General features: G+C 45.2%; 7 protein-coding genes across 10 annotated transcripts; 4 read left to right on the top strand and 3 right to left on the bottom strand.

Annotated features, from left to right (window-relative positions):
- The first annotated feature begins 15,228 nt into the window (after positions 1-15,228).
- On the top strand, positions 15,229-16,835 carry CNR2 (cannabinoid receptor 2). The gene has a single exon (XM_033157749.1). It carries the CDS (start codon positions 15,333-15,335, stop codon positions 16,440-16,442), a length of 1,110 nt encoding a protein of 369 aa, XP_033013640.1. The 5' UTR covers positions 15,229-15,332; the 3' UTR covers positions 16,443-16,835.
- Positions 16,836-19,412: 2,577 nt separating this feature from the next.
- Positions 19,413-32,042, top strand: FUCA1 (alpha-L-fucosidase 1). Its single transcript, XM_033158690.1, has 8 exons — positions 19,413-19,918; positions 22,458-22,592; positions 22,704-22,841; positions 23,775-23,880; positions 25,355-25,555; positions 26,873-27,063; positions 28,327-28,426; positions 31,036-32,042. The coding sequence occupies exons 1-8, from the start codon at positions 19,413-19,415 to the stop codon at positions 31,174-31,176; spliced, it is 1,518 nt and encodes a 505-aa protein (XP_033014581.1). The 3' UTR covers positions 31,177-32,042.
- Positions 32,043-34,781: 2,739 nt separating this feature from the next.
- HMGCL (3-hydroxy-3-methylglutaryl-CoA lyase) lies at positions 34,782-47,610 on the top strand. 3 transcript variants are annotated; one of them, XM_033157748.1, is made up of 9 exons: positions 34,782-34,914; positions 37,791-37,874; positions 39,878-39,985; positions 41,387-41,482; positions 42,962-43,110; positions 43,648-43,711; positions 44,696-44,884; positions 45,761-45,886; positions 46,685-47,609. In XM_033157748.1, the coding sequence occupies exons 1-9, from the start codon at positions 34,879-34,881 to the stop codon at positions 46,784-46,786; spliced, it is 954 nt and encodes a 317-aa protein (XP_033013639.1). In that variant the 5' UTR covers positions 34,782-34,878; the 3' UTR covers positions 46,787-47,609. The 3 variants fall into 3 exon arrangements, with proteins under 3 accessions (XP_033013639.1, XP_033013637.1, XP_033013638.1); XM_033157746.1 differs by lacking the exon at positions 34,782-34,914 and adding an exon at positions 36,582-36,700; XM_033157747.1 differs by lacking the exon at positions 34,782-34,914 and adding an exon at positions 36,867-36,932 and having other exon boundaries at positions 46,685-47,610.
- Positions 47,611-53,826: 6,216 nt separating this feature from the next.
- Positions 53,827-70,265, top strand: GALE (UDP-galactose-4-epimerase). The gene is made up of 11 exons (XM_033157745.1): positions 53,827-53,903; positions 61,110-61,236; positions 63,004-63,119; positions 64,317-64,430; positions 64,932-65,108; positions 65,711-65,824; positions 65,934-66,000; positions 66,856-66,941; positions 67,390-67,467; positions 69,435-69,549; positions 70,087-70,265. The coding sequence occupies exons 2-11, from the start codon at positions 61,113-61,115 to the stop codon at positions 70,140-70,142; spliced, it is 1,047 nt and encodes a 348-aa protein (XP_033013636.1). The 5' UTR covers positions 53,827-53,903; positions 61,110-61,112; the 3' UTR covers positions 70,143-70,265.
- Positions 70,266-78,423: 8,158 nt separating this feature from the next.
- On the bottom strand, positions 78,424-101,131 carry LYPLA2 (lysophospholipase 2). 2 transcript variants are annotated; one of them, XM_033157742.1, is made up of 10 exons: positions 101,011-101,131; positions 90,899-91,005; positions 87,289-87,320; positions 86,516-86,581; positions 83,637-83,684; positions 82,743-82,813; positions 81,340-81,413; positions 80,205-80,306; positions 79,810-79,986; positions 78,424-78,871 (listed from the first exon to the last, which is right to left on the bottom strand). In XM_033157742.1, exons 2-10 carry the CDS (start codon positions 90,974-90,976, stop codon positions 78,821-78,823), a joined length of 699 nt encoding a protein of 232 aa, XP_033013633.1. In that variant the 5' UTR covers positions 90,977-91,005; positions 101,011-101,131; the 3' UTR covers positions 78,424-78,820. The 2 variants fall into 2 exon arrangements, with proteins under 2 accessions (XP_033013633.1, XP_033013634.1); XM_033157743.1 differs by lacking the exon at positions 101,011-101,131 and adding an exon at positions 95,431-95,531.
- A 2,427-nt stretch (positions 101,132-103,558) lies between these two features.
- PITHD1 (PITH domain containing 1) lies at positions 103,559-112,863 on the bottom strand. Its single transcript, XM_033157741.1, has 6 exons — positions 112,615-112,863; positions 110,038-110,081; positions 109,383-109,460; positions 107,094-107,198; positions 105,646-105,754; positions 103,559-104,351 (listed from the first exon to the last, which is right to left on the bottom strand). The coding sequence occupies exons 1-6, from the start codon at positions 112,810-112,812 to the stop codon at positions 104,250-104,252; spliced, it is 636 nt and encodes a 211-aa protein (XP_033013632.1). The 5' UTR covers positions 112,813-112,863; the 3' UTR covers positions 103,559-104,249.
- A 1,248-nt stretch (positions 112,864-114,111) lies between these two features.
- On the bottom strand, positions 114,112-140,831 carry ELOA (elongin A). The gene is made up of 11 exons (XM_033157740.1): positions 140,669-140,831; positions 133,598-133,654; positions 133,024-133,142; positions 129,444-130,650; positions 126,828-126,942; positions 124,980-125,135; positions 123,862-123,959; positions 120,891-121,071; positions 119,176-119,287; positions 117,658-117,815; positions 114,112-117,393 (listed from the first exon to the last, which is right to left on the bottom strand). The coding sequence occupies exons 1-11, from the start codon at positions 140,738-140,740 to the stop codon at positions 117,332-117,334; spliced, it is 2,337 nt and encodes a 778-aa protein (XP_033013631.1). The 5' UTR covers positions 140,741-140,831; the 3' UTR covers positions 114,112-117,331.
- Positions 140,832-141,327: the final 496 nt, after the last annotated feature.

Below are 141,327 nucleotides of genomic sequence, written 5' to 3'. Positions count from 1 at the left end.
GACTACAGATCACTTGGAGGCTTTTGAACTATAAAGCAGTTGATAAATGCTGTTAAATAAACGATCTAAAGACAGAAAATGAGACATGTATTTTGAAACAGGCCTTGGGTTCAGTCTTGGACAAGCCCAGCCCAGGGAGAATAGGATGGCTCTATCTTTCTCATAGGAGGCAGTGGCAAAGCAGCAGCTTTCCACATAGAAAATCTCCAGTTCAGTCTTTGCAATCTCAGGTAACTGGCCTGGCAAATTTCCCAGCAGGAAATGTGGCTAAATATTACCCAAGCCTAGTGACTCAGAGCTGACAGCTGCTGCACCTATCTAGTTTCAGGGGTGGAATATGGTCAGAGAGGCACTGGATGAATCATAAAACTGTCACAGAACAGGAGTAGTGGAGGAGAACTGGGCTGGCCGGCACTATCATAAGGCAGGGTGCAGCAGCCTGCCTCAGGGGGGACAGATTTGGGGGTACCATTAGAAATACCAGTCACCTAGTTCTGTATGATACTATTACCAGTAGCACCTGCAAGAAAATGTATTACATTCATCCTCTAATACAGGAGTCCTCCTAGTGATGTAGTGGAGTGTGGGAATACGCTTTGGCGTTTCTCCCGCGTGATAGCCGCTGCGCTGATCCTTCCGCGATGCCGTGCAGAAGGAAAAGAAGATCCGGCCGGAGTTAGAGTTGGGATCCCTCCGCTGTGCCAAAAGCGCGCCAGGAAGCCTCCTGTTAATGGCTGTAAGACTGTTTTCCCGCCCGGAAGGGCTCGTTAATGCTAAATTGTAATTGGTTGGTGTTGAGTTGATGACGCTGTATGATTTATCAATAAATAGCCCCTGCCTCAGTTTGAGGCGACGGAGAGCTCGCTCGCGTTCGGTGAGTGTACTACAAGCTCTGACTGCAGTCTGATTTATTTTGGCCTCCTTCTGCTACTTCGGATGCACCTTTTGCTATTCTTGCTGCCTATCGCTATCTCCTTCAGCCCTTCTGCAACTCCTAAAACTCCTCACGACCTTCAACAACCTTCATAACCAGCCGGAGCAGGCTCTCCCAACAACTGGTTATCCCAAGAGTGGAGGGGCAGTGCCATTATGGGCCTCTTTTTAGAACAGGAACAAAGATGTCATTGTCAGGACACACATGAGCTCCAGGAGAGAAGCTTATAGCCAGTTTGCTCTACCTGGTCCTTTTCTCTGTATTAATGGGGAAACAGGCCTTTGCGCATCCACAGTTTACTCCAGTGTGGACATGCCCACAGATGTCTCCATGCTAACCTGCTTCCAATTTGTATCAAAAGAAATAATATCAGCATTAACTGGAAATGCCTTCATTTGCACGCATGCTGGTGGTGCAGAGCATTGAATTTGCACGTAGAAGGTCCCAGATTCAACCCCCAGAATCTCCAGGTAGAGCTGAGAAAGAATCCTGCCTGAAACCTGGAGAACCTCAGTAGATAATACAGAGATAGAGGGACCAATGGTCCGACTTTGGGATCAGGCAGCCAGTGGCATCGCGGGGGGGGGGGAGGCGGGCGGTGCGCCCCGGGTGCCATGTCTGGGGGTGATGAGAAGGAGCCCCGCCGCAACGGCGCAAGCAGCCATCGCGCCACCGCAGCCACATGTGGAGGATCCTCCGTTCGCAGCTGCACATGCGCTGTACATAGCGGTTTGCCGCTGGCGCTGCTCGAGCGCCATACGGACGGCCGTGAGCAGAGGATCCCAGCACCACCTGTAGGGCGCTGGGGTGGTGCCGGCGCCGAACCGCTATGTACAGTGCTTGTGCGGCATCACTATGTACGGCGCATGCGTCATACATAGCGACACCGCACATGCGCCCTCCGTAGCGACGCCCTGCCCCAGCTGTCACAACACCTTCATTCGCCCCTGCAGGCAGCTCCCTACATTGTCTTGCCATCCATCTTTTTATTTGAAACTATGATGCACACCTTAAGGTCAAATCAGGGGTGTTTTTACCCTGCAGAGTAGTTGGCAGCGCAGGTTTTACTTCAAAATGAAAAGCCAATGTTAGCTGTGTTCCAGTTTCTTTTAATAAACAATACCTGTAAAGTTTTTTGGTTTTTTTATCTTTTATTTAATTATATGTGTTTTATATGTGTTGGAACTTGGAAACCGCCCAGAGTGGCTATAAGTGTGTTATAAGTATTTTCCACACATACCTCCCTCGCCTCTGCAAAGCGGACTGGCACAAATCTTCTGGAACCTGTCTTCCCTAGTCAGCTGCTATATTTCTCTCTGCTTTTATTTTTGCCTACTGTTGGGTCCGTGTAGGATAATGGCCTCCATTACTTAATTCTATGGCTACCGAGCTATTAGTCTGAACGAGGAGCCAGGAGACTCAGCACTCACTGGCAGCACCAAATATATTTCCTTGGCTTTATTGCCTAAATTCTCTGTCAGGGGCTTGATGCCTTAGTTATTTCTCCTTTTCTTTCTTTCTTTCTTTCTTTCTTTCTTTCTTTCTTTCTTTCTTTCTTTCTTTCTTATATGCATTACCAGGCTTTAAAATATATGTTTGTCCTAGCCTGCTTATATGTCCTTGTGACAGGAATGGACTTCACTGAATTATTCTTTGTAAAGGCATAGAATTCTTTCCTCATTTGGAACAGCACTAAAGGCTGCAAATGTAAGCAAATATCCCTATTAAGGCCCATTAAACACAGTGGAGCAAACATAGGAACACAGGAAGCTGTGTTATATTGAGTCTGATCAGTAGTCCATCTAGCTCAGTATTGTTTACAAAGACTGGCAGCGTGCCGCCCCCCCAGCCCTAATAGGAGATGCCAGAGATTGAACCTGGGGCCTTCTGCATGCAAAACTCAACCACAGAGCTACACCCTTCCCTACTCAAAGGATCAGGGAAGCACAGCATGCTCTGAGTGTTATTGGAACTCGCATCCTACATATCTGGGGGAAAGGGAGAAATTATTATTTGAAACCCACTTATCATTTGGAAACCAAACCTGGGGTAAGCACAGTACCCTGCCCCCCGGGGTCTCTTGCTGCTAAAAGATTGGGGTGCAGACACATAATAATACTTTACTTAATTGAAACAGCTACAGGAATACAGTAGAGCCCAGGAAGACCTTCTAGTTCAGACAAGGCTTGACGGGAACTGGAAGCCCTTAATACTCCTCCTTTTCCAGAGTGATCCAATGGTCTGCCTGGATGGGAGGAATCGGTCCAGCACCCAAAGGTGATTAGAAGTTGCTACCTGCAGTTCACCAGATCACCACAGTAGGCAAGCTGTGCACAGATCCCAGCAGCTCCTGACATTGTGTTCCACCTGCTCATTATCTTGGCCACCTGACTCCGTCTATCTCTCTCATTGGCTGTCTTAGGCTATAGAAGGCTCTATCAATAATCACAAGGAACCCAAAAATAATTCCCGGTTGTGGACCTTTCTGGGTCCAAGTCTTCTAGTCCAGGTTTGGCCAGTGGCTGGGAAGCAGAATAGTAGGATAGCAAAGCAAAGTGTAGAAGTGTGTAGCTACAGGGTTATTCTATTTTTTCCAGAGCAGGAGCAATGACATTATCTGCTAGAGGGCTAGGGAAATTGATGGACCGTCTTTGCTCTGGCAAGTGAATGAGGTGATAAGGAGGCTTTTGAGTTTGTTTGTGACAGCTTAGCATAGACCAAGTCAGGGAATGAGGACGATAACCAAGCAGGGCTATATATGGTTTTTCTTTGATGTGGTTCCTGCTTTGTGGTTGCAGTTTAAATGGTGATACCCCTTTACAAGCTTGTTTGCATTTCTAATTAAAAACTAAAGAGAGAATTTCAACTGCATAAAGATATTTTGTTATAGCTTAACATGCTGTATACAGTACGTTGAACCTGCAGCAGAAGTAAGCAACTCTGATTTCCTTGGAGCTTACTCCTAGGAAACTGCATAGGTATCATGCTATGTCCTGCTTCTTTTGTGCTTAACAATGGATCAGTACAGCTGCCTATATGTTCAGACCCTTATTGGGACCATAGCTATAGGAAGTACTGCCTCATAGGCTGCAGACACACTGACTACACCTTTAAATAACATTGCACTCCCCAGACACTGTTGTTTACTCCTCACAGAGTTTCATGTCTCAGCAACTACAATGCCCAGAATTCTTTGAAGGAGGAAATGGGCTTTAAAGATACTGTATAATAGGCAACCATAATGTATACTGTATAATATACCAGGTAAACTATGGTCTGGTGATGGCACACACACACCCCCAACAGGCAGCACTACAGCACACCAGTAAACTGTTGGGCTAAATACGTTTTAAATAAGAGAGAAGCAACTGAATGAGAGAAGAAAAAAGAATTAAAATACAGAGGAAAAAATGGCACAGGCCAAATCAGATGTAGCATTTTGTATTGTTTTGCTCTTGCCTTTGAACAGTAGGTGATTGAGCAGCAGCCAGTCATTGCTGTTCTGCTTTAAGCATACGGTGTAGAATTTCAACACCCAGTACTGCCTCAATACAGCTGCACGCTTCTGCTGCTGTGCTCTGTTAAAAATGGCTTCTCCATGTGAACCAGGAAGTGATCTCTTCAGACAATGGAATGACTCTTCTTTTCTTATCTCTGTGGCTGTGATCTCTTGAGTAATGTGGATGCCGGACGCCGTTAGACAATTGAATGCTCATGCGTATGGAGTCCGTTTCCCTCCCACCCCATCCCCTCCACATGGCCCCGGGCTCTGGCAACCTATGCTACACTACTGACCTAAGTACACTTCCTCCAAACATGGAAGCTCCGTTTACCCATCATGGCTTATAGTAATGATTCTATTGGATCTTGTGCTTTTTAAAACTAGAATAGACCGGGCTTGTTCCATAGCTCACAGATTCCTGCACGTATACTCCATGTTTGTGCATGTGTACACAGAGTGGGATTTCTCAGGTCCCCCTCCCACTGGGAAAGACCTACTGACATTGCAGGACTATGCCCCACACCCAACCTCATGTTTAACTTGCCTATGGATGAAATAGGGAAAATAGGATGCAACACACTAAATTAGCCACCTGTGTGTGTGTGTGTGTGTGTGTGTGTGTGAAAACACTAATTGGGGGAAGGTGGATAGAGAACATTCATAGGCTATGTGTGTACACAAATACACACACACACACACACGTGTTACTGCATATCATAGCTGTCAACCTTCCCTTTTTTTGTGGGAAATTCCCCTATCAGTACTATACTATAGACTATAGTACTGATAGGGGAATTTCCCGCAAAAAAAGGGGAAGGTTGACAGCTATGCTGCAGATAGGTGGGGAACTAGAAATGAGAATGGAAATGGGTAGTTTAATCCATCCCTATACAACAGTTAGATAATGCTGATCAGGGGCTCATGAAGTCTTTCAAATGCAGCAATCTCCTTGCCTGCCTTCCTACCTACACAGACACACCACAAGAGTTTAACCACACCGCTGAGCTCTTAGCAAAAGTGATGCATAGCAAAGCCAGAGGAGACTGAGCACATTCTTTGGCTGACAGGCTCCTGCACAAGTCAGAGATGGAGAAGTAATATATACTTCCCTGCTCTGGCTTGCAACTTAAAACACTTCTTGTAGCTCGGAGGAAAATGTAACTCTGGAAGGTGATCTACAACTGAGGTTGACTGGAGTGCTGATTAAACAGAAAGGAGGGTTTCTTCCCCCATGCTTATTCCAAGAAGGGATGCACAACAGAGCATTTCTACTTAGGAGAGGAGGGTGAAACTTGGCCAGTTACCACCCAGTCAGGAATGGATGCCCTGGCCGAGCCAATGAGTACAAGAGGCATGGGGTGTGCAGTGCCTAGTTGCTGAAGGAGGGCAACATAAGGAACCCAGGCGGTGGAATGGAGAGGACCTCAGAAAGCATCCAGACCGGGGCATCCCATCTATAAAGCTACCTGGAGCTTTGATCTGCTATCCAAAGGGTCCAGTTTTCTCGGGAGAAAAGGTACTTGTAAGATGAAAGTGTTTACTGACTCTAATTTATGTTTATTCATTTATAGTAGCCTAAGTACATGTAACGGCATTTGTGGAGATGTGTCCTCATTGACTGCTTTGGTTCTCCCTCCCTCCGTTCCTTCTGCCTCCTTCGCTATCTGAAATGTAGATTGGAATCTCCTTGGGGCACAGCCTTGTCTTTTTGGAAAGTGCTATGTGCATCAGCAGCACTGCATAAATCATTTGCCTGTTTCTTTGAATTATTTGGCTTACACTTAAAATAAGCCAAGTGCTGCATAGAGAGATGATCAACAATTAGCTGAGCAGTGTTTAACGTGTGTAATGATGACGAGGATGAGGATGAGGATGATAGGGAACTGTAGGGAGACACACTGCTGTATTTACTTTCTTAAAAAGAAACTGCAGTTGCAATTATGTATGCACTTACCTGGGAGTAAGCCCCATTGATCAACAAGGGTCAGTTGTGGGGGAGTGAGAAATGTTCCTGTTTTCATCTGAGCAATGTTGGAGAGTATGAAACCAGGCTGAAAGCCCCCATGGTAGAGTGGGATATATAAATTATAATAAACATGAATTGGAACTACTGTTTTAGTGTGCTTGTAGCAAGTTTCCCTTAGTTATAAGAAGAGGATGCTTAGGTGGGTGACCTCATCACCACAAGATGGCGCAATAGCTTTTCTCTCCCCAACCCCAGGGCTCCCAGATGTTTACATTAGATAACTCTAAATCTTAAAAAACACTTATCAAAATAGCAAATTCTGTCTGGACATGTTACAGCACTCATAATTAGAACAAAACAGGTGGGGCTGATTTATTTTGTAAACAGATTTACTGTGGTTAGAAGGGGGTAAGTGAAGACTTATAGATCTCTTCAGAGGTTGCTTGCCACAGGAGAAAGCAAATGGCTTAAGCCTTAAGCCACTTTTAACGCAGTTGTAACGTTCAGAAAAGGGCTGCCCTCTAAATGAGAAGGGTTTTGAAGAGATCAGGGGAAAGAGGAGCAGAGAAGGCAACTTGCATAGCTGTCAACCTTTCCCTTTTCTTGCAAGGAATCCTATTCAGAATAAAGGAATTTCCCTTAAAAAGGGGGAAAAGTTGACAACTATGAACTTGTAGAGCGCAGACCCCTGTCTCAATTCAGATGGCTTCACAGAAACAGTCTGCAATGGCAGTTACAGCCTCCCCCCTCAGCACTTGCAATTTGTGGCAGTTAGGCAAGCACTGGTCCTTCCAACTCTGAGGAGATTTGTTCAAACACAGCGCAAAAGTCAAGAAAAGGTAGCAAAGTACCGTAATAGATGCTGATTTTACGATGGAGATTCCTTTAAAACTTAGATCAGATATAATGAAAGACTGGGATGAAACTTTTTTTGCCCCTTAGAAATCAGCTCAGAGAACTCACAGCTCAATTGAAAAAAAAAAACCCAACTTCAGTTGCTCCAGAGGCTAAGGAAACAAGTTTAAAAAATAAAGCAGTCCTAAAATCACTTGCCTTGGAACAACAGGAAATCTGGTGCAATGTTAGCTGACAACAAGGACAGAAGTAGAAGGGAAAATATTTGAGTTAAGGGCCCCCCAGAAAATGTGGAAAATAATGTTATTGAAACTTTTGTCAACTGTCTTAATACCCTTCTTCCTGATTTAAATCTGAAATCAGAGGGTTTGAAAAGAGTGCACTGAGTTTTTTATCCCAAGCCCAAAGCAGGGGAGCATCCACACGATATAGGTTTGAAAAAGTTTCCACTAAATAAATTATTTTACAAAAGCTACGCAAAATTGAAAAAAATAACTTGGAAAGGTGCTCCCGTCCTTGCTTTTCAAGATCTCAGCCAATTTACACTTAACAAGAGATGTGAAATGAAATCTATTACAGAAGCTCTTCGCGGTAGGCCTGCAGGATTTTTTTGTGGGAGAAACTAGCCTGCTCCTCTTTTCAGCTCCTACCCCAGACCTGGGGTCCCTTACTGGGCATCTTCAGGCAGCTGGGACCTTTCCATCTTTACCCCCTCAGGTCTAACAGGCATTCTGCAGCCAAACGCATCCACCTCTCTTATCTCTTTCATCACATGATGCCCCTCTTCTCAAATCCCTCAAAGGCTTTCAGTTCATTCCCAGATCCAGCACAAGCCCCATGACCTTCCTGTCAAAGTCCTCTGTAGCTCCTCCAGTAGTTTTCTCTCTGCTCTTGTATCCTGATCAGCTTCTTTCAGTGACCTCCACTGCTTCAGCTACACCACTCTTAGCCATCTGAGGGCCCCTCCAGACGTCCCATTTATTGTGCTTTCATAATGATTTGTGCTCATGATGGTGTTGGGGCAGTTATACACAATCCTGCTTTCACTACTTTTTTGAGCCTTCAAAGGATTCAGGAGGTTTGTTTCCTCCAGCAGGTACTGTTTGGTATGCAGGCACAGAAGGAAAAAGGGAGCACTGAATTCTCTCGCAATACAGTGGTACCTCTTGGTTACGGACTTAATTCGTTCCTGAGGTCTGTTCTTAACCTGAAATCGCTCTTAACCTGAGGTACCACTTTAGCTAATGGGGCCTCCCCTCCCGCTGCTGCCGCACCACTGGCGCGTGATTTCTGTTCTCATCCTGAGGTAAAGTTCTTAACCTGAGGTACTAATTCCAGGTTAGCGGAGTCTATTATCCGAAGTGTTTGTAACCCAAGGTGTTTGTAACCCGAGGTACCACTGTACGTTGCTGCAAATTTTTCTGGGTTCTCTTGCAATATTTTGCTGTTATCTCTTTCTGTTCTGTGTGCAAACACAGCTACACTTGCTGACATTTCCTCTTTTCCACTCCAAAAAGGCATGAGATAAGAGCCATGTTCTCTTCAGCTAAGAAGCAATCCTTCTACTTAATACAGCTGAGACTATAAAACTGTCATTTTTATAACCAGTCTTGTTCTTTTCCCACGACGCTCCAGTTCCTGGATTCCTCTGTTCCTGTTTTGTCCCCCAGTGAAAAACATTGACAGGGTTTTAGGTGTGCTTTTGCCTCATCACCTGAAGGCCCCTGTCAGCCTCTAGATTTTGCACCCGAAGTGGCACAGACCTACCACAAGCATGCCACCACTCTCACCTTCTAAGATTTGACTTAAGGGAAATGGGTGCATGTGGCCCAAGATATGTGGGGAAACAGCCAGTTCGTATGTGTGAGTGCATCGCTTAATGACAGCATCATCAGGTGTGCATCTCAAAGCCCAAATCATAGAGAGAATGCCCATCTCACCTCATCTCCACCTGCCCATCTTCTTACATCGAGTCCAGGGGACGGCATTGTCTATCAGCTTCCTCCTCTTCTCAGGCTGAGTATACACCATACATTTAAATCACCCCCAAAAGAAAGATTCCTGGCAACTGTAGTTTGTTAACAGTTTGGGAAATTGTAGCTCTGTGGGGGGAACTACAGTTCCCAAGATTCCTTTGGGGGGTTGTGCTTTAAATGTATGGCGTGTACATAGCCCAAGTGTTGCCTTTGTAAAATTCAGCAGAGGAAAGGATGGGGGCAAATTAGAATTAATTGGCTCCTCTCATTGGCACTGACTCCATCTGCTATTGGTCTTCCTGGCTTCTGCCGCACCATTCCCAATGGCCACCAGCCACCCCTGGAGGTAAGGGAGCAATAAGATTCTCCTTGACACGTTGCAGTGGGAAAGTGGTCTACTCTGTTTCATTGGAGGTTTTAAGAAGAGGCTGAAAATGTATATTGATCCTATAGTTTGACAAATACTACGGTTTGATGCATTCCTGTCAGCCAGGAAGCCTTGCTGGTGATGGTTGTTGTTGTTGTTCAGTCGTTTAGTCGTGACCGACTCTTCGTGACCCCATGGACCAGAGCACGCCAGGCACGCCTATCCTTCACTGCCTCTTGCAGTTTGGCCAAACTCTTGCTAGTCACTTCGAGAATACTGTCCAACCATCTCATCCTCTGTCGTCCCCTTCTCCTTGTGCCCTCCATCTTTCCCAACATCAGGGTCTTTTCTAGGGAGTCGTCTCTTCTCATGAGGTAGCCAAAGTACTGGAGCCTCAACTTCAGGATCTGTCCTTCTAGTGAGCACTCAGGGCTGATTTTTTAAAAGAATGGATAGGTTTGATCTTCTTGCAGTCCATGGGACTCTCAAGAGTCTCCTCCAGCACCATAATTCAAAAGCATCAATTCTTCGGCGATGAAGGTACTATTTGTAAAACTACAGGATCAATATGGATTGTGGCTAATGTTGTGTCAATGCAGCTTCAGAAATCAGCAGTGAGAGTGCAGTGGGTGCAGAGTAAGCAGTCATATGAACATACCCAAATAACTTTGTATGAACATGGATTAAAGACCCATCACTGGAAAGGCACTAAGTGCACAGTAAACAGGAGTGTGAACATAGTCCAAATTTCCAGACAGCTATCTTCACGAGATTGGCATTTATCATAAATATGCTCAAATGTCCCTTACTTGCAGAATCACCGTTGTTACCTCTAATGTGCCTATCTGTTTGTTTGCTTTTCTGTCCTGCTCTTCATTAGGGAACAACAAGTTTTTGCAGGGTTTCAAAGAGGGCTAGTGTCCGGTGCCTGATGATGCCCCAACACCCCAGCAAGGGCCCACTGCCGATCCCCTGACCCTGCTCCTCCTCCTCCTCCTCCTCTTCATTCACCTGTCCTTTCTAAAGTGTGCAAGAAGATCAGGGAGAAAGAGTAACAGCCTCCATTTCCCTTGCCTTCTCTGTCTGGGCAGTAGTGCAGACTGGGTCCAGAGGAAGAGGGTAACAAGGGGGACAACCCAGGAGGAGGGTTCACTGAGACTATCTTGCCCAAGGGCTCCCCAAATTCTGGAGCTGATGCAGGCTCCAAAACCTCCTTGAGAAGAGAGACAACAGTGGGACAAATGGAATTAGTGTGAGTGTCACAAACAATAGTGCTCTTTGCAAACAACTTTGAGCTCTCTTTACAACATTGCTTACATTTTCTGCTGGTGGCAACTGTTAACACAGAGATCTCTGCCCCACAAGCCCCTTGCGGTGGCAGCCTTTGGAGAGCTGTTCCGCTCCTGCCACCTGCTCTCCTGTCAGAGCTGATGCTTGCCTGCTTTCCTTCCATTTCAAAGGTCGCACAGAGAAAGCCAGGCACAGACTCCTGGAAAGTCCCGGCACAGATCAAGCCAGCACTGAATCTCACATGGTCTTCTTTTTTCCACTACATCCCTCTACTCTCAGACATGCCATGATTCAGCTTTTGCAGGCTTCCGTGGTTCTTCTCTTGCAATGGCTGTTTCTTTGTGGTTTTACCTCTCCAGACATCTGTTCTTCCCACAGACTCTCACGGAGATCAACATTCGGGGTGATTTTGTGTAACTCTTTCGAATCAGGTGAGGAAATTGCAAGCAGTCAGCCAGGTAGGTCTTTCCCCAAAACTTCATTTTACAGCTGTGATTATGACAATCCTGCATTTGAAATTTGTAGTTGGAAGCAAGGAGTAAAAGGCTCTTGATTATTTTTTTTACATGAAAAGTGTTTGAATACAGTAAAACCAACATTAAAACCTTACAAAGAAAATTGCTTTTTATAATTGCACATGTATCTGGGAAGCTGCAGAGTACAGTGTGCTGCTTTTCAGAGCCTTTCTAAAGAATCCAGGTTCTCTAGTCAATAAATGTGCAGTAATTCATTGCAGGAGAGTGAGATGAAATTGAGAGAAAATCTCAGGGATCTCAATAGGTCTTTAAGGCCTTTATTGAATGTTACACTAAATTGTGGTTTAGCTTTATATGAACAAGCCTGCTCAAGCTTCAGGTGTGCTCCAAGGGAGAACACTGAGAATGTACTGGAGTAAGAGAACAAAAATGCCTGCTTTCGATTTTACATTAATGACAGTTGTCTGTCAGAATCCATGGAATAGGGTTTACCTTAAATCAGGAGTGGCTAAACTCTGACCCTCCAGATGTTGCTTTCCTTAACTACCGTACATCTTCTGTCATCCCTGACTATTGGCAATGTTGGCTGGAGCTGATGGAAGTTTGAATCCAACAACATTTGGAAAGCCACAGGTTCTCCATCCCTGGTTCAAACTAGTTAGCTCAAACAAAGCAGGAGCAAACCATGGTTTGTGATCCTGGTTTGTTCACTAACCAGAGTGCACACACTCCAGAATTTGGACATAATGGGGAACTCTGGTTAGTTTAAAATGCTTCTGATCTACTGACCATGCAGGAGGAGAGAGTGTGAGGTAAGGAGCACACATGTTTTGAGGCTCGGGCTGGCTTGTTCGTTTAATACTAAAACATAGTTGCGCATTATTCCTGAAGCAGCCCACTGTTTTTTAAATGCTCACTAATGTTATCCCTCATTGGGCGGGATTGAAAAGAGTGGAACAGCTGATTAGCAGAAATACTGAAAATGGCAGGCCTTTGTCAAATTCTCATCTTTTGTAGTGTAGGAGGCTGTGTACACATGGCACCTTTAAAGCACATTTGAAGTACATTAATTTCCTCAGAGAATTCAGGGCTTTGTAGCTTGTTATGTTAAGGGTTGCTGGGAATTGTAACTATATGAGGAGTGAATTACAGCGTCCAGAGTTCTTTGTGGTGGTGGGGAGTCCTTTGAATGTGCTTTAAATGTATATTGTGAATGCAGCCTTACTCCTCTTTCTTCTATCACCTTTGCATTTCACTTCAAATTGTCGGAGGAAGGACAATGACCAACACGATGTCAGAACATGGGATTTCAGCTGCAGCCCCACAGTTTGTTTGTTTTTTGCAAAGTGTCATTCTACCCTATGCAAGGTCCTCTCTCCTAATCAGAAAGAAAGTGAATGGATGTTGATGTGCTAAGATGGAGCTTTGGTCTCAATATTTTCTCTCTAAAAGTGGCTAGCAAGAGACTCCTGAGAAGCTCAGAAGCAAGGGATAGCCATATCCTGTTGTTTGCCTCTAACAGCCAGGAACTGTACCTGTACTTAGGGATGGAAGAGGAATTCAATTCAGTTCACATTTGAAGCTGAATCTAGCAAATTCACACTTTCCAAAACAATATGAGAACCGAAACACAGCCATCATTTGAAATTCACACTCACTTACCTGAATTTTGCAACGCACTTCTCCAACCAATGATTTTAAAAGTGAGCATGTTAAGGGAAAGTATGCATAGAAATGAATGCATTAGTGAAAATAACATACCAAAATACATTATATTAGGAGAAATTGCTCACCGAAAGGGTGTAAATTTGTCACAACTACATGGGAAAAGGTGTTATTAGGAGAGATTTACACTAAAATGCTAAATAATTTTATTGAGGTGTTTTTAAAAAATCACATATTACTACAAGAATGTGGAGAACTGAATATAAGATTGCAAAAAACGAGAAGCCGAGGAAACAAAAATAGACAGAGCCTTCCTTCCCTAGCTATGTTGCCTTTGAGAGTGGAGGTTTCCTTTAGCTGTCATGACTTAGATGCTCCAAGGAGTTATGTCAGGTAGCCCAGGTTCACAAAAATCCAAAGCACAGACCAGAATCTATCCAGAACGCTGTGCGCTTGGCAGAAGCAAGCATTAGAAAACAGGAGACAGCAAAAGCAGCAGGTGAGGTTCTGTGAGAAAGCTGTGGAGGCAAGAGGTTATAGGGAAAGCCATGTAGTTGTGGACCCTAACCCAGGGCTTGGAATAAGTCTTCAAAGCTCATTTAATTTAGCTCTATTAGTACAGTAGCATCAAAGGCTGCCTAACTTCTCTTTGCTAGATCCCCCCCCAAAAGGGTTTCTAAGGGTGTTCTAGTTAAAGAAGTATGCTTGTGAAAACAGGAAACATGATGGAAACAACTTCCTCTTTAGAAAGAAAACACTTTTTAGCACTTCTGCTTCTATTATATCATTGTTTTGGTTTTCCCATTAGCTGCTTTATACACAGGAGCACAGAGCATATCGCACCTGCTAGCTTTAACTGCACAAACCGTTCAGTACATAATGTCATGTGCATGTGCTCAACCTCAATAAATAACTTGCAGTTTTGCATAACCATGCATGTGCAGGACTGCTATAAGAAAACATATAAATGAAATGTATATCTTGTTTTTAATCTTATACAGACAGTGTAGATGCACCAGTGTAGTGCATGAAAAGATGAAAAGGCTTTGCTTCCTGCATGTTCTCAAAAAGCTATTGTGCTACACCTGTGCTGTTACTCCATTGTGGAGGAGTGGGACACTTCCAGACAACCTTGTTACTGAACATTAATTCTGCCTTTTTCTTTTAACAATATATATATACCACTTACTAGAGCAGAAGACCTCTAAGCAATTTAAATTTACATGATGGTGCAGAATGTTTATTTAAAATACAACAAACCCATTAAAAACTAGTTACATAATTGTTCAAAAAAATCATTAGCAAACAAAAACCAGGAAGCATCCAATGGTATAAAGAAAAGGGAGAAATGTATTGCAAAGATACTGGATAGGATGATTATTTTATCATTTAATTTGCTGTTTTGGCTCAGGTACCTTTTGAAAGTGTTACCAGTTTCTTTACAAATTGCTTAAAATTCTCCATTTCAAAGATTGTGCAGGACAAAAGTGTCTCAGGATGACTTTTCAGCAGTTTGTAAAACATAAATGCTGGCAACCTCAGCCCTGCCATGTGGGAATCCCTTGCAGATGACCACAGTGCCTGGAGACAGACAGTCAGGTCACGTATCCGCAGTAGTGACCAGAGGAGGAATGACCACTGGGAGGAGTGTAGAGAGAAGAAATGCCATGGTGCATCTGCAGCAGCACAACCGAATGCCTTCATTTGCCCCAGCTGCAACAAAACATGTCTCTCCTGTATCAGTTTCAGCAGACACTGTAACTCTCCAACAGTTTGACTTCACCCTCAAAGGCGCACTCCTCCATTGTCTCCCAAAACAGCCAGATGCCAACTTGAAAGGAATCAGAGAAGCCTTTGAGCTGAAACATGCTGGGCTAACTGAATAATAAAATAGACATTCTCTCCAGCACCTTTGAGATGCATTTCTCCTTTTTTGTGTAAGGCCTAATAGAAGAAAAGAATACGATTGAGCAAATTTTGTGCAATTCTTAAAAATGCAGTTTTGCGTTTAAAAAAATGAAGAAAAGAAATTAAATGCAGTATATAGTAAAACGAGGAATCAATCAATTAATCAATCAACCAATCAAGGAAACTATGCAGCTAAAAGGGGGGGGGGCAGATAGAACTTAGTAAATCCAGACTGGAGGTGAGCAGAACACACTGATGGCATTTGTAGACTATTACAGTACTGTATACATTTAAGTTCTCTCATTTCCATCTCTCTTGCAGTGGCACCACAAATACTGCAAAAGAAGACAACGCCTTTCTGAAGAAAGCTTGCTCACTCTTGAGTTCACTGGCATGGAGAATTGCAAGAACACCACGGCCGACAGCTCTCAATGCAGCTCCAGTGCAACGCCCATGGAATGCTACATGGTACTTGACAATTCAGCTCAGACTGTCATTGCTGTGCTCTGTTGCAGCGTTGGAAGCCTTTGTATCTTTGAGAACTGTTTGGTGCTATACCTCATATTTTCTTCCCCCAAGATCCGGAACAAGCCTTCCTACCTCTTCATTAGCAGCCTGGCCTTGGCAGACACGCTAGCCAGCATTATATTTGTCTGTAGCTTTGTTAACTTCCACGTTTTCAATAAGATTGATTCATCGAAGGACATCTTCTTGCTAAAACTTGGAGGGGTCAACACGTCTTTCACAGCTTCCCTCGGCAGCCTGCTGCTGATGGCCTTTGACCGGTACATCTGTATCCTCAGGCCGACAGAGTACAAAGTCCTTGTCACGAGCAGAAGAGCTGTGGTGGCCCTGGTGATGCTGTGGGTCACCATCATGGTAATTGCTTTCCTGCCATTGTTGGGGTGGAACTGCTGCCGCCTGAGCTCCCCCTGCTCCGAGCTGTTTCCTTTTGTCGACAACAAATATCTCTCAAGCTGGATTGCCTTGGTGGCCATCCTTCTGGCATCTATTGTCTATGCCTACATGAATGTTCTTTGGAAGGCCCGCAAGCATGTGGTGTACATGGAAAAGTACCACATTCAAACAGGCCAGCAGAACACAAAGGTGAGACTAGATGTCACGCTTGCCAAGACCTTAGTGATTGTCCTGGTGGTTCTTGTGATGTGCTGGTCACCAGCCTTGGCTCTCATGACTTACAGCATCTTTGCCAAACTAGATGACTCCATGAAGCAAGCGTTTGCCTTCTGCAGCACTCTCTGTCTGGTGAACTCTATGGTGAACCCCGCTATCTATGCCCTAAGGAGCAGGGAGTTGTGCTCCTCCCTGAAGAGAGTCTGCTCCTGTTTTGGAAGACTGCTGGGTGTCTCTGAGAGCAACCTAGAAGTGGAGAGCACTCAGAAGTCCTGCCCAATTGAAACGATTTGCGATGAATTTGTTGGCGGAACAGGGGCAGAACTGATGAACGTCTGCACTCCAAATGGCATCAAAACGTATACATAGAAACTGATGTTTTATACCTGTTTGAAGGGACTCTAGAGCTTATTTTCTACATGAGTTCAACTTTCCCTTTTGGTATGGCAGCAGTTTTTTGGTTGCAATGATTCCCCAGTTTATAGATCGCAGGAACAACTCCATACAAACCATCAAATCGCCAACAATGGATGTCAAGGACAGTATGAAACCAGGGCCATTAAAGTGGTCCACCTCTGGAACAGACTATCAAGTCTGACCATTTGCAACAACAGGGTGGCACCTAGAGAGTGTATTTGTTATTTAATAAAAAGCAAAGTGGGAGCATCTCTACACTGTGAAAACACAAACTCCAATTATTGTGGGCCAGGATTGGACACAATCAGGGCTACTCAGATGTTATATTTATGTGGCAGAGCAGAATAAAAGCAGAATGTGACACTTTGGGAGCTGACCTTAGCTGAAGAGAGTTTCGGAGGCTAATACACAAAGAAATACTGGGTGCAAAAATTGGCTTCCTAAGAATCTCTGCTTTCATTTTGTGTAGATTTATTTAATTAATAAAAGGTATCTAGTTCTTATGATTGAAAAAATTATGCTTGGCAGTATGTGATAAATTTGTGCAGGCATTTCTGAATCCAGAGAGAGGTCGACATGCAATTTCCAGTGGTTGTGGGCAGATAGCCTCACCTTGAATAGTTTCCTGTCTCTCCTCATCCACAACAAGCAACAGCTGGAATGAACTACAATGTGCAAAATAAAATTATGTTGTGCTGGCTGTAGACTATTCTGTTATTTTTAGTACAGAATCAAAACCATCTTACTTCTTGATTCCTATACTTAAAAGAACACATATCAACTCCTGCTTCCAGATTTCCAGATGTAGGATAGAGATAACCCTTCTCATCAACAAATGACCAAGGCGGGCAAAGAGTGTGTGTGTAGAGTTGAGGCTTAATGGGTGTCAGGGGAAGACCTAAAGGGCACCTTTGCTCCCTGGGGCATCATGTTGGTGCCGCTGCATGGCTTAAGGTGAGACTTAATGTGACGGAGAAAAGAAAGCTGCTGCTTTGGACATACAGCTTTTAAAAAACTGCTCAAGTTTTTTTAAAGTTTTTTTTTTTTTTAAAAAAAAAAAACCTTTCTGAAAAAAAATCCAAAAGCAAAATAAATGAACAGTCAGGTTTGTCCCCCCCCCCCCTGTTCAATTGACAATCATTTATACATGTGCTGGTTGTGAATATTTGATATCCAGAAAGACACAAAAATGTGACCAACCTGCAGTAGTGCAGCCCATTTTGACCCCTACGATCTCTACCCTCTCATTCAGCTCCATGTGTATACTTATGTCTTATACATGATGCCAGGCAAGTTAAAACTGATTACCTGTGAAGGTTGCACCCTTCAGTTATTATTGAGGGATGGACTGGGACCTGGGAGACCAGAGTTCAAATCCTCACTCAGCTATGAAGGCTAACCTACCTCACAGGGTTCTTGTGAGGATAAAATGGGGGAGGGGAGAACCATATACACCAACTTGAGCTCCTTGGAGAAAAGGTTGGCTATAAATGTAGTTATATTAAAATAAACACGAGTAGCATTTACACACTGCCCTATGACACTTGCCAAAACCAAGAATTCATAGTGTGGTAATGTCACACTTGTCATGGCTGAAGGAAGAAGCAGTAATGGCTGAACCAGTCATGTGAAGCGTCAGCCCAGGGGTAAGCAAAGTTAAGCAGTAAATCAGTTTTTTCCAAAATGGTTAAGAGCGGTAGACTCGTAATCTGGTGAACCAGGTTCGTGTCTCCGCTCCTCCACATGCAGCTGCTGGGTGACCTTGGGCTAGTCACACTTCTTTGAAGCCTCTCAGCCCCACTCACCTCACAGAGTGTTTGTTGTGGGGGAGGAAGGGAAAGGAGAATGTGAGCCGCTTTGAGACTCCTTCAGGTAGTGATAAAACGGGATACCAAATCCAAACCCTTCTTCGTCTTCTTCTAACTGTGTGAGAAGGAAGTAGAGCCTACTGTCAAACCATTTGGATCCAGCCAGGTTGCCTCCAGCTCTACCAGTCTGCCTTTTCTTTAAGCTCCAGAAGAGACCAACCAGTACAACCAGTTCGGCTGGCAGATATGGCCTGCCTTCTTAGTGATCATCCTACTACAACTATGGAATTCCCTGATCTGAACAACAAAAAAGAGACACTGCACATTCTTTTGTAATTCATGAAAATATTTAATAAAAACTACTTCAAAAACCAAACAAAACCCCAACTATGAAATTCCCTCCTGGTATATATATATTTATATATATATAGGCACCGAGGACATTGTTTCAGATGGCATTGGCACAGAAGTTGTCTTATAATAGTTTTAATGTTTATGTGCTCTGAAATGTAGTAAGCCAGTCGGATTTTTTAATTGCTACTTTTATTTATTATACTTATGTAGTAGGAAGTTGAGGCACGATACATGATTCTCTCTATTTTTTAATCCTCGCAACAACCCTTCAAGGTAGGTCAGGCTATGAGTTGGTGACTGGCCCAAAGTCATCTAGTGCATTTCATGGGTGAACATTTGAACCCAGATCTGGTACTGCGACAGCTTTTTTTGTGACTTTCTATCTTAACCTCGTACGGAAGCCGCCTTGGTAAAGACTTGAATTCAGAGCTGATGAAGCGGCTGGGCTAAAGCCGAAAGGTCACTCAGTTACGGATATGCCTGGAAGCGAAAGGAAAGTCCAATGCTGTAAAGGCGAGAGGCAGTGAAGGATAGGCGTGCCTGGCGTGCTCTGGTCCATGGGGTCACGAAAAGTCGGACACGACTGAACGACAAGAAGCAGCAGCAGCAGCAGCAGCAGCAGCAGCAGCAGCAGCAGCAGCAGCAGCAGCCACAGCGTCCACTTCCTTTCTCGAGATCCAAGTCCTTGGGAGACTGCTCGACTTCCGCTCCTGTACTATATGCCGCTCTCACTCCCTCGCGCTATCAGCTGCTCGCTCTCATGCACCAGGATGGTCGCGTGCTTATTATGCATGATTACATATGGCAGCGAGGCTGCGATTGGCCGAAGAAAGCTCTTGCTGGCGCCAATCAGAGCCGTTCTGAGCGGCGATTGCTGAGGGGAAAGAAAATGGAGACGGTCCAGAGGTTTCTCCTGCGGGCGGCGGCGGCGGCGGCGTGGCTCTGCTTGGTCGGGGCAGCCTCTGCCTCGGCGCCCCCTCAGCGCTACGCCCCCGACTGGCCCAGCTTAGACGCTCGGCCGCTGCCGGGCTGGTTCGACGCCGCCAAGGTCGGTGTGTTCGTCCACTGGGGGGTGTTCTCGGTGCCGGCCTGGGGCTCCGAGTGGTTCTGGTGGCAGTGGCGGGGCGAGAAGCAGCCCGCCTTCGACCGCTTCGTCCAGGCGCGCTTCCCGCCAGGCACCAGCTACGCGGACTTCGCCCCGCGCTTCACCGCTCGCGACTTCCAGCCCCGGCAGTGGGCGCGGCTCTTCCAGCAGGCCGGCGCCAGGTCAGCAAGAGACGGGCGGAGCGGGCAGCAGAGGGTGCTTCTGAATATCCGCCGGCCCGTGGCTTAGCACGATTAAGCAATAATAAAGTGTTTTCTTTTTATTATGTGGTTATGCTGTGTATGGGACGCGGGTGGCGCTGTGGTCTAAAACAGTGTTTTTCAACCTTTTTTGGCAAAGGCACACTTGTTTCATGAAAAAAATCACGAGGCACACCACCATTAGAAAATGTTGAAAAAATTAACTCTGTGCCTATATTGACTATATAGAAAGTAATTCTCTTGAATAGGAATCAAATAAACACAATTTTTCCCACGGCACACCAGGCAACATCTCGCAGCACACTAGTATGCCGCGGAACAGTGGTTGAAAAACACTGGTCTAAAAAACAACTGAGCCTAGTCCGAGACAGGGTGAGCTCACGTTGTTCAGTCCCAGCTACTGCCCACCTAGCAGTTTGAAAGCACGGCGAAGTGCAAGTAGATAAATAGGTACCACTCCGGCGGGAAGGTAAACGGCGTTTCTGTGCACTGCTCTGGTTCGCCAGAAGCGGCTTAGTCATGCTGGCCACATGACCCGGAAGGTGTCTGCAGGCAAAGGCGGCTCCCTCGGCCAGTAAAGCAAGATGAGCGCAGCAACCCCAGAGTTGTCCGCGAATGGACCTAACGGTCAGGGGTACCTTTACCTTTATGCTGTGTATAATCTGTTATTGGCATAATGTTGTAGCACATAGCAAATGATTCCTACACAGCATCTTTAGAAAGGATAATGCTGCGTGTAATTCATTTCATTTATGTTACAATATTTTTTATTGCATGGCATTTTCATTGTTCTACGATGGATAAAATACTCTTGCATAGAAAATTATTGTTACTACACACCATTGCTCTTTCATAATATAAATCATTGCAAAACTATTATAGCATTCATAATTATTAGGCTATAGCTATATTTTCTAGGCTTGAATCTAGCTTGAGTCCAGTCTTAACCTGCAGAAGAATGAAGGTGTTACACAGAACTGTGTTACTTCCTCTCCCAGCTTTACCTGGAGATGCCAGGGAATGAAATTGGGATCTTCTGTCTGCAAAGCAAATGTTCTAAGCTATGGGCCTTCCCTAAATTCTGTCACAGCATCACCCAATAAAATTGACATGCAGTAGATTTTGGACTTACAAAAATGTAAAATACATACTAAGACACATAATTAAGTTTTGAAATTTCCTGCTGAAAGATGTGGTAATAAGAAAACTGTTGCCTTCAGACAGGTGCTGCTTGGGGGCTTCCCAGAGGCATCTGGTTGGTCATTGTGGGAAACAGGATGCTGAACTTGATAGACAATAGTCTTATCCAGTTGGGGTTCTTTTGTGCAAAAGGTTTTGCCATAGTCCTCCCTCATTCATTCAGTTCTTGACCAGCTATCACACCCTATCTCTTGGTGAGGCTTCTTACGAGGCTGGGCTAGCCATTTTCCAGACATTGCTGTTGGGATGGTCTAATTTAAAATTATAGGCTTATTGAGGAAACACCTCAAAAGGTATGTGCCATACAATTGTATCCAACTAAGTCCTACTTCAAGTAGACCCATTGAAGTTAATGGTCTTAAGTTAGTTATGTTCATTATCTTCATTGGGTCTGCTCTGAGTCGGAGTAGCATTGTATACAACCCTTGATTTAAAAGGACTTAGCCATAGAAAACAAAACAGTAAAGGGAGGGGGAGGGATACAAAATGAAGTGGGATGGGGAAGTCATTGCAGAAGTTACAAGAGGTTGAAGATTTTGGGAAAGAAGTTCAATCACTCACAGAGAGGAAGAACTGGATAAAATGCAGGGCAATGAACAAACAGAAGCCAGCAAAACAAGAAATGGAAAAACCCAGCTGTACAGGCACCAGAAATAAGTAGAAGAGAAAGGGTGAACCTGAAAGAGTGTACAAAGAGAATTTCAATCATCAAACTGGGAAAGAATAAAAGAAGAGACCTGTGTTTTTACAGAAGATAACAGAATACACAAGCAATAGTTAAAAGTTTTTACAGTGTCTTGAAGAGTACTGTACACAGGGAGAAGGCAAAATAGAAGCATTACTTAAGTGTATTTCAGGCCGACTTGTTTATTAAGCATTTATCCTAATTTGGTTGCAGGGAGATTAGATGCCATTGGCTATTTAATGAGCATTCATTGTGATTTGTTTGTGGGGTGGTTAAATGCAATTGCATCAAAGCAATTGTTATGCCAACTTTCCAGTGCATTTTCCTGTCGCTTATCGCAAAAAGTCAGACCCTTTGGGGAAGTGGGTTTGCTGCGAGACCTCCCAATCAGCTATAATTGTACAACCTGAATTAGCTGGTACATGACTGAATCTCACATGAAAATAGTGACAGTCTGGAAGTGCAGCCAGAGAGAGAGAAAATGAAGTGATTTAACAAAGTTGGGAAGGCTCATATTGGTCTAGTCTCCAGCTCTCGCCTACCCTCCCTGTTAGATTTGGGAATATCATGGATTAATTTTCTTCCTTTCTAATCCTGTGTCTTTGGTGCCTACAGATATGTGGTGTTGACTACAAAGCATCATGAAGGCTTCACCAACTGGGGGTCCACCGTGTCATGGAACTGGAATTCGGTAGATACGGGGCCCCATCGAGACTTGGTGGGTGAACTGGGGGATGCTCTCAGAGAAAGGTATCTATGTGGGTTAACAAGTGGGGAGTGGAAGATCATTGCTGTGCCTTCTGTTGACATCCAGACCTATCTAACTCCATTACTGTGTTTCCCCCTTTGTTTAATCTTTAGGAACATACACTATGGACTGTACCATTCCCTCTATGAATGGTTTAACCCTCTCTATTTATTGGACAAAAAAAATGGCTTCAAGAGTCAGTTTTTTGTCTATGGCAAGACACTGCCTGAGCTTTATGAGCTTGTCTTGAGGTAAGATTGAACAACCTCCACTTACATGCTTGCTCCCTACCAAGCCCCATTGAACAAAGTGAGACTTTCAAGTAAATTGGGTTGCTCAGAGGTTTCCCCTTGCTACTTGTTGCTATGGTAGATTGTTATTGTTCATGCAACACTTAACAGAATGTAAGGGGCTGTAAAAAGTTACATAGGCCTCCTCTGCCATAGTCCCAACATTCTACCATGATTCCTACAGTGAAACCATGACTTAGCTATGAAATCTCAAATGGTTCACTATGTGTCCCCTTAAACTACCTTGGTGGGTTGTTATGAGGATGAAATGGGTAAGTTCATATGCAGTGTCCTGATCTCCTTGAGGAAGGGCAGGATATATATGCCAGGGCTATATATGCATGTATTGTTTTGATAGTCTTAGGGGGGAAATAGCTGGGGAAGCCACTGAAGCCCTGCCTCTCAGGCCCTGTCATGGTTACTTATTTAGAAATGGTAGCCAAGCTTTTCCCCATCCCCTTCAGCAATATTGTAGGCATGTTTACTCAGATGGAAATCATACTGTGTTCAATGGGGTTTGCTCACAGGTAAGTGTGCATAGGATTGCAGTCTTAGTGAGTGTAAAGGTCAACCCCTTTTGTTTTGCCTACAGTGGCTTCCAGAATTTCAGCAAACAATGCTGACAGACTTTCAAGCATATTGTTACAGGCGAGAGCGCTAGGAACATATTTTTTTTGGGGGGGGGGGAGAACACTCAAGTTCTTTACCAATTTTATGCTTTATGGAACTGCAGTACATATGCAACCCTATAACTTTGTCATTTCTAAAACATGTTTGTAGTGCACAAAGAACTCCAGTTTTGTAATAAGAATGTAGGTTTCTTGCATGCAGACCACTGGCACAATAGGCTTCTGACCAACTCAGACTTATGACGCAATGGCACTTGCATCTTAGATACAAGCCAGATCTCATTTGGTCTGATGGAGACTGGGAGGCACCAGATACTTACTGGAACTCAACCTCTTTCCTCGCCTGGCTTTACAATGACAGTCCAGTCAAGGTATCTCAATTTCCTTCATGTTTACTGATCTGTTAAAAAGGTTAAGAACTGGGTAGTCTCCTTGTTTGCATTTGAGATGAATCTCTTAGAATGGTTTCTGGTATATGGGGTTGTCACATTTTTTGTGCTCCTTTGTAAATTCCGCCACTTTCTCTTTCCTCCATGGTGAGATGTATGAATTGCTTCTGATGCAAGATCAGCTTATGGTTATGATCATATATGTGTTGCCTTATACCCAAAGGTCTCATGGTGGTTTATAAACAAATATTTTAAACTATAAATACAGTAACTAAAAAAGATCACACTTAGTGTCCCTTCCAAGAGTGCACTTCCTGCCATAAAATTAATCACACACAATCACCGTAAAACCATAAGCAGCTAAAAGCCTTCTATTGAGCTAGCGAGAGAATGATGTCAGTATTCAAATATTTGGGTGTCTTTAAAAAAAAAACCAACCCGACAGTGAAAAGCTGTTAGATTTGCAGCCAGGTGCACCTTTCTGGGGAAAGTGATCCAAAGGCAGAGAGCCTCTAGAGAAAAGGCACTTTCTCACGCGGCTACCCTCTGCGCCTCCATTGGAGATGGTATTCAGAAAAGGGCTCCAGAGATGACCAGGGGGTTCTGAGCAGGTTCATAAGGAAAGAGACACCCATAAGCCTTAAGGCAATAGAGTGTTCATCCATATGACACACTATAGGTTAAAATTAGCACTTGGAATTTGGCCTGGAAATCAGCTGAAAGCCAGTACAGATGGCCAGTGCTGTTATTCGATTATTCATCGTCCCAGTTCCACTTATAAATATGGCAGCCAGATTTTGCACCAGCTGAAGTGCATGAAACCTCTTCAGAGGTAGCCCCGCATATAACACGTTTTACTAGACTTAATGCAATGTTACCAGAGCATAGGCACCCTATCCCCATCCAGCACCCTCATCCAGTCTATCACTGCAACCAGGCATCTGAATGTGTGTACAAACTCAGCTGAAAGGCATTTGCTTAAGGTGAGGTGATACGGAAGTTCCATCAGCAGTGGCTCATTCCCATATGCAGATTGCCACCCAATACTGCAGTCATCTGGGAACGGGCAGACAACAGGCCAGGATTCTGTAATATTGGAACTAAACTGTAGCAAAGTCTTTATCCTCACTGCACTGTCAGGGAGCTGGGCGCAAGCCCAAGACTTTGTTCAGGCTTATTCCAGCTCAAGGCACAAGTCATGGTTTCGTGTGAATGAGGCCACTTTCTTCAGAGTGCTAACAGGGATTCTACAGCCATCTATAGGGCCATGTGTTGCTGTCCCCTGTCTTTGATCCAAAGCAAAGTGGATGAGCAGAACACACTGGATACTTCCATTTTTATCATGAAACATTAAGCTCTGTTTTATCTGGAGGATTTCACACGCACCTGTAATTATTGAAGAGTGTAGCATAAGGCAAAACAGCTGCAGTTATTTCCCATGAATCTCTCCCTCCAGGATACTGTAGTGGTGAATGATCGATGGGGCATCAATTGCTCTTGCCACCATGGAGGCTACTATAACTGTCAAGATAAATACAAGCCTAGCACTCTGCCAGACCACAAGTGGGAGATGTGCAGCTCTATTGACAGGAGATCTTGGGGGTATCGAAGCGACATGCAAATCAGTGAAGTCATGGATGAATCCAGCATCATTCAGGTGAGCACTTTGAAGTGTAAACAAAGGCCAAGGATTGGCCATCCAACAGTGATGTTGCAAAAGCTTGCAGAGAGTTGCCTGGAGGTTGCAACAGCTGGAGCAGAAGTTTGAATTGAGCCTCATCTCTAGTTAAAGTAGGCCACATTCTTTAGGAAAATGCTAGATACTTTTGTACTTCAGCTTAAACACATGTAAATGTTGCTGGACAAGCTCAGTATCTTAAAAAATAGGCTTTTTCAATCTTCCCCAAACCAACTGCCTCCTACAACCACAGATGAATACCTGAAAAGAGAACAAACCAAGCAAAAGCATAAACATTCATCCTGTTGGTTGACTTTTGATGGGACTGCATATGATAAAAGGCAAAGGAGAGGATAAGAACTGGCATGAAATGCCACCACCACACCTGCTCAGACAGGCCCTTTTCCTTCTTCCCAATTTATACTTAAATCCCCCACAAATGTTGGAGGCATCAACATGAGCATGCAGCATATTTATGCTTGGTGAAAATTTTGCTTTGTATGTTTATCAGAGTCAGTTTGTTGAAATTACTGCAAGAGCAGTAGGATACATTCTGCAATGTGAATATTTTACTATAATGTTGGATACTTGTGAGGTTATGGAATTTCCTAAGTCTTTCAGGAAAAAGGAGGCAGGTGCCTGTGGTTTGTTTTAGAGCAGGGGTGGCTGATGTGTTGTCCCCCCCCCAGATGTTGGACTACAACTGCCATCATCCTTGACTACTACTACTACATGTATTAACATTCTTTAGTTGCTTTATCCTGCCCAGTGAAACCAAAGCGACTTGCGAACAGACAGTAAACCCAACATACATACATTAAAACCAAGAGGAAAGAGAAGGACATTAAAAACATCCCATTCGCTTCTTAAAGGTCGCAGATAGTTTAAAGGCCAATTACCTGTTTAGAGAGTTTTGCCTGGCACTTAAAGATACAGAAATGTAGTGAAGGTGCCAGGAGAGCCTCCCTGGGGAGAGCATTCCACAAATGGAGAGCCCCTGCAGAAAAGGCCCATTGTTGTGTTGCCACTGTCCGGACCTCTAGCAGAGGAGGCACATGAAGAAGGGCCTCAGAGGATGAGCGCAGGGTCCAGGTTGGTTCATATGGGGGGAAGCGGTCTTTGAGGTATTGTGGACCATGTTATCTCCCCTGTTCTAGAGTATCCTTTCTCAATGTAAAGGACTGGACTAGTTGACTCAAACAGGCACTTGCAATTTTATTGCTCCTTTGGGGAATGGCTTTCTTTCTCTCTTGACTTAAAAAATGTTTATATGTTCTGTTTCTGTCTTTACCACAGGAACTTGTGCAAACTGTGAGCTATGGTGGAAACTATCTTCTCAATGTGGGGCCCACAAAAGAAGGGGTGATCGCTCCAGTCTTCCAAGAGAGGCTCCTAGCCCTTGGGAAGTGGCTAGGCATTAATGGGGAGGCCATTTATGAATCAAAGCCATGGAGAATACAAAAGGAGAATTGCACTTGCAGCACATGGTATGGCAAAAACTAATACAAAAGGGGGCTTCTTCTTGAAGATTCAGGGAGGTAGCCTCTAATGCTTCAGCTACTTGTAGTTGTACCATCATTTTCATAGCAACAAGAGATGTCACAGTGTCTTCATGTATATTTGGTTGCAGTATTGGCATTCTTAATGTGATGAGTAAACTGTTTTAGAACCTCTTTAGGAACGAGCACACTTGCACAAAATTCCTTTTGTAATATCTTACACAAATTCAGGTGTGAAAGAAGATCTAGTCTCTATAAGCCTTTATTACCCAGATACTATTTTACTGAGGTAGTAAGAAGGGCAAACCTTTTGCATGTGCAGCAGTAGTTCAAAGGAAACTGAAACACAAGAAGCCTCACCTTAGAAAAAGACATAAACTATTGTCAATCACAGGTGACGCTGGCTGTCAAAGTATTTGATTGGACTGCAGTTCTCTGCTCTTTCAGCACCCAAAGCCCATGAAGGTTTGCTATTCAGATTAATGGTTTCTTTTCTTACTGTGCTTTGCTTTATTGTACTTAATGAGAAAGTTTGTATTAGATTTAACATCTGAAACCACAAATGGCTTTGTTTTGTTTAAACGCTGGTTACACTTTTAAAACTTCTGTTGACTTTTTGGTATTTACTACATTGGGGGTAGTTATTTTATTTATCTAAAAGATGCACACATTGCCATATCACCAATTATCTCCAAGGCAGCTTTTCATAGATCACAGAATTGTAGAGCTGGAAGGGATTCCGAGGGTCATCTAGTTCAACACCCATTCAATGCAGGAATAATTTTTGCTATTAAAAGCTCCCCTGCATACATCAGCTATGACATGGTGATATGCTAAATCCTAAGTAGAGGGAGAGATGAGAGAATACCAACTTTGAAAGTCTTTCAGGAGCAGAGAACATTTAAAAGAGAATAGCCCAGCATAGAACTCTTAATGGAAAGTTTGCACAGGCCCCTGCCAGACCCACCTCCATGTTGGTGACGGCAGCAGTTGAAAAGCAAGGACGGACTGTCATGCAATGTTTGCTTTTAGGGGGTGTGAGTGTAAAGGTGGACTTTGAGGCTTTCATCATTCTTGGCCACGGAGCCACAACATGAGAGGGTGGAAGAAGCACTAGATCCCTGCAAACATCAGCAAGGGAAGGTATTTCCGAAACAGATGTTCTGCTCCTGCAAAAGATGGATGATTTTTCTTTGCTTTGGAATTTTTATGTTGCTTTCCACAACTTTGCTTTGCTATGTATTTTCTCAGGTACACTTCAAAGGGAGCAACAGTCTATGCTATCTTCCTGACCTGGCCAGAAAACAGTGTGTTGATTCTTCCATCACCTGTCTCATCTGCAACTACTAATGTAAGGAAAGAGGGGAAAGCAGGCCTGAAAATAGCATCTACTGGCATCTCAATAGTTTTTAACATTTCTTAAACCTCTGTTATAACAAAGAATTATTTTAATGGCTCTAGTAGGAACTTGAATACCCCGTATTCAATATGAATACAAAATTACCTTAGTCTGGCTATTGGTCTGTCTATACCAGGCATGACCAAATAAGCGCCCTCTCAGTTACCTTTGCCAAGATACAGTAGAAGTTGTGCTGGATTTCGCTTGAAAGGAAATGCAACACAGAATCTCCATATCAGATTTATATGCATATTTCCTCTGGAAAGGCAAAGTACCCCTTCAAGTATCACACACACAAATACACATATGCCACTACTGTCTAGTTTGGCTGGCAACAGCTGCTGATGGTCTTGGGCAAAGCTCTCTCCTAGCTCTGCTTCTTGAGATCTTTTTAACTGGAAATACCAGGAGTTGAACCTGCATCTTCATGCTGTTAGGGCACCTCTCCAGTTATCTGATTAGCTGGGTTTAACTTCTGAGGGGCAGGGAAAACTGCCCAGCATGAAGACAAGTAGCTCCTTCCATCTCCCCCACCCCATGCACTGCTCTTGCCCACTTTAGGGCTGCAGATTCACTGCTCTTATAGCTGGCTCCAGGTCACTATGATGCCCACACCAGAAAATGATAGGAGTGCATTGTTTGCATTTATTTCCCTATCAGTCATGTGCCTTCCCAGATTCTCTTCTTTTCCTTTTGTGAGGAGGCCACAAATTAACACAGAGGCTACAGCCTCTGCTCCCTGTAAGTAATGCAGTTGGGTGAGGTGGGCAGCAGGAGAAGTAGTAGTAACTACAGTGTAGGAAGGCAGGCTGTCAGTGGTCAATCTAGTTGCTGAGTATTTCCAAGAGATTAATTTATTTGGGATATTTATAATTAGCCCTGTCTCAGAAAGAGCTCAGGGTGATATACATCAAAACATATCAACAAAAATACAGCAAATATAACTAAAGCATATTCAAATGGGGGGAGGGGAATTGTAACAGCTAATTAAAACACATATAATGCTGCTCAGGGTAAATCTTCTATTATCAGACTGCATAAATAAATCGAACTGAAATTAACTCATAGAAGATCATTCCAAGGATGTGGCCTTACCACAGATAAGTTCCTTCTATACATCCCCTCACCCTGAATCCTGGTGGGGGCTGTGAACAGAGCTGCTCCCTCCCCACTGGCTGATCTTAAGATCAAGCTGTCTGGCATTGGAGGAGATGCTCTGGCAGATATTTGGGCCCAAAGCTGGTTAGGGCTTTCAAGCCATCTCTAACACCTTGAATCAAACCTGGTAGCACACAGGCAGGCAGTGTAGAGCTTTCAGGGTTGGCACATGTTCCCATCTTGCTGTGCCATCTGGCAGCCACAGGTTTTCACTCTAAAATTGCCCTATGACTCTTCAGAAAATTAGATTGCTGCAAATAATCAGAGAAGCCTCTCCCTTCAATAGGCCATTGTAGCTCGATACTTGCCAGAATGTTCTGTAATAGACTTAAACAGCAAAATGCCATCTGAAAACAGAATTCACATATTTAAATGCCATTTTATAAGAATGCTATTTGCTTCTTCTTGCATCCTGTGTATGTGGTCTACCCCGTGCTCTGCAATCACTTTTTACTTCTTCATTTCTGACAAGAGATCAATCTGTGCAGATGGATAATGTGGCCTCTTGTTGGGAAGGAAGCAGCTGTAGTTTTGCGCCTGTTCAGGCTACCCACAATCCCTAGACTCTTCAGGCCTTAAGCCAGTAAGCAGGTGCTTGGCAAATGTCTGTACCTTAAAGTTATTTTTTCTCATTCTTGGTATTTTCTTAACTGTAATAAGCTTGATAAAGGCAGTCCCCTCTTTACAATATTGGTACAGTTTGTTTTTACAGTGGTACAGTGTTCTCTTAAAGAGCACAGTGAAAACCTTAACCCTAATTGAAACTTGCCATTTCCATACTCTTCCTTTCTTGGAAATGCTTAAGAAACAGGGGATATTTCTGAAATCATTGTGCTTTATTCTGAACGGTCCTTCTACCCTAATTATGAATTGTTTGAAGACAGTGAGTTGTTTAGTGCAATGGGGTTCCTTCTAGCAGTACTGTATCTGTTTATTTATATTTCTCATGTTTATATCCCACCATTCCCCCAAGAAGCTTAAAGCAGTGTACATGGTGCTCCCCCACTCTATTTTCTCCTCACAGCAACCCTGTGAGGCAGGTTAGACCGAGAGACTGTGACTGGTCCAGGATCCCCTAGTGAGCTTCATGGATAAGTGGGGATTTAGACCCTGGTCTCCCAGTCTTAACACTAACCACTACTCACTGGTTCTTCCCACGTGATTAACACACAGTACCTGCATTGGGCTCATGGCCCAGCTAGGATGCTGCGGAGGGGTGGCCATGTCACCGAGAAAAGATGTGCGATCAAAATATACATTACTAGTCATGTTATTAGCCGTTTGGTGGTTCCACGTGCTCTGCAAGGCCGATATGGAGATTGCTAGCTATATGAACCAGCCTAATATCTTACAATGTTTTTGTATAAAGTAACAAATTAACAACTTTTGTTTCCTTGTTTTAGGTGACTATGTTGGGATTCTCTGAACCTTTGAAATGGCAGGTAGCCCCAGACAAAGGACTGAAGATCATGCTTCCCTCTGCTATTCCTTCACTTCTCCCTCTGCAGCATGCCTGGACTCTTAAGCTAGTTGGAGTGGCATGATGGTGAAGTTGGAAGGAAATTGAGGAACGTCTGTTTCTCTCTCAGTGACGAACCATTCAAGCTGGTGTGATTAGTGGCATGAATGGGTTTGAAATGGTAGGTGGGTGGGGCTTAAAAGATGGGTCTGCAAAGCAATGCAATGTTTTATGTGTTAGCAATCCTCAGGTGTTGCATTTCAGTAGGGAGAAACCGAAGAACGGGCCTCTCCCAGCAGGATTTAATTTGCCTGACACAAATGTCCAAAAGCACTCTGCTGTAATGCATTGAGCATCATTTGCACAGAATGAGAACTGTCTCCAGTAACTTCTCGGGGAAATTAGCTTGGGCTGTGGTGAGTTCTACTTCACTCACATGTTATGGGAAACTATACCTAGTGGTTAACTGAACACCAAAGTTATTGTGATCTTGGCCACTTAGGTTGAAATAAACTGTGATCCTTGACTTAGCATTACACCTGAAGCAGAAATTGTTGCTTGTTTCAGTCTCAGCATACCCTGATCTGTAGTCAAGGTTTGTCCTTGACTTACTGATGATGCTTTGTTAGAGCAAAAGAAACCATGATTCCTGGATTAGCGTTACCTCCAAATCTGGGGTCATGGTTTGTTTTGCTCTAATGCTAAGACAGGGATCATGGTTTGGGTCCACTTGCAGGAAAAGAACAAAAGCAGCTCTGAAAAGCACATTCCATTAAACCATTACCTGGTATACTGTGACATGCAAACTTAGGCCATTGATTAGGGGGGAAGTGAGCAGAGCTCAGCAATTAATCTCATTTGAATTAGAGCAGGTCTCCCATTTATGTATCGCTTTACACAGGAGGAGTCACAAAGCAGTTTCCAGAGACAACAGCATACAATCGACAATAATAAATCAAAATGAAACAGATATACTAAGTATAAAACAAAACAACTATATTAAGTGTTCACTCACAAACATCACTCAAAAACATGAATAACTGCCCTATCCAATAAGTATGAACACCAAAAATACATGTCCAAAACATAGACCATTGGTATTATGAGGTATTAATTAGAACTTTGAAAGCTTCTGAAAAGTGTTTTGTTTGGAAGTGGAAAGGAGAGGCCTTGTATCTGAGTTCACAAACCAGCAAAGTCCAATGGGAGGGAACACAGAATTAACTAGAATCACTGGTAAGGAGCCATCAATACATCACAGTTGTGGGGCAATAGATAATTAAATGCCAGATTTTGGTGTAGTGATTTGAGGGGAACAAAACAACTTTGTTCTTGGAAGGCAGTGATGATATGACCTTCATGTTTTCAGAATTGTGTAAGTTCATCTCTTGCAAAAAGTGGATCGTGAGCCCATGTAGAACAGGAAAAGGACTCTCTTGGAATGGGTTTCAAGGTCTAGACTTACAAATCAATTAAGAATTCACTTGTAAATAAGAAAAGTAGCTGGTCCCTCACTTGCCTTTTCCATGCATACTATTGATGAAGAGTTAATGCTATCCTGAAACATCCAGTTAATTCATATTGCTGCATATGGCATTAGGTGTCTTTTCCACTGGCATGGCTGGCAAAATTTTGAAACTTCCACCATTGGCTGCTCATCGCACCCCGTTTTTCCTTAGCTAGTCCCTTCCCTTATGTCAAGGACAGCAAATCTGGTGCCCTCCAGGTGTTGGACTCGAACATCCCTGACAACTGGTCATGCTAGCTGTGGCTGATGGAAGTTGTAGTCCAAATCAGGAGGATACCATGTTGGCTAACCCTTCCATAGCATATAAACTTATCTTCTAGACGAATAAACATACAAGATGGGGAATACGATTGCAGGACCTTTTACCCCGTTTCTTGAGGGATGTTATTGTGCTCCAGAAGTACAAGCTAATCATGCAATTGAGGGCAAATGTGGCTCTTGAGTGAAGGGTATGAGTCACTGGGTTGAAATGTTGACCCTGCAAGGGATGGATGTGAGATCTGTGGCACTACAGATGTTAGTCTTGCTCCCATCAGCACCAGCCAGTTGAGGATGATGGAACTTGCAGCTGGGCACTACAGGTTCTCCATCTCTGCTGCAAGTGGTATGTAGCAGTCAAACTGCATTCTGCCGCCCCCATTATGGCCTCTAGACTACGATCATGCAATGCAGTAGATCCCAGCAGGTTTAAGGAGTGTGTTGTAGTTGCTTAGCAGCTATAACAGGTGATTTCTTCACCTCCATCATATGGCCTATCAAGACAAGATATGACAGTATCTATATTTCAAAAGGAAACTCGTACGGTGCAACTCTGTAAATGAATGACTTTAAATCAGATGTTTAATTTTTTTAAATAAAACCAAACTGCTAGATTGAACCACATGGTATGAGTGGTCCTCCTGATGTGTTATTCTGCAATGTATTGATCACAGTGCCTTTTCTGTTTTTCACATCTGATTTCAAATGTTGGTTTTGCAAAAATAATAAAACATTGGAATTGAAGTAAAAGCATTGCATGATCTGAATATAAGGCATTGCAACAAGTGAGGTTTGGAAGCAAAATGGGTAAGAAGAAGAAGAAGAAGAAGAAGAAGAAGAGTTTGGATTTGATATCCCGCTTTTCACTACCCGAAGGAGTCTCAAAGCGGCTAACATTCTCCTTTCCCTTCCTCCCCCACAACAAACAAACACTCTGTGAGGTGAGTGGGGCTGAGAGACTTCAGAGAAGTGTGACTAGCCCAAGGTCACCCAGCAGCTGCATGTGGAGGAGTGGAGACGCGAACCCGGTTCCCCAGATAACGAGTCTACCGCTCTTAACCACTACACCACACTGGGAATGGGTAGGCAGCCATTAGAACTGGCTTGTGAGAATGCCCTTTGTGGTGACCAGTTTTTCTGCACATAAAATGCAGCTTTTCAATTATCCTGTGGAATAATAATACCACATTTAATCACCATCTTAGTATTATTATCTCCATAGTATTATTATCTCCATAATAGATAAGCATAGGATGAGAGAATAGGGGATTTATCTAGGACTTAGCAGCTCACAGCATGGACACAGGCTCTTGAGAAAGCCAAGGAGACACCAGAGGGGTGCTATTGTTTTACTCCAGCACTTTTCAGAGATATCCATTACCTCGGAGGCAAAGGAAATCCTCTCTCAACCCTTTAGTTACCTTCAATCATTTCTAAAATGATTTTTAACATGTTCAAGGGGAAAGACCCATGCGTGTTCCAAAGAAAGGTGGTTTCCAATGAACATCCTGGTTCAATCATTAATTGCAGTGCTGTGAAGTAACAGTCAACCTCAAAAGCTCAAGCTCAGTGCCAGTTAGGGGGATCCAAAAAATGCAATTGATGTCATCTGTCTCCTGGCTTGGGGACATTGGCAAATAGCTTTTGGCATTGATCATTCCTTGCAACATACTGAGAAAAATGCCACGATGCTAAAATGCTGAGTATATACTGGGCATCCAAAACTCTCTTGGCGCTGGGTCGCAACAATTGTGAACTTTGGTGGGAGGGAGGAGAATAGTAACACACCTTTCCACTTCATTCCATAGACCCTTGGGTGAAGGGAATATCTCAAGTAAATAAAATTGGCAGTTTTAGAGCCAAAACAAATAGCTCTTATCTCAGAGCCGCAGGCTTATGTTGCTTTAGTGGTATAAATGCACTTAGGGCAGTGCTGCAAGTCACCCGTGCAGGCCAAGCTAAGTCAAACCCCTGTGTGAGCAGGAGACACCAGAGTGCAAAATGGGACCTTTACGAAGAGGAAGCCTGATGGGACAGGTATACTTTTCAAAAATGAGTGCAAATAGTATGTGTAATGAGTTGTTTCAGCTATTAGGGAAAAAATCATGGTTATCTCTTGTATCCTATATGCACGTTTGAGAATTCCGGTACACCTGAAGGATGGATAGTACCATACTGTATAGGTTGGGTTTTTGTTTTTGTTTTTTTGAAGGCCACTATATGTTAGGCTGATAAGTGTAGCAAGCAAAATGAGGTGTAATTGATTATGTGTCATTACATTGCTTTCTTTAGCCTCTTAGTAAGTTGAGAAGAACACAAAGCAGGGCAGAAAGGTGGCATCAGGTATTTGGAAGGGATTTTCAGGTACGAGCAGCAGCAGCTGAGAGTGGTCAAGAGCAATGTAGGGCTGCCGTCCCTATTGTGCATAAGCTCAGATTGTTAGCAGGAAACTTCATAGTAGCCATGTGACTAATGCTAAGAGGTGGGAAAGTTACGGGGCAAAGAGATAACAGGAAATCAGGCTTGACCAGGAAGAGCTTTGAAGGTGAGGGATTTGCTTCGGATGTTGAGGTTCAAGCATAACTCAAGCAAATACAAAAATGTGAAACTCTGATAGGGAACTTGCATGTTACTTGCATGTCATGCTTACCTTTGTCAAAAACAGTCCTTGTTATGCTTGTATGGGTCTGGTGTCATTTTATACATAGAGAGCCGGATTTAGGTTTGATGAGGTAAAGAGACCCCTGACCATTAGGTCCAGTTGCAGATGACTGGGGTTGCGGCGCTCATCTCGCTTTACTGGCCGAGGGAGCCAGCGTACAGCTTCCAGATCATGTGGCCAGCATGACTAAGCCGCTTCTGGTGAACCAGAGTAGTGCACGAAAAAGCCGTTTACCTTCCCGCCAGAGTGGTACCTATTTATCTACTTGCACTTTGACGTGCTTTCGAACTGCTAGGTTGGCAGGAGACTGAAGGTAATGGGGCCCTTTATATGTCCAGCTGTCCTTTGTCAACAACAAATTGTCACCATTTTTTGTGTTGAATATGTGCTATATGGTAATTTATGGACCTAATAGGTATCTAAAGCAATTTGCACATAACAAATAGGAGCCTACACAACACAAAACACTTGCTGTATGTAGGTTTTATTTTATTTGTTTTTTTATCTTATGTACATGTACGTAAGATAAAAATGTACATCCAGTTGTTTTTTCCCTTTTAATTTTTTTTTGGGGGGGCCCAAGAGATTTATAGGTAAATCCGGCACAGAGCTCTTAACAGTTGTAGCCGGTCAGAAAATACAGGAAGCGCCTATTCCCTTCTTGAAAGCCTCTCAGGCGCAACGCCTGCTTGGAGGCGGCAGGAAGGTGTCTGCCGCGATTAGCATTTCGTCTGATTCATCAAAGCACTTCTTACGCTGTCCCCTCAAGCTCTGGTTCTGGTTGCCGCACTCCCAGCTGCGCGGCGGCGCCAGCTACTGCTACTCCGCCAGGGGCGAGGGAGGCACTCTGCACATGCTCAGGCGTAAAGAGCATAAAATAAACCGTGGCGGGGGCTCCCATTCTCGGCGACTTTTCCCCAAGCGGACAGGCAGAGATTCACCAGGTGAAGCCTCGCCCGTGTTCTCGGGAAGACGAACGCGCCAGCGCCGCCCACTCCGCCGCACGCGCATCAAGGGAAGCGGGTCACGTGGAGGAACAAAGCCCTCCCACCGTCACGTGACCCGCTTCCAGTCGCGGACTCTCGCTGGAGAAGGAGGAGAAGCGGCGACATGGTGGCGGCCAAGCGGGCGCTCCCGCGGCTGGTGGCTTCGCTGCGCCCGGTGAGCGGGAGAGCAGAGTTGGGGCGGTTCCAGGTTGGGAAGTGGGACGTTGCTGCTGCTGCTGCTTCGGGCGCTGCGGTTGTGGCGGCTCTCCGTGGGGAGGGGTGTCCCTAAGCTGCCCCTGGCAGCTGCTAATGGGGTGGCCTGCGAACGGCAGGGGCCACTTCCAGATGTTTTCTACATGGGCCCCAGACAGGCTGCTTGTAGGGCCAGTGGGGAGGGCACGTTTCAGGTTAGTTGTTGCACTGCAACCTCCCGAGCTCCACCAGCCAGTGTGCAAGATACCGGTAAACACTTGCAGTGACTCGCAGATTCAGACTGGCAAGAGGAACAAGTGCACCTTTTGCCGGAGAATGGTAGAGGTCCGTTTCGTTTACGTACAAATTCTCCAGAAAAACAAAAAACAGTTCCAAAGGTTTTTACTAACTTGGGAATCACTGAATAAGAACATGTTTTATGGATATATGTATATACAGGACTATAGAGGTTTTTTTTTTAATGATGCACTTTCCCAGGGTTCTCTGGGGAAATACATGAATAAAGTGCTGTGAGGCATGAGGAATCATTTGGAGGTGGGCTTATAGTCCTTCCACGCACAAATCCATTCCACTTTAAGCTTTATTCATTTCAGGATATTAGGATCCCCCCCCCCCTCCCCGGGATGTAAGGGATGACATTTTGTTGTTGCTGTTCTGAAACAATTGGGAATCCTTGCTGGTCTACTGTAAATCTCCCAGAGATCTACCAGTAGATCAGTGTCTACATTCTGCCCACCCTTCAAAAAATGCTAGAAGGACAGATGTCAAACTTAGTTGAATCTACTCTATATTTTGGTTTTTGCCCTCCGTGAATTGCTTTTAACCTCTATGAATTTGTCCTGAACCCCATTTAAAGCCATCCAAATCGGGGACCATTGCTACATCTTACGGAAGCAAATCCTTTAGTTTAGCTATGTACTGTACCCAAGATGGACTTCCATATGCCTTTTCATTAATTATTCATTAGGCATGTTGATTGATAAGAACATTGTGAAAATGTATTTTTATCCCAGTTGTAAATAAATAAATTTATCATTTTTCCTCCTCTACAGCTCAGCTCAACAGCAGCTGGTACACTTCCCAAATATGTGAAAATAGTTGAGGTTGGTCCAAGAGATGGCTTGCAAAATGAAAAGGTAAATGACTCCTGATAAGCTATTTGTCTTGCTCCTGAAACCTACAGTAATTTGTTCTCATGAACCTACCCTTTCAATATCTGCGCTGTTTTGATTTTGCTGCCAACTAGAACACGGGTCACAGCTCAAAAAATTCCATCCTCACCCTTTCGCCCTACTTTGTTTCTGGCAATTCCTGTGTGTTGATCCCTAGAAATGCATCAATCCAGGCTGGCGGGTCACATTAGACTCACCTCAGAGACTTAGGCCTGGGCAAACTGCAGTCTCTGCTGCTCAATTTCTCATTTGTTCATTTCAATACAGCAGCTCATATAAATTAAATCAGCCTGTGAAATGGGTACAACCTGCTGCGCAGCTGATGCAAAGATGCCATGGACCATCATAAGGAGCACCTTGAGAGATAACATTTCATAACATGCTCTAATCTAACATTTTGTGATCTTTGTTGCATTTCATCAGATTCATATGAGCATGCACAGTAGTATGTATAATGTTTGCAGGCTCTGGGTTGAAAAGCACTATGCATTACACAGAACTTGATAGTTTCCAATTTTAAGGATTTAAGGCGGCATTGTGATCAGGAGACTGGCACCCTAATGAGTGATGCCGCCAATAACATTGAGTATTTATGTCCCTCTTTCTTTGCTCAAAATGCTTTTGCATACCTTATTTCTGTTCTAACAGCAAACATGTAAGGTAGGTCAGTGGTGTTGTACCCATATTGCAGATGGGACATTGAGGCTCAGAGAATAGTTTGCCCTAAACTACATCCATAGCAGAGGCAAGATTTGAACTGGGCACTCCCTGGTTCATAGCAAGCTTAGCTTATTAGCCACTACATTTTACCTGCTCTTGCCTTGAAATGGCATAATTCAGAAGTATCGAAGGATTTCTGTACTAGGAGGAGAAGCTGCAAGATCCAGGCATGGAGTCAGAATTGTACTGTCTGCCTCTGGCTTCAGTGGCAGCCTTTGCAGCTTGTAGGATGTGTATGATTTTGTTTATGTCCGTGAACCATATCTTGGAAGTTCTATTGGGGGATTTTAGCAGTCTTACCTGCACCCCATGGAGATACTGACTTGATAAAGGCATAATGAAAAATCCTGTTGGAATACCAAGAATACGTCCCCATCGGGCCAGTGGTCTGTCTAGCCCCACACCCAGATTTCCAAGTGGCCAACACAATGTCCCTGAGAAGCCCACATGAGAGTAATGGGCCTCTCCTGCTGCTGCTGCTGCTTCACAGCAGCTGGTGTTCAGAGGCATAATGCTTCTAAACTGGAAGGTTGCCTATTGGCATCATGACTAGCAGCCATTGATAGACCACTTGTCCTCCCTGAATTTCTCCGACCCTCTTCTAAAGCTATTTAATCATTTCAGGTAGCCAACTAGGTAAAACAGTACAAGTTCTGACCTACGGTAACTGTGGAGAGAGAGAGAGAAATCTCCCCAAATACACAAAGTCAGAGCCAGGGAGTTTGTTTAAGGCTTGACGTGAATGTTTACCTATTGCAAAGTCTGTCCAGCGCTACCAGGTTGCAAAACAGGAAATCTTTGTCCCTCTGGCAGGCTGTTTGGTGCGCAAAACTCACAGTGATGCAAAATTGTCTTAACAGTGTAAGCCCCACCGAGTTCAGTGTAGCCGGTTCTTACACATTTATTGTTTATTATAATAAGAGATTTTTAGTCTTCTCCATTCTCAAAAGCTCAAGGTCAGATGCAGTATAAAAATTAAAGAAATGCAAAAAGGTTGTGGTAATTCATCTGTCTGTAATTTTTTTTTTTTAAAAAGATCATTGTATAAAGATCCCAGCCATTTCCACTCCCTTGTCTCCAATAAGAGGCATCCGTCTTGCCTTCCAGTTTGTGATCCTCCACCTCAGTGGCCTTCCCCAACCCTTCAAAGCCTCTTTTGTTCTACCTCAGAGAAGGGTTTGATTAGACTTTCTGGAAGGGATTGTGGAATTGCTATAAGTGGGAAATGTGTCCCTTTCTTTTTCTAGAACATCGTCCCCACCCATGTGAAAATTGACTTAATCAACATGCTGTCGGAAACGGGTCTTTCGGTCATAGAAGCTACCAGTTTTGTGTCTCCCAAATGGATTCCTCAGGTCAGTATGGCTGACCCTCTGTTGGGCTTTTGGTTTTAACTGGAAAAGCCTCAAAACCAGTTTAGCACTTGGAATGGTGTCCAGCTACGCTTCCTCTGCGTTTTCCTGCTTCTCCAGTGCTTTTGCAGAGTTTTTTCAAACTTCTTACTTCTTCTTCTTGCGCAACGGTGTGTGTGCCTTGTGCCAGCAATAAATTCCACAATGTCTGGGTTGTTTCAAAGTAAGCAAGCTTTAATTACAAACATATAAATCATAGAGCTTCGCCCGGAGACTGGGAGGACATCTCCGGCCTCTCCGTTTCGCTCAAAAGCGAAAGTAAGGCTGAACAAGAAATAAAGGTGCGTTACATAAATCACAAAGACATCGCATACAGCAGATACCCCGGATGTTTGTGAAACATCCTCCCTGTGGGAGGGGCGTACTGTTGAGCTTCTTTAACCCTGAAAGCTCCAAACCTCATATCCTCAAATTCATGTTGCTGACGTGTGAGTCTCATAGTGGGATGCCGTGAAGAGAGTGGGTCTCTGCTTCTCCCATAACCTTGCTGGGTGGCTTAGATAAATTACTGTGTCTCAACTTGGTTTCTTTCATAGGCCCCATTTGCATATAGGTAATTCCAGACTAGTGAAAGATAGGCGTGCCTGGCGTGCTCTGGTCCATGGGGTCACGAAGAGTCACACACAACTGAACAACAACAACAAAATTCCAAACTATAATTTAGTGCAGGTCTGGGAAGCTGGGAGCCACACTCTGATTCTCAGGACTTCCCCCCAGGGTTGCTAAGCGTAATGTGGCTATGCAGCAGTTTAACACAGCAGCATGCAGATGGGTTGTTTCTGTTATAAAAAGTTTCTGATCTTCGTAGATTACTGAGCATCGTTCTCAAAGCCACCTGTTATTGTAAAACATTGTTCAGAAAGCTAGAGTCCCTCTTTAAAAACCAGCTAATAATGGAAGCAGAGCTTGCAAGAGGAACCCGCTTTTCATTGAGGAAAGTCTGTCTTGGATATGCCAACGTCTTAAAAATACTTTTCACTTGTCGCCTAACAATCCTATTTCTTTTTCTCATTTTGATCTGTGAGGGTTTTGGAAGCTTTAAGGTGCTGCCCTCTTTTACAGTGGAAAACTAAAATCCTGTGATGGTGTAGTGGTTAAGAGCGGTAGACTCGTAATCTGGGGAACCGGGTTCGCGTCTCCGCTCCTCCACATGCAGCTGCTGGGTGACCTTGGGCTACTCACACTTCTTTGAAGTCTCTCAGCCCCACTCACCTCACAGAGTGTTTGTTGTGGGGGAGGAAGGGAAAGGAGAATGTTAGCCACTTTGAGACTCCTATCGGGTAGTGAAAAGTGGGATATCAAATCCACACTCCTGTCTTCTATGTTCTTCGTTTTGCAACTTAGATGGCTGATCATACTGAAGTCATGCAAGGGATTCGGAAGGTTCCTGGGATCAGCTACCCTGTTTTGACTCCCAACCTCAAAGGCTTCCAAGCAGCGGTAAGGAAGATGGCAGTGCAGAAGCTCTGAGGTCATGGCTTCAGTAGAGATCTTTAAAGTGAGAAATACACAACTATGACTGCAATTTCATATCCTATTCCAGGTATGGTGTACCTGGACAGGCAGCTCATTTATTTAAATCCAGGAGGCACATTCCCCACCCCCCAAATTGAACTCGGTGAAGGTGCTTGTATATGTGAAAACCTGTAGGCCATGCTGGAAAAAGTCTCCCCAGCATCACAGGAATCTTAATTAGCTAAATGTAGCCTTAAATCGGGTCAACCAGGCCCATTTTGGTACGATTTTTGTACATTATTTATTTGTTGATTGTATTGATTAGTCCCTTTTTCCCAGAAAGGTGAACTCAGGGTGACTTACAAATAGGAACTTTAAAAACGAGTGAAAAGAAGAATAAACACAACCTAAAATGCTTGTGCCAATAATACGTATAATAGATCAGATCTACCCCACTAAAACAGAGGTCCCCTACCCTGCACCTTGCAAAGGCTTTCACTGCTGCCCCAGGCAGGTGTCCCAGACACTAGGTTTTGTATAAACAACAACAACAACCACCCCGTCCCTATTCCTCATAGGAAGAAAGTTTGGGGGCAAAATATTCAGGTACCTTCTAATCAATTTCTGTGAAATGAGAGCGAGTGTGATGTTGCCACCTGGTGCTGCGAAATGCCTCCTGTTATTACACAGCAACTATCGTTCATACGTGTAGAATCAATATTATGTGATCTCCACAACCAGGAGCAGACAGACATAGCTGACTTCCCATGGTTAGCATAAGGTTGTTGGGGAGGTACCATACTTTTCCATCTATAAGACGCCGCCGTGTATAAGACTGCCTCTCAAATTTTAGAAAAAGGGGGTAGATGGCTCAGAGTTGTTGAGCTTTTTTGTGGAGGATTGTCTAGGGTTGTTGAGCTTTTTTTTTCAAGGGGGGATTGCCAAAACTCGCTCACTCAAACACGATGCAAAATCAGCCTCCCGTCTATCCCATCGCCGGGAGAAGCTGCCAATCGCCCACCCAACTGCTGGGGTGTCAGCCAGTCAACACCGCCCATTGACGCAGCAACCAATAACATGCACAATAGCGACTGACAGCCGTGGCAGCAACCAATCAAACGTCCACCCTATGCACTACCCATGTATAAGACGACCCCCACTTTTTAGCATGATTTTTAAAGAAAAAACCACAGTCTTGTACACGGAAAAGTAGAGTAACTAATTTTGTGTTATGCCATGCCGCCCCTAGCCATTTTGTGACTGGCCCCCCACAGCGCTTCTCAACATTCGAAAAGTGCCCCCGATCCGAAAAGGTTGGCAAGCCCTGCATTAAAAGATAAGCAGAAAATCAAGATGGCTTGCAGTCACCACCTGAGTTTGAAAATTCAATTGTTGTCACTCACCACCACCTGAGTTCACTTATCAGAGGGAGCGATATATAGGGCATATTCCCTGTATTGGCAGGTGGCAGCAGGAGCTAAGGAGGTGTCAGTCTTCGGGGCAGCATCAGAACTTTTCACAAAGAAGAACATCAACTGTTCCATTGAGGAGAGTCTGGACAGATTCAGTGATGTCCTGAGTGCAGCTAGAGAAAGCGGCATCCCGGTCCGAGGGTAAGCTTTAGGGCCGTGTGCTAACTGAGGTTTTTGAACGTTCCTCTCTATCTGCTAATCTACCGTGATTGATTTATTATTGTTACATTTACATTTACAAATGTGCTGGTGAGGTTTGGGAGAGGGGAGGGGATTCAGAACCAAAATACTGGATCATCTCTGAGATGGCCTGAAGGAGCTTTCCATAACGCGGTCCTAATAAGCCATAATTGGGGTTGTGGCCATCGGTTGCTGTCTTTCATGTACGTGAGGAAGTAGCTGCCACTCTCCAGTAGGCGGGCGAGGGAGCTCTTCACATTTTTATGTGATGGGAGTGAAGATTCTGGTGTATATAACAGGCTGTGGTGAGGTTTTCATACCACAGGCTTGGTTGTAAATCCCTAGGAACACGCCAATGCTACTTTTATTCTGCAAATGATTTATAGGTCACGTGTGAGGCCGGTGGCCTGAGGCTGCCGTTCTGATTGTGTAAAAGGCATTTGAAACTCCCGCTTGTATTGGGTATAATAGTGCCCTGTTCTTTTCCCCTTCATGCAGGTATGTCTCCTGTGTCCTTGGCTGCCCATATGAAGGCAAGATTGCTCCTGCTAAAGTAGCAGAAGTGAGTATATGTTGCAGTTGGGTGTTGTGGCATCCACTGTGCACCCAGCATCAATATTGAAAGGCATTTGTGGGCGGCGGCCTTCTGTCTTTGATATTCTTGGTAACGTCCATCAGTAGACGGTTGCACATCAGCACTGCATGTTGTAGCTGCCGTCGTTTCAGTTCTCATTGCACAGGTGGAAAAAGCAACAGGCGCCTTTTTCGAGACGGAATTGCACTTTCCAAAGAGCATAGGACTGCCATCCCAAATGGCAGCCGTGTATTAAGTTGGTGTGTGTATATATACCATATAGGCACACAGACACCATTCACCATGCACTGTGTTCTGACAGCAGTGCAGGGGTGCGACGAGCCCAGTACTGGGCCAGGTGAAAGAATGGACTGACTTAGTAGAAAACAGCTGCATGTATTCACTGTGCACCCCTTATCCTCACCACCAGCAGCCAACAATGCGAAGAGCAGGAAAACTCACACCATAATATTGGGACATGGGGTGAACGGAAGTATATGTTACGCAAAGGGAGGATGGAACTCAGCCATGGGCTCCTGCTTTTTGCTTTGTCCCTGTGCTCCTTACATTGTGTAGCTCAGACTTTAAATGGTAGGTATGCATGGGAAGGGCAGTAGTAGAGCACCTGCCTTGCTGCGCAGAAAGTCACAGGTTCAGTCCCTACCCTCTCCAAGTACGGTAGGCCTGGGGACAAGCCTGTCTGAGATCCCGTAGAGCCACTGCCACTCACTCTAAACCAGGGTTTCCCAAATGTGGGCCTCCAGCCGTTTTTTGGACTACAACTCCCACCATCCCTACCTAGTAGGACCCGTGGTCAGGGATGATGGGAGTTGTAGTCCAAAAACAGCTGGAGATCTAAGTTTGGGAAGCTCTGCTCTAAACAACACTGGGCTAGACGGGCCGGTGGTCCAACTTGGTGTCAGGCAGCTTCTTGTGTTGGAAATTATGCAAATGTTCTGTTCTCTGCTGCAGGTTTCAAAGAAAATGTATGCCATGGGGTGCTACGAGATTTCCCTTGGTGATACCATCGGCGTTGGGACCCCTGGCAACATGAAGGACATGCTCTCTGCTGTCATGAAGGAGGTGCCTCTTGGAGCACTGGCTGTTCACTGCCATGACACTTACGGGCAGGCACTCGCCAACACGCTGGTAGCGCTTCAGGTGACTTCCTTGCTGTTTTCATAGCTCAAGACATAATTCACTAAAATGGGTGGCGCAAATCAACCGATCCAATCCACATGCTAGCCACGAACAAGCCCTGGTCATTGGCCAATACTTGCCTGGGATAGAGATTATCTATTTATTTTGACAGTTTATGTATCACTTAATTAGAATTGCCTGTAAGCCATGTACTCAGTACAGTGCAGGTAAAAATCAATTGAAACAAACAAAAGATTAGAATTCTGTTAAAATGCCTGCTGGAATAAAAAACAGTCTTCAGTAGTAAGTTCAAGAAGGGACCTGTCTGACCTCATCTGGAAGGAACTTCTATAAAATTGGGTCCTCTGAATGCACAGCTCCTGGCACATATAAGCCGTGCATCTCAGCCACGGGGGACCACTAACAGTGACTCGCCAAAGAGCCTGGTGTGGATAAAAGGGGTATGTTTGGGACCCACAAAAGGCATTTGAACTACATATAAAACAGGATCCACTCAGAAGGAGTGCTCTTAGGAGCCTCTCCAGCATACATCCATCTTCCCCAAATCATAAAAGAATTTCTGATACCCTGGAAGAAAGGGGGGTGACCTATTTTATTTTATTTTTGCAAAAGAAAAGGGAGGCAGAACCCCTTACTTGGATTTTCAGTCTAATTCAGCGATGGGAAACCTGTGGCCTTCCCAGTTGTTGGCTCACAGCTCCCCTCATCCCTGGCCATTGGGCATGCTGGCTGGGGCTGATGAGAGCTAGGAACCACCCACATCAAAGGGGCCACCGGTTCCACATCCCTGGTCTAGTTAATCAGCCCATAAGTTGCTATTTCACTGGGCGGACCAGGCAGGACTTTTCCTTAGAACGGCTCTGCTTCTGTTCGCAGATGGGCGTGAATGTGGTGGATTCCTCAGTCGCTGGCCTTGGCGGCTGCCCCTATGCCCAAGGGGCATCTGGGAATGTAGCCACAGAAGACATGGTGTACATGCTCAACGGTCTTGGCATCCACACTGTAAGTACTTGGTCATAGGAGGGGGACACACTTGTCTTAGCTTTGGGAGTTAGTACAAGGCACGCTTGTCTTTATTTTGCTTTGATAGAGATGGGTGTCTGGGGCCCTCGTTGGCTGATCAGCTGCTATTGTACTTGATGTCTCTCCTAACCAGAGCATCCAGCCAAGCTTCTTTATCTGCCACTGTGTGTAATGTTGTATATGTGTTGGTGGAAACAGGTTGTCTGAAGTTTTCCACTGCATGAGGGAGTTACCTGCCTCAAAATTATATTCTTCTGAGTAAGGGCTATATCTTTGGTCATGTTCATACCATCACTCCTATGCCACTTTTAAGTCTACCCCCCTCCCCAACAAATCCTGGGTGTGCACAGTTGTCAGGAGACGCTTACAGATACAATTCTCAGAGTGTTTTAACAACCAACCCCAGGGAACTCTAGGAATTGTAGCTTTGTGGGGGAAACAGGGGTCTCCTAATGAGCTCTGTTAACAAACTACAGTTCCCAGGATAGCCATGATTGTTAACACAGTATAGGAGTACTTTAAATTCTTGGTGCAGATGTGACCTCTGAGGAAGAGCACATGTTTTTGGGTGTAGAAGGTCTTAGGTTCGATTCTCTGCATCTCCCCTTTAAAAAAACAAAAAAGTGGGAGAGGACCTCAGCTTGCTGGGCTGGAAAGACCAGTGTCTGAAAAGTGCAGGCAGTACCAGACTAGATGGACAAACGATCTGATGTCATTTAATGCGGCTTTGTATGTACAAAGTAAGCAGATGTGTCTCTTTTCTTCTCCCCTATGAAGGGTGTGGACCTCACGAAACTCCTGGAAGCAGGAACCTTTATTTGCAAGGCGTTGAACAGGAGGACCAATTCGAAAGTGGCACAGGCCTCCTGCAAACTGTGAAGCAGAGCAGTGCTTTTAAGGGACTTGTTGGAAGCAAAACTACAAGCGACACTCTGGAATCTGCCATGTTTGCACTTGCTCTCCTCTCCTGACTTTATTTAAGCACTCTCCAGTGGTCTCCGGACTCGACGGCAGGAAGATGAGTCAGCCAAATTTTACCCTGAAAAGAGACATTAAAAAAAAAGTAGTCTAGAGCACTGTATTTGCACTTGGTTGGATATCTTGGGCTTTGCAAAGAACTTTAGTCCTTCCCACTTGGTCACAACTTGCCTCCAGGGAACAGATTTGTTGCAGGGGGTCATAAAAGAGCCCTGCTGGGTTGGGCCAAAGGCCTGTCATAGTCCAGCATTTTATTCTCACAGTGGCTAACCAGAGTCCTATGGGAAGCTCACAAGCAGGACCAGAGTGCAGTGGGGCTCTCCTCATCTGAGGTTCGCTCCAAATGATATTCAGAGGAATACTGCTTCTGACACGGGAGGGGGAACCTAGCCATAGCGGTTCATAGCCTTATCTACCATGAATTTGCCTTTTAAAGCCATCCAAGTTGGGGGTTGTCACTACATATTTTGGGAGCAAATGCCCTCGTTTAAACACTGCAGTTTGTGAAGAAGATCTTCCTTTTTTCCTGTCTTGAATCTTCCAGCATCAATTGGAGCTTTTTAAAACATCCATCTTCATGGGAGCGTCCTATATACCTCTATCCCTATTTGTATTTTTGGACCCTGCATTTGCTTGGGCCATAATTTATCTCTTCCTCTTTTCTCATTCGGAGTTTCCTATGTGACATTGTGGTTGCGTCAACAGTGCGCTGTGGAGTAACCCCCCCCCCCCCGTGATGTCTTTCTCAATCATCTTGTGGGGATATAAGTGGGCAACCCGAAACAGGCAGTAGTTTTTGCCTTCTGTTCGCCACACCTATCCCAAGGAATTAAAAAGAATTAACCAATTAAATATGCTACTTTCTATATCTAAAAGCAAGTAGCCTCTCTGAAACCTTTGCTGAAATCTTGTTGTTGGGCCTCAGAGGGTGGGATCCTGGCCTGACTCCCAACTCCTGTCCCCCTGAAGACTCCCTCTCGTAGGAGAAGCCCATCACAAGCTCCTCCTCCTGCCAGTGCTCATGCCAGTTCAGCCTCCCCACATGATCTTCCTTAGGAAATGTGGGGCATGGTCAGTTTCCTACCCGCTCTTGGAGAACAGTGTGCAGGCCTTCATTCCTCCTTGTGCCAGTAGGGGATGATGGCTTCCAATCCTGGGGAAAGAGGTGCAGCTGGGATTGTGTGCCACCGAGTGATGGTGTGCCTGCCCCTAGATTTATGACGCTGCAGCTGATAGATCCTTGTGCTGTTCCAGCCCCTGACCCAGCTAGTTCTGCTTGCCAGCTAAGGGGAGTGGGCTCCTTTCACGCTTGTCCCTCTGCTCCATTTCCCTCCCCCTACCCCTTTTTGTTCTCCATGAGTTGGTGTCAGAATGGCAATAGCAACCTTCCTTCCCTGGTACAAATCTGCACCAGCTATGTTTACTTCCAGCCAAAAATAAATGATACCATGGATGACACAGCTGCTAATAGCTTGGTGCTGATAATGCCACGGTTTGATCCCTGTATGGGACACAGCTGCATATTCCTGCATTGCAGGGGGTTGGACTAGATGTCCCTCAGGGTCCCAACTCTATAATTCTATGATTCTGTGTCATCCTGATGTCCATATGGCGCTCACCCTTTTGCTTCCCAATTCCTTCACTGCTTATAGTTCACTTTCCCTTTCTTTGTTAGGCTCGTAAGTCTTTCTGAAGGTGAGGAACAGCAAAGGCTCCAGGGCTTGATAGCTTTCTAGCAATTCTAACAGACGTGTGCTGGAGGAATTGGTGCCAAATTATTGTTAGCTTCTTCTTGTTGCTGGGGAAATCCTTCAGAACTGGTTAGAGCAAGGGTAGCAAACCTGTGGCCCTTCAGTTCTGGGACTCCCCAGAGAGCTCATGCCTTAAAGCAGGCATGGCCAAACTTGGCCCTCCAGCTGTTTTGGGACTACAATTCCCATCATCCCTAGCTGACAGGACCAGTAGTCAGGGATGATGGGAATTGTAGTCCCAAAACAGCTGGAGTACCAAGTTTGGCCATGCCTGCCTTTGAGGTACATGTTGTGTTCAGTATGCAAGGCACATGTGTTGATACCCATGCTGGCTCGGGCTGGTGGGAGTTGGAAGTCCAGCACATCTGGAGGGCACTTGGTTGGCCCCAGGGGGGAGGGCTGAAATAGAATATATAGAAAGGAGTCGTTCTGGTTTTCTATATATAAGGTAAATGGAAGGGAATTATTAGGTAAATAAGCAAGTTGTGCCTGGTCCTGGACAGGGATGGCTTGGCCACTGTGACCCCTGCATTGGTAACCTCAAGACTTGACTGTTGTAACGCACACTATGTGGAGCTGCCCTGAAGGCTGTTCTGGAAGCTGCAGCTGGTATGAAATGCAGCTGCTAGGCTGCAGGCTGGGGCAACATGCGCATGTTACACTAAGGAGTTGCACTGACTGCAAACAAGCTGCTGGGCCAGGCTTTTAAGGATTTTGGTAATGACTTGTACTGCCCTAAGCAACTTGGTGCCAGGATACCTGAGGCTCTTCCTGTTGGGCTGCAGCCTATGGAGCTACAGTTTGCAGCCACTGGAGGGGGAGTCTTTTCAGTGGTGGCACCCATACTATTAAACCACCTAGTTACAGGTAGGTAGCCGTGTTAGTCTGCCATAGTCAAAACAAAATAAAATCCTTCCAGTAGCACCTTAGAGACCAACTAAGTTTGTTATTGGTATGAGCTTTCATGTGCATGCACGTATCTGAAGAAATGTGCATGCACACGAAAGCTCATACCAAGAACAAACTTAGTTGGTCTCTAAGGTGTTAGTGGAAGGAATTTTTTTATATTAAACCACCTGCCTTCTGAGAGTGGAAAATATGCCTAAACCTCATTACTTTGCACATCTTAAAACCACATCGTGCCCCCAGGATTCTGGTGCTTTTTGGTCTCAGAATAAAGCTACCCTAGATTTTCAGTTGTGTTTCCTTCCCACATTTTAATGTTTTGATGTGTATTTTAATATTGTTGTACACCACCTTGAGACTTGCTGTGGGAGGTGATATAGAAATGTTTTAAATAAAGTATTAGTTATAAAATCTTCTGTTCTTTTTTGGAATTGCTGTGAATGGGCAAGGGGGGGTAGAATGGAGGGCATATCAGGATCTTAATGAAGAGCACAAGCTTAACATGAGTCAACTCTGCAGTGCAGCAACAAAAAAAGCTAATGCAACTCAAGGCTGCATCAACGGAAGTTGTCCAGATCAAGGGAAGTAATAGTGCCGCTCTATTCTGCCTTGGTCAGACCGCACCTGGAATACTGTGTCCACTTCTAGGCGCCACAAATTAATGGGCATATTGACAAGCTGAAACGTGTGCAGAGATTATCAAGAGTCTGGAAACCAAGCCTTATGAGGAACAGTTTTAAAAAATGTTTTCAAGGTCTGCTCCCCTGCACCTTGTAACAACAGCCTGAAAAGCAGAAATGTAACAGAGAAAGCTTTCCCCCATCTCTGTGTATATCCTTATGTCTGGAAAAGCTACATCTGCTAGGTTTTTTTTTCCAGGAGCAGGGCAGTGAAAATGTTGGCAGCTCAATTCCTACATTGCTGCTTTTGCAGGGAACAAGAGAATTAAGCTCCGTGCCAGTTCAATCTACTTTCTGGCCCCCATTGCAGGTATGTTGAAACACAGTCACACCCTGTGGGTTTGCTGAGTCAGTTACATGGCTGGGAGCCAACCTGCTTCAGAAAACAGGATGTGGAGACACCAAAGTCACACAGTCCCAGGTCAGAGATAAAAGGGGGAGTGGCATGACGGACTGGAACTCACCTGGGCAGGCCAGACACCTGCAAGTGGAAATAAAGCCTTAGGAGGAATGGTTGAGGGAGTTGGGTAAGTTTAGCCTGGAGAAGAGAAGGCCGAGAAGTGATATAATAGCCATCTTCAAATATCTAAAGGGCTGTCACATGGAAGATGGAGCAGTGCTTGTTTTCTGCTGCTCTAGGGGTTAGGAGCTGAACCAACAGATTCAAATTATAAGTAGGGAGATTCCAAGTAAACAGGAAGAACTTTCTGACAGAGCTGTTTGACAGTGGAACGGACGCCCTTGGAGGTGACAGACTCTCCTTCACTGAAGGCATTTTAAGCAGAGATTGAATGGCTGTCTGCCAGGGATTCTTCAGCTGTAATTCCTGCATTGAAGGGGGCTGGACTAGATGGCCCCTGGAGTCCCTTCCAACTCTTAAGATTCTACGACTTCCTTAACAATGCCCCAAACCTAGGGCAGGGGTGGGAGGGTGGCTCCCATGAAAAAAAGTGGAGAATAGTTTGAGAAATCCTGCCTTTGTTTCCTAAGCAAGGCGAGGGGGGAAATTAAGACTTTCTGGCATTGGGGGTGGGGGTGGGGGGAAGTATTCTCAAATTAGGCACTTTTGTCCACCAAACTGAACTGAATGTTTTCTCCGTAACAATATTCTGCTACCCTGTCATCCTGCTACGTTACAGGGGGAGATGTGACTCTCTCTTGTCAAACTTCTCTAAAAGTTTCTTCTTCTTTTTCATTTTTAGAAAGCTGCTGGAAAAAAGCAACACAACCAATGTGTGTGTCAGATATATGTTCACTGCCAGAGTTAGCGCATGCACACCACAGTTCATGCTCAGTGGGCAGAAGGGGCCCTGCACATGTATGTAGGTAGAGCTCCTCCACTTGAAAGGGGACTTTTGCCAATTAGGGCTTCTCCTTGTTTGGAATAGGTCTGCATGTGTACATCAGTGTGCCTGCGCAGGGCCTTGATTCCCTCCAGTGGAGGGCATAGCTCCTGACTACATTGGATGGTGGGATTTAGACTCAAGGGGGCCTGTCTGACCCCTTCCCGCCCTCCATTAAAGCCCCTTCATACTCTTCAGAAGGGGGTCCACACTTTGAAACGGAAGCAGGGCTGGCAGTGCACTTCCACTAAGTCCTCTCCTTTTGCTGTAAAGCTCCCCAGCCCCCAACCTCAAGGCACATGAGCTGGCTCACTGCTGCTGCACGCAATGGCCACACTCTAGCGCTCCTCCATGCAAGGAGGAACATTGGCACAATCTGTGGGAAATTAGCAGCCAAACCCAACAAGTGCATGTTCTTGCTAGTTAGCATGAGAAGGGGCTAAGTCCACAGGGCTGTATTGCTGATAGCCAGATACTCAGCCCATAGAAATGCAATTCATAGAGAGGGCTCTGTGTGATGTCATTTCCCCTCCTCTCCTGGGGAGGAAGCAGCATATAGTACTTCCTGTTCCTCTCTCTCCTCCTTTGACCAGTGTTGGCATTCCTCTGCTTGCCTCACCTTTAGGCACAGGCCTGAAGCTGGTTATATTGCAAATATAAGTATTTTGCCCGCATGGTTGTTACTGCTACTGTTGCTATGAACCAACCCATGATTATAAAGTAAGTAAATATATTTTAAAACTTACTTCCTAAATTACTCCCTGATTCTTCATTAAACAGGGTAAGAAGGGGAAAGCCAACTTACTTCAGAGTTGGACTTGCTCCAAATAAGGTTTTACAGCTTAATTCCCTTTGCTTTTAGTTTTGCTGCCAAGGATGGGATTTTGAAACTGTTCAACCCACATGCATGGGTGTCTGGAGGGATACATTGCAATCAATATATCCTCTCCAACCCATTGAAACCTATTCCGCAGAATCATTCTCCACCCCCTGCAGAGAGGTGTGATGGCTGTGTTTGGCTGAGGCATGAGGTGGGCTTACCTGCTTTAAATATCTTGTCGTCTGATTCTTTTACCCTCATGAGAATATGTTAAAAGCATTAAGCCTGAGAACCACATTCCCTTGTGGGCAACCTCGCTGGGGGTTGAACATGCCAGTTGTGGGCAAGTCAAGGGCAATGGAGTAACAGATGTGATTCTTTACTGTTTGTTACATCCCGGTTGTGCAAACGCCAAATCTTTTTACACTCATGCACCCCTCTCCATCCAGGCAAGCAAGAGGCATTATCACAGCAGGACAAGGAAATGAGATTCCAACCGGGCACAAGCAGTCGAGGAGGGCCTGGAGTAGGACCCGTGTGGAGTATGGCTTGGGGTAGATTCTGAGGGCCACATTCATCCCCTGGGGCCAGGCGTTCTCAACCCGTGTACAGTACAGTACTTCGAGAATTGCGGTAAGTACAATAATGTAGATGTTAGTTCACACATTCGGCCACTAGGGGGCAGTGTGTTCTAAGAAGCAGCTGCTGGTACAACGCATCCAATCAGTGAAATTAATTTTTAAACCAGGTAATCCTTGTGATGTGATTTTCCGAAGAGGTAACGATGTCTCTCCCACTTTTTGAATGTAAACGTATTTTCATGAACAACAGCAAAAAGAATTTTGTTTGGCGGGGAGGAGTCGTGCGGGAGTAAATAGTTATTTGTTCCATTGTTACTTGATGTATTGCATTCATCAACCTTTGCAATAATTGACTCTAAAATGACAAATATCTGTACTACTGAAGACATGTTTATTATTCTGCACCTCGATATTCTTCTTGAAAGGAGAGAGAGGAAAAACAACAGCAACTATGCACTTAGGGCAGCCTTTCTCAGCCTTGGACTACAACTCCCAGCATCCCTCACCGCTGGCCTTGCTGGTTAGGGATGATGGAGTAGTAGCCCACCAGCATTTGGGGATCCCGTGTTGGAGAAGGCTGCCTCCGAAGCCAAACAGAGAAGGCGCTGAAGGCCAGTCACAATGCAGCTTGGAGCTGAGCAGGTCTCTGCCGCCCTAGCCTGTGCCTGGCTGGGAGAACGACAGCGCCGACTTGTCTATATCCAATGGCTGATGGCTTGGCTGTTTTTGGCTCTTGCCTCTTCCCGTAGCAGGGGAGGGGTGAAACGGGGCGGAAGAAGAGTGACACGTTTCCATGGGGAAGCTGCTGCGTGTCGCCACGCTACGGGGCGGGGCGGGGCCAGGAGGGAACGGCGGAGGTGGGGGGCCGAGGAGCTCTTAAAGGAGACGCGCCGAAGAATGCGACCCTGTTGAATTGGAGGCGCTTTCAGAGCTGCTGGTGAGTGTGGGAGTTTGGTAGGCGGTACGTACCGCGTAGTGTGTGTGCATTTATATATATTTATGAATGAAATGGAGGGCCTTGGCAATTTGAAACCTCATAGGGAGGAAGATGTTACTGACTGAGGTTTTGATTGAATACATGCGATGCTGTTTGAGGGATGCTGCTCATCCTAAAAGCGGGGTGGGGGAGAGGTTTTTTTTGGGGGGGGGTTAGTGGGATCTCTTGGTGTTCAGCGAGGGAGGTCGGCAGCCCGGGTAGCCTCTGTGCAATCAGGTTGCCACCTTTTCCTGGTGGTCCTGCTCGTGTGTCTTTAGCATTAGCAAATGAGCAGCCTTTCCTGGCCTGCTTTACCTCCATGCAAAGGAAAGCCTTCACCCGATCGTTTCCATCATGTGTCTACCTGCTGTGAAATGATACAGCTGCCTCCATTTACTTCCCGATACCTGTCTTATTGCATGCAAAAGGTCCAAAGTTCAATTTTCAGCATTTCCAGGTAGATCTGGGAAGCATACCTGCTTGAAACCCAGCAAGGCAGTTAGTTGCCTGTCAGTGTTAAAGACAATACTAAACTAAATAGACCAGTAGTCTGACTCTGCAGAAGGCAACTTCCTATGTTTTAGAATAGGTAGTAGTAGGAGAAACCAGTGTGTTGCAGGGAGCCAGGTGTGTTCAGTGTACCCCTATGTTTTCTTTACACAGAGATGCACTTTCCCCATTGCTTAATCTCTGTCTTTAGGTTTCAGATCGCCTAGCATCACATATAGAGGGAAGATTTTGCTTCTCTGCAGTGATGAACTTTTCTGTAAAGGAAAAATTCCCTTCTAGTAGCAGCCAGCATGGAAATAATCTGGAGTGTGGACGATGTCCTCAAAGTTGTTCTCTATACAAGCTGTTACTCTTGAGTTTGGCATATTAATACATTGTAACAGATTACTAAAGGGTTTGTTAGACTAGTGGATGCTGTTGTTTCTGAAGCAATGTGGTTCCCATTTCTTCTCTTTCATTAAAATTGATGTACAGTACCTGGGATTACGCCCCTCGCTGCACATGACTTGTGCTGGGAGTATATTGTGGTTTGATGGCTGTTTGGGGTGATATTAAGGTGTGTGGCAAAACCTTTCCTTTCCTCCTAAGGCTACACCTTTGTTCTTTGTTTGGAATGCAAGTTCTTTTTTTAAAAAAAAGTTTTTATTAAAGATTTTCTTGTGTCACAAAAGTGCATACATCGTCTCTGTTTTCAGATCATAGTTTTTTTTACAGATTGTTTTTATTTGATGTAAGGTTTTAATGTATACAGTATAAGGTTGGAAGAGGAGAGAGGTGGGGAGAGAAGGCGGTAGTAAACTTTCAATCTTTTACATAGTGTATGTGTGATGTTTTTGGAATGCAAGTTCTATGCAGGATACATTTCATGTTATACTCACTTTTCCTTTGTATTTGAAATTGGACCATAAAATAAAAAATCAAAGATATCATATTGAAGTCATACTTGGCATTGTAACCTGTGGCCCTCCAGATGTTGTTGGACTCCAACTCCCATCAGCCTCAGCCGGCATGGCCAAAGGTGAAGGATGATGGGAGCTGGAGTCTAACAGTTTCCCCACCCCTACCCTCTTGTTGTCAGGAAGGTTTGGTGCACTTTGAACTTTATCCCAGACTGTAGCTTTCACATACAGAACTGGGTGAGTGCCACTGAGAAATGAGCAAGTTGGATCTGCATAGCTCCACCCCTTCATCTTCATATTCTTGCATTGTGTTGGTGTGATACTGTGGCCAACAAAGACTTTGCACATCATGCTAAGCCAAGCCATGGTTTAGCGCAAATGCATGGGCTGTGGGAGAGGAGATTGAGGCCACTTTGTTCCCTGTCAGTCAATCTGTAGATGTGCCGGGGCAAGCTACTGTTTGCCTTACTTAGCATGTTATCTGAAACAGGGCTGGTAGTTTGAACCTATGGTTTACAGCTCATGGTTAGCCCAGGGGGAGCTAAACCATGAGCCTGGATTCAGGCAACATGTCAAGCCAAACCGTGGCTTGTCTTTTTAGTTAACTAATTACCAACACTGCATAGCTGCCTTGAAGATAAGGGAAGTGGTTGAAATTTCCCTCTGATGCTATTTCCTTGATCTAAATCTTTGCCCCTGTCCCCTCCAGCATACAGGTTTCAGAAATTTTGGCTCTTGCCAGTTAATAAATGGAAACTGTACAGGGTTCATTAATGATATGATAGAAGATTTTTCTGGCCATTACAATAATAAAGAAATCTTCTAGACATGTCTCCACAATCTGGTTTAAAGCAATTTGTACCTGTCAAAATTCACAGACATGCCAATAAAGACCTGTATATATTTGACCTAAAGGTAAAGGGACCCCTGACCATTAGGTCCAGTTGCAGACGACTCTGGGGTTGCGGTGCTCATCTCGCTTTATTGGCTGATGGAGCCGGCGTACAGCTTCCGGGTCATGTGGCCAGCATGACTAAGCCTCTTCTGGCGAACCAATACATGCTTTTGTTTCCTGCTAGTTGATCTGCTAACCTGGATTTTTGCATCTTGCCCATCACAGTGTCTCCTTCTGTTGTTTCTCCAAGGTCTGACTCAAATCAGGTTTCTTGCTGCTTCTCCTACATTTGCTGACAGCTTGTGGTTCTTCTCACATAACTGAGTCACCTTAACTTGTCCTCATTCATTGGGCATTAGGGTTATGCTCAAATTGTGGAAGAGAGGGCTGTGTGTACTCCAGGTGTGCCATCAGAGCCAGATGGTCTTGGTGTGGCACTGCTAGTGTAGCTACAGTACAGCTTGTATACCTACCACCTTCTAAAGTCCCCTCTGAACCAACCTGGACCCAGTGATTTCATCTGAAGCCCTTAATTGTGTGTTCCTTCCTCAGGATGTCTGAGGGTGGCAACACAAGAACGGGTCTTTTCTGTGGTGGCTCCCAGCTTGTGGAATGCTCTCTCCAGGGATGCTTGCCTGGCACCACCATTACATAGCTTAGAAAAACATTTGGCTGTTAATCATCTGTGGTCCCCTTGATAGAATCGCCCTTTTGATTTTGCTTCAAATGTTTTTCTTCTGTGCTGGTTTTACTGTATGTGTTTCTTTGCTTATATATCATAAGTTGCTTTGAGTTACCTTGGTAAAAAAAAGTGACCAATACACCTAATTAATAATAATATGAAAAGTCCATGCCTGAATCCATCTGCTGTTCTAATGATTACTGTTTAGGAGAGTCTAACCTATCCATTCTCAAAGAAATCAGCCCTGAGTGCTCAGTAGAAGGACAGATCCTGAAGTTGAAGCTCCAGTACTTTGGCCACCTCATGAGAAGAGAAGACTCCCTAGAAAAGACCCTGATGTTGGGAAAGATGGAGGGCACAAGGAGAAGGGGGCGACAGAGGATGAGATGATTGGACAGTGTTCTCGAAGCTACTAACAGCGGTTCCCTCACTGCGAGAAGCAAAACTACAGGGAACCAGGCAGAGGGCCTTCTCGGTAGTGGCGCCCGCCCTGTGGAACGCCCTCCCGTCAGAAGTCAAGGGAATAAACAACTACCTGACATTCAGAAAACACCTAAAGGCAGCCCTGTTTAGGGAAGTTTTTAATTTGTGACTCTGTATTGTATTTTGATTGTTGGAGGCCGCCCAGAGTGGCTGGGGAGACCCGGCCAGATGGGCGGGGTATAAATAATAAATTATTATTATTATTATTATAACATGAGTTTGGCCAAACTGCGAGAGGCAGTGAAGGATAGGCGTGCCTGGCGTGCTCTGGTCCATGGGGTCACGAAGAGTCGGACACGACTGAACGACTGAACAACAACAACAACAACAATTATCATAGAATTGTAGAGTTGGAGGAGACTCCAAGTTCAGCCTCTTGCAATACAGGAATTACAGATAAAGAATCCCTGACAGATGGCTAGTCAACCTCTGTTTAAAAAACCCCAGTTGAAGGAGAGTCCTTCAGATATTTGAAGATGGCTATTATATCACTTCTCGGCTTTCTCTTCTCCAGGCTAAACTTACCCAACTCCCTCAACCATTCCTCCTAAGGCTTTATTTCCACTTGCAGGTGTCTGGCCTGCCCAGGTGAGTTCCAGTCCGTCATGCCACTCCCCCTTTTATCTCTGACCTGGGACTGTGTGACCTTGGTGTCTCCACATCCTGTTTTCTGAAGCAGGTTGGCTCCCAGCCATGTAGCTGACTGCACACCCACAGGGTGTGACTGTGTTTCAACATACCTGCGATGGGGGCCAGAAAGTAGATTGAACTGGCACAGAGCTCAATTCTCTTGTTCCCTGCAAAAGCAGCAATGTAGCAATTGAGCTGCCAACATTTTCACTGCCCTGCTTCTGCAACAACAACAACAAAAAACCTAGCAGGTGTAGCTTTTCCAGACATAAGGATATACACAGAGATTGGGGAAAGCTTTCTCTGTTACATTTCTGCTTTTCAGGCTGTTGTTAAAGGCGCAGGAGCAGAACCTATCAACATATTTTTAAATGTTGGCTAAGTCGGAGGGTGCTGAGAACTGCACTGTTGTCGGAAGCACAGTACATCCTTTGCCTGCCCTGGCAATCAAAGCTTAAACATTAATCACCCTGCAGCAAAAGGTTGCAGATTATAAAGCAGAAACGGATTGAAAACATGGTTTTGGGCGGAGGAGCAAGTGAGGTTACGCCAGGGCAGTCCCAGAAGGGGCTAAGCAGATGGTCTGTTCAGCCAGGAGAAATGGCAGGGGGAAAGCATCATAGCTGCTGGCTATCACCAGGGCTTCTGTTTTGGCTAATCATGATTTAAAATAGTAGAAATAATAATCCAAATACTGTATTGGATCAAATGTGCTTGCAGGAGCGCCGAAGTCCACACAACTGCTTTATTACGGTGTGAAAGTGGGCCTGAGGCCCTGGAAGAAGCTCATCTGCTGAGATTGTCATAGGAGCATATGAACACAGGAAGCTGGTCCTTCTTGCAACTAGCAGTGGCTCTGCAGGGTTTCATATGGGGGTCTGTCCCAGTTGGAGATGCCAGGGATTGAACCTGGGATTGTTGGCATGCAAGGAAGGCGCTCGACCCGCTGAACTACATTTCTTTTTGCCAACCATAGCCTTTTATTTTCTCACGCCTATTCCTATTTCTCTTTTAGGAAGTTTTGTGGTGGATGCCTTTGTAAGAGTTATGTTAATGGGCATCAAATGTACACTTGGGTCCTTCGTATTTCCTCTGCCAGGTGTCTAAACCAGCCTTTCTCAACCAGATGCTCATCTCCAGATGTTCTGGGTTCCATCAGCCTAGCCTAAAACATCTGGAGAGAACGAGGTTAAGGGAGGCTGGCCTGGACATTAGGCATGTTTCTGGTTTCAGATTGCCATGCTCTGCAGCTCTTCCATCACCTTGTCCCCACCTTGTTTTTAGTTTAGTTTTTTTAAAACATTCATTTCCATAGTAGTGGTACCAGCACTTTACAACGTATAAGTCATTGCCCCCATGGCATTTCCAATCTGTACCGTAATTTGACTCAGTTGCATGTGGCTTTAGTAGTATATTGGGGTGGACTTGTGCCAAAGATTTCACAGAAAAGGGTTTTGAAGGGGGAGAGGTGGCATCAGGCTGGCATTGTGGGAGGCAGTTTCTAGCAGAGAGAGAGAGAAAGGATGGAGTCTTTTGAGTAAACGTTTGGTTGGTTGAGGGTTGTGGAACTGAAGGAGGGAAGATCACGGAGAAGGGTTTATTGAATACTATGAGCTGAGGGATGAGGAGGGGGCAAGGCCAAGAAGGGCTTTGAAGCCAAGGACAGGGCGCTCTTGATGGATCCAGAAATAGTCAGGGACCCAATGTGTTCCCATTTTGCAGATGAAGACAACTGAGGCTCTGGGGTAATGTGGCCAAGGCTGCTCAGGAGCATGCCTGAGGCTCGATTTGAACCTTAGTCCAAGCATAACAGCCCAGCCACATCTCTGCGATGGTTCCCCCCCCCACCATGAATGCTTTTCTCTGTGTATGTGTATTTGGATATTCTTTCCATTGGCCTTTGGAGTGAGCCCAGTTTGTCTAGTTGGCTTAGTCTTCTCAGCTGCTACTCTGAGGGCTTCTATTCCAGGCAAGACGCTGAACATTGCCAGCTCAAGAAGACTAAAAGCTTGTCTGTTCCCTGGAAAAAAAAATTGGCCATTTGGGAGGATGAAACACCCACCCACCCCTTCCTGCTCCAGCCCCGCCTTTCTCTCCAGGGAGAAGGAGGACAGAAACCTTTTTCAGTGGGCAGAAAGGTGGGGCTGACCCATCTGCCTGCTGACTGCGAAGATGCCCACATGGCCAGAGGTGTGCTTTTGGGCAGCTGCCCTGTGGTGTTGGCAACCCACTCTTTGGTTCTTGGGCAAAACAGGGTGGACTCATTGCCCTGGTCAGAGTCCACCCCCCCCGCCCCCACCCCCCCACCCCGTGGTTGATCCTGTCCTCTCCCAGATGACTATATTTTCGCCACTCGTAGGAACTACAAGTTTCTTTGGTCCCTGGCTAAGAACAGTGTTGGTTCTGTATGGCATCTACCTCACAGAGGACCCCAAAGCAGTGGGAAATAGATGATGAAGTAAATGTTGCCATTTACTCCAAATTGTATTGAGGTGGAGGGAAGTTGTGGGAAGGAAGGAGGCAGGCTTGGAGGGGGTTTCATCCTGTGACATTAATGTCACATCTTCAGAGAAAACAACACTCCCCTATTTCTGTTTAGCATGCAAAGGGTGTCAAAAGGCGTCATAGTTCTCTTCACAACAACCCTGCACTGTCTTAGCGCAGTTTTAGTGTCCTGAGTACCTCATAGCCACTGGAAGCCCATCTTCTGAAACATCACCAGGCAGTGTCTGATTTCCAAGCCCGCCGTTGCAGTCTTAAAGACTAGAAACTTGCTATGTTCCCTTATTAAATATGAGCCAAGACTCTCGGGATGCTGACTTCTGGGCCTGAAAAGAATGTCATGACTTCCCCAGTGCCGTCATGATATATGAAAGCTGTGTGCATTCATTCTGTGCAACACCTGCCTTGACTCAGGCTGGATTTTCGCCTCTTGTGCCATCCAGGCAGATATCTGTTGGGCGCACCCACATCCTTCCTAGGTCCTCCACGAAGGCTTCTGCAGTTCTGAGGTTCGCATGAAGGCCCCCATCCCTCCTCTCTCAAGCAGCTTCCATGTCCCCTTTCAGGTGATGATGTCGGAAAAGATCCTTGTGACGGGCGGAGCCGGCTACATAGGGAGCCATTGCGTTCTGGAACTGGCTGAAGCAGGCTACACCCCTGTGGTCCTTGACAATTTCCACAATGCCATCCAAGGTAAGGAGGCAGCCAAGGCTTGGGCTGGCAGGAACTAGTTTGACGGGAATTTAGAGAAGGGCCATAGCTCAGTGGTAGGGCACCTGCTTAGGATGTACAAGGCCCCATGTTCAATCCCTGGCAAAAGAGGGCTGCTAGATCACACCTGCTGCATATCCAGAAGAATGGAGAAGTCCCATCTCCTGAAACCATGAAGAGCTGCTACCATTGCATGCAGACCAGCCTTCTTCAACTGTGAGTCCTTTGATTTTGTTGGGACTGCACCTCCTATTACCCCTGGCCATTGGCAAAGCTGGCTGGGGATGATGGGAGTTGTTGTTCAACAACATCTGGGGACCTGAGGTTGAGTTCTGATGAATTAGATGGACCTCTAGGAATGCAGGAAGCTGGCTTAAGCTGAGCCAGGCCATTGGTCTATCTAGATAAGGCAGTGGCTTTCTAGGAATCCTGCCTGGAGATGCTGGGGATTGAATCTGGGACCTTCTGCATGGAAGGCAGATGCTGGACCACTAAGCTGTGGCCCTTCCAATGGTCTGACTCAGTAAAGGGATATTCATAATTGAGCAAAGCCCCATAGCCAGAAGCATTAGCTCCACCCTCTGATTTGCAGAGGCAAAGGGCTCTTTAACCCTCTCTTTCCCAGCATGGCAACACAGGCTTTGGCCTTCCTCTTCCTGTGCCTCTCCATTCACTCACTTGAGGTACAGACAAAAGGTCTCTCTTTTTCATCGAACCTCCCCACATGAACAGCAACTGAGTCACTGGCAGGATTCTGCTTTTGTGCACCTCAACCAGTCATCTGACCAGGCCACTATTGCTCCACCTGTGGAAAGGATCAGGAGCCTTTTGCCTCCAAGTCAGAGGCACAGCAGAGTGATGGAGGAATGTCTGTTGCCGTTTGGATGAGAAGGGGCTGGCTTGGCTCAAGTAGGAGGAAGGAACTGTGAGGAATCAGGGTGGGGCAGCAACATTGGTTGCACCCACCCATACACAGAAGCAGAGGTTTATTTAACTCCTTAGGACAGGGGTCGGCAAGGTTTATCTTGCCTGGCCCGGATCAATCCTGTGGAGATCCCTCTGTGGGCCGGATTGTGCACTCACATGAGCCTGCGATTTTCGGCAATTGTCTGCATTTGCGATTTCCAGCACCGCGGGAGCGAGTCTCCACGCCGCGCTGGTTTAGCACGCGAGCGGGCAGCTCGGTTTGGGGGCAGCTCGAGGGTCAAACGACCTCCATGGTCAAACGATCTCCATGGCCCATGAAGCTTAGGCTGCTGACCCCTGCTTTAGGACAAGGAGAGGAAACCTCCAGATATTTGTTGGACTATAGCAACCATCACTCCTTAACAATTGAATGTCCTGGCTGGGACTGATAGGAGTTGAAGCCCAACAATTTTGGGGGGGGGGGCACAGGTTCCCCATCCCTGCTCTAGGCTGGAACGTGGATGGAAAGTCCCTGAGGGCCAGACCAAGCTCCTGGACTACCAGGTGCCTAAGGGGGTCATAGATCTGGGTGTGTGATTCCTTTCAGTAGTGCTGTTAGGATAATTTAAGTCCTTAGATGGAAACATGTATTTACCTCACAATGTGATCATTAACCCAGCCGTTCCATATTTGAGGGCCCCCCACCCGTTCACTCTGCTGAGTGGGGGTCCCTGGGTTTCTGCCCCCCAAAAGGCACCACTAAGTCTTCCTCATTGAAGACAGCAATGATTTGGGACTCGGGTCCACTCTGGCATGGTGTCAAAAACAAGTCTTTCTCCCCAGGGGGCAGCATGCTCCCCGAGAGTATTCAGCGGGTGGAGGAGATCGTGGGCAAGAAGATCCCATTCCAGGAACTGGATGTCCTCGATGAGGCAGGTCTCCACAACCTCTTCAAGAAGGTGAGGGCCTGATCCTACAGCTTAATGTTTCCTTCCCCATTACACCTATTGAGATGGGTCAGAGCATCGCCCCCTCCCCCACCAATGGGGGCACCACCAGTGTGGTGTATTGGTTAAGAGTGGTAGACTCGTAATCTGGGGAACCGGGTTCGTGTCTCCGCTCCTCCACATGCAGCTGCTGGGTGACCTTGGGCTAGTCACACTTCTTTGAAGTCTCTCAGCCCCACTCACCTCACAGAGTGTTTGTTGTGGGGGAGGAAGGGAAAGGAGAATGTTAGCTGCTTTGAGACTCCTTCGGGTAGCGATAAAGCAGGATATCAAATCCAAACTCTCTTACTTTTTGCTTTCTGGGTGGTATCAGGGCCTCCTCAGTGGTGGTCCCCTAGATCTCCTGTCTTCACTGTCTTGGACTACACTTTGGGCTGGCAGGAGAGGGGTTCCATCTCTCCTGACTCTGCCATCTGCTCACCCCCCTGTTGCTCCCCCTCCCTCCCCACAGTACTCCTTTCAACCTCTGGGGAGACTTTATTGTTCCCAATGTGTGTGCACCAGAGCATCTTTGTGTTGCTGCCATGCTGCTCCCCCCACCCCACCCCCTTCTGTGTTTACTTCTGGCCCATTTATTTATTTATTTTATTTGTATACCGCCTTTCACCGAAGGATATCATAGGGCGGTTCGAAACTTGATAATTTTGTATTTTGTAAATGCATAATAAAAACAAGAACAAAAAGAAACCAATAGCCCCCTCTCCCACAAACACATGGGATGTTAATTAGCCAAAGGCCTGTTTCTAGGAAAAACATTTTTGCCTGGTACCTAAAGATATATGGCAAAAGCACCAGCTGTACCTCCTTGGGCTTTGCTGGGGAGCCACGAGTGACACCTGTCAACCCCAGAACTCAGAAGTGGCATCTGCACCACTCGGGAGCCACACATCCCTGTTGTGGGTTGTGTCAGGCTGGCATCTTGCTTTGGTGTGTGTGTTTGCAAGCTTGGGCCAAAAGCCCTTGGAATTAGTACACAAAATGGCATTTCTCATTTAAAAAAAGCACCACAGGCGCTTTTTGCCCTCTTCCAGCTTTTCATTAGGGGAACATATATATATATATATGGGCACGTATACAGTAAATTGAAAAAGTACTGTAGCCTCTGCAGAAGTATTCTTAACGCAGCCTCCTCCTTCTGTTTCCCGGCAGCACAATTTCTCTGCCGTGATGCATTTTGCAGGCCTCAAGGCTGTGGGAGAGTCTGTCCAGATGCCGCTGGAATATTACAAAGTGAACCTGACTGGGACCATCCGACTGCTGGAGGTGAGCAGGGACATGGCTTATTCCACCAGGGTTTGTAAAGCTTCTGTTGTAAGTGTAGGTTTGTGGAAGGACGTCAGCTGCATGAGGCCCACCTCGCGTGTGGTGCAGATGCCCGTCAGAGCAGCCCAAAGGTGCTTCCGGCATCACGTGCAGCAGTCTTTCCATAGTGTCGCTCAAGGCACCATGTTGGCCTGGAGGAAGGCTGGGCAGGGGTTGGATGTGGCCCATCAGTTGGCCTGCCCTGGCCTGGGGAAGTGCTGCTCACCCATCATCAGGGCTTCCTCCTGCTCTTGAGGAATCGCTTTCAAACAGAACCCCTGCTAAATGGAGCCTGGCTAGCTCAGTGCCCTTCGACCTTCGCTCCCTGACTCTTGTTGGACTCAGACTCCCATCATCCTCAGCCATCTCAGTGGTCAGGGATGATGGAAGTTGCAGTCCAACAACATCCAGAGACGTCTGGAGGAAGAGCACTGAGCTTAGGTTGCCTGCATTCCTCCGCAGGCCATGAAAGTGCATGGGGTCAAGAACCTTGTGTTCAGCAGCTCAGCCACAGTATACGGCGACCCGGCCTACCTCCCCCTTGACGAAAACCACCCTGTCGGAGGCTGCACAAACCCTTACGGGAAATCCAAGTATTTCATCGAGGAGATGATCCGAGACTTGTGCAAGGCAGAGCCGGTGAGTGAGCAACGTACCACACCACCAACCCCCTTATAACGCAGGGGTACAATTGTCCTCAGCAGTATTTTCTGGGTTGTTTTTCTTTTTTTCTTCTAAAATAATCTTTATTGTCATTTTTACAAAAACTCATATAGCATTAATTTCAATACGTATTACTTATTTCATTACTTCTGAAACTAATGGAAAGAAAGGCATATACGGTATTAAGAATCCACAAGTACATGGCCTTATAATACCAGCATAAGCCTATACATTTAGCTCAATTTATCTGCTCCAATATATAACAACATATATTTAAAATATAATTGACATAAGCCAGAGATTGGTTACAGGTAATTCCGTATCAATGAATTGTGTCTGGGCCTATAATATTTATGTGGATCATTGATTCATGGCCATCAAACAGTGGCCAGATCCTCAGAAGTACCTTTGAGTGATGTGTTAGTTTTTTCTGATACCACTATAAATAAAAGCTTTTTATCTCATGCCTCTAAAGTCAGACTTGTGCAAGGCAGAACTGGAAAGCAAGTCTGCCCTTCACCCAGGGTCCTCCATACAGCAGTATTTTCTGATCCGATCTCTTGTGCTGCTTCTCTCAGGACTGGAACGCGGTTCTCCTGCGATACTTCAACCCCATTGGAGCCCACGAGTCGGGGAGGATTGGCGAGGACCCCCAGGGCACCCCAAACAACCTGATGCCCTACGTTGCTCAGGTACCCAAGACCCCACTGGGAGAGTTTGTTCTGCTCCACCTCTTGCACAGCGAGTTTCTCCTGCTAACTCCTGTGCCTTCCTGTTGTTTCTTCCTTCTGTCCACTCCAGGTGGCTGTGGGGCGCCGAGAGTACCTGAGTGTATTTGGGGGTGACTATGATACAGTGGATGGGACCGGTGAGTTGCTTGGAATCACCCTAGCTTGAAAGGAACGATGCCTCCACCTCCAAATCTACTTGAAATACAGGGCTGGGAAATTTGGAGATGTGGAAGCCGGAGAGGTTATGGGCCTCTAACCCAAGTGGTTTATAGACACACATAGGCATGGAAGTGTTTTCTCTTTTGTTTGTGTTCTAGGGCAGAGATGGGAAAACTTTAAGGGGAACCTTTTGAGGGTCACGGGCCAATGAAGGGCAGGGCCAGGAACAGCAAACGTGGGTGGAGCAATGAACATGAATTGTCCCCTTATATGATAGGCTAGTTTTGAAACACCCGCCTCTGTCTTCCATCCAGGCAACCAAGAGGCGGAGCACATTCCAACCAGCAGTCTGGTTGCAAACCATAGCCTGTGAGGGGTGTGGCCTGGGGAAGAGTCTCATTCCCAGAGTGGTTTAACAATCAATCCCTCTTCCCGGCAAACTCTGGGAATTGAAGCACTGGGAGGGGAATAGGGGATCTCCTAACAGCTCCCAGCACCCTTGGCATATTGCAATACCCAGAATTCTTTTTCGGAAGCCTTGTTTAAAATCAGACTTGGCAAATCCATGATCTGTTTGGAAAATCTTCCCTGGGTTGTTTCTTTCATTTCATAGCAGGATAGCGTCAGTATTTACCATCCCTTCTTCCGATGATAAACCAGTTCAGCCTTCGCCAACCTGGTGGCGACCCAGCTAGCTGGGGCTGATGGGACTTGTAGTCCAGATCATCTGGAGGCTGCCAGGGTGGCAAAGGTTGAACTAAGTAAGATGTAGGCCTAACCAGAGGGGGTGGACAGTGTGCTGGCTGATGGTTTTCCTCCTCCTCCTCCTGCAGGCGTCCGGGATTACATCCACGTGGTGGACCTGGCCAAAGGCCACATTGCGGCTTTGAAGAAGCTGAAGGAGAACTGTGGCTGCAAGGTAGGGAAGTGCATAGACTTGGCCAGAAGCACTGCTTCCCTCCCTGTTGTGTTCTGCTGGAGCTCGTCACCTGAGCCTCCGTCACCTGGATTTGGGGAGCATCTTTGCTTGCAGACTCCAGGCACTTCTCCTAATTTGTTCAGGAGACGGGCTCAGTTTAGGTGCCAAGAAAGTTCCACAACCCTATATTATTATGCACACTTCCCGTTTCACATAATGCTTTTTCCATGAAGACTTTGGCATGGCCCCTTAGTTATTTCCCTACAGAGCCTACAGAAACTAAGCTCTAGGGACGTACGTGAAAACCGAATGCATTTCCTTCCTATAGACCCTTCCCTTGTGGTGGTTTTTCTTATATTTGTAAGTTCCTCGGGACAGGCACCTGGAAAGTGCCGCACAGTGCAATAAGGGCAACAAAGCCTTGGTCACAAGAGTTGCATCTTTGCAGATATACAACCTTGGGACCGGGACCGGCTGCTCAGTCCTGCAAATGGTGAAGGCGATGGAGAAGGCGTCGGGAAGAGAGGTAGAGTATCGGGAAAACTTGGGTTCCAGGAGGGGGGATTGAACTCCTGTTGGGGTCCAGGTAAAGGGGACCAGAGAGAGGAAGGCATTGCCAATTGGCGAACCCTCACGGGGCCCACCACCGAGCAGGAGTCTGGTTCAGCCTTCCCCAACCTGGTGCCCTCCAGATATTCAAGGACACATTCCAGCAATGCAAAAGCACTCGAGTGGAGCAAGGCCAGGAAGGGGAGTGGCCTGGATAAGTCCTGCATTTTGCCCATGGACTGGAGGCTCCCCACCCATTTTAGCACTTCCCAGACCATTGCCAGGCTGTTCTGTTCGCAGCGCTAGTTATGACAGCAAAATCAGGTTGGCTATCAGGCCAGGTCTCCATACATGGCTGGTGGGCTGCATCCACTTTTCTGCAGGGCTTGGGAGAACCTGTGGCCCTCTAGATCAGGTGTCCCCAGACTTACCGGACCTCAGGCCGCTTCCTCCAGCGCCGATCGCGTGGCAGGGTGGGGGAGCGCGTGCCCACACGCTATTTCCGGCACACTTTCGGGTCGGCACAACGCCGGAAATAGCTTGTGCACATGCGCATGGGCCTTTGCAGACCAGGAAGTGCACCAGAAATGAGGCTTGCGCATGCGCACAGGCTATTTCTGTTGCTCCGCTGACCCGAAAGTGGGCAGCCGCGCCAGTAAGAGTGGGCAGCGGCAGCGGGTGTCGCCGGCAGCCGTATAAATGAGCCCCTTGGGCTGCATCCGGACTGCGGGCCTTAGTCTGGGGGCCCCTGCTCTAGATGATGTTGGGGATGATGGGAATTGGAATTAAATGACTTTCCACAGGTTCCCACCCCTGCTTTAGGGGCTCATAGGCTATTTAGCCTGTGCTAAAATAATAAATGCCTGCCGTATCTGGGGTAGCTTTCAGTATTTTGGGATCCAAAATCTGCCTCCTTTGATATGAGGCAAACACAGCCTCTTTGATCTGCGACCCCGTTTAAAAAGAGTTGACATAAAACTGTGCCTGTAAAGTGTACCTGTAGATTTTAATACCGGTACTATAGAGAGGCTCATTGCTCCCCTCTGCCAGTGGCAGGACCAGCCCACCTACTATGCAGAATGCAGGGTGCTTTTCATGGGACCAGTCAACATTTTGGTCTAGGAGCCTCACGCTGTAGTACAGTTGTACCTCAGGTTAAGAACTTAATTCGTTCCGGAGGTCCGTTCTTAACCTGAAACTGTTCTTAACCTGAAGCAGCACTTTAGCTAATGGGGCCTCCAGTGCTGCCGCTGCGCCGCCAGAGCACGATTTCTGTTCTTACCCTGAAGCTCCAGTTACAGGTAGGTAGCCGTGTTGGTCTGCCATAGTCAAAACAAAATAAAATAATTCCTTCCAGTAGCACCTTACGAGACCAACTAAGTTTGTTCACATGAAAGCTCATGCCAAGAACAAACTTAGTTGGTCTCTAAGGTGCTACTGGAAGGAATTTTTTTATTTTTATTTTGTTTTAACCTGAAGCGTTATTTCTGGGTTAGCAGAGTCTGTAACCTGAAGCGTATGTAACCTGAGGTACCACTTCAACCACCCCTTTAGTTTTCTGGCAGGAATGCCATTGTGGTTAGGTTGCAGATTATTGAATATTAAGCAGCTTATCAATGATTGCCTTTAAATAAATGAAAAAATGCTCCCCAGTGAGGTCCACCTGGCACCATCATTAACATCCTTCTCCCATGCATTTGATGGCTTATGATAAATGTTTTGTTTATTGCTGCCGACGATTTGCTTCACTGTAATGCGTAATTTTTTCATTTTCATTCTTTGCCTGTGGCACTTAATTTGTTCTTATGTCTCTGAGAGGGTTTTGTAGTGTGAGACTAATAAATCAAAATTATAGTACTATTAATAGTAATGTGTCTTATCATCTTGGTTGCTGTCCCGGTCGGTTTCCCATCACTTAATGACAGGCTGCTGTCTTTGTTCTAGATAAACTACAAGATCGTTGCACGTCGGGAAGGAGACATCGCCTCTTGTTACGCCAACCCTGCCCTAGCTGAACGGGAGCTAGGCTGGAAAGCTGTTTTTGGCCTGGACAAAATGTGTAAGTGGAGCCTCCCCACAGAGGGCCATCTGCTTGCTCCTTTTCTGCCAGCCTTTGCCTCCCCCTTCTTTATTCTTAGGGGTGGAAGCTGGAGAAATAAATGGGTTTCCATTCCCTCCTCATTTCAACCAAGTTGCTTCACTCGCCACTGTTCACATGGAGTCTCATGGGGTGGGGTGTTACATTGACATCGGTATGCAAAGAATCCTGCAGGGTCAGGCCTTCAGCCCAGCTAGCCTAGCATCCTGCTCTCACAGCAGCCAACCAGGTGCCTCACAAGCAGGACCCGAGTGCAACAACATCTCTCCCCCTTTGCAATTCCCAACGACTGGTATTCAGAGCTATATGCAGCCTCTGGCACTGGAGGTAGACCATAGCTATCATAACCAGTAGCCATTTTTAGTTTTATCCTCCAAGGATTTGTCTACTCTCTCTGCAAATCAAGGAAAGGACCTTCTCCGTAGTGGCACCCACCCACACGGCGTGGTAGCGAATTCCAGTTTTACTCATTGCCGTTATTCTCTTGCCCTTTTCCAGGTGAGGACTTGTGGAGGTGGCAGTCACAGAACCCTACTGGCTACAGCAAGAACTAGCATCTGGAAGATGTTGCCTGTCCTCCCCAGTGCGTGGCTGCCGTGGCCCAAGGACAGTTCCAAGGGCTGTTTTGCTTTTCACTCAGGGAAGATGGTGGTTCCTGCTTGTTCCTTCCCCTGCCCTTCTTCTCCCTTTTCGTAAGAGAACAAATAGACTCAGGAAGGGGAAGATTATCTTGGCCTTTTGCTGTACCCATTTCTTTCTCTCTCTTGTGCCTTCTCCCTGGACCTTCTCTGCCAGCCAGGTTGGTACCAAACAGGGAGCAAGGAGCTCTGACTCTCCCATTGAGTGGGAAGACTGACAAATAAAAAGAGCCCATGGAAGATGTCAGGCTCCCCTCATTGGGGACAAACTTTGTTTCTTTGGTTTTAAAGAGTCCACCCTCTGCTGCCAGGTTCTTGAGATGTCCTGATGGATGCAGGCTGCTCCATGAGGTTCTGAGCTGCGGGAAGAGGCTGAATGGAGGTACGAGTGTTAAAATGTAGTTGGAAAACGACAGCTAGGTCCACGGAGCCTTGTCATTTGCTCCCTGGCTTCCCGTTTCTAAATTGTAATGCCTTCTGTAAATCAGAGGTGGGGAACCTGTGGCCCTCTAGATGTGGCTGCACTACAGCTCCTCATCATCCTGGACCACTGGCTGTGCTGGCTGGGGCTGCTGGGAGTTAGCAGTCCAGCAGGTTCCCCAATACTGATGTGATAAAGCAGTACTAGGAGAGAAGTACACCAACTCTTTGGCAGGTGATTCAGTGAACTTTCAGGCTTATAGTTTGGTGCACCTTTCAGCCCATGCTAGGTCAAGTGACCCTTAGCAGGGTAGGCCACAGACTGTGAGGGGTCACTGAGGCCTTGAGGCTGGGATGAAAATCAAGAGAGGAAAAAGAGGGGCATTAGTTCTGAGGGCATGTCTACTACCTGTGGGAAAACGTGCTTTTCAGATTAGATCAAGGGGTGCCCCCCAGAAAGCTTTGGACTGCAACTCCTATCACTACTGAGTATCGGCTGTGCTGCCTGGAGCTGATGGGAGTTGTAGTCTACAACAGCTGGACAGCACCAGGATAAGGAAAACTGGTTTGGATTGTTACTCTTCAACAGGGCAGGAGGCTGCTCCTAAGCAAACTTGGAGGGGACAAATACTGCAGCTGAATAGGAATGTGGTAACCTTTTGAAGTATCTTCTATCAGGCAGAGGCTAAGCAAACAGGGTCACTGTAAAGGTCAAGCCCAAATTATAATTAATGCTGGCTTTAGGGATGTAGCTGCAGTGGAGGGGGAAGGAGGTAGAATCCCAGTATGTACTGCAATAGATAATGAGGCAAATAGCTGACCTCTCATTAAGCACAATTGCGCTCGTGTAGCCCCATAAAAACCAGAATCCATAGAGTCCTGTAGAATTCAGAGCTGGCCACAATATTGCTATTCCTCTTCCCCTAGAGTGAAGATGAGTGCCAAGGACTCACAGAATGGCCCCTTCTTGCAGAGTTTTGGTTCCAGTGGCAGTGGAAATGAGGGGCAGGCAATGTATGGTGGTGGAGCAGGTCAGGGGACAGCACATTCCCGTTTCACCTCAGGTGCGCCACAGAATGGGCCACTCCAGTAAAACTAGTTCATTGAGCTTAGGCTGTGTGGCATAGGGGCCAGATCCCAAACTGGAGGGGGGGAGCACTTCCTAAGCTCCTCTTTGTTCATTGTAACTGTGACAGTTGGTGCAAAAATCCATGTTAATTGCTTTGGTCAAGTAGAGACATAGGCTATGGTCAGCCTGGAAACTCAAAAGCCTAGTCTTGTACCAACTAGCTCAGTTCACCATCACACTTGGGTTTCTTTGGAATTGCCCTCCTGCAATGACTAATGATCAGTGTACCATCCCTGCTACAAGAGACCAGCCTTCCTCTTTCTATATTTAATGTATTCTGAGGCAGGACATGTTTTCCTAAACCAGCCACATTTCTTGCCCCCATTGGAACCAATAATTTTGGCCTCTCTAGTGATCATCCACCACCAGTTTATAAGTAGCAATCTCTGAAGCATTATGGAAATTTTTGGTGGTGTACGGATTAAAAAAGAAAAAGAAAAAGAAACCAGTTGCAAAAATGGAGCATCAGCTAGGATTTGCTTGGTGGAATAAGTTCCCCTTTCTGGTCTGCTTTTATCTGTTGCAACTAACTCGAATTCACACAGCAGTTTCTGTTGCAGCCAAACAAAATTCCTGCTGCAGTCATCTTGCAGCAGATAAAATTACTCCAGTAGCAAAGTTGTGTGTAGCTCCTGCAGTGGAAAGCCAGATTGCGCACTTAGAAGAAATTGTGTATATAGCAGCTTTCATGAGTATGGAATGTTTTATTAGTGTATAACTTGAGGGCAGAAAGCTTTGAGGGAAACAGCTCTACCTGATTGACTGGAGCAATGTCCTTCAACCATGGCTCCCTATCTCTTGTTGGATCACAGCTCACATAATCCACAGCAAGCATAGTTAATAGGCAGGGATAATGGGAGATGCAGCCCCAGATGCTGGATTACAAAATCAAAGAACTAGAGATTACTCTTTCTACCCTTCTGATCTATTTGTGTGTCTCCGTTACAGTGCTATTGTTGCCATTGTGTTCCCTCCACCTTAAAAAGGACTAAATACTTGATTTTTTTGAAGTTAAAAAAAAAGTCCAAGGCCAGATTTTGCACCCATCTTTGTGTTACCAATAATCTATGATCCGCCCTGCTTGCTGGCAAGCGGTTCACAGGTGAAGCTTTAACTCTCATGCCAGTTGCTAGAAGTTCTTTATCCCCACTGTAAGCACTATCCTGAGCCTGCCTATTCAGAAGCAATTCTTAATGTGTTCTGTGGGGCTTAGAAGCTGCATAGCCTTGCTTATTGGAGTGAACAAGAGGAGAATCCACTTGAGGCTACCATCTTCCAATGTTTGAAAACTTCATTTTAAGGTCATTGCTCCCAGTGTAAGCTACATGTAGAATTGCTGCTGATTTTCCCCAATTTTGGTGGGAGGTGGGTAGTGTCATGCTATATTCCAACTATGTTGGCAAACATAACCTAGTGCAAGGGTTGCCAACCTTTTGGAGTGTATTTGGAATTTTGAGGAAGTGCCAAAATGGCTGCTGGGGGTAGCCTAATTTCCCTGTTCAGAGCAGCAGATATGGTAGGTCCCCAATCCTGGGCAACCAAAAAAATGTAGGCATATTTAAAGGGGCGTATTCAACGTAGAAGCCAAGCCAAGTGCAAACACAAATTGAACAGGAAGATCAAACAGTCTCTTATGTTATATATATTTACCAAGACCTTTTGCAGGCACCGTAGGTGATACCGGCTGGCACATTAGCACTTGTATGTGGCATGTTGGCAACCTCTGCCCTAGTGAGTTACAGTGCCCTGAAGAATGGCCATTTAGCAGCCCAGCTTTTTAAAGAACTCTTAAATCTGCGCTGAAACATTTCTGTATTTGAGCACCATCATCTGAATATGCATATACTTTTTTATGTAGGCAGAAGTATTTTAGGGCAAATTAGAAGATCAATAAAAATAGGCACATTATTAAAATTGTGCAGAGTAAGTGAAGCATAATGATAGCCACCGCCACCAGAAACATGGTCAAGTAGCAGCAGAGGCTGCACTGATCCTTCTAAAAGGAGCCAGATTTTTCTGAGGTCTCAAAAAACATATAGAAGGGCATTGGGGAAGATGCAATTGAATGATTCTGAGTAATACCCCTCCCCACTCTCTCACTATATATAAGGGTCGGGTGACTTCTGTTTCAGTGTATCTGAAGAAGTGTGCATGCACACGAAAGCTCATACCAAGAACAAACTTAGTTGGTCTAAGGTGCTACTGGAAGGATTTTTTTTTATATTTTTTTTTATTTTGTCTTGATAACTACTGTATATTCTGGCGTATAAGACTACTTTTTAATCCAGGAAAATCTTCTCAAAAGTCGGGGGGTCGTCTTATACGCAGGGTGGAGAATCTGCGGTCAAGTATATCTCAAACTCTATATTGTAACTGGAAAAGTTGGGGGTTGTCTTATACGCCCGGTCGTCTTATACGCCGGAAAATACGGTATGTTATTCTTAGGGTCATCTGCCTGGAACACATCCCAGAAGGTACCAGCGAAATGTAAATCTTGCCAGTGTAAATTTGGTGGCTTGAGACAAAGGGGGATGAGGTTTTTAAAAGATGTGTTTTGATATATTTTTAGATATTGGAAAATATACACAAAATGATTAACACATAGTAATAATTACTAGGCTCACTTCCAGCTTTTATTATAGCACCAGCAGTAACATGCAAGCACATCCTGGTGGTGAAACAGCGCCCACTGACGTCAATGGGACTGTTTGCGAACAAGTGGATTAAGGCTTCCTGCCCCAAAGCCAGGTATTTACAAGGCCTTGCCTAACATACTCTGAGATAGCAGAGTAAAATCAGATTGCCACCTCATGACGTACAAGGCATCTCTCTTTGTTGAGACAAAATGTAGGCAACAGGAACTTCCTTGTCCTCACTTTGAATAAATAAGACAGATGCCTACCACACACCCCGGCGATAGCAAGAGCTATTGCTATGAGAATGTTGCCTTGGCTGGGTTACAAGTTTCCTTTGTGGTTGAGGTGGGAGTTCCTGCTCTGCATGTAATGTCCCAACTTCAGTCCCCAAACATCTCCAGCTGAAACAATTCTCAAGGAACAGAGATCTTGAAGAGCCAGTGTTAAGCAGAGTAAACAATACTGTCCTCAGGTCAGCCTAAGAGATCTAGCTGCCAGTGCCAGAAAGACAATATAACGCATGCACACAGACGCGCAGCTCAGCCTTACTTCAGTGCTGGTGATGGAACAGCATTCTCCACTGCAGCTGGTGAAACAGGCGGCCAGCTGAGGGGGTGCAAGGCGGATCACAAGGCACAGGCACACAGCGCTAGCCAACATTTTGTTGCTGTTCCCTACCTCTTCAACACCTGCCTAGCAGTAGAGCTGGCCTTGACTCAATGAGAAGGGAAGGTTAAGAAAAACCCATTCAAACTCGGGATGTTACATGGGAATAGTATCTCCTACCCAAACCACCCACACTGCTTCTCTATTACATAAGCCCTTTTGTACATACAGTATTTGGATTCAGAGCCATTCAGCAGTTAGCCTGAGGAGGCTTTTTTGTGCCACAATAAGGACTAGAACCTTTTAAAATTTAGTAGACAAAAAAAATATTTTCTTCGTCATGTGGTTCACATGTTGCACTCTAGAAATCAAAGATGGTAACTAGCGGTTTGTAGAATTCTAGTGTTGCAATAGGTATTTGGGCCTGGACTGGGAATATCTGTGATCAAATACTAGTTCACAAATGAAGCCCGCAGGTGGCCTTAGGTGAGTTTCTCTTTCCCCTGCTGCTCATCCTGTAGGAAAGTCACCTATAAGCATGGGTAGCTAATCTGCAACCCTCCAGATGTTACTGAACTGCAACTTCCACCAGCCCCAGCCAGCATGGCCAATGGTTGGGGAGGATGGGATATGTAGTTCAGCAACATCTGGAGGGTCACATACCAGCCGCCTCGGCCTATGTTATTCATCTAAACCAAGAGGCGTACACAGTGCTTTAAACACATAACGACTGTAGGAGAAACTGACACATCTTGACTACACTGAAGAAACAACAAGGTGAGGCACAGATGGTTGTGTTTGTTTAATCTCAGTGGAACACAAAAATAAAAATGATGTATGGGGAAGACAAAAGGGAAAGGGGGGTTGGGGAAGAGAATTAATTCATGTGCAGGAACATACAGAAGCCACTGTTTTGCTTTGGCTTCCATATTAACACATTCCCTCCAGAGACACCCATGACTTGCAGGCCACTTTGACAATTTGCTTTGAGAAGGATCTAGTCAAAATTGGCAGTGCCAACAGCAGCAGAGTCCAGGGCACTTCTCTGTGTAACTACTATACGGAACAATCCAATTAATGGCCAGAGAAGAGGAGAGAGACAGAAGCAGCCAGGCAGCCACAAGCACAGGAGGAGCATCGACCCTCATATCTGCTTGCCCACGCTCACTATAGAGAAGGAAGCCAAGGCCTGGTCTGCAAATGGAGCAAAATGCAGAGGGAAAAGGACTGTCACCACAACACTTCCTTCTGAAGGCTGAAGTGGTGGTGGGATAACATGTCTAAATACTCCCTACGTAAAAAAGCAGCATACACACGCACAGAGGTCCCTGCAGGTAGAAATCCAGCAGGTGAGAGGGCTAGATAAGAACCTGTTTGATGTGTTGCTACTTATGTCAGGGAGCATTCAAGAACAGTGCACACCTTGCAATTGTGAAGTTGTACAGTCCCCCTCCTCTACTACCTTGGGATTCTACCACTTCATTCTGCTGCATGTCCAAAACCAGCCACAGTCCTCCCAACCACTAAAACGTCCAAACCCAAAGCAGAATAGCAGAGGATTCAAACCCTCCACAGAGCAAGCAAGAGGCAGCTTTGCCATTTAAGCAGTCATTCAAAATGAGTCTAATGCAAATCAGTTTATGAAAGGATTAGCGCTTTCTGCTTCTCTGGTGATAAAAAGAGGCCATACAGAATACTCCGGCCCATTGCAAACAAATCTCTCCAACCATTCCTGCTGTTTTTGTGAATGTGAGCTGCTCTGGCACCAAGCCATGTAATCTGGCCCTATTTGCAATGAGATCTGGGAAGCCCCTGCGACCTGGAGGACGACCCAGCAAGTTGCCAGCTGCTAAAAAGGAAAGTGCCCACAGGGACCAGGCCTCTCCTTGCACCCAAAAGAGAAGAACCCCAAGTGGGAGGCGTTCCGCTTGGCAGTGAAGGCACTTTGCCTTCTAGAGAAGCCAAGTTTTGCCTCGGCCAAATGATCCCCAAAGCTGGCAAAAAGCAGATTTTGGGGGAAGCAGTGGCTGCTCAGGGCAGAGGAGGCAGCCTTGCACTGAAAGCAGGAAGGGGAGCAACAACTCCTTTGGGGCTGCCATTGTGATGCAAGCTGTATAAGGGCAGGCCATGTATTCCTACATGGATATGCTGAGATCCCCCTTTGCTGCACATAGCTGTATAAAGCACTGGAAAGTGTAGTAGAGGGAGGGCTGTCCTGGCCTTGGGGGACCCCAAGCACCTCCCTTGCTGTTGCTGCTGCTGCTGCTACCAACCGCAGAGGACCATACAGAGCCAGGGGAAGGAAGTGAGCAGAGAAATCCCCCACAAAGAGCAACACAGTAGGACAATGTGGGAGGCAACACTTAGCCCTTCACACAAAAAGAGGAAAGCTCCTTGAATAGACACCTTGTCCCTGGCTGTCAGGGCTGGTGTCAGCCTGTGCCGGTGGATGATTTGGGTGTGGATGCTGAAGGGGTGATGGTAAAAGAACCTTGGCTGCTCAACAGCACAGCCCCCTGCCGGAAATGATGGGAGCCTTCTCCTTGAGGGGAAAGGGAACGGTTACTGAAATAAAACAGACTAGAGACTCAGGTTAGAGCCTCAAAAAATATGCCAGCCACCAGGGCTAGAAGGTAGAGAGGGGGACCTTGCCTTGCCCAAACAAGACCAGGGGGGTGGGGAGTGATAAGAGGAAGACTGCACCCCATAGACAAAATGGCCGCTTGCAGCTACTCGATACAGACTGGATAGGAAGTGGAGGAGTGGTGCGTCAGAGCTGCGGTGCCCAAAAGGCTGCAGACAGCTTGCTGAGTGTCCACCTTCTGGACAAACGCTACCCTATCTGTGTAGGTACAAAACAAGATAGACCCAAAGGAGGGGACCACAGCAGAGATGATTTTGAAAGAAACAAACAAAGGAATTTTAAAAACAAATACATTAGAAGCAACTCCTGGTGAGGTGGGGGCCCCTCCACCACATTAACACCCCAACCAATGGTATCTCCAGCCCAAGCTGGGAGTTGTTAGCACACTGAATGGTGCTTGTGGCTGACTGGGGAGGAGCAGCCTCAGGACATGCTTGGAGGATGGACAGCAACCCGTCAGCCAGCCAGACCTTCCTCCTTTCGCCTGGCAGAGTGGATGGGATGCCAAAACAGGGATGGAATGATTGCCTGGGTGGGGCAGTTTACCTGCCTCCCCTGCCCAGAAAAAGCCAAGCACTGGCAGCTTGAGAGGGGGGCCCTGACCCTACCTGCACCTCTAAGGTGGTTTCACCAGGACTCAGGCTCTGCATCACAGAAAAGGGGGGGCACAGGGACTGTGGGTGGGATTGCTGCAAACCCATCAGGGAGCTCAGATACCTTTGCAGATGCTCCCTGCAAATACTGTAACAGCGCAGAACACAGTCTCGTAATACCTTTGTTTTAAGCCTTTGGCTACCACCCAGTTCATTGCCACAGCAAGCATTTGTGTGGGGTTGGGGAAGGGGGGAGAGATAGCAAAAAAGGCGGAAATCAGGTGACCAAAAATACTAAATTTGCAAGGAGGCAGCCACATGAAGTTCTCAGCTGTACCTTAAAACCGCTCCGTACCTTCACTCCATGTACAGGAGAGAGAGGGGCAACCCTCCCTATGCACAGGAGGGGGGCGGTGCAGGAGGAAAGGAAAGGCCAGAGAAAGGAAACCGGCTGAAGTGGAGGTGGATTGCTGTGGCTCCCCATTTGCAGCTGGGCAGGTCAAGGTTAAAGATCACAGGTGGTGACCTCCATCTCCTCTCCCTGCAACAGTCTCGAGTAGCTTTGTTTAAATCCTGGGCAGCAGCTTCTCAATGAATTCTTTCACAGCCATCATCTCCTGTGCAGAGTAAAAGGAGAAGTTGTGTGTGTGTGTGTGCACGCACGTGCGTGCGCATTCTCCTCCCCTTCAAAGACATAACAGCCCCAAACAGTTCATGTGCTCCCTTTGGGGAGTGACAAGATTCTTTGCATTGAACTGAGGGTCATAAAACAGAAAAAATTTCAAGAGCTGAAATGAGAACTGAGCTTATCAAGAGTCCGGGGGGAGGGGGAACTGGCCAGTTTCCTTGTTATGCTACATGAGTTGCTGCCCACACATGTATGCTGATTTTCAAGTTTCAAGCAGTCTTTTGGCTGCCACAAGAAGAGGCTGCCAAGCCAGCTCACAGCAATTTATTTCGCTGCTCATATAAAATCAAAAGTCAATTTAAGCAAGTCAAGATTAAACAAAAGCCACAATTAAAGTGTCATGATGGCACTTGGCTTTATCAGGAGTTGGGGGTCTGGCGCATGAAAGCTGATGCCACAATATAGTTGTCTACCTTTAAGCTTCCACAGGGCACCTGCTATTTTTAGTACTCCAGACTAACACTGTTACCTCTTTTGAACTAATCAATTAAAAAAATGCATATCCAGTTAAAGACAGCTGATTGCAGCAGTACAATATAATTAAGTGGGGATCAAAAAGAGGCTGCCTGAGACCACAAGGTCTGCAAAGCTGCCTTAGGAAACTGGAGCATACAAGCCATAATAAGGGCTCCTGGCAGAAGGCATTTCAAGGATTACCTCAAAGGATGTTTTGCTTTTGATGCCATCTGCTGAACCTCTGAAGGACGAGGCACCAGGCACAGGACCTCAGATACTCCCAAAGTAAGGTAGAGAGAGGGCATCTCAACCCTAATATCCCAGCATGCACCCTGGCTGCAACCAAGATATGGCACTCAACTAAGACTAGTCAGTCATCCTGGGAAATGGGTTTACCAGCTGCCAACTAACCTGAGGGCAGGAGCTGTGCATCATTCCTGGGTAGGTTCTGAACTGGACCCTGCTTGGAGTCACAATGCCCTTCAGTTTCTCGGCAGTGAGGGCTCCAAAGCGGACTGGGATCATGGGGTCCATCTCCCCATGGCACTGTAGGATGGGGATGTCTTTGTTCATGCTGTTATTTGCTGCCTGCAAAGGGGGGGGGGGGAACAGCAGCAGGGGAAGGAGCACCAAGCTGTGAACAATCCATTGCACTCTGGGAAATGCAGTACCTGGGCAAGCTAGTTGTGAAGGAACTGCTCTACCAGACAGGCATTTCCCAGTTGAGCAGCCACCCCGGCATGCACCAAGCCCCACCCCACAGGGTCAACAGCAACACATTCAAGGGGGAGAGGGGACTGCAGTACCTGAGGAAAGGTCTTGTGCAGGGGGAGCCAGCAGCTGAGGGCCACAATGCCAGCCAGTTGGTGTGGGCACGTGAGCGCCGTGTAGAGGGACAGCGCACCACCCTGAAGCGCAACCAAGATTAGAAAGCAGGTCAGAGCTTGCTCCCGAAAAGACCCTCTACCAATGCAAGGATGCACACAACTCTCATCTACTGCCACCCCTGTGAACAGCCCTCCCCACCACACCCCTTTGTAGGAGATTTCCTGGTTCTTATGGCACGAATGGTATGGGGGGGACGACACACTGGTCAGTGGAGGCCACACTCCTCATGCACAGCGACAGAGAAGAACCCTCACCACTTCCTGCCCCGCTTAACTGCTTGAGGGGGAAAATAGACCTGGTTCAACCTAAACCTTTCAAAAATAAAGAACCAAATTCTGCAACTTGATTATATTCTACCTACACAAATTTCAAAGGCTTCCCTCTCTTTTTTTTGCACGCAATGTTCAGCTTGCCAGAAGGAAACAGCAAAGTACAGTGGTACCTCGGGTTACGAATTTAATTCGTTCCGGAGGTCCATTCTTAACCCGAAACTGTTCTTAACCTGAGGCGCGCTTTCGCTAATGGGGCCTCCCGCTGCTGCCACGTAATTTCTGTTCTCATCCTGGGGCAAAGTTCTCAACCCGAGGTACTACTTCCGGGTTAGCAGAGTTTGTAACCCGAAGTGTTTGTAACCCAAGGTACCATTGTAGTAGTTAGGAGGACAGAAGTTCCACTCCAGAAGTCTAGCTCTGTCCCCACACCCATCCTTCGCTTGTAAGGTTTTACCAGACATTGCCCCAAAGCGTGTGTGTTTCCCATGGCCATAAGGGTTAGAAATGTGTTTTGAATGGAAAAAGTGAAAGCAGTATGACTCAGGATACCACTTAACCTCAGTGCTGTTGGAACAACTGCACACATCCAAGTTGCTGCTCCAGAGGAACCTATACCTCATCTCTGATGCTCCCCACCCCCCAACCGTTAGCAAGGTGGCAGCTGCTAGTTCCCCATCTTCCCCCAGCACCAGTGCTCATGTCCTCTTCCTCATTTCCAACCCCACCGCCCACACACCAGCTTGCCATCCTGGGGATGTAGCCTCCCACACACACCAGTCACCTGTGAAAAGCCTCCCAGGATGATACGGTTGGCTGGGATCCCATTCTTTATCTCATGTTCGATCACCGCTTTAACTGGAATGCAGAGGGAGAGAGTTCAAGGTGGCATAATATCATAGGCCTTGCATCTCAGGTGCCAAATATGTTGGGTGCACAATAAATTACAAAGACAAAGTCTGTTGGCACAGATCTATTTCGCAAAGTTTCCTCTGCTTCAAAATTCCATGTTTTTAAAAGGAGTGTGATGTTCTTTCTGGGAAGGCCTCCGGTGGCAGAGATGAAGGGAAAAGGAGTGGAGTTTGAAAGGGGGGGGAGCACAAGAAAATCAACGTTTGCATTGGGCTCAGCTCTCCCTCATGAAAAGTGATGCCACAAAATACATGCTGGTCTTTTAAGATGCCAGAGGACTCTTGGTTTTGCTGCAGTGGACCAACATGACTGTTTCTTTGGAATTTGAAGCTTGCCCAAGACCTCTTCAGTGAGTTCACAGCCTTCACCACTACGTCACACCAGCTTTGAAGAGAGAGTTGGTGTGAGATTGCTAAAACCCAGAAACCACTCTTCTTTGGTGTTGAAATGTTTAAATAGGCAGACAGTGCTAAGATACCCCACATTTGCAAATCAGGAATCTGCCTTGGGAGCACACATTCCCACTCTCTGGGTCTTTCCTGCTGGAGTGATTCATCTCCTCTTCTTCTCCTGCCAACATTAACAATTTGGGAATGGCTGCAAATCGGAGGTAGAGCATCTGCTTTGCATGCACAAGATCCTAGATTCAATCCCCAGAATCTCTGGGTAGGGCTGGAAAGACCCTTGTCAAAAAGCTGCCCATCAGCATAGACAGCACCCACCAAGGTTCTGACTAGGCAAGGTAATTTCCCATGTTGCTAGCCAAGGATTTGTTATACAGACCAATGCAAACCATGGTTACTACAACCAGCTTCCCTCATAAACCATGGTTTCCATATGTTTCGGATAGGAACTATGGCTTGCAACCACTGCACCTGCAACACAAAACTAGTTAAAATTGGAAAGGGCAGGCAAGGGTAAAATCTTCTTGGAGAAGGGATAAATATGGTGTGGGAGTGGAGGATGGCTCAAGATGTGCAAAACATTGTCTACAGGACGCCTCTGTTACATTTGCACTAAGAGGAAGTGTTTTAAAATGAGCCTTCCATGCATTCAGAATGTAAACATCCCAAACTGCTTCACTCGCTTTACTTTTTGCAAGAATTAGGAAGTGGGCCTTTTTGAACTGGGAATGTAAAAAAGGGCAGAGGCTCTTTATGGCTCAAGGAACAGAACCCAACTCTCTCTCTTTCTCTCTGGCTTTCAAATGCTGTCAGTTACAATTTGGAGAAATGTAGACCAGCTCTAACACTACCCCGGGCAAGCTTTTCTTACGGTTCTCAGCAGCTTTTTTAATTCCAGTTTCATCCTCAGGTGCATCAGGACTCAGGCCCATCAAATCAAACCTGGAAGAAAAATGAAAGTTAGCCCCTGTTCTCTGGTCCGCCAGCAGCCTACATGAGGCTGGCTAAGCAAGCACATTATATGACTATATAGTGTCCTGGCAGCTTGGCTGTGCCATTCCAAACTCTTCTGTATGAAAGAATTAAAGTGATTAAGGGAGGACTCTGCTGGGAAGCTGGAGAGGTTTCTACCCGGCAGAGTATCTGCTGGCTTCAGACATGCACCAATTCAGAGACCTCCTTTCCACTGGGTCTTAAGAGGCGGCAAGCCTGTCCATGCTCCCCTGCTGTATTGTGAATATACATTAATGCCCATTGCCCAGAAAAGTCTAGAGACACAGGAAAAGTTTGTAGAAAAATCTAAAAGTGAAATCTGTGCATGTTGAAACAATATACATTTCTTAAAAGACTGTTAAAGGGCTGTGGATCAGAACCCTAGGCAAGGCAAGTTACCTGGTAGGCAGTACTCCTCCACCTCATGGCCCAAATGTCTTATTTAAAGACTCACTCTTCGTCCTCTACAGTGTTTGCACCCCAGCCTTATAGGAGTAGCCATGGTGTGCCCCCTACGAATCATGCACCAACCTGCCCTAGCCAAAAAACATTGGCCAGCTTCCTCAGGTCCACTAAACCTTTGCACACAGCTGCTGCCTTTAATGTCCTCCCCCCTCCCATCAGCCTCTCATCTGTATCATTCCCCATCAGTCCTCATGACTGCCACAAGCCCAGTTCTGGCTGCCATATTTCCTTATGATGTCATGCAGGCCAGAAAAAGAAGTGCCTGGAATAGGAGGCAGCAGGCCGGGGCACATTGTTTTATACTAACCAGGATGGCATGACCATCTTCATGTTGAGGGTGACAGGGATCCTAGGCCTGCAAGCATATGAGAGGGTTGGGGGAGAGAGAGAGAGAGAGAGAGAGAGAGAGAGAGAGAGAGAGAGAGAGAGAGAAACAGGCAATTATGCTCCAGTAGGAAGAGACGACAGGTCATGAGGCTACTCACAAACATAAGAAACCTCAACTCATCCAGACAAAGCAGAATTTGCAAAACCTGCAAAGGCTGCACGTTCTATCAAATCCTGAACTTGTACAATGTGACTACAAAAGGTATGTGATAAACGTGACTGAGTTCCAGCTATAGAACTGCTAGCTGTTTCCCTCCAAGTACCCAACCTCAGGGTCTGCCCAGGTAGGGTTAGCTTTGCAAATAAGCAGGTGACAAAGATCTGTACATATGTGCGCACGCACAAAGCCTGCTGCTTGCCCTTACTTCCTTTCTAAGAAACACACATAGTCCCTCCTGGATCAGGCAGCAGTTTGGTGTGGTTGCCAAGCAGCCCACCCTGGGACCTGGACATTTGGGGACTGACTTGAGCATGAGCTAGGTGCTTTGGCTAGAGTTGCTGAGGAAGCAGCAACCATCTCCTTTGGGCTGAAAGGCTCATGAGCCTGCACTCAACACAGTGGGCGCAGGGCCTCGCGTGTCTGCCTGTTGCTACCAACAGAAGAGCTGGATTCAAGTAGGAGCAGTCTGCAAGTCACTCCATTTTGTCTTAAATCTGACCCGAGTGGCGTCACAAAAACAGACACGGCTGCTTTGCAAGGTAAGTGGGGGTGGGGAAGATATTGCAGGCTCAAGGGAGAACTGTGTGGCTCTTCCCAGTGTTCTGACAGAAAGAATGTAGGTGAAGGCAGACATCAGCTCTTTTGGAGCCTATTTTACTCATCCTGTCATTCCCAGTGCAAGTCAAGGTTCAAAGAGGTGCCTAGGAAGGGAAACTGATGCCTGTTTATCATCTTGTATGGCACCCAGACCCACCATTTTGGCCACACCCCAGATGAACCCCCACCTTGCTTGTCAACATGCTCTTTGTGGCAAACCTAGAGATTCCCCAGTGTAAGGGGGGGCATGATGGTCAGTTGTGGGGTATGATTATCTGTCCATGTTCCACCTGGGAGCTGCTGGGGGTGGGGACTTGGTGAAGGGAAAACCAGGTCAGACTCTTGAGTTTTGTAACAAGGGCAAAATTATTTGTGAGCCCCTTAGTATGTGCTTGGCAGATACTATGTTTGTCCAAAGCAAGTGAACTCATGCTAAGGGGTGAGGTGGTGAGGAAATGTGCTTTGTGCCTCAAAGATATTGGGCTAATTTACTGAAGGCTTTTTGAAATAAGCACCTCTGCTGTGTGGTGTACAATACCCTGAATGGCTGACACTGGATAATTCATGCATGTTATAGGGGAGCTGGAGCTTAGGGAGTTCAGGCAGAGTGTTGGGTTGGCCAGCAAGATCTACTGAGCTCCTTCCAGCCACTGTCATAGAGGCAGTAATGTTCTTGAGTACCAGTTGGTGGAAAGTGCAGGAGGGGAGAGTGCTTCTGTGTTCGGTTCCTGCTTGCAGGCTCCCCAGAGGCAACAGGTTGGCCATCGTGAGAACAGGATGCTGGATCAGATACATCATTGGCCTGATCTAGCAGGATCTTCTTATGTTCCTCAGATTTGAATATTAGCTGATTAAGGCCAATATCCTTGTGGAGAAATGGTGGCTTCTGTTAATGTTGGTCAGTCAAGAAGTTTGCACTAACTGACCTCCAGGTGTTCAACTCTCAACCTGGTTTGGTCAAAAGTCAACATCATGTCTGATGTCTATTTTTCAGATTGGGTCACCACTATGATATTAACGTACTAACATCAATCTGTAATATTTAATATGGCTGTTTTACCATTAACACCAAATTATTGTTTTTTGTTGTGATGTGCGTGCGATTGTAGTATTTTACAGTTTAAAATCTTCAAAAAAATTGATTGAAAAAGATTAGAATATCAGGGATAACACAATGATTGGTTAATTAATGATTGATGGGGCTGGTTTTTTGGTGTTTTTTTTTGGCAAGGGCAGAATCTTAAGCAGGCAGGAAAAACTTAAGCCATAGCCCCTAAAAAGCTATAGGTTAAGTGCTGTTCTCACTTTGAGACAGCCAAAGCTGGCTTGATCCAACAAGAAAGAGAACTGGGATGCAGCTGAGATTCTGCCTTAGCACATACATATATTTCTATTTTAAAAAGGAAAAAGTGGACGCAGGCAGGAAAAACATCACAGCCCAATTCCACTAATGGAATATATATTGTATTGTGCTTAAGGAAGCGAAGCCTCTGGCACTGGTGCAATGATGCACATAAGAGAAGCTCTGCTGGATCAGATCAAAGGGCTATCTAGTCTAGCATGCTGCTCCCTATAGTAACCTACCAGAAGCCCAGAGAAGCTCACAAAAATGACATAAGGCAACACCCTTATCCTGCCTCTCAACCTATAAGGTTCCAAATTACATGAGAGCAAAGCTGTCAGAATGCCTGCAATCTAGTTTCCATGGGCGAAGAGAATGTTTCCAGTTTGGCTAGGATTAAAACCACACATAGGCCTTAAGGGAACCTGTGTTCCACACCTCCTCCACATTGTTGGACTTTGGTTCCCATTAGCCCAGAGTTACCATGGCCATTGGAAGTATGATGAGATTGTGCTGGCTGGGGCTAATGGGAGCTGCAGTCCAGAACGACTGAAGGGCACTAGGCTGGGGGTGGTGAGTGTATTTTTTGAGTCTGTCAGGGAAACCAGACTGATCAGGGGAACACACACCCCAAGCAGAGGCCTGTTTCCTGAAACATATGCAAGCCTTAATTGTAACCCAGGGCAGAGGCAACACTTACGCATGAGGGCAGATGTATTTCACATAAGGAAGCCGGATGGAGGACAGGGCCTCAGCCCAGCTGTGCCTGAAGTAGGGAAGGCAGAAAGAACATGGATCAGAACTTGCACTGCACAGCAAACAAACTAAAATGGAGAAGCAAGCATTTTCCACTGCCTGTCTCCCCCACCAAAAGCCATTCTACTGGAAAGCCATGGTGGGACATTTTCATAGCTGTAAGTAGCATTTATGCAAAGCTATGCATAAATAATCAAGTAAATTTATATACCCTGTATTAGGAACTGCAATCCAGTAAAGTTGGTAAGTCCTCCTCCACCTGGTGCAGCATTCCAACAGAAGAGCTCAGCAGTCAGTCCATGTAGACCAACATTCCCCAGCCTGGTGCCTTTCATGTGTCTTGGACTATAATGTCCATCATCCCTGACCAATGGCCATGCTGGAATCGGCTGATGGGAGCAGTAGTCCAAGGTTTCTGGAAGGCACCAGGTTAGAGAAGGCCTGTGTAGACATACTGAGCTAGATAGATCAATAATCTGATTTGCTATAAGGCATTTTCATATGTGAAAATGTGTTCTGGATTGGTAAACTATTGCTTTTGTCTCAACATCTCCTTATTCCAATCCTGCTGCTGCTCATGCTGGCTAGAATATTAACCTTCAACATTTCCCAACTAGAAACAGAAGCATTGGTCTCTTTTGGGTCCAGGCTGCTGGAACAAAGAAGGTTTTCCCCTTCCCTTCTTGCCTCAGTTACTAACACAACCCAAACACTCACCCTGTGTCTCCAAGCCCATGTAAAAAAATGACCTGTGAAATCAAGCAGAAAATAACACATTAGGCAGCACAACAAGTGCAAAAGTGCTACCAAAGCACATCAGGAGCATCCTGTGAGACCAATTAGTTGCCAAAAAAAAAGCACAGCAGTGAATTATGCTAAAGGGGAAAAGCAGGAAGGACCCAACCTAAAGTGAGGAGGAGAGGATGAGAACGAAGAGCCTATACATCACCATGTGTGTGCCCCAGCTGTAATCAGAGAAGAGGCCTCAACCCCACCCCACAAGTCATTGAAAAGGGACTGCTAACACATCATGTACACATCTGCACCTGGAAGACAGAGGCCAAATACAAGACGTAAGCTGAGCCATGCAGATAGGCCCATCATATAGGATTCCTAAACCTAGGCATTGTGATAAGCTCACCCCATACATGCCCACTTGACTGCTTAGATCTCCAGAACCAGCACTCTACAAATGCCACAAAACATGCATTCCACACCTGTGAGAAATCCATCCTTTAGTGTGGCAGAACTTTGGAACTCCCTGCCCACTTACAGTAGGCAGGCACCTTCTGTAATACTTTCAGTGCCTGGTAAAAATTTGTTCATTTCAGCAAGCCTACTCAGGCATGTAGTTGCAGTTTTTAAATTTACTTACCTTCTTTTGTATTTTAAACTTTTTTATGTAACTTTTCAAATGTTAGCTTTTGCTGGTATTTTTAAATGAATATTATAGATTGTTTGTAAACCACTTAGAAGTCTTTTGTTTGAGTAACCATTATATAAATGTTGTTTAAAAAATATGCCCCACCCCCAGTAACATCTGGGTCAAGGTTATTGCTTTCTGTGAATTAATCTGACAGGCTGCTACCACCTCCTCTCCTAAACCTTGCCTATTTCAAGCATTTAATATTTCACCTCAAAGAAAGTGTAAGCTTTCACAGGATCACAATATCTGGCTTCCTGAGATTCTCCATTTTCAAAAAGATGATGTTTCTAGCCTTTATGGCTTTGAGGCCAATATAAAGTGGGTATGACCAGTGAAGTCTCAAAAACCACAGAGCTGGCCCAGTCTGGTTTCTAGTGGCTGAGGCTTCTGAGCCTTGCATAACTCCTCTGCCCCTTCTGCATAATACCGTATTTTTCCGTCTATAAGATGCCCTCATGTATAAGACGCCCCCTATTTTGGGGGACTCAGATTTAAGAAAAGGGGGAGTGTATCTGTGTATAAGATGCCCCCTAATTTTTGACATTATTATTTAGGGGGGAAACCTAGTCTTATACACGGAAAAATATGGTATATTTATTTGCTGAGAATGGAAACAGTAAAAGTTGTGCAGTAAATTATGCATAATAAAGACATATTGCACAAATTTGCAAAAAAATATACAGGTTGAAGAATACAGCACTGAGAATCACAGCGATACAAAGGTCCTATTTAAAAGGCAGGCTCTCCATGCAATGGAATCTGGCCTTTCGAAAATTCACACAGAAATGCTGGTGTATAGCTTCTTGCACCCTTCTGTTATCAATGTTATTCTTGACCAGCAGCCCAGACAGAGGAAACCAAACACCCCCTAGCAGAGCTGGATGTGCTTTGCTTCCCCATTTCTGTTGGCAACCACACGTTCCAGCCTTCTTGAAGAAAAACAGAGTTGTTCATTAGAAAGGTCAGGGAAGTTAGCAATTCCAGTCCAGGTGAGAGGGTTAAAAAGCTTCCATCAACCAGCTACATGGCTACATCTCTGCAGCAGGTTACCACACTGCTAAACCTAGCAGTATTTTGGCAGTGGCAGACCCACTTGCGGGCAGACAGGCCTGTTCGCACCATCAGTTACCTCAGAGTCATGTCTCCTGAGCAGCTTCAATCTCTGTTCACAAGCAAAGTCTGTTCACAAGCCAAGTAACTGAGGAGGCACACTCCGAATATTTACATCTGAGTATTCATATCCACTCCCTGTGTGTCAGACCACCAGAGACCCTCTTCTGACTCTTGCAGAGAGGTTAGTGCAAACTAACTTCTGGTGAATATCTTCACAGGATTTACCCAATGGAAAGCTAGAGACTTGTAAAGCTTTGCTTCTGTTGCAGATCTTGATATATGGTTTGGCTGCTTATGAGCTCTGAAAAACATGGCTTTCATTTCTAGCAGAAGAGCAAGTTCCTAGCCATTATCACTGTGGTCTTTGGGAGAGGAAATTGTACAGTTTCCTTTCCCTCCCTGTGGCTCCAACTCATTATGCCAGAAAACCTATTACTGCCCTAATTCCATCTTTCATTTAACACATCCATTCTTCTCTCTTATGTCTAACCCTCACCAAAACAGCTACAAATTCTACAAACACCTCTGCCCATCCCATCTCAACCAGCACCCATTACAGAGAAACTCTCAAACCAACAATTTGAGGGCTGTTTCACAGATTTAACCCCCCCCCCCATGGAACTTGGGTGCAAAGGGGAGTTGGCTCCTGGAGAATTCAATCTCACTCCTTCCCACAGTGCTGAAACATTTAACACCCCACTCCAAGTCTCCATCAGCCTCTCTCTCTGTCCTTTAAAAAGAAAAGAGCCACAATTACAACTGCAAATTAATCAATAGTCATTTACATAATAGAACAAGGAGATGGGCTTTACAAAGTAATATTTGCTGAATTCCAGAATGCAATAATTTCTGTTGGACAGAATGTGGCAAAATTTAGCATCTTTTGTCTGTTGGGCACATACGTTCGGAAAAGCTCAGTTACTAGTCCTCAGGAATGCAGAAAACAAACTTTTTTTTTTTAAAGAGTGTTTTGGGGCTTGGCAGAACTAACCAGTGGTCAGAAGGGAGCACTTCCGGTGTCCCTTGCCTCCTGATCACTCACAGCCATGCCCCAACAAACCACTCATCTCTCTACTCTCACAGCACTGAGGAGACCAAATACTGAAAAAGAATTATATACAAATAAGCCGATCTAGGCAAAATGTGTTTGATTTATGTAATGTGTTCTCCTTGCAGAATTTAGATTTTTGTGAAGGGGAGGGCATGGTTCACACAGATAGGCAGGAAATAAAACTGCAAGGTACATCTGATGGTGCAAATGCAGGCAGAGCCAGCAACAAGGGAGAGAATTATAGGAGCCTGGGAGCCTGGTGGGTGACAGTGTCATTTCTGCAGAAGCGCCTGGACATGATGGTTGACCACAGCAGCCCTACATTTGCATTAAGGGGGTGGTAGGAAGCAAGCCTTGGCTATTATTTCCTTGTTAGTGCAAGAGTAGCAGCGTCGAGGCCAACACAATTTGATACAGCTGGGCTAATTACCTGCCAGAGGCAGCGATGGTGTTTTGCGCAGGTCCTACACAAACAACATTGTGCTGTTTACTGGAAAGGAACGAAACCATGTTGATCTCTTCCCGCAGCCCTCCCCTCACCAAAGTTTCTCTCTGCACAATTCCTCTGCCACCCCACAACCAACCCTTTCTCTCAAATGGCTTCTGAGTTAAAGGGAGGGCAGCCCCTTGACATTAGCAGCAACCAAGTGGAGGGGGGTGGAGGAAAGAAATCCAGTTAATTCCCCTAATCTTTCTGGATCCCGACAGATGGCAAGCCAAGGAGAGAAAGCCCTTACCGCTGCAGTCTCCCGCTCTGCCCCTGAAATGGTCACGGCATCGGCGAGGAGGGGGACAGACATGTTGTTACCGCACATACACCAATAGAGGTTTCAACAGCTCACGCCTGAAAGACACAGAGATAGAGAAACCCACACACATTTATTATATGAATAGCACTTTTAATTTAAGAGCCGCTCTGCAATGCTTAATCTTGTTGGACCTTACAACTATGCGAAGAGCAAGGTCACTTTTATAACCAGGCAGGGTACAGAATTAAAAGGGGTGTGAAAGCCTCTCTTCAAATGTGTGCATGATGTCCAAGTTCCCATTCTAAAGCCCATCAGGTTTCATCTCTTTCCGTGTCCTACATAAGGGCTAGAAGCTTGTTCCTGGATTAAAAATGAAAACCAAGATTTTCAGAGCAAAGGTTGCAACCCAGAAACCTTGCGCTTCAGACCAGCACCCAAGACCAAAAGCCACAGACAACTAGCTCTCAAGGTGGAATATCCACCTGGAAAACCTGGATCAGCTAATTCTAGCAGTTGACAGTGGCAAAGAGAATATTCCATCTCTAGGCCCTGAAAGCAAAAATCCAGTCTGGTTTCCAAGGAGAATTTACATTTGCTTAAAAAGTTTATCTGGGAAAGTTTCTGGTAGATATGAACTAACAAAAAGAAGGCTGCATACAGGCCAAGTGCAAAAAGACTAACATATCCAACATTTAAAAGCCTTGAATACTTATCTCAGGCCATGGATCTCTTCTTTAGAGCATTATTTAATATAAAACGTGAAATACAAAGAGCTGCCTGAAATGTGACGTACAAACATTCCTCTGAAGGACACATGCGAGGATTCAGATTATTAATACCTCTGAAAACATTTATGTACCCTTTTATAGTTGTCCTCTAGTAGACACACGTCAATGAATTATAGAGTTGAGGTCTGTAACAGATTATCTAGTCAACAAAATCCTATCCTATACTGAAACAACCATGAGGGTTTGTCCCCTAGTATTTAATCACAAGGTACTTTCCCACAAATTAAGTATGAACCTGTTTAATGTAGAAATATAAGAATAAGAAGTGCTACATTCGTAAAAGGCAAAATTAAAAACCAGGATGCAACTAGAAGAATATACCGTAGGCACAAAATAATATGTATATGTGTGTGTAAACACATTTCGAACAGAATTGGCTACCACATGGTAGCTGAGCTCTCACTCTGTATTTCCCAACTCTGAGGGTTTTCAAAGCAACCGTGACTTGTTTTTCCAATGCTGCTTATCTGTTATATTCAGTGATATGGTTTGATAAGGGTTCCCTGTAACATCCTGCCAAAGGCCTTGGGAGGCACAGCTTAAGGACAGAGTGGGAGTCAGTGGCTTTTACAAAACTACAGCATAAAGACACTGATATTAAGCCTGGGATTTCTCATCCCAGCAAACCCCTCCTGCAACCAAAAAGCTGAAGGGATAAAATTAGTTTTTGTTACTTCTATGCCATCAGTAAAGGACAAGGCTATTTATATAACCGCTGATAACAGTGCAGGGGGATGAAGATTCAAGAGTCTGTGCTGCCTCAGCTGCTACTGGAGCTGTACTGATGCAGCCAATACCATGAAAAACAAGATGGCAGCCCACTTGGGTGTAACTATGACCACAAAGGCCAGAAAGGTATCAAGCCATTGCCACACTGCCAGTACATCTGGAAGCCTATTATTAACCTAATCATGCAGTGCAAATCATCATATTATAACTCAATTGCCACCAGATCACCTAAACGCCCACATCAGTGTTACAGCCAAAAGCAATGGCAAGTTGAAATGCTATGGTTACCCACAAAAGCTTAGAGCAGAGGCTAAGAATACAATTCAGAATCTGATTTTCCATTTAAAATAAACACCAAGTTTCTAGCCTCCTGTGACTGTAGCTCTGCAAAGAAACTTGCCCGAAAACAGATTAGGAAGGAAGCTGGAATGAGAATTCCAAAAGGTCAGGACAACAGTTATTATTCACTAATTACTGCACTCATCAGCCACACTCGAGTTTCTTAACCCATGCTCCTTTGTCTTTGTTGGGAGCCCATCTCTTGCTTCCCTGAAATTAACACAAACAACAGAGTTGTTCCCCATCGACAACACCAAACACCTACACCCACCCACCCACCCAATGGCAGCTCAGCAGACACTGGCCCATGGCAGGACATATTTAGTGGTGGTTCCCTGTTTGTGGAATGCTCTCCCTAGTGAGGTACATCTGTCTCCATCATTATTAATTTTCAGGAGGAATTCTAAAACATTCCTTGTTTACCCAGGGATTCGGTGGCATGAACACTGCTCTTGGCAATCCCGAGATCACTGGAATGAATGAATAGTTTTAACTGTAACTTTTAGAATGCTTAAACTGTAACTGCTCTTAGAAGGTTTTAACTGTTTTAGAACGGTTTTGTTTTTTAAACTGTGGATCTATTTGCCACCCTGGGAGGGGTATAAATTCAATTAATAATAACAATAATAATGGTAACAATAAATGTATCCCACTGGAAGGATTTTGGCTATTAAGGCACAGAATCTTTAGAGGTCCAGCTCAAGCGGTCTTCCATCTCCATTGCAATAGGGTACCAGTTGCTTGAATAACATGAAGCAGCTTGCTCTGCTTGTCCCCCCCCCCATCAAACTACTGTTATTTGATTATGTCACAGTGTGGGTGTGGACTGGACAGGGCGGTATGCAGAGGGGTCCACAGTTATCTTTGTGCAGGGAGGATGAGAGAGAAAGGTGGACCAGATGACCCTCGAATCATTCACACTCTGATTCAAGTGCTGAGCAACCTCACCAAGCTAGATACACTAACAACAACACATAGGAGCCAAGTCTTCTTCACATTGCTATATTTCCTGCATCTTATTTCTTATCTGGATGAAGCTGGTCTTTCATAGGTCCATCAGTTTTTTACCTTCCCACTGAAAATGCCATCTTGAGCTATTTGTGCTATCAAGTTGAATGGTTCAGATAAGGCCATTTGCCAAGAGTTCAGACACTGGCTGATCCATTGCATTCCACACATGAATGCTTGAACAGTAACCTGCCCACAATTTTCCCCCTGAATGAAATTTTTTGTTGTTGTTGTTGTTGTTGTTGTTGTTGTTACAAAATACAATTAAAATAGCCACTACAAAAAAATACAAATTCTCTCTTCAAAGTAATTCTTAGCCCTTACCACCCACAAATAAGCACCCCAGGAGACCAACATTTCCCTGTCTCTCATCCAGGGTCCTCCATCAACCATCTACCAGTCCCATAAGTATACAATCTCTGGACCTTAATAAAGGCCCCAGATATAAGACTCCAAAGAAAGAAGAAAAACAAGAGAGAAACAAAAAGAGAAAGGAACAATAAGAACAGAGAAGGGGGGAGACAAAAGAAGAACATACATTAGAGAAAGTTAAAGAAAACTTCTGATTTTTCACCTGCAGGTTACATAAAAAAGGAAAAAATGATTATTTCAAACATTCAGTCCATGCTAACATCCATCTTCTCTGCTTTCTGTTAAACTGTATTTCTTTTCTGTCAAGGTGCCTCAAAATCATTCATTTCTTTTTCCCATGAAAAGTCCAAGATTGGTTCCCTAATTGTTATTGCTATTGATAAATGTCAACCATATTTTTTCTTTTGGCATTACCCCCATTAATTCCCACCACCATTACTCCATATTGAGTGATAGTAAATTCTTCTGCCCATGTCCATTTTCTTTCCCCCCCCAGTCTTTTCCCATAGAGAATACCATAACTTTAGCAGCATCATTCTCTGAATTCACTCCAGATTGTATGCAGAATACTTTCTCTCTACTAGAACTGAAGCAAGGACAGGACTGAAGTTTTCTCAAAGTTTATTTCACTCCTCAACTCCATCAATACCATATCCAGATAATTTTCCATCTCATCGTTTGTGATTTTATTTTCTCCTTCTCCTCCAAATCAAGATATGGAAGTCACTTCCACTTTAGCATCACCTGAGTATTCCCCTTCTCCATTTTCTCCATTAATCTCTGATCTGATCATTTTAAATTATTCAGTCATCAACTGTTGAACAACACCAACAGTCACTGGAAGATCCAAAAGTGCCTTTACCATAATGGACACTTTTGATGTTCTGGATATTATTACCAACTCAGTCTAGCTTAATATTTCCACCTTAAAATCACAGCTGCAAAGTGTCTTATCTCATAGAAACTTCTAACCCACAGCTGGAAACGGCCACGTTACTTTCAGTTTTTTCAGTTGTTTAGTGGCAGGAAAAGAGAAAAAGGGTTAAAGATTTTTCACACAGGGGTTCCCCTTGTCCATTTAATTGTTATTGTCAACCATAAATCTGGATTTTTGCTCTGCCTTAGACACTTAACAATCTGTTTTCCTTTCTGTTTTCCTTAATGACGGAAGGTGTTACTTACAGATTTTCAGATTGTAGATTTTCACCAGCTGGAGGGAATTCTTGTTAAAGTTTTCCTTGTCCCAGAAGTATTTTAAAAAGAGAGGGTGTGGGTCTTTCTTACCTGTGAAAAATGATTACGTGGAGTTTGGGCACGATGGCAACTCCTCAGTTTCCCAGCTCGTTCTAACTCCCGTCCAAGCCGCCAGGCACATAAAAACAGTCTTGATCAAAGCATTTGAGGTCAACTCCCAGATCACCCTTATCTGCATAATGATTAATAGTCAGACTATCTGTCTATTATCAATCACCACATAATTATCTTCTGTAAGCAGGAGCTAACAGAGAGGCAGCCAAACCGCCATTCCTCTCCCCGGAAGTCCTGTAACCTGCCCACAAATTTAGTGAGATGAGGACATACCAAGTTTGTTTATTCCATACCATTATTTTAAAGCCTACAAAAAGTGACTATGCAGTACAGTATTCAAGGTTAGAATTCCATAAAGGCAAATATCAGGGCCACAAACCTGTACAAGGGCTATGTGTACATAAATCCACCAAAAAGCAAACAACTTAAAGGTGCCTAATTCTATGTTGGGCGGTGACCAAAATATTTAAATTGCTATGCCCATAGCATAGGTTGTTTAACTCCAATTTACATCAACTCCAGCCAGTGTGCCAAAGATCAGGTATGCTGGGATTTGAAGTCCAGTAACTCCTAGAGGGTCATAGATTTCCTATCCCTAGTTTATATGATCTCTGAGCACAAGATGTTGAAAAGGCTGGTGAATAAAATAGCAGGATTCCCTCATTCAAGACTCATGTGAAAAAAGCCATGAGAAATACAATCCCTAACTGTTATGAAATCATAATCCTGTCCTCCCTCAAATGCATGCCATGGCCTTATTTATATGAAGGAGTGTAAAAGAAACGTGTCAGATAAAAAAACCTGGTCATCTGTGCATTTAAAAATTAAAATCAGACACTGGCATCTTAGTACCTTGCATACGTTTCCACCTCTATACAAGGTACTCACCTTGAAATTAACATTGGTACTGTAATCTAATACCCCCATTTTACACAATACTTAGGCTTGCCTCCTTTATTTAAAAAAAGGTAAGCATACCTGCATGTAGGACCCATTCATTCCTAGTTGAGGAACAGATGTGAAAGTCTGTCAAATCTAAGGACTGAGGAGAGGGGAAAACATTTTACAGAACCTCATGCTAAACCATGCTAAATCTGAATGAGCTAGGTAGTTTTCAAGAATGACAATTTTGCTTGAAGTTAAGAAAACTCACCACTTAGCACACACTTACAGCATCATGGAAATCAGCTTCCTTACCAGAGGTTTGGAACACAGCCAGCGTAACACCATTATTTTTTTAAGGGATTCAGCAAACTACAGATTAATTAGGCTAACTGCTGCCCCTGCTACTGACAGAAAACCTTATTAAGGGCTAGAATTATTAAACATATAGAGAGGAAGAATCAGCTAAGGAATTAGTATGCTGTGGAAGATTCAGCACAGCTTTTGCAAGGATAGCTCTAGCCATTTTTTGAAAATTCATTGAGCATTAAACATGTTGATAGTAAGAGACCTGCCAGACATATAATTTTGTCAAAAGGTTTCAGAAAACTCAAGAACAACATGTCAAAAGCTTTTGACAAAACTTTTTATCAAGGGCTGCTAAGGGAAAAAAAACCTTAGCATTCATGTGGATAGATTAACTGGTTAAAAAACAGGAAACAGACATTAGAAATAAATTGTCAGTTTTCACAATGGTGGGAAGCAAACTAAACTCCCTCAGTTCTGAATTGGGAATGGTGTTATTTCACCTATTCATAAATTATATGGAGCTGTGGGAAACAGTGAGGTAGCAGTAGAAGATAAAGCAATTTTCAGACAGGATGGAAGAATCCCAAGGAAAGAGACTGAAAATAAAACAGCCATTACATACAGATAGAAAACTGTGGTGCACCTACTATTAGAATACTATACTAGGTTTCCAGTTGCTCTGTCCCAAAAGGGATATTTAGAAAAAGACAGAGTATGGGAAAACAGAATATTATCAGAACTTAGGATCCCAATGAAGTCAAGCAGCAGCAAGCTCAGGATATAGGAGAGGATTACGTTGGGGATGCAACTCTTAAACTTACAAAGTTCACTACCAAACACTGTGACCACTAATTTTGAAGGTTTTTTTTAAGTGTTTAAACAAATTATCAGGAGGATAATAAGGCTACTGGCCAATAACCCTGGAACAGCTGGAATATCAATGTTCAGAGGTAGCATACCACAGAAATATTAGCTGCTGTGGACAAACAACAGGGAAAGGCTCTCATCATACCCTGCTCATGAGTTTCATTAGAGGCATCTGGCTAGCCACAGCTGGAAAATAAAACAAAATCGAAAATTCTTTCTAGTAGCACCTTAGAGACCAACTGCCATAGTTTTGACTATGGCAGACCAACACGGCTACCCACCTGTAACTGGAAAATAAAGCCAGGCTAAAGAGACTTTCTGCTGACTCTGCAAGGCAATTCTATGCTCTTATGACCAGCACTTCTTTAGGAGAATGGATTGGGGAAAATGAACATTCCTTGTCCATATCTGAGTGATGGGGCAAGAGAAACAAGCTATTCAAATGGCAAATGGAATTTCATTTGTGTTCTCTGCTCATTCTCTAGTAACAAAGAGAAGTCATGCAATATTAATAACAATGCTTGTTCAGTAATAACAGCACTCTCAGAGCTAAGTACATTGCTAACAAAATCAGTCCCAACATGCTCCCAAAATACATGACATGAGTGAGTCCAAAAGCAACAGTAGCATAAAACTTTTATTAGGACCAACTAAAACACTACAAAACAGTGAGTTTCAAACAATTTGAAAGGCTGCTCACTACTTGGTAGTGTTTGAGGTAGCCCTAATAAAGTTGTACACTGCTTCTGGATTTTTTCTAGAAGACCTACCGGTAACAACTACTTGTAATTGTTGTTTACTAGTTCAAAGAAGTCTCTCGCTAGTGCCTCCTGAACAGGATGTCATAAGTAGATGGTTGCTTGGAATTAGAAGCCAACTCTTTAAGCACTATTTCACACAAATATGTTGTTATTTCCCCGATATCAATTCCTATGCTATAGTAAAAAAGATACTTCATTTCTTATAGGACACATAGCCCTACAAGCTGGAAAAGGTTTATCAATCTTCCATGCTACAATGTGGAGCATTTTACATGCCTGAGATGTATGGGGAAAGGGACTATACTAAGAATAAATCCTCTTTCCTTCAAACCTTTCCCACACATTCTATTTATTGCTGTGGTGCTTTCAACCTTTGCAAATGGACCTGAGTACTTAACACAACATGAAATAAACTGATAGGATTTGCTACTGCCAGTAGTGATTGATGGCCAGCTGAGATGGTTTCAAAAAGAATCAGACAAACGCATGGAAGGACAAGATTAACAGAAACTATTAGCCACATTAACAGAAACTTTGGCCACCTCATGAGAAGAGAAGACTCCCTAGAAAAAACACCCTGATGTTGGGAAAGATGGAGGGCACAAGGAGAAGGGAACGACAGAGGATGAGATGGTTGGACAGTGTTCTCAAAGCAACTAGCATGAGTTTGGCCAAACTGCGGGAGGCAGTGAAAGATAGGCGTGCGCTGGTCCATGGGGTCACAAAGAGTCGGTCACGACTGAACAACAACATTAGCCACAAAAGTTCAGCAAAGCCTCCATGTTTAAAAAGAGTATAACTGAGCATCAGATAATTGGAAAGGCAAAAGGCTAAGGCTCTTGCTTTCATGTTCTATCTTGAGGCATTTAGTTGGCTGAAGACAGCATGATTAGTGGGATCCTAGTCAGATCTAGCAATGCGACTTGTGTGTACTGTAATGAAGAACACTGTGCTGTGCATCTTCAGCCAAAACCACAACTCATCAGCTTGATTCCATTATAACGTGCTCTGGAAACTCTGGCCTTGCTGAATCAATTAACTTACAAATCACTCTGTTGTGTTTTTCACAAACTGAGTTTTTGTGTAAGTCAAATTATAACTTCTGGCATGCTGACTGCAATCTTAGGCAATCTTGGAATGCCAAGGAAACATGGTTAGATCAGTCTGTAGGTTAACTAAGGTTTAAGGTATTCAAACTTGTAGTCAACTTACAACTAACAAAGTTATTATTGCTTCCTAACAAATGTATGTGTGTGTCTCTCCCGTTTTAAATATTAAAGAACCCAGTCCCTGAGAAACACCCATTTTCCATTGATGTGTGATGGCAAAAGTTCCAATGTAATCTACAGTTATTACACAATACAGTCATACCTCGGGTTACGTGTGCTTCAGGTTGCGTTTTTTCAGGCTCGGAACACGGCAAACCCGGAAGTGTTTACTTCTGGGTTTCACCCAGCGAGCATGCGCAGGAGCATTCTGCACAGTTCGCGCATGCACAGAAGCGCGATATCGCGCTTTTGCACATGTGCAATATCACCGCTCGGGTTACAGACTTTTCGGGGTGCAAATGGCACCCCAGAACGGAATGGGTCTGTAACCAACATTGTACAACATTGTAGTAAAGGCTATTTTGTTTCAACAAGCCTTTGAGTTCAGGTGAATCATATTCTTTTAGTTATCAAAGTTATGTTTTTATGCTGCTTAGTTTATTATTATTTCATACTGTTTTATTATGATACCTGCAATCCACTTTGGACATTATGAAAAACAGACTATGTATGCTTTTAATAATGAATGTGTTGTCCACCTTTGTTCTAGGAATAAGGTAGAAGATATAAACTGACTGAATATCATTTATTATTTGCAAGGGTACCTACAATATATGCAAAGGTTGTAAGCAGTTAAAGATACTCCGGTCACTGCTCACAATCAAAATACAGTTTGCATGAGATACTGCAGCATGCAATTAACTTCTCTCCTATGATTTGGCACAGCTTTGGTTCTAATCCTTTCAGAAAGCATCCCAGCCAGATTCCCCCCATTCATCTGCACATACACATTCTACCCATGACTGCTTGCATCCTCCTGCCCACACTGCATTCCCCCTCCTCATCCCCTGTCCTCTTAGGATGCGCCCATGCCAAGGAAGAAAAGGGTGGAAATCAAAGGAAAATGTAAATGTAAACTGGGAAGAGATGAGAAAATATATGCACCTGCCAGGACACTTTTAAAAAAAACAACACACACACAACTCTCAGAATGACAAGGAGTCCTGGCAGGTGCATATTTTTTCTTATCTCTTCCATTGCATCTGGGCCATGCTAGCACCTCCTCGGGCTCCTAACCCTCCATCACTGACCTCTTCCTACCTGCATCCCTTGGACACCCAACCCCCCCCAAAATCCAACACCTCAAACCCTCTTCCACTTTCTCAGCTTCCCTTCCCTCCTCGCGAATGTCACCTCCTGGCCACACCCTCCTAACAGCCCGCCTCACACTCTGCCTCCCTCCAGCCCACGCCCCCTCCTCTCCCACCGGCGCAGCCCACGCCCTCCCCCAACCCTTTACCTCACAGACCTGGGCCCCTTCGAGTGCCCCCCCTCTACCAACAGCCCGCCGCTCACGCAGAGACCGGCCCACCCTCCTCCTCTCCCCACACAGACGCCCCCTCGGCGAAGAGACCCTACTCTCTAGGACGGTCCCGATTCTAATTGCTGCCCTCCCCCCTCCCGCTCACCTCTTTCCTCTTGTATCTTTCTACCCGGCTTCCAACTGAAGAGGATTCAGTCAGTTCTCGAGCTCACCAGACGGCTCCGGAAGTTCCGCCGCCGCCGCCGCCGCCAGCGCGCGCGAGGTGGGCGGGTCCGCCCAAGCTTCGGCCCCGCCGGAAGTGTCGCGCGCCGCTCTATCCCGCTGGAAAGAACGGAGTCCGGAAAAGGGGCCTCAAGGGGCGCGGCCATCTTGGTTGGCTGAATTAACGATCCGTGGGGTTCTTCGTGCCGGTGTCAGAAATTAAATGGCTCAGTATTTTCATATGGCTTTTTGCTGTTATTATTTGCAATAGCAGCTCTTTTTTTTTGGTGGGTCTTGGTAATGGGGATAATAGCATTTGATGCTATGGCCAATTCATAATTATTATGGTGAGCAGCAGCGTTGGCGTTGCTGATTATTTTTGCGCTCTTGATATCAGCTGTCAGTCTTAATAACGTCACACATACTGTACTTAATGTAGCACGTGCCTGCTAACTGTACCGAGTTAGCAGGATAAATTTTGCCTGACTTGATTTTGAAAGTCTGACCAGGTGAGCATACCAGATTAGAGGACGAGTCCTTCCTGTGAATTTAACATCTCACACCTATTAGCAATGGGTATGTCCGCGAAAGATAGATTAGGATCTGCTGGTACAACCGTAGATCGGCAATGACTTCTTTTCTTTTAATTGGGTTTTATAATCAAGAATGTTACACAAACAAGGATACCAAGTTTTCTCATGTCATTTGTTTATCACAAAAATAGCATAATAAATGTGGGAAAATATCTACTGGTACATGTTTCATTATTAGTGGTCAGTGTATAAGTTCTTGGTTTATGAATTGGTTTAAACAATAGTAAGAAGAGGAGAGGGGGAATTGCCAAGGACTTCTGACACAATTGTTCAACAGTAACAAAATTACTTATTTTCATCTGTGCCAAGATGAAAAAGCTAATTGGTAGTGGGTGGTGGGTGTAAATAGGTATGGGATTTTAGGGAGGGGTAGTGGCTCAGTTGGGGGACATGTTCTATCTGGGGTAGTTTGTCCACCTTTGGTCCCCACCCTGCACTCAGCTCTCATTTATAGCTGCTAGAAGCTGTCAGCATGTGACAGTGGCCACGCCCTGGGAACAGCTTCCACTGGCTGGCTAAACCAGGTGAGGGTAGCCAATGGGTCTCAAACCCTTGTTGAGTTAGGGACTTCCTCTGCATGTGAAGACAGGCTCCAGTGGATTGAGTGGATGAGACCAAAAGTGGGCCCAACGGTCAAGGCAGTTTCTACATGAGCTGTAGAAGGAAGTGAGGGGTAGATGGGGTTCATTAACCTGGGAAAGTAGCCCATCTAGAAGGAAAATACTGATCCTAAACCTCTGCTGCCTTGTGGAATATCTTCAGAAGAAAAGGCTAAGGAGTAAACCCTACACAAATCCAGAGTGGAGTCCCTAAGGTGGCTGGATAGTGCCTTGTACACTTCCTTCCCTTCCAGCATCTCCTGCAGCCAAGCTGGTGCCAAATGTACTGCTCTGCTTTCCTTTGTACCACATCAGTGAGACCAAAAGGGAGTTCTTGTCATCTTGGCAGCCCAGGACCTTCATACACACTGCGCAGGCTTGCCCCATGGTCTGACTTTACACCCAGAGGCACATTCCATTGTCTTGAGACAGATGGATGCCAAGTGACTTACAACCACCATTGCCAATGAAACAAATGTTCCTCTTCCCTCCCTTCATCAAATGTTAAGGTGTAATAGGAAAGAGGCTGTCATCTTTAGCCTGTAAAGTGGACACTGCACACATATTTTGAAAATGTACAGGAACCTGGATTGGCTGTTGTTTATACCCGGCGGCAACAAAGGGTTTATTACTTTGGAACATGTAAAGTGACATGCACAGGATTGTGCTCTTTAGTCCTGCTGTTCAATGGGGAATAATCTGTTATAAGGGTTTAAGGCTGAGCCTTAGTTAAGAACTGGCTACTAGCATGTTGGACTAGGACTAAGGAGATCAGGGTCCAAATTCCCACTCATCCATGAAGATCACTGATCTTGAACTAAACACTTTCTCTTGGCCTAGCCTACTGGAGAGAGGGAAAACCATGTACACCACCTCGAGCTCCTTGAAGAAAAGGTGGAATATAAATGTGACAATAGGGAGGTTTTTAAGCAGAGGCTGGATGGGCATTTGTCATATATGCTTTAGCTGAGATTCTTGCATTGCAGGGGGGAAAGATTTTTTTTTTAAAATCTACTGTTGTCAACAAAACTAATGCTGACAGTGGTCCATAAATCTCAACCCTTCCGTACTACTTTATTTCCCCATTGCCCTGCTTGTGGACTTCCGAAAGGCATCTGGTTGGCCACTGTGAGAACCAAAAACTGAACTAGCTAGGCCTTTAATCTGATCCAGCAGGGCTCTTCTTGTGCTCTTTGTACTCCTCCACATTTATTTTGTACCAGTCAATTGTGTCAGGCACTAAGGGCAGATTTCCTGCTTGGAGGGTAAAAAAATAATAATGATATACGCAAGGGACATACACACTCTTTGCCATGTTTATTAGAAAAATTAAGCCACATTGGTTAGAAAGTTAAGCACAGGAGAAACATCCCTCTTCAGGTTTTAGATGCACAGTTGAAGCTGTTGCATTTTGGCAAGCAACTTACTGGATGATATTCATGGAGAAGCATGCAGTACTTTGGTGCACTCTCTGGAGCACAACCAAATGAATACTGCCATGTACAAGTCACATTAACTTGAAATTATCCAAGAGCTCATCTAGAACACCAATAACTTATCCCCCTGTATAAAGTACATTCAAGAGGCAGAACAGAATCCCAGATAGTACAACACTCCCAGACCAAGTCTCCCACCAGCCTCACAACTTTATGTATGCCAGCAGGAGAAGCAGCAACTGAACAGGAAGATCACTGACTGAAAAAAAAACTTCTGCCCTGACAGATACAACATAGTTGAGACAACTGCATTACAGGCAGGCAAAGGCCAATATTTTCAAAACCTACTCCTTCAATATTTGTAAGATCTCAAGCCATGATTGTCCTTAGCAATGGTATAATTATTGGTACCTAAATGCCAGCATTTGGTGCCCTGCTTTACCAAAGCAGCCACACCCACACCCACAAAAGAAACAATGCTACAATGCTCCTTATAGCCTCAAGTGTTTGAGTGTCTTCCAAGCCTCCACAGCAGTCTGGTGGTGCACAAGCCAGTTAGGAAATGAAGTGCGTCTCCGGTGTGATCTGATCAATTTTGTGGTCAGCTGGGTTCGCTGCTGCTTCATAGTTGCAGATGGTCACTTCATGTCGATGAGGCTGTACAGAAAAGACACAAGACTTCCTAAGATGCAACGCAGTAAAGTTGAGAATTGGTGAAAGCCAGAGCAGTCCTTTGATCCCATTTCCATTTAGCAGAACCTTCTCTTCCACCATACATTTTCCCTAGAATACTTACTATGCAAAGATTCCTAGAGTAACCTGTGCTTGCTTTGATGAGTTTTAAGATGATGGTAACCTACCCCTTTGGGGATGCAGTGATGTCTCTTTTCATGTCTTGTCCCCTCAAAGTCTAGCATGCCTTATCACTCAGGTATGCTGTGTGCAGTGAAAAATGGCAGGATTGTCAAGACAGGTCAGTGGCTGCTTTAACTTGGCAGGGCCCTGCACTAGGGAAAACCAGCAAAACAGCAACAACTGCTTTGTTTACAATCATACCCCAATTTGGAGCAGCAGGTGGAATTGAAGACAGGCAGCTCATTTAAGGAATCTCTGCTTTAGATCATAGGACAGATCTTCCACATAATCGAAACACATCCTGCACAGAGAGCCTGGGGCCAGATTTGCAGCAATCAAGTGGCAGGTATATAAACGTGGCATGTCTGCAAACAGCCACTCATTGAGTCATTTGTGAGACATAAAATGCATCAACATGTGACAAGGCAGGAAAGCTTTTTTTTCAGGAAGTCAAGCAAGCTCAACGGGATAGCAGCTTTTGTGGACTCATCTACATGGCTTGGGTATACTTCATACTCCTCATCATAACCACAGCAAATAGCATTAAGAACCATAAAGGGGTGGACACCTACTAGCATGCAATAGTTGCATTTAAACATTATTAATGTTTTACTATGGATGTACCTTAAGCACAGACTTTCATATGCTATTTTCCACTAGCCACTAACAACAGGAGACAACAGCTAGGAGTCATTTAAATATACAACATCCAAGGTTGTCACATTGATTTTGCACCCACCCTGGAGCCTCTGCTCAGACAGAATTACATACAGAATTGTATGTAATTTGACTTGTCTCCTGCTATTATAAACTCTCCAGTGATGAAGGACGGTATAGAAATTTTATAAATAAGTAAAGGTATCCTTAGTGGCCATTCCTGCTTGCACAAGATCTATCTTTGTTCCCTTCCCTTCCCTTCCCTGCCCTGCCCTGTCCTCCCCCCTCCCCCCACCCCTTTCCCCTTTTTTATTGTGTCTACTGATCTAGAAGCACATGGGCAGGGGCTGTCTTGTTTTTCTATCTCTATTGATAATTTATACAAATTTAAGAAGCTCTGCCTGGCCCTCTTTTTCCATTTGTCATCTTGGCCCCTTACTTCTGTCCATTCTCCCCTCAGGCCTATGTAAAAGATCTTCGTTGTCTCAGCACCAAAGTTCTTGGAGATGTGGATGGACAGATGATAAACATTTGAGAAGCGAGCAATTCTGAAACAAAAAAGAAATTTGGTGTTCTGAATACACAATTCTCATTACAGACACGCAAGAGATTGCATTCTGGTCTCTGGAGTAATAATCACAAGGATAGAAAAACAGTTTTTTTGGGTCACTGTCTCTACCAACTCCAGACCAAGACACAAGCTCAGGAACTGGCAAAGCCTGAAGGGAGAAAGGGATCACCTTAACTTCCTGGATTGCAGCAGCAGTCAGAGAATTTTGGCTGTTTCAGCAAACCGATCAGGGCACACTTGTCACTGGTGCTCTTTCTTTTCTGGGAGAGACCTACCACTGCCTAATCCATTACTGAAATACTCCTCTATCAGATGCTGCCCCTTAAAGCCACTCAATTCACTTCTTGGTCTTTGGGATTTTTCAGTGACTACACTACCGATCACATTTAGAGACCGTTGTGCCTATTTATGCCTCATGGTACCCCCCATTTAGAGGGCTTCTGACTCTGAAATTCCAGTTTTGTCTGTTCAGCAACACAACCAACCTACTACATTCTTCTTCCTGCCTTTCCTCTTCTGGGGCACATGGGGAATCATGTCACCTTGGGAAGTTAATTCAGAAACGGAATACTTTAAAACCAGGGCTGCAACTTTCCACACCCTTAAATTTCCTGTGGTTTTTTGTTCCAGAAAATGGTACATATCACCTTTGTTCTGTTGTAATGACAAAACATCACATCAGTAATAACTAATTATAGTATCACAAAAGGAAATGGGAGCAAACGAAGACAGTTAATGGGTGTCACACAAACAGGAGGCCAAAACCCCATGATGGATAGCTTTTGCTACATTTCAAGCCTTCTCCAGCCACAAAACTCTCATCCTCAATTGTAGAAGAAAGCTCAAGAAGAAGCTGGGTAAGGAAAAAGCTTCTCTACAGTCTAGGTATCAAGTTAACTTCCCTTGTCTTCTTTATTAATTTGCATGTATCCAGCTGGGGTGCTTATGCTTCAGGAGCAGCAATTAAGCACCATACCACATAAAACAGCAGTGGCAAAAATGCTGTTTGTGCACTATACTGTACCAGAAAATAAAATATAATTAAGAATCAGTCTGGAAATAAGACAGTTGCCCTTCTCTTTATGTTCCGTCTCTTACACCAAGCATGTCTGCACAGTAGAAATATTAACCAATTTAACTGCCATGGCTCCTTATGCTCAAGAACACTACAAATTATAGTTCAAAAGAGAAGGTCCTGACATCTGGTACATGGAGAACTATCAGAGAGCTGCTGTTCAGGCACAGGTTAAATATTTGTTTCCAGTTTCAAAACAAGGGAGTTGCACATTCCCAGTGAGAGCTGAGCAATGACTCACTTTGTAGGATATTCCAGTTCTCCAGTAACATCACGATTCAGGCTGAACATCTGATCTGGTTCTCTGGCAGTATCACCAAAAGACATGTGAGGAATGTTCTTAAAGCTGAAATAAAGACAACAGCAAACATCAGCCTGCACAAATTCAAAGTTTGCTTATATATCCCAAGCAATGTAATTTGGCTTTGTACTGTGAAACATAGCCCAACTGCTAGGAGCACCACACAAACTGAGAAATCAGATGACAAAACAAGTTATTTTTCACATCCTGGTGCCCTCCAATTGTTTGGGACTGCTATGGCCATCATTCCCATGCAGCACGGCCAAAGGTCAGGGGTGGCAAGGGCTGTAACGCACCACCAGCAGGAAGGAACCAGGTTGGAGAAGGCTGGCTTAAGACATGCTCTAAGTCTATCTAATGCAAAGGCAGCCCAATATTGTGTTTTTGAGCTGCATATGTTTTTGAGCTACAACTCCCATTAGCCACAACCAGCATGGCCAAAAATCAGGCATGATGGAAACCGTAGTTTGTCAACATCTGGAGGGCAATAAAATGGTTACCCCTGCTCCATTCCATTGGTCCTCCACTGGTGGGTTGGGATCCGCTGCTGGGCCACAGATTGATCTAAGGTGGGTCACAACAACCAAAATACCACCCTGAAAGTACAGGTAACTCTCATCTTATGTCAGGGCTAGGTTCTGGGGGTCCATGCATATACACAAAAATAAATAAAGTCATGAACCCCCAGAGTCAGCCCACCTGCAAGGTCCAGTGCTACTTGCCCACCTTTGGGAAGGAGGTTGGAGGACTCTAGGAACCTCCCAGAGCCCTCATGCCTCATTCCCAAAGCCCAATGCCTCACTTATCTGGCTCTTGGAAGGTGGTGCAAGGGCTCTGGGATGCTTCCAGGGCCCTTGCACTGCTTACCCAAATCATAGTAAGCCCGCAATAGCAGCTTTGCACAGGTGAGGGGAATAAATAAATGGAGAGTGGGTTTCCTCCACTCTCCCCTCCACTCTCCATTTACTTAATCATTTCCCTTACCCACCCATGCAAAGCTATGATAATGTAATTAAAATAAGCATAGATGCGAGTTACCTGTATGTAGTACAAAATAGTAATTAAGAGATACGTCCCCAAATGCAGTTGAAGGTGAGTCCCAGGTCTGAAAAAGTTGAAGACTACAGTACTGCCCTAATGTACTGCTTAGAAAAGGAAACTACTCCCCCTATTGAAAAAGGAAGGAACTATAACTCATGGACCTCTGAGTAACTGGGCTGGTAAATCAGCAGTACCAACATTGCTACCTAAGGGAAATACTGATTTAATTAATATTAGCAATTTAAGAATCTTCAGCCACATCCCCAATCCATCAACTCCCTGTTCCTTTGTGACTCTGCCCTCAAACCACCACAGATGACAGAATGGCAAGCTACTCGCAAAGCTCCTGCACCCAACTGCTACGGGCACCAACCTGCAAATGTCACGACAGCAAAGCCAAGTGCCAATTTGCCTAGAGCACACAGCCAAAACAACAATATCCCACTGCAGCACTAAAGATAGCTGTCATGATTCTACAGTTCCAGTCTCCACAGTTGCACACAGGAGTGTAAATATGTGCACTCTTCCTGATGAATGTGAGGGATCTATGTATGATTTCTAGGGGTCCCACAGGTCATATCATAAGCTTTTATTTGTATGACCCTATTTTTATGGGCTCCACCTAAGAACTAGCATCCTGTATTTTGTTCAGGGGCGACAAAGGTGCTAAGAGGGAAACCTTAAGTACAGTATGTGCTACCAAGGTGAGGTGGGAGTGGAAGGAAGGCTAGCCAAGTGGCAAGATGGTTAGAAGGAAGTGGGACAAAGCAGACACCTGAGGAAAGAAGGAGCTGAAGAATGGGAGGCACTCAGGAGAAAGTAGGACTGGGGCACAGGGACCATTCAGCAGTGGCAGGAAAGCAAGGGAGGAGCACGTATTAGTACAGAAGCCAGATCTTGACAAATTCTGCCAATTGTAGCTTCTGCTGTCTCTGCTGCATGATGACCTGGAAGTTATGAGAGTAAAGAAAGACAGTTCTTCAGTCCCAGAATTTGAGTATAGCCAATTTCTAATTAACTGATCTTGACCGTTTACTGCAAGCTACACAGTGACCAGTATTGACTAGAATAATGGAACAGGTGAAGCAAAAAATAAGAATAACCACTCAGTTATTGTCTTGGTAGGATTAGGCATTTGCACAGCACAACAGTTCCACCACAAAATATTTCCCCTTCAGCCCTACTTACAGTCTCATTTCCGATGGGTGTGTGTTGTCATCCTCTCCCATCACAATTATCCCTTTTAGTTTCACATTGCCGGTAAAACTGCAACAAGAGACAGATTGCTGGTTTTCCAAGTACAGTAGATTTAAAGCATTTTTTTAACAAGCCAGAAGATTCCTAGGTGGTGTACTAAAGTGTAACATAAAACTATCTGTACTCATAGGATTAAAATCTTGCCGTAAGAATGTCACACTTTCAACATTGTCAGATGACTCTTCAGAACATTGGAAGGGGTTGCCATCTTAACCTGCCGTCATACTGCCGCCCAGTCTACCCACAGCTCCTTCTGCACCCCCCTCTCTCAATGGAAGAGCCTGAAACCTCTATTATGGCATCAGCTGCTGGAGAGTGCTATAAACACTTCACGCGTCCCTAACATATCACTCTTTTTGTGGATTTTTAATTGCAACCTGCTTTGAGAGTCAGTCTTCCCTGAAAATCAGGTAGAAACAAAAATAAAATTATAGTAGCCGTCTTCCAAAATTACCTCTTGCAGCTTGACTGCCACCCAAATGTTCTGCATTTTAAGTTACATTTCAAGAGGGAGGAAAAAACAGCACTGAACATGGGGAGACGTGAATGTCAATAAATCATGCACTCATGCAAAATAGGTACTTACGGAATATTAAACAAAAGCTCTTCATCATCATCGCTTTCTACAAACTAGAAGAAACATAAAACTCAATTTAATATAAGGAAATTTATATCCAGTGAATAAAAATGTTGTCCTGCATGCTACTGTATATGCATTCAATTTGTTCAATGGCACCTTGAGAACACCAGAGGTTACTTTTGGGTTGTAATTTTTAAAGAACAAGTTCCTAGCCATCACAGCTAAGAAGAAAAGTCTGGATACATGCAGGCCGGGCAGTAGTAACATAAACTGAAAGAAAGCCTTGCAAATAAATGCACATACAGTATGTTACCTCAGTCCACACATTTCAGCAACCTACACAAAGTTATGCTACTTATTCATTTTCTCCTTGAAAAATTGAGGAAGAATCTGCTTCCACTCTGCAAGACCACCCTCTTGGATTGCCTGGAAGCAATAATGATCTACCCCAGGCAGGTGGCTATTTCCAAGCCTGGGGGGAAAGGCCATCTCTTATGCCTCCCAAAACTAATATGCTGTGACTCACAGACCACACCTGCTGTCAGTCTAACCCTGCTCTCCATGCCCATACCATTCTTGCCCAGATAATTCTATGTGACTTCAAAACCTGAATTTTAGGTGCACAGACAGAACAATATATAATTTGCCTTAATTCATCACAGTTGCAGAATGCAGTAATTTTCTAGGCACAGAATTCTGGACATCTAGGCAAACACATACAAATCCAAGTCTGTCTTCTTTCAAACCTCTTTGCACTTACAGGCAAGTACAACTTTAACTCAACTACCTACAAAACAGTCCTATAACATAGTGTGCACTGGGAATCTATCAGGAGACATAAGCAATAGCGCCAAATGGCACAGCCACCTCCCTGACCCTTTCCAGTCAATAAACAAACTGACTGGACCAGGTGGTGTAACAAGACCTGTCCCTTTACAGTCTATGTATTACGTACATTGACAGACAGTACTGGCAGCCAGTAAGTTTTTGCTTCTAAGTAGGGCTGTCTTATCTCTCTCGGACCTGAAAAGTACACTGGACATCCTCAACACTTTGTCTCATATGTACAAGTTCCAAGGGGAAAATGACATCATGCTTCACATTACTGTTGCCATCCTAAATATACTGTATGCCTTCTGAAGTAATTTATATTTATATTGATGGAGTTAACTTTCATAATAAGCATGCAGACTCCCATCAATCTTATTTGCCATATTAAATTTGTGAGCCCTCATAAGAAGAGCTGCTGGATCAGGCCAATAACCCATGTAGTGCAGCATCCTGTTCTCACAGTAGAGAACCAGATGCCTGTGGGAAACCCACAAGTAGGACCAGAGAACAAAAGCACTCTCCCTTCCTGGAGTTTCCAGAAACTGGTATACAGAAGCATCACCATGGAGGCAGACCATAACCATCATGGCTAGTAGCCACTGAAAGCCTTATCTCCATAAATCTGTCCCATTCTCTTTTAAAGCCATCCAAGTTGGTGGCCATCACCACCTCCTGTGGGAGCGAGTTCCAGAGATTAACTATGTGCTGCATGAAAAAGTATTTTATTTGTACTGAATCTTCCAACATTCAACTTCACTCGGTGTCCATGAGTTCCACTGCTACACTTTGAGAGAAGAAAATGGTTTTTTTCTATCCACTTCCTGCATGCCATGCATAATTTTATAAACTTCTATCATGTCATCTCTCACTCACCTTTTATCTAAACTACAAAGTCCTGAGTGCTGCAACTTTCCCCCATACATTTTCCGGGTAAAACTCTAGTTTTTGTTTCTAAGCATGCCAGCTTTCAATTTATACTGTTAAGAACCCACCTTCAAATAGCTTACCTAAGAGGCAGCTTACAAATATTTTAAATAGATAAGCCTTGTTTCTATGGCAACAGAATAAACACCATTACCTCTCTGGAAAAAGCTTAGGTTGTTTTTTTTTTAGTTTCCACTTCATAACTGAGTTATAATTTGTATGTGAAAAATACCTTTCTGCGCAGTTACCACATGCATCAAATAATAATGAATGGGCGGACGAGTGCCCTTGACACACACCCTTGACCCTCCCTCTGCCCCTCCCCATAACCAGCACCTTCGCTGGGTCGATATCTATGCCAGGAATGGGGAGCCCAGTGGCCCTCCAGATGTTGCTGGACTCCAACTCTCATCAGACTCTGCCAGGTGGCGAATGATAGGGATGCATGGGTGCAGCCAGGGGGAGGAGCAGGTGCCCCCCCCCATCAAGTAAATAAATAAAAAAGTTCTTAACTAAATGAACAATTGCGTCGCAGACAACTCGATTCTGACCCCCTAACCTAATGCCTGCCCCTCTCCCAAAAATAAATCCTGGATGCACCTATGCAGGGATGTCAGGAGTTGTACTTCAGCCACGTGGGGTCTAGTGTAGCAACTTGTGTTGGTGCATTGCACCAACGCCCTCCAGGTGTTGTCGAGCTACAACTCCCTGGCATAGCCCACGGCGAGGCTTGGTTGGTAGGAGTTGCAGTTCAGCAGCACCGAAACGGCCACAAGCTCCCACCCACAACCCCCCCGGGAGGCGAGAGAGAAAGAAAGGAGGGCAGACCTTCTGGCGGTCCCCGCGGTCTTCCCAGGCGCGGAAGACATGAGCCCCGCTACCTTCCCTCCGCTCGTTCAGGCACTCCAGGCGCTCGCGATCGATGCGCAGGTAAAGGCCCCAGGCCTGGCCGCGCCGCTCGGGAGGCTCTTCGTGGTCGTCGCCATGGCAACAGCTGCCCCCGCCGTGACTGTGCCCGTGAGACATGTCCGAGCGCGAGGCGACGCCTCCTCTCCGCCCCCGCACGCCTCGTTCCCCCGCAGCGATAGCAGCAAACACGCAGCCACACGGACTGAGCAGAGGGAAAGAACCCGGATGTCAACAATGGCGGAGCATGCGCACTTCCGCCGCCTTCAAAGGCATCTCCCGTCCCTTTGAGACGGGGCCGGCCTTCTTTGGCCCCTCCCGCGTCTCTTGAAACACTGTGCACGTTTTGTTACAGATCTAGAAAAAGTATAGAGTGTCCCCGCACAGCCTGAACTTCTAGTCCAACCTCCTTACAATGATGAAGAAATATGCTGCTGGTAGCCCAAATGGGGATCGAACCTGTGACCTTGGCATGATCAGTACCACGCCCTAATCACATGAGCATTTATTATTAATTTTATTGTTATTAGTTACGCACTCTTCACCCCGAGGTCCCAGGGCGAGTTACATTAAAACACAATACTGTATTAAAAAACCAGTTCAAAACTTCTTACAATCCCAACAGCAAGATGAGTCTTAAACGTACAAACATCAAGTGTCAGTAAGCAACTGAGGTAAGTGACATTCGTGTGCCATTACTTAGTCATAGACAGTTACAGGTATGTAGCCGTGTTGGTCTGCCATAGTCAAAACAAAATAAAAAATTCCTTCCAGTAGCACCTTAGAGACCAACTAAGTTTGTTCTTGGTATGAGTTTTTGTGTATCTGAAGAAGTGTGCATGCACACGAACTCATACCAAGAACAAACTTAGTTGGTCTCTAAGGTGCTACTGGAAGGAATTTTTTTATTTTTTATTTTGTTTAGTCATAGACAGTGTCTCCTGAAACCAGGTCACAGACTTTACACCAGAGCTTTCCAAACTTTCATGTTGGTGACACTTTTTAGACGTGCATCATTTCACAACACAGCAATTCGGTTTTACTAGCAAACCAAAGGTTAAATTAACCTCTTTCCAGCTCCAGGAGTGCAGAGTGCTCGTACGACACACTAATGTGTCGCGACACTGTTTTGGAAAGCTCTGCTTTACATGTAGACACGATAGAATTGCCACATGCCACAACCAAGACACATCTGCAGGTTGTGATCTTGAACTCACAGAATCCTTGAATTATTTCATTTATTCTTAGTAGTCCACCTGCCATACTTTCATGGCATTTACAATGGCCCTGTGGACACGTTTGGAAATTATTGCTTTGTGGCAAGCATGGGTGATCTGTGGCCTTCCAAATGTTGTTGGACATCCAAATCCCAGCAAGCAAAGCATACACCTCAACAAACAATGCAGAACAGACAGACACAAATGTCCAGTGTTTGGCTTTTATTGAGACACAATTTTCTTCCTTTCATATAACTTATCTAGTTAAAATATTCATCTCCATATAGTTACCACAAAAAAAGTAAAATAGAAAACTGTTATTTACAGCTGTGGGAAACAAAAGACAAATGCAATTCAGCATTACCTTTTCCTTGTAGTATGCAAAAAAAAAAAAAAAGGAAGAAAGGGGAGAAAGGGCACTTTCATTCAATTCCTTTGCATGTAGAATAGCTCTGAAAATTGTACCCATTTTAAAATGTGTGGGAAGCCCAAAGAAGAATCAGAATTGGAGTCATTTTACTCTGCACGAGATTGTTTGTGTATCACCCAGGCACTGAAAAGCTTTAAAAAATGCTTTTTTAAGCCAACTGATCTAACATCTGGCTGGAGAAAAAGCCCACCTGTAAAATAGAGGGGTATGACAATGTGCTAGTTCATTCTCCATTGGATCCACTTTTCCTATTTGAGAAAATTTGTTCCAGTATCACTGAGCTAGAAGTCACAGTATTTGCACTGCAACTTTCATCGGACAATGCCACCTAACTAGTCTGTAATACTGATAAGACAGCTGAAGTGTCAGATTAGACAAAAAGAGTGGAATATACTCGATGGCTCCGTTTCAGTGGTGGAATACACCCGATGGCATAGCTGATAGCAGCAGGAAGTATCATCCAGACACTCATCTCTACCAACAAGATGGCAACAGCAATGGTCAGAAATTAAGGGGCAAACCCTGATCTCATAGAACTAGCCCACCCAACTGCCCATTTTTCAGTCAAGCAAGCCTGATATCACATCATTCCAGTCCAGTTGCTGCCACAGTCACCGCCCCCTGCCATAACTTATTGTGTGCTGTACACTATGGAGCTTTCTCCTACACCAGGGCTGTTGCAGACTAATGATATCACACACTACAAGGTGGGAAGGGCTACGGCCAGCTGACCATTTCAAATACACAATTCCTCAGATGCTTCCTTGGTTAGGAAAAACGGGGAAACCACCCACGTTTCCTTTACTCTTTGTGGCTAACAGAAGGGATAGTTTCCAGAGTCAAATGCTCTTTCCTCAGTGATTGATAATTCTTCAATTTTCCCCCCATCCACACCACTGATCCCAATTATTACAAGGAGAAAATACATTAAGTACAACAGTTGGCAGAAGATTTATCTATATAATAAACTAAATTAATACAGCAAAATGAAGTACAGCAAAAAGCAAAAAGGAGCATGATTTTCTTTTCTTTTTTTCAACATCACAACACACCTTGAAATGCTACACGATGTCATTAAAGCTTCTGCGGAACTTTAATCAGCTCCAAACAGCATGAGAGAGACCAAGAGTCCCGCTTTCGAACGCCATCATCATTAAAATTTTCGTGTGTGTGTGTGTGTGTAAAATTGGAACTTCGAGGGACATTGGGGTGCTTTTTCCAGCTTGAACAGAGAGAACATCAAGAGAGTTTTCAAACCCTGCATGGCACACACTTCATAGGTCCCATCTAGCCCCAAGCATTGAGGAATTAGCAGCAGGGTTGTTTAAAGGTAGCAGGGCTTCTTCATCTGCTGCAATTCGGTTAACACCACCGAGTGTCAGTCAAACTGTGGAACAGCCTTGCAAGGCCTGAGTTTACAAGAGCGAGGCTGAAAAACCACTGAAGAAAGAGATTCCCATCTCCCACTTTCACGTGATCAGAAAAGGGCTAGGCTCCTTCATAAACTCCCTAGCCGAACTTCATGCAGCCTTGGCAACGAGAAAAACACACCATCAAGTCTCCCAAAACTGATTCAGACCTGCCGGACCAACAACCCCCATCACCATCAGCATAAATAATAGCTAAAGCCTGTGCTCCCTCCAGGTGCTGAAAAAGCAGGCCCCCAAAAGTACAGCTGCCTCAAACTCCTCAGACAGACAAGAAAGATGTAACTCCCAGTGGATTTACTCCCTTGGCCTCTTGCATGGGGAAAATGCAGGTCCAGATTCTACTCAGTTGCAGAAGCTGCCGCTTCAAAGTAGTCAAAACACCTGCATCTTTTGCCTGGAGCTCCATCTAAGATTAAGTGCCGTCCAAGATTCTTGGGCAAAAGAAGTTTCATCATCTTCCCATGTAGAAGCTCAATGTGAAAACGAAGACAGGCTGTAAAGCTACACCATGCATCTCTCCCAAAGTTCCTTGCAGGGAACTGATTAAAGTGCCAGTTGTTGTCATCATTTTTTTAAAAAAGAAGTCAGAAAACAGTCTGACCAAAAACTGGAAGTGGGTATTAGAACAACAACACCCCCAAACCCACCAAGAGAGGTGTTAGGAGCAGGGACAAAAAACCTTAAACATCACTATTCATTTTTAAAAATAAATTTGGCTTTCAAAAGCAGAGATCAGTCTCGAATTCAGCAGACTGCTTTAAATTTAGATTTCTGCAACCTGCCATTTTCTCTCCCCTCCTGAGGCTCCTCCTCTCAGATCCTGTGCTGTTTTTCCTATGAGTTTAAAAGGAAGAGGAAAAAGTGGAAGAGCTTTATCATGTGTTTTTCGCCAAATGAAGAGAAGGGAGAAATGGCAGGGGGCAGGGACTGTTTTGTGTCCATATGTAGAATGGCCTAATCAACACATATCTGGCATGAGAGTTTTAGGGATAAGAAGGGAAATGGGGATTTAAGAATTGAGGGGATAAGAACGTGCTGCACCAGGGATGATTGATAGAGGGCTGGCAAAACCATGGGGTGGATCTAGGGCTCTGGGATTCCAAATGGGGTTTGAGAAGCAGCAGCGGCTGCCACAGTCACAAGTAAAGGCCTTTGTTCGTAACAGTACCAGCAAAAAAGAACTCTCCAAACTGGATGCTAGGAGAGATCAAGATCCATACATATTGGGACTGAGAAAAGAACACTGTAGGTAGAGGAAGAAGGTATTCCTTTCCATTCTGGAGTTCAGAGAAAGAGACTGAAGGAAGAGCACAGTTTGTGGACCTTCTTATCTCAGCAAGTGCCAAGACTTCACATTTTAAAAAACGCTGGGTGAACAGACCAGGTTGTGGGAGCAGAGGAAGGAACTGGAGGGCTGCTTTGAACAATACTGTGCTGTTGGTCTTAAAATTGGGCTTGGGGGGATTCTTAGCCACCCCAACCCCTCCCTGTTTTCCCATTAAGCACTGCTTCCATCAAAAGAGGAGGAGAATTTTTCCCTTCTCGCTTGGGTGTGGGTGTCTTTATCTCCGAGAAAATCGGTTTTTGAACTCTTTAATCGTCTTCGCCATCATAGGTGCAATCTCTGAAACAAAACAATAAAGACAGAGAGAAAAGGAAAGTTGAGAGCAACTCGTGCAAGAATGTGCTCGATCGGATTCCAGTTAGTGCCTGTGGAATACAGAGCCCCCCAATTGATGTTTAAAATAAGATTCTAGCCCTTTAAATCAAGATGCCCTACCGCTCCAGCATTGTTCCTGGGTAGTATTACAATGTATACGTACAGCTACGAGTTCAAGCAGAGCATAACCCCTGGAGAAAGCTGCATTCCCACATTTGCCTGACTTACTCTTCACAGGAGGCTTCCTGGAGTCATAGCCAGCAGAGGCGGCACTGCCCAGGGACGGCCCCGAGTGGCCGCTGCTAGTGCTGGGTCCATCGTAGGACTGTTCCTCTTCCGTGTGAACAGTGCTGCTTTTAGCTGGTGCGAAGTACACTGGTTTGATCCTAGACAGAGAGAAAAGACACTAGGGTTGGCTACAAATTGCTCTGTGTGCACCCAAGAAATCACATTGCTGCCAGAATAAGTGAGGCAATTTCAATCACGCTGAGTTTAAGCTGGCAGAATGTAGACGAGAGGGTGTCAGTTTAGAACCAGGGAGAGTGGAAGATCTCTTTTTCTCAGCCTAACATCCCTCACAGGGAGGTTGCAAGGATTAAAAAAAACACCAGACTAACAATGAATGGAAGAGAAGATATTATAGCACGACTGCTAAATCTGAACTGTCTTAAGCAATCTTCTCCAACCTAGTACCCTCCAGATGTTTTGTAATACAACTCCAATCAGCCCCAGGCATCATACTTGCTATGTGAAAGCAACTGCTAGGCCAAAAAAACCATCAAAACTGTTACACTTCAGCCTCACAGACACTTGCTCCCTCTCCCTACAAATTGTCTCCTGTTAGTCTGGGCCCTGCTAGGCTCAAGGAATCATCAGCTTCTGCAAACATCAGAGCAGCCACAATGGGCCAAAATGGAGGGCAGGAATGAGAAGTACACATCTTGTAAGCTGCTTGGAACTTTTCCTGAATCACAGTGACAATGGCACCTTAAGAACAAGGAAGAGCCCTGCTGGATCTGGGAATAGCAGGCATCTTGCCCAGCATTCTGTTTGCACAGTGGCCAACCCAAAGCCCTAAAACAGGACCTGAGGGCAACAGCAACACTTCCCACTTGTGATTCCCTGGCGATCAGAACCCAATACGGTTAAAAGACAACGCCATACCCAGTAAGATGCTGGGTATGGCATCTCAGCAAATGTGGAATTGTAACTTTATTGGACTGTATGGGGGAAATGCTGGAATGTGTCAGTGAGCTGCCAGTAACCCGAAATTTCAGTTACACTTGCCCTAGTTAGATTACAGACACCTCACAGACTGAATGTATTTTATTTTATTTTATTTTATTTGAGAATTCTGGTCCAGTTCTTGAGCAAGCTAGATGTCCAAAGATACTTTTCTCTCTCTTACCATTAGTCCTTCATACACTCTTCCCTAGCTGAAAACAAAAAGATCCTAGCCTATCGCACTGGCTGGGTGATTATGGACTTTGTTTCAAAATGCGAGGAAACTGACATGTTAGGATACATTATATTCTGTGAATGATGCATTGTCTATCAATAAACCAACTGATTCATTTCAGTTAAAGTCTTGAGTGTGTAGTCTTATCAGTAGTTGAGCTCTACTCCCCGGCCCACTGGTTGATAAAAGTGCAAATCAGGAATCAGATTAGATTACCAAATTAACACCCCCAGGTCCTCTCCTCCTCAATATTACAAAAAAGAGTGACTATGTGGTTTCAGACTCACTTGATTTTCTCTGGGACTGCAGCTCCTCCAGTCCCAAATTTTGCTTGGCGTCTCAGCACATCCCGGGGCGGCTTGGCCACTGAATTGACGAAAGCCATCTTGGCTACTCTGCCTAAAAAGGTGAGCAAATGGAGAAGGATTAGGTTAAACAAAAAGCGCTTTGCAAGGAAAACCCATGTATCCACCCCCATCTCCCTGCTCATGGACTCAAGCCGCTCATGGAGCAGGGGGAGGCTCTCTCCCAACATCAAGCAGATGGCTTGCATCCTCTCTGATGAAAGCTTCCTCCTGCTGCACCTTTTCCTGCATGAAATTCCAGAATGATCCCAGTGATAGCATCTTCCCTCTGACAACATGCAATACACATACAGGCCATTTCACTGCTAACTACCAAGAGCAACTCAAGCATGCATGATTAGACTCACAGTCTTTTAGGACAGGGGGCACCTGACATCTAGGACATGGCTACGGCCCCTTTAAAAGAACCAACTCTGGGTAATATTCAGCAGGCAAAGTTTCCTCCCCCCAATCACTGCAACACTGGAGATGGGGAAAAGTTATTTCTTTGGAAATCGTGCCTTCCAAAGGCGGCAGATTAAAGTAACAGGGGGCCCAATCCCAGATGGAGTGCAGCAACCCTACTCTGTAGAACAAGGTAGTGCTGCCAACATTTCTGCCGGTTATTGTAGTCATTCCTTCAACAGCAGCTTGATTTGTGGACGTAAGCAAGCAATAATATTTCACTCCATGCCGTGAGAAGCTTCTTGTTTTAAAAAGATACAAGAGAGAGCCAGAGCACTTCACTGGTTAGTTAATAACCTTGGAGAGTCAGCTGTGAAAGGGCTACAGGACAGATTCTCATTTCCTAGAATGGAGCCAAAGCCTTCAGACAACTCATGTTATCAAGGACAGCCATGCCTCTGAAGGAGCGCTGACTGAAGACCCAAACATACTTCTAAAATGGTCATATCTTGTTTGTCCTTCTGCTTTAACAAACACCTGCCTGGCACAAGGAAGTTTAATAAGTGAAGATCCCATTAGGGCTGCCATATGTCTGGAATTTCCTTGTAAACAGTGCCTGGGCAGAAATCACTTAAATGTCCTGGAAAATGCGGACATATGACAACCCATGTCGGAAGCGTAGGCTTTGGCAAATTTCCTTTAAAATAGCTCAAAACTTCATTATTTTTTGAGATTTTGTAAAAAATCTGTGTCTGGATTTTCACTTTCTGAAATATAGCAACCCTACATTACACATCAGACTGGTGCTGACTCTCTTTTCAGCACCTGCTCAATACTTTCCTTTTTAAATAAACCTTTTATGTGGAGATTTTTACCCCAGTGAGTACCTGTACTGGATTAAAAACTGTGTTTATATATGAGAATGTTTAAATCATATTTTTTTAAAAAAAAAATCTATGAAATGATTTTATATAGGTTTTACTAGTTGACTTCTTAAAATTGCTAAATCATTTAAATATGTTTCACAGGAAACAATTCACAAATGAAATTAAATAAATCAGATGTTTCCTTCTCATTGTTTCCAGGCCTGATGCTAAAATTCTGTCCACCTAAGCTGCTGCTGAAGTCAAAAGAGCAGGACTATTAAAAAAAAAAAAAAAAAAAAAGTTGGCCGTTCTCATCCACACTTCCTTTCACTTTCATAAGCAAATGGCTAGCATTTCCCCCTCAGATCCCAGGCCTTCACGTTCTACCTTTGGGTTTATTGGCATGAGCAGACTGGATGTTTTTGGTCAACATCAGCAGCCGCTGCTCTCGGGCATCGTGCAGGCGCAAGTACATCTCCCGCCACGACTCAAACTCCTCTGGCTTCTCCTTCTTGAAGTCACGAAGGCAGTGATTGTGCCACAACTGATCTGTGTCCTCGATTAAAACCTGCAGGCCATGAGCAGAGAAAAGGCTTGAGCCCAGCAAATGGGAAAGACGGAAGGCAAAACATTGGACAAACGCCGCAGGGGATTAAATTAATTATCTACACATCCACTTGGAACTGCTTTTCTAAAGGCAGGCTTCTTAAAGGCAGAGCTCTCTGCACTGCTCTTGAGAGACCACTTGTACCACCTGCCTCCTGGTTGTCTGGGGAGGCTGCATTTCATTCCCCCTTGGAGCATAAATTAAAGGGCTCTTGAGTGTGTTTTTTCACTCTCCAAAAACATGTGACACCTCTCTCTTTTTTCACCTCTGTTTATACCCCCGAGGCTCATTTAGAGCAGCAACAGCTGCTGACCAACCTGCGCTGCTCTAACCAAGATCTAATTCCCTCTACTGAGCACAACTCAGAATGAAAAATGCAGCATCCGCTCCATTGCAGTCTAGGGATTCTGCCTTGTGGGAAGGTAGCAAAATCCACATGTACTATGAAAGCAGCCCACCCCAAACTAATGCCTTCCTGGTGCTTGGGGTTACAATTTCTACCAGCCCCATCCAGCACTGCCAGCAGTCAGGGATTATGGTAGTGGCACTCCAAAACTTTTGGAGGGCACCAGATTGGGGAAAGCTGTATTAAGGTTTCTCATCAAAACACAACTGGTATGACATTTAACAAAATGCTTGCTGCCTTAAGGAGGAAACACACATGCACCCTGAATAAATCTGTGCTGCCTTTTTTAAAAAGCCATCAACAAGAAAAAAAACCTAAGAGGCTGATCAATTTTGTAATAAAAAATCTGAATTAGGAAGCCTAAACGGCTAGAACTTCAAGTTTCACATCAGAATTTGATCTCAGTGCCAGAAATGCTGGCCAGCATTCCCCAACTTTAAAGCTATGAGTTCCGATTTAAAATGTTACTATTCAACAAAAATGTAGTTCAACTGACCCTTTTCCTGAAAAGCAACCAGGCCCATTGTATTCAATATTGTACATAAATGTTAAGTAGTTAATGATTTACACCCTTAGTAAGGTTGGTAAAGCAAAGGAAGGTGTGTCTTTGAAGTCAGATAATTTTCATATGGGTGAAATCAGTTGCATCCTGTCCACCTAGGACACCACTTTGGCCAATGTTGAGAAAACACAACATAATGGTTAAGAGCAGCCTTCTGGCTCCAGCTGAGGACAGGAATGGCAGCTAGATTTATAGCTCAGTAGTTTTTTAAGCTTTTAAATTTAGTTTTGCCCTTTTAAACAGTTTTAAACCAAACTATTTTTGCATGTTGGAAAAGCAGCAGACAGAATTGCTAACTGCAATTAACAGAGTTTATGTTGTCTTGTCAGCTTTCCTGTGGGAGCTTCAGATGAGTAAGCATTTTACAGATAAGACACAACAGCTACCCTACCAATCTTGACCATGGAGCACTTCGATATTGAAGGAGGGAGACCTGACTTCCTCTCCCCCATACCTCATGGGAAAGGATTTGTTCTCCCTTCTCAGCTCCAAGGCTGCCTTTCCTGAAAGGGTGGCTGGGAACCCGTGCAAAGAACACTATGAGCAGCGTTCTTCAACCTGGGACAACCCACATGTCACCACACTAAAACTCCAAAAATCCCTGACCATTAGCTCTGCTGGCTGGAACTGATGGAGTTGGAAGTCAAAGTCTTCTGGAGTACAGCAGGCTGGGGTTTGAGTGTCAGAGGGGGACTGGGAGGACAAAATGGGAGGGAGGAGAGAAGTGAGCCACTTACATTGGCCTGAGCTCATTGGAAGAAAGACCCAGATAAATGGAAGAACTCATCACACCATATATACAGTGGTGCCTCGCAAGACGAAAATAATTCGTTCTGCGAGTGTCTTCGTATAGCGATTTTTTCGTCTTGCGAAACACCAATGCAAAATAGCGGTTTTCGCAAAAAAAAATCGTCTTGCGAGGCAAGCCCATTGACTTTTTCGTCTTGCGGGGCAGCCTTCCGCTAGCGAATGCCTTTCGTCTAGCGGGTTTTTCGTCTAGCGAGGCATTCGTCTAGCGGGGCACCACTATACTAATACTGGTGGGGAGGGATGGAACCCCCTCATAAAAACGACCAGTGAGAAATGAGCATGCTCTGTGGCACAGAATGCTGACTCTGCAAGTTTGGCTGAAGGAGAAAGGAATATCCTACAGACATGATTTACTGTCTGGCACCTGAACAGGAACATTCTGTGCTGCAAAAAATTTGTTGCAGATCCCAAGAAAGAGAACCCAGGATGTAAAACTACACAGAGAGGAAGGAGCAGTCTTGTTTCCTAATGCATGGGATAACCAGGGGCAGCTTCAAGTCACCCTTTTGTGCCCCCAATGTAAGTAAATGGGGCTGCCTTTCATTACTGCAAAAGGCAGTAAATCACTGGCAGCTGGAGGCACGGCTGCAATAAGGAAGTGGAAGCTAGTGCCCATTGGGACCAGTAGGGCAGAAGGCAGGGAGAACAACAGTAGGTGAAGCCAGAGCCAAAGGCATGCAGAGCCAAGTGTTTTGTCTCCATCTTCCTCCCTGCTGAGCTCTAGAAGGACAACACTGAGGCTAAGGAGAAGGAAGCCAACAGCTAGTGCTACCCTAAACTGGTTGCAAGTAAGAACATAAGCAAGTGGGGGCTGGATGAGGGCAGGCAGAGGCTGATGGGGCAGCGTGACACTTCCCCCAAAGGACCAGCCTCCACTAACACACACTAATTGCAGTCGGTAATGGAACAGCAGCAGCAACAGATGCAAACACTTCTTGCCCCCAACTCTCCCACACCATCTCATAACACTCACGTGATTGCAGTCCTCAATGCGGTACAGTTGCTCTGGGGTGCATCTCTCCAAGACAGGCTCCAGCACAGAGAAAGGGACACCACCCACCTCATAGATTGCTGTAAGAGTGAAGGGGACCCATCAGGTCCATGAAAACACCCCCAAGAGCGGTCAACGACCCCACTGATTTGACTCGCGGTAGAGCACAGGCCACTGTAGCACCTTCTGAAACTCAGGGAGGTGTCAGAATGCCACAGCTATTGTGCTGGCTGGGGCTGCTGGGAGCTGTATTTCAAAACATCTGAAGGGCTGGCAAAGGCAGAAATAGATCATAACAAATGTTCCCCGCAGGCCATTACCCAGCTGGGGAGGGGGCAGTAAGCAGAAGCAAGACCTGGACTGCTTTGAACTTAACCAGTCACAGAGCCCATTGGTGGCAATGGAAAAATATGTAGAAAGGGGTGCTTGAAACTGGCATAGAGGGGCACACACATCAGGAGTGTTTACCAGGAGAGTGGGGTGCAAATGAGTGAGCAGGAGGATCTTGATACAGATGCAGGAAGGGGGGGGGGGCGGCGAGCTGGAGCAACAGGCAGAGAGAACTTCCAATAAATAAAGTGAAAGTTGCTGTTGGTCATGACTCTATGGATACAAATAAGGACGTTCCTGTAGCCTTGCATGTCTTTGGTGAAAGCCACATATGCCTGGCATTGGCAATTTAGAGTGACAGCTACTGCAAGCCAATAGGAGCACAGGAAGCTGCTTTAGAATGAGTCAGAACAGATCTGGGAGACCAGGGTTCATATCTCCACTTGTCCATGCAGCTCACTGAGCTTCTTGGAGGAAAGCTGGGAAATATAAATGAAAAACATATGCTGTATATATTGCCTATCCTGACAGAGGGTCTCCAGCATTTCAGCTAGGAAATAAACATGGTTGCATTGAGGTGGGGCAGAAGGAAGTCAAGGGTAAGGAGCTGTGGAGGAGGTCTAAGGAGGAGGTCCCCTCCACCACTAGAAATACTCAGTCAACATGGGGAGCCAGAAATGGCAGTTTTCATCAGCCAGCCAGAGGCCCCAACCTCCTCCCTGCAAAACCCACCCCTTCATGTTAAAGGAGGCCAGCTGGCAAATACTCACAGTCAATATTATTGCTGAGTACCCGGATGCATTGCTCATACAGAGACATCATCTTTGGGAGGTAGGCAGTCTTTGAGCCTGAGTACACCTGCATCTTGGAATTCAGCCTGCGTCCTGTGAAGCCAGCCTCGTCTTCCTCTGTGGGTGAGGACAGTACTGAGGGACAGGAGGAAAGTGAGATAAAAGCAGAGAAACAAGTCACTGTCAGTTGTCAGGATCCAGTACATAGTTTAGGTAAATACAACACAAAGCTCAGATGGCTTGCCGAGTCCTTCCCTAGAAATACCTGCTGTCTCATTGCAGCAGGTCAAAGATCTGCCTCAGACACCACTCCATCTCCAGCCCTGGCCCAAAAGCTGGGAAGCTGACAGCTCCTGAATCAGGAACTCAGGTATGCTGATGAACCTGAGAGATTCCACATAGCAATCGCCATGATTTATTACAGGGATGGGAAACCAGTGGTGTTCTAGATGTCAGTAGGCTGCATTTCCCATCAGCCTCTGCTGGCATGGTCAGCGGTCTGGAATTATGGGAGCTGCAGTGCAGCAACACCTGGAGGGCCACTGGTTTTCTAGGAGTCAGCAGACCTATCATCCATTAATTTGCTCTAGTTCTTTTTTAATAGACATGGCTACCATAACATGACAATGAACTGTTTCTATATTAATTTATTTTAAATTGATGGAACACATGGCATTCTGATCCCAAGAGGTGGTTTATAAGTTCTCTTAATTACAATTATTATTATTATTATTATTATTATTATTACTACACAACTATGAATTATTATTATCCTATGATTTCAGTGGGTTGGTGTGAAAAACATACAAAGCTGCCTCATACCTAGACAAACCATTGGCCAATCTAGCTCAGTGCTAGATTGGCAGTGGCTCTCCGGTGTTTCAGACAAGAGCCTTTTCCAAGCCCTACATGAAGATGCCACAGATTGAATCTAGAACCTTCTGCATGTAAAGCAGATTCTCTACCACCAAGCTCCAGCCCTTCTTCCACTAATATCATAATGACTAAAATGACTGAGAAGCAAAGAGCTTTTGAATGACAGTTCTCTATACTAGGCATCCAAAAGCAGCACAGAAAACAAGGAGCATGCTACACGGCAAAATACTGACAGAAGTGGAAATAAACCTCACATGAACCGAATCACGGATCAGTGAAGTGAAATCCATGCTCACATTTCAAAGCCAAACAGAGGTCAAGAATTGATCTCCAAGCATGTTCAGAGGGGCATACCTTTTCCACAAGATCCTGATTACTTAAATTTTGAGTCCATCTATTTCTCAATCCAGCAAGCATATCGGAGGGCTAAGGCCCAAGGTATTTGAGTGCACCTTTCTCTAATATATCAAAGGTAGGGAAAGTGTGGCACTCCAGATGCTGTGAGACTTCAACCTCCATCAGCCCCAGCCAGCATGGCCAACGTTCAAGGTTTATGGGAGCTGGGAAGCCAATATCTGGAGTGCCACACATTCTCCACCCCTGCTGTACATTAAGATCTTCACATGACACCATTCCCTACACCCTTTGAGAGCGACTCAGGGCAGTGCCTTTCCAGCAGTGGCACCCAAGTGTGAAACCTCCTTCCCCAGGAGGACTGCATGCTGAGCTCTTTAGAGGTCTTGGGGGAAGAGCAATTGGGCATTTCCATTCCAAGAGCGTTTGGAAGGTAAGATTCCTCCAATTATCTCTGTATTGGGCATTTTTGCACCTGCTTTTTACATTCTAATAGGGGTTTCGTTGTTGGTGCTTTTAAAAGAATGGAGCTGTCCCACTAGTCTTTGAAAGGATTTTCTCAAGCAGATTCCATCCTGTTCTTAGCTCAGAAGTTACCTTTCCTTTTTGGCTGCGGAAGGGGCATCGATTCAATTGTAGGAAGAGGGCGGTAGTTGGCCTGGATTGGGGGCAAGGGGATGTCAGGGAGCGTTGGCACCACGTCAATGATCATCTGGAATAGAGGAGAAAATAAAGTGTTTAAGTTAAGGCAGCTCTGCAAAATAAAGTTCATTAAAGTGTTGCTAATCCACAAGAATATTTACTAGCCTTTCTTCTCACACATAGTCATTTGTGGCCCATGGATGTCCTGAAGGAAGACGGCTGGTGGGCAGGAGTGGGGAGAGAGGAGATAAAAAGAGGTAGCAAATCTCTTTCAGTTTGCAAACACCTGTCTGCCTGGTTGCCTAAAGGCAGTTCTCTCTGCCCTCCAAATAGAAGCAACCATACTGAATCAGACCACTGGTCCATTTAGCTCAGTATTGTCTACACTGACTGGCAGCAGCCTGTAAAGGGTGAGGCCAGGGCTCTGACGGAGGGTTCCAAGGCCAGATAGAGAGCCCTGGAGGGCCACATTTGGCCCTGAGGCTCCCCACCCTTGGTCTAATACTAACTTGTCAGCAGCTCTTCAGAGTCTCAGACATAAGGGGTATTTTTCTTTACATCACCTACTACTCGATCCATTTAACTGGAGATGCCACTGGACTACCAGTGACCTATGATCCCTCCCTTCCGCCGCTATAAATGAGAGCAAATACAATCACATACACTTAGTCTTCTTTTCAGTTCAAGTTGAGGCCAAAGGGAGTTGCTTATTTATTTCCGATATTTAGATACCAGCTAATGACTAAAGTCCTCTGGGTGGTTTACAAGTAAAAATTATAAACAAAAAATACAGTATGAAAAGAAAATCTAACACGGAATAAAACCAGCAACAGAGATTGACCTCAGTGCAACACGTATTTTAAAATAAAAGTGCAGTAAAATGTTTTGTTCAAAGGAAAGATACAGCAAGTCCTCTCCAGACATGTACTTCCCTGCCAGTGCTGCCACTCAAGGGGATCTCGCGGGAGGCATTTTTATTCCGCAGCACTCTGCCCAGTCCCCATGACCTCATGCCATGCCAGTTCATGCACTCCATACATCTGAAGACGTCACCATTAGGCAGTGTCAATTTTATTTCACTGCCCAACAGGTTGGCTTGCTCTGATCTCTGTGCATTAGTGTCTGGAGAATATAGTGGCCCCAAGAATACAGAAGTTAAGCAAGCTTTACACAATGTTGATGAGCCATTTTCAGGGTGAGGGAGGTGGCACTGTGCAAGCAGGGCCAGGGAATCTGTGGCCTTCCAGATGTTGTTGGACCACAACTCTCATCATCCTTCCCATTTGCTATGTTTGCTGGGGCTGCTGAGAACTGTAGTTCAGCAACATCTGGAAAGCCAAAGGTTCCCCACACATGCAATTATCCACTAACCATGGATCATCATTACATGTGAATAAGTCTGGGATGAAGACAAGGCAGATCCCATTTCCATGGATATTCTTCCTTATTCTCATAGCAATGTTCCATGAAGAAGTCCTATCCTTCTTCTGGTTTACTAAAGCTAGCTTGCCCCTCAGTGTGCTGAAGCTAGATTAGGTACCAAACTGCATTTCCTAAGCAGAGAGCAGTTATTTCTCATTAATTCAAAATTTGGGGAGTTCAGAATCCACAGGAGCAAAACAGAGAGCAAGATGCCCTGAGGCATTGAGGAGCAGAAGTGTCACAAGCCCTGCACCACTTGCAATTATGCTGCAAAGGAGAAATCAAATCTCCAAGAGTTGCTTTTTAGTAAGTTTATCAGAGGCTACATTCACCTTTTTAAAATACCAGGAAGACATAGGGAGCTGCCTCATACTGAGTCAGACCAATGACCATGGGCCTATCTAGCCTGGCATTGCCTACACTGACTGGCAGCGACTATCCAGGGTCCCAGGCAAGAGTCCTTCTCTGCCCTACTTAGAGGTGCTGAGGATTGAACCCGGGACCTTCTGGGTTCAAGGCAGAAGCTCTGCCACTGAGCTGAGGCCGCTCCCACAGCTAAATAGAAATAAAAAGAGATGAGCTACACCTTTTAATAAAACATCAAGAATAAAGTAAAATTCAGCCTCTGATAACTGTGCAAATGTTCAAGATGTAATTGCACTGCACTGCTTCCTACCACACTGTTTTTACTGCATTTACAGCACCTGTGACCTCTCTGGGGTGTGAGCCTGGGCAGTATGTATGGAGGTCCTGGGCTGCCCAGAAGGTGCTAGACCACAAATATAAGAGAGACCATATTTCACAAACAGATGGAGCACATGCAGAACCACCCCAAGATGAATGGTCTCCCCTGTCCTCCTCATTAATAAGGTGTGGGTGTATGTAATCCCTTGGGAGGCTGTCTCTGCACAAGTCTCATTGAAATGAACAGGAGCACCCTAGAATGCTACTCCAGTTCCCTTCAACCCGCCTTGCACCCTGGAGAACTTCCTCCAGAGCTGCCATGCCATGAGGCAGATCCACCTCTTTGCTGCCTTTGTGGATGCTCTCTACCTGCCATCTTCCCTTTCCTTATTGGGAAAGGCACTTATGAGCAAGTCATCCCTCAAGGAGAGAAGGTGCAATGTACCCCCAAAACATTGGGCTCACCTTTTTCGCTTTGGAAGCCCCCGACTGCTTCTTCTCGCTGGCCTGCTTGTGTGTCTTCCTGCTCGCGTCAGAGCTCTTGGTGCTGGACTTGGAACCGTTCTGCTTGCCGTGCCCTTTGTCTTTGTCCGGGACAGGAGCTGTGGGCTTCACCACATTCTTCTTCTTCTTCTTCTGCGGCTGGTCATAACTCAGGTACGACTCAAAGGACATCTTCGGCTTCTCGTACTCATCCTCTGCGTCTCCCTCCCCATCATTTGGAGAGAAGTTGGCTGGTCTCTTGTTTGACTCGGAGGCCCTGGCTTTGCCCTCCAGGTTCTTGGAGCTGCCTGAAGCCTTCTTCTCCTTGCTCTTGTTGGAGGGATCACTCTCCAGCTTGCGCTTCTCCCGATCTCCAGGCAAGGCCTCCAGGCTGCCCAGCTTCACCTTCTCTGGCTTGACTCTCTCAGAGTCCTGGTGCTTTTGCTTCCTCAAGTGGTTGTCCAGCGTCTCCTCCAAGTCCACGTGTGGCTTCTCCTTCTTGCTACTGCTGCCACCTTCTCTCTTCTTCTCTCGCTTGGTGCCGTCCAAGGCCTTCAGCTTCTCCTTGCTGCCCCCCACCATAGAAGAGTCTCGCAGGGGCTCTTTGGAGGAGGCCTTTAGCAGCCTCTCCGGGCTAAAAGCAGGCCCTTTCTCCTCCCCCTTGGCGTCCAGCCGCAGCTTCTCCTTGTGAGAAGACTTGTGCTCTTTGCTCCGACTCAAGCTGGCTTTCTCTTGGGAGTCACTGAAGCTCCTACTCTGACTTCCCTCTTGCCTGTCCTGAAAGCCGTGGCCCTTATTGGACTTCCGATTAAGGGACTTCTGCTCCCTTTCCTGGTCCTCAGCTCTACAGAGGTCCATGTACAGGTCCTGAGGGCTATCACTAGGCTCGGGTGAGGCCGCGTGTCCATAGTCAGAGCATTCCTGGTCGGAAGAGAGAGGCGGGGACTCTCTGCCCCACGTCCTGTCCTCTGGAACACCATAGCTCAATGTCTCATGGGCTTTTTCGGGCTCATAATATCTCTTGGGCTTTTTTGCTCCATTGTCTGGCTCGTACGACTGGCTGCAAGAAGGCTGGTACGCCTCTGTGTAGTCCTGGTCGACCTCTTCATCCTCTTTGGGGGAAGGTTCCCGTTGCCGTTTCCTAGAGATGCTTCGGTCAAAGCTGCGCTCCACAGGTTCGAGGTTAGGTCTTTGCAAAATAGAAAAGGAAAGAGGCAGTAGATCAGAAAAACCTGACATAGAAGCATTAAGTGACTTCTGAGGTTGGCCTCCCTCCCTTTACTGAGGTAGAAAAAGAATCTAGCCAAGACTGTTGACTTCAGTGCCTCTGCAACAAGGGTGGAGAACCTCCAGCCCTCCAAGCACTGTAGAGTATGACTCCCATGAGCCCCAGCCAACATAGCCAAGGGTGATGGGAGTTGCAGTCCAACAGCATTGGGAATGCCAGAGGCTCCCCATTCCAGTTCCACAATATGCAGAATGCTGGAGATTTTTTGAGGCCAAGTTTCTAGCCCTTATGGCCAAAGATGGAGCTTGCACGTTACCACGTGTGTCTATGAAATATCCCTGCACTCAAGAAGCACAACATATCTCTTCCTTCACCTTGACTGTCCCTTATTTACTTTCTCACATGCCAACAGTCCAAGTACAGAATATGTCATTTGAAATAATGCAGAAGAAGACAAAATGCAAGTGAACATGTTTGCTTAAACTGGTGTTCTACAGTCATCATTCAAAAGAGAGAGAGAGAAATTGGCACCCAGGTTCCATGATCACATACAACGCACAGGAAAAGGCAACACAGATGGTGCAACTCTCTGGGGTTTGAGTTACAGTTACAGTCTCACTCTCACACACTTAGTCACTGCCCTCCTTGAGCATAAGGGAGGGGAGGTCAGTCAACTTCGCCTTTGTTTCCAGCAGTTCTCAGTGCCTGTTCTTCGTCCAGCACCAGCAGCTAGTCCAGTAATTCTTACTGCTAGGAGAAAGCGGTCAACGAGCCACGATAAAAATAAATAAAATAATTAAAGACTCCAAGGAGACATCACTTGGAAGAAGTTTCCTGCTGCTATCTCTCTCAGCCAGTCTCTCCTGGAGGTGGGCTATTCCTGCTGTGACCCAATTCTGGACTGGGAACAACAGATTATTTGACTGCACGCCATGCAGATTCAACAGATTACATGGCCTCTGAGGAAGATGCCTACTATCCCTCTGGGTAAGTGTCATATAGCTAGCCTCACTTCCTGCTATGCAGCATCACTTAGAGGTGGACAATTCTGCTGCCTGCCTCTGGAATGGGTGCAATCGGACCATTCAAGCATTCCTGGTGGGGAAATACAACCCACTGTGTCCTTCCAATCAGGAGACACGCCCAGATCACCAATTCCTGCAGAAATACTAGTAATAGGAGGGTTGCTATTCTGAGGGAAGGTATCCATTAAAAATATATATATAGCCTGCCTTCCAACTAAAAGTATATTTGCACTGAAGTTCTCTAAAACAAACCAAAGCTTTCCTTTAAGAGTGGCATGTATGTTTAACTACAATGCCGGCAGGGAATTATATGAACAATCAAAAGGGAGAGAAACACCAGAGTGGGCAAACTATTCATAGTGTGGGGGAAATGGACAGAGAGACATTTCTCTCTCCCAGTCTCCCGATTCTAGAGCCCAGGGCCATGCAAAGGAGCCGAATGTTGGAAGAGTCAGGACAGGCAAAAAGAAGTCCTTCTTCACACGGCACAAAGTGAAAGTACGGAATTCATGACTACAAGGTGTAGTGAGGGCCAACTTGAATGGTTTTAAAAAGCATTCAGACAAATTCATTGAGAAATAAAGCTGTCAGTGGCTACGCACAACCCTCCAGTATTGAAGGCAGTATGCTTCTGACATTGCTGGAAGGTTCAAGGGTGGAATGCATTGCTGCACTCGGGTTCTTCTTGGATCTGATTGGCCACTGCAAAAACAGGGTGCTGTGCTAGAGTGGCCTAATCCAACAGGCCCCTTCTAACCTTACTAATGCTTACAGAGCAGGACAAGGCAGATCAGAGATGAACCAGAATCCCCTGTGCTATGGAACAAAAGAAGCTGCATTGTACCAAGTCCATATTGTCTCTACACAGAATGGGTGATATTCAAGCAGTAGACACATGGAAATTAATAAACCTAAGTCAGTCATGCCTATTAATTTCTATGAGTCTACTTTGAGTAGGACTAACATCTCCTATAACCCAAAGTTAGCCCCTCTCCAGAGTTTCCAATAGAGAAGGTCATTTCCCAGTGCTACCTGGAGATGCCAGAGACTCTACACCCTAAGAATGTGCTGTACCACCAAGTACCCCAAAGCAGCAGGGATTCCTGGACTCTATCCCACACTGCTTTGGGCTTGCTTACTTGGTCTGGTCCCTACCTGGTCAGCTACAATCAATGCAAGAAACCTGGGAATCTTTCAAATTATTCTGAGGCATGAAGTGACTTCAGCTGATGAATTATTACAAGTCCCCAGATGTCATCTGGTATGACAGGTCATCAAAGAACAGAATTAGGGGATAAGTCTGGCTTACCGTTCCACTTCCTGTGGGACTGGCACTAGCTTTTTCCACCTTGCCACCAAATTCTTGGCAAAATCTCCAACCTGTTCGTGTTTCCGTAAACCGTTCACAGTTTTCCCCACTCCAGTCTCCTGCAGAAGGGATACAGAAAACCTCAAGTTTTGACCATCACTGATTGCCAATGTGTATTTCTTTTAGGTTTGTGTATATTCAGTCTCATCCTGGGGGGTAACATGTCCAATTCCCCCCCCCAAGTACCATAAAATAAAGCTTGTTTATTTTTACCCCACCTTTCACACTCAAAAGGGAGCCCAAAACAGTTAAATTAAAAACATCAAAACACAACCAAATAAAACCCCCCACTAAAAATAAAATATGAAAGAATCCTTTGCTTGGTTCTCAATTTGGGAGAAATTAATGATATATTCTGAGAATCCTTGAGATTAGGAATGATGCTAAGGGTCAGACAAAAAGACACTGGAGCTCATTTTGGCTTCCACCTGTTTAATCCTAAAGGTGGTGCATACCCTCAGTGATGCACTGCATAACTGGGAATAATAAGTGCTGTTATCAAAAGAGGTCTTACCAGAAGGATATCAACTGTAATAGGCAACTCTGAAAGCCGCTTCAAACTCTTCATTAGCTGCAGAGACAAAAACAAAAAGGGAGTAAGGCGTCCGCCAATCAAAGGGAGTTCTGTTTTGCAGTAGCAAAGCAGGAAGGGCATAAGAAAACAAATCCATCCAGCTTCAGCCACACAGGGGGAAATTACCGTATTTTTCCGTCTATAAGACGCCCCCATGTATAAGACGCCCCCTATTTTAGGGGACTCAGATTTAAGGAAATGGGGGCAGGTGTATCTGTGTATAAGATGCCCCCTAATTTTTGACATTATTTTTTAGGGGGGAAACCTAGTCTTATACACAGAAAAATACGATAAGTCCTGCTGAACAAGAATACTCACACCTTTTGTGGGCAAACGATGCAGTACAAGGAATCCTGAAGATGCAGCAAAAGGCAGCCCCATTGCAGCTCTCCTCTCATTTGAATTACTGGAGCACAGGAAGCTTCCTAGCATCTCATAAGGCAGGTGGCACTCTGACTTTAACCCTCCTCTGCTGTGGCTTGTCTGCAAAGGCAGCATGGCCAGGACCAGAAGCTGGCAGAGTCAAGGAGTTGCCAACCACAGAACTGTTTAGGTAGTCTGGATGCTGTAGCTAGTGCAAAATACAGCTGCTAAGCTGGTGGGAAGGGCCATGTGCCACTGGTCCCAAATGCGCTGCACTGCCTGCCCAGGAGCTACCTGGCCCAATTCAAGATGTGTGTACTAGCATACAAAGCCCTAACTGGCTGAGGACCCAGGTACCTAAAAGAGCACCTTCCCACAATATCAACCATCTCAGAGCCGATGATTGGCAGTTGTGACCTTGGTGGTAGTATCACCATTAGATGCTGCCCAGTTGCCACTGACTCATGACAGGGCCTTTTCGGTGGTGGTTCTCCATTTGTGGAATGCCCTCTCTGGTGAGGCATGCCCATCTCCCCGCATTATTAAGTTTCAGGAAAAGTTTTAGCACATTCCTGTTCATGCAGGCATCTGGTGGCTGAAAGATACTGTTCTTGGCAACCTTGAATTTGTTAGTCATACATGCACCTTTTTTAAAAAAAATGTTTTTCTATGCTCTTATTTATTTATTTAATCCACCTTCTACCACAAGGTCCCAGGAAAGGTAGCAACAATAAATTAATACAATTAAAAATCAAATAAAACAGTTACAGCTGTAAAACAAGAAAAGTGGGGGGAAACCAGTTCCATATGTATAGAACATTTTTTTAAAAAAATCCACATATAAAAACAGTTCCAATACGGACATAGGCTGGGATAAAGATCTCCACATAAAAGAGTTGCTGAAAGAAGAATGTCTTCAGTAGGCGCCAAAAAGTCAACATAGTCGGTGCCTGTCTCAGTATGTATTGGAAGGAATTCTATCATGCTCAATGGACAGGAGGCCCTCTCCTGCAGAACCCAGTGATTGGTTGGGTGTAGAAGGGGCGAGACTATATTTTAGGTACCCTGGTCCCAAGCTGTATAGGGCTTTGCACACTAGTACCTTGAACTTAAGCTTGCTGGCAAATTGGAAGCCAGAGCAATTCTTTCAGCAGCAGTGAAACAAGGTGGTGATAGTTTGCCCCAAATAGTCAACTTGCCAATTTCTGCACCAGCTGCAGCTTCTGGGCCAACCTCCAGGACAGTATGCATTGATGATGGAGTCTCTTAGAGGTTCTTTCTTTTTTTTAAACTTTTCTTTAAGTGTGTTGTTTTGCTGCTTTGTTGTTTGCCACCATGGGCTCCTTTCGGAGTAAGGGTGAGATGGAAATTAAATAAATAAGTAAATAAGTAAGTAAGTAAGTAAGTAAGAGGCCTACTGAGGGCTGTGCCATCTTGAATCAAGCACTATCTATCATGGGTGCTTTTGCTGCGACTCCTGCATTACAGGGGGTTAGGCTAGATCGCCATCAAGAAGGCTGATCGCCGAAGAATTGATGCTTTTGAATTATGGTGCTGGAGGAGACTCTTGAGAGTCCCATGGACTGCAAGAAGATCAAACCTATCCATTCTCAAGGAAATCGGCCCTGAGTGCTCGCTAGAAGGACAGATCCTGAAGTTGAGGCTCCAGTACTTTGGCCACCTCATGAGAAGAGAAGACTCCCTGGAAAAGACCCTGATGTTGGGAAAGATGGAGGGAAGAAGGAGAAGGGGACAACAGAGGATGAGATGGTTGGACAGTGTTCTCGAAGCTACTAACATGAGTTTGGCCAAACTGCGGGAGGCAGTGAAGGATAGGCGTGCCTGGCGTGCTCTGGTCCATGGGGTCACGAAGAGTCGGACACGACTGAACGACTCAACAACAAGGCTAGATGACCCTTGGTATCCCTCCTAACTCTACATTTCTATTATTCTACGACTCAAACTGTGTGATGCCTAGTAAAGGCAGATGCAACCTCAATGGGCTACTCTGAGGAAGACTAACATTGTATACAGTCCTATTAATATATTTTATTTATGCCCCACCAACCACTAATGATTTCCATGCAATCTTTGAAGGCAATCCCATACAGTAGTCTAACCTGAAGGTTATCATAGAATGGATAACTGAAGCCAGGCTATTTTTGCCCAGGTAAGGCTGCTGGGGGGGGGGGGCAGGGATTGAACCTGGGATGTTCTGCAGGCAAGGCTGTATCTCTGCCTCTAAGATACAGCCCTTCCCCAAAGGCAAGGCTCCTGTATTAATAACAATTGCGGAGCAGAGGGAATTCTTCAAAGTGCATAGTGCCTTTCCATGGGTGGAAAAAGCAACATCTATCCAAATCTCTTGTTTTACACAACTATTTGAGAAAAATTCCGCCCACCTCCTTCCCATCTGCCAAGTCTAAAAACAAAAGGGAAAGGTGGCCTCAAAGGTGCAGAGAGTCATTTGGGCCAATGTGCTGCTGCTCTTTCTTCAGCAAGGGGGTTGTAAGTTATGTTCACAGTAGACCCATGGAAATTAATGGACGCATGTTAGCCATGTCCATTATTTGCAATGGGTCTACTCTGAGTAGGACCAACACTGGTTACAATCCAAAGATATTTTAACAGGGTAATTGTACAAACTCGCTTACTGAATGGATCTAAACTACAAAGGGAGCCCATCCAATTGTCTTGTCATTTGTTCTTTTACTGCAGTTTTGTTTATAGATGGTCCAAAGAATTGCTGCACAAGTTAAAATGTGCCATGCCAAATTATTTACTCTCGGTGCAGCCAGATATCTGCTCCTTTTCTCTCCTGCAGCTGGTCAATCTCTCTCTCTGCCTCTCTTCAGAAAGAAGACCAATCTAACAAAGCAAAAAAGAAAGCATTGGTGTTGCCACTAGTGCACCTGATCTTTGTTTAAGGGAAGGGCCGTGGCTCAGGGGCAGAGCATCTGCTTTGCACACGGAACATTCCCAGTTCAATCCCCAGTATCTCCAGGTAGAACGGGGAGAGACTCCCTGCCTGAAGCCATAGAGCAGCTGCCAATCGCTATGGATGACACTAAGCTAGATGGACCAATGGTCTGACTTCATATAAGACAACTTCCTATCTTTCCCTGTACAGCCCCTTGGCTAAAGCCAGAGCACTACCTTTTCCAGAAACCAGTCTGGAAGCAAAAGACCAGAGCCAGGCAAAATGTTTCACAAGCTGTAAAGAACTTCAGCAACTCAGACCACTGAGCGGCATTTTCTAAGCCATCCACGTACACAAATGCACTTGCCCAACCCTGGATTAGCAGCTCAATGGCAAAATTTCAGTTAGAGATCAAACTCCTTTCAGACTTTTATTTGCATGTGTTCTGCATGCCAGCAGGTCAAGCATGTATTTGCACAGTCTGGTGTCTAGCACTTAGAGCTGCAGCTAACAGCATGGCTCCAAAACAGAAAAGGGGGGGGACATGTAAGGAAACAAATAGGAAATGCTTCACAAAGGATCAGAGACAGAGGTGGAACAGGGCCATCCTCCAACCCCAGTTTTCTTCCCCCTGACCACAGTGCACCTACAAGCCCCGACTGGCCAAAGCTGGCCAAAGCTCCGGGGTCAAACTGGCCAAAGCTCCGGGGTCTTAAGTCCTTTTTGCCACCTTGCCACTTCAGCCTTTCCCCAAAAAGAGAAATCAACATCTTTGAAAACTGTCTGGAAGCAAAAATAAAACTACAAACTGTGTAATCAATTATGCTAAGCCCAAAATTAAGAGTTTCTGTTACGCAAAATCTGGTAGAGTGAATAATAAGGGCATACAAACAGCTTATTTAAAAAGAAAAGGACGAGAATGAAGTATGGGTGGGGATTTGATACAGGTGACAGAACAAAAGGGCAATAGAAAAGAGGATTTATAGCAGGGCGGCCTTCCAGATGTTTTTGGACTACAACTCCCATCAGCCCTGATCACCAACTAAGGGCTGGTGTGAGTTCTATTCCAACAACACTTCCACTTCCCTGGGTTTTATAAAACATGCAAAATCCCTATCTCCTGGACAACAGACATCAAGCCTCATGGGGGGGGGGGAGGCAAGGGTCTGCTTGAGGTGTTAGCATTTGAGAGGAAGGAGAGAGTGCCCTCCTGTTCCTTTTTTCTCATGTGTCATAAGCCTGAGGGCAGTGAACCACTTACTACTGATTTTTCTAACTGCTCTGGAACCCTTATTGGCTAAAAGGCAAAGAAGAAATTATTTCAATAAAATCCCCACCTGGGAGCCTCAGGACCACATAGCCCAGCACAGTGTTCTTCAAACTTGGGTCCCAATATATTGTACTAAAACTCCCATCATCTCTGCCCATTGACTAAGCTAGCCAGGGATGACAATAGTTGTAATGTCTGGAGACCCGAGATTGTTCAACACTGGTCTACATGAGTATGTAAGTCCCATCTGACATGATTTTTTTTTTCTAAATTGCAGTCCTCTCACCATGATGATTTATGAAGACTCTAACTAGAAAAACTGTTGCAAGAATAAAATCAAGTTTTTGCTAAAAGCAGCAAAATTATTTGATTTCGCTTTTCCAGTGGAAATTCTTCCCAGGAAGCTTATATTACTGGTTTCTGGACTTTGCCCTGGACAAAGCTCACAGAATTTTTCAGGATGAAGGGTGAACACAGACGGTCCTTTTATCAAGTGGTATCAGCTATCACAATACACATGCTGCCATATGGCACAACTAGTTTCCTGTATGACAAGACCTTGGCCAAACATCTGTACCCATTCAGAAAGTCAACAAAACAGGGGAAAGGGCACACACTCCTTAGCATTTGCCTGGATCCCGTATTACAGCCCACCCTGATGTCTCACATGGTAACAGGTACACTATGCTAAGTTGCCATTTTGGGCGATTGGCACCCACCCCTAATGAGTAGGTCTCTAGGACCTTCACATTTTTATTTAAGCAGAAGCCACTATTTTTATAGGGCAAACACCAGATTATAGCTATGCATGCCATTTCCCACCCCCTCTCACAAATACACACAGCAGATGAAACAAAAAGCATACTTGTGGACATGCAGATTAATAAGAATTCAGCTGGGGGGCGTGTTGGAACTCTCCTTTTCACAGCTATGAATTACTTTTTTATAAATGGTTGCAAGAACCAGGCACTTTTTTAAAAAATAACATTTTACATATCAATGAAAAAGCATTTTTGACCTGGTTCGAAACCCCAATCCTATAGTTCCCAGAATTCCAAAGGAGCAGGGCCATCTGATTTTAAGGAATTTCTAGGTAAAAATGCAACTCACATTGTTGAGCAAACCTAAAACCCATAAAATACAGGAAGCACTTCTAGATACAAAGTTGATTTCACTTCGTGGTTTGATGCTGTGCACCAGAGATATGGTGCTTTCCCTCTAGTACTTAATGTGCTCCAGTACATGGAGTGCAATGCATCTGATCTCTCCCATAACCTTATTTTAAATCAGTTCAATGCAAAGACATGATGAGGTATTCAGCAGACACCAAAGTTATATTGATTTGCCAGAATAACCCTCTTTTATGAGCCCAGGAAAAAGAAATCCAGCCCTTTCCTCTAAATTATTCACAGAGCCACTCACAATATCCCATGCCTGCTCCCCACACGCTTTACATCCCAACTCAGCACATAATGAAAATCAGTTAGCTTAGCCTAGTTGCCTCTTTGCACACTTTAACCATTTTGGGGGTGCATGTAAACATGATGGTTAAAATCAGTGCTTTAAAAAAAATGTTTAGGGGTACACTCATTTTCCTACTCATGTTGAAATACTGCCCCTCAATGAAGCCAAACTTAGATTCACAAAATGTTTATGGATATGCATCCCCCTGCGTACCCCCAGGAAAAAAACACTGGTTAAAATTAATAAGGATATAGTCTACTTTTTGGTCAGCACACCTAAAGTAGTTGCAACTACAAAACCAAAGGGTGGTTATTCAAATATCTCCAATAACCCCCTCGATGTGGGGGCAAACCCAACAATCTCCCCACTCCTTCTTTACACTGCACATATGATGGTTTTATTTGGCAGATCATAGGTCCACAGCGACAACCCCCCACACCATTCATCAGCACACACTGAAAAGGGGGTTCAAGGAACACACTAGAAACGGGGCTTGAGATCGGAGCCCTCATTGCAACCACCCCGGTTCAGAGTTCAACCAGGGTGTCGTGGGGCGGCGCGGGGAGGGGGGAGGAGGCGTAGAATAACTTAAGACACGTTAAGGTACATGCCCTTGGAAACGGAGCTCTGCTGATTGCCAACCCCACTTCGGAAAAAGAGACGTTGGATCTCCTGGTCTTTCCATCTTCCCAGTGTGAACAAGTCAAAGCCTGCCCCAAATTCATAATTTTAGTAGGGGGTTGGATCCCTTACTCCAGATCACCTGGATCCATACTAGGGAGCCACCCCGCCACAACCCACCGACCTCCTCCGAGTCGCCCCCCACCTCCTTCTCAAGGACCCCTCCCCAGTTCTCGTTTCTTTGCTGTGTGGCCCTTACAAACGGGCCCCCCTCTTTGTTCACCCAGTTAGCCAGAGTTCCCCCAAACCACTAGGCTACCAGAGGACCCACCCCCCACCTTTGCTTCGCCCTTCCCTTCAGGGGGTCCTTTACCTTCTTGGGCTCCGAACTGCCCGTGAGCCGCGACTGCAGCTTCCCTACAACTTCTAGCACCGACTCCGCCATTTTTACTGCTGGCGAGGCCTCTCCTCGGCGGAAGTGGCTGCTGCTTCACCGTCTACCCAGGAGGACTCGGGGCTTCCCTCCTTCCGAACCTTTACTCCCTCGCTTCCTTTTTTTTCGCGCCGCCATGTTTGCTCCGGGCAAAAAAGAAGACTGTGGTCAAAAGAAGGGCCAGTAAGCCGTTCTCTTCCATAAGTCGACTCCGCCATCTTAGAAGCTGGCAAATTGCTTCGCAACCGAGAAAGGTAGACAAGGACAAAAATCGCCATCTCGGATCAGGGCGAAGCTCGAAAAACAGCTGAAGGGATAACGGGTTGGAATCCTCTCATCTTGGAGAAGGGCAAGAAGTTTCCTTGCTGAGGTGCAGCCGCCATCTTGCGTGCTGGCAAGAACCTACTCTCCTCATATGTTCCAAGCCTCGAGTCAGTTGCTGAGGCGTTCGTGCTTTTTCACATAGTATGAACACGCCAGGATCTCAGCTTAACTGAGTAAATAGCTCAAATAAGGAAATTACTATAAAAGATACTTTTAATGGGGTGGTGTTTTGTTTGAAAAGTCTTTTTTCCACTGCAATTTGTGGGAAATGCTTC

The sequence above is a fragment of the Lacerta agilis genome, chromosome 8 (assembly GCF_009819535.1).
Source record: "Lacerta agilis isolate rLacAgi1 chromosome 8, rLacAgi1.pri, whole genome shotgun sequence".
Taxonomy (NCBI): domain Eukaryota; kingdom Metazoa; phylum Chordata; class Lepidosauria; order Squamata; family Lacertidae; genus Lacerta; species Lacerta agilis.
Note: the sequence above shows the minus strand (reverse complement) of the source record. Positions and strands in the feature narration are given on the sequence as shown.

Excerpts from the sequence above, each read along its gene's own strand:
- CNR2 (XM_033157749.1), top strand. The coding sequence starts at position 15,333 with ATGGAGAATTGCAAGAACACCACGGCCGACAGCTCTCAATGCAGCTCC.
- FUCA1 (XM_033158690.1), top strand. The coding sequence starts at position 19,413 with ATGCACCAGGATGGTCGCGTGCTTATTATGCATGATTACATATGGCAG. Across the intron at positions 22,842-23,774 it reads CTTTATGAGCTTGTCTTGAG|ATACAAGCCAGATCTCATTT; the intron begins GTAAGATTGAAC and ends CTTGCATCTTAG. Across the intron at positions 28,427-31,035 it reads TCTCATCTGCAACTACTAAT|GTGACTATGTTGGGATTCTC; the intron begins GTAAGGAAAGAG and ends TCCTTGTTTTAG.
- HMGCL (XM_033157747.1), top strand. The coding sequence starts at position 36,882 with ATGGGCCCCAGACAGGCTGCTTGTAGGGCCAGTGGGGAGGGCACGTTT. Across the intron at positions 41,483-42,961 it reads TCAAAGGCTTCCAAGCAGCG|GTGGCAGCAGGAGCTAAGGA; the intron begins GTAAGGAAGATG and ends CTGTATTGGCAG. Across the intron at positions 43,712-44,695 it reads CTCCTGCTAAAGTAGCAGAA|GTTTCAAAGAAAATGTATGC; the intron begins GTGAGTATATGT and ends TCTCTGCTGCAG.
- GALE (XM_033157745.1), top strand. The coding sequence starts at position 61,113 with ATGATGTCGGAAAAGATCCTTGTGACGGGCGGAGCCGGCTACATAGGG. Across the intron at positions 63,120-64,316 it reads TCCACAACCTCTTCAAGAAG|CACAATTTCTCTGCCGTGAT; the intron begins GTGAGGGCCTGA and ends GTTTCCCGGCAG. Across the intron at positions 66,942-67,389 it reads AGGAGAACTGTGGCTGCAAG|ATATACAACCTTGGGACCGG; the intron begins GTAGGGAAGTGC and ends GCATCTTTGCAG.
- LYPLA2 (XM_033157742.1), bottom strand. The coding sequence starts at position 90,976 with ATGTGCGGTAACAACATGTCTGTCCCCCTCCTCGCCGATGCCGTGACC. Across the intron at positions 86,582-87,288 it reads CATGGGCTTGGAGACACAGG|GCACAGCTGGGCTGAGGCCC; the intron begins GTGAGTGTTTGG and ends TCCCTACTTCAG. Across the intron at positions 80,307-81,339 it reads TCCTGGGAGGCTTTTCACAG|GGTGGTGCGCTGTCCCTCTA; the intron begins GTGACTGGTGTG and ends GTTGCGCTTCAG.
- PITHD1 (XM_033157741.1), bottom strand. The coding sequence starts at position 112,812 with ATGTCTCACGGGCACAGTCACGGCGGGGGCAGCTGTTGCCATGGCGAC. Across the intron at positions 107,199-109,382 it reads CACCCATCGGAAATGAGACT|CTTTAAGAACATTCCTCACA; the intron begins GTAAGTAGGGCT and ends TCTTTATTTCAG. Across the intron at positions 105,755-107,093 it reads GAACTGGAATATCCTACAAA|AATTGCTCGCTTCTCAAATG; the intron begins GTGAGTCATTGC and ends TTTTTGTTTCAG.
- ELOA (XM_033157740.1), bottom strand. The coding sequence starts at position 140,740 with ATGGCGGAGTCGGTGCTAGAAGTTGTAGGGAAGCTGCAGTCGCGGCTC. Across the intron at positions 119,288-120,890 it reads TCATGCCAATAAACCCAAAG|GCAGAGTAGCCAAGATGGCT; the intron begins GTAGAACGTGAA and ends TCACCTTTTTAG. Across the intron at positions 117,816-119,175 it reads GCAGTCCCAGAGAAAATCAA|GATCAAACCAGTGTACTTCG; the intron begins GTGAGTCTGAAA and ends CTCTCTGTCTAG.